We start from the raw sequence: 144,179 nt of genomic DNA, 5'->3' as shown, positions 1-144,179 counted from the left end.
CTCACAGATGTGCTGCTCGGTGTCTGGGCCTAGCCATGCACAGGCACTACTGGGCACAAGACCATTACTGGCCACCATCGCCCACTCCTGGGGACCTAGCCTTCCGCTCCCAGCACCGACTCCTGAGAGCTTGGTAGTCTAGTTTTCAGCCTCCTGGATAAATCCCTGCTCATTCCCTTAGACACCACTGGATAGGGAATCCATGAGACGGAATATTGTTGGTAATTTAATTTTGTCTTCCACCAGTCTGGCATTGCATCCGTGAACACTGTTTGCTTATTGGGCTGTTATTCCCACTGAGTGTGGGACATGGTTTCACAAGTGCTGCCTATCGACCTGGATGAGGCCCAGGCCGTACTCTTACTATTGCTGATGGAAGAGATGCGGCATAGTTCTCAATAGGATGAGGATTGGATGGGGCCAACTTGCTGGGCAGAGCCATCGCTTCAACTGTGGTGCTTTAACACCACTCCTGGGCTGAGCAGCACTTTTCAGGGGATCCCTAGGCCTTCCTTATAGACATGCCCTTTGATGGTGTCTCGCCTCTTCGGTGACATGGCGGAATCGGCTCTGGGAAAATTGAAAGGGGCCACCGCAAGGTCGTTCGGACACACTATGTGTGGTAGCCGCATTCTGCCTTCCACACCTTCCGGTAGCCATGGAAAGGGCTATCAGCCACGTCCATTTCCCCAGCTACCATGCCCAGCAGGCATCACAATCCTTTTGTGGCCACAGACGTGGCTTCCGCAGACCTCGTGGGAACCAGAGCCAGAGCCAGAGGTTGACCCAATCAATCATCTCTCCCAGCAACCACAACTCAGAAGCCTCTGTAGTTTGCTCCTGCCACCAACCAGGTGCCCATGTTGGAACAAGATTTGGTACTGCCTTCACCAGTGGCGGGAAATAACTTCAGAAAAGTGAGTGCTTCAAATTGTTCAGTGGTGCTATGCCCTTCCATTTCAGCAGACCCTGCCACTTTTGCTGTCACTGTCCAATCGCCTGACGGTGGACCACCTGTGACTCTTGCAACTGGATGTATTGGCTCTTCTGGCCAAAGAACCCAAAATGAGGGTACCAGCATCAGAAGTAGGTCATGGTTGCTATTCTCGCTACTTTCCCGTGCCTAAGGATGCCTCCATCCCATATTTGACCTATATCCTTTCAGCTACTTCCTGAAGTGGGAAAAATTCATGATGCTCACCTTGATTCAGGTCTTATCTGCCCTCGACCCTGGACGGTAGCATTGGTCTATTGGGACGCTTACTTCCACATCCCTGTCCTGCCTGCCCACAGGCTTTACCTGCAGGGCACAATAGGCCAAAAGCATTATTAGTTGGCTGTGCTCCCCCTTGGTCTTACTAGCACCCCTCAAGTGTTCAACAAGGTGATGGCAGTGGTTCCATCGCATTTGTGGATTTCAGGGGTTCCAGTCTTCCCCTACCTCTGGCTGTTGAAAGCGGGATTGCCCAGGGAGTAGTCTCCCATCTCCAGACTACGGTAAACCTCCTGTGCTTATTGGGGTTCACTATAAAAGTGCTGAAGTCACACCTGACTCTCTTTCAGATTATCGCTTTCAGCAGTTTGGGGATTATCTTTCCAGAGCAGCAAATCCAGGATTTTCAAGCTATAATTCCAATGTTTTAGCCTGTATCCCGAATTTCAGTGAGACTGACTCTGAAGCAGCTGGGTTTCACCACCTCCTGCAGTCTGTTGGTGAAACATGCCCGTTGACATATACAGGCTTTGCACTGGAATTTGAGGACCGAGTGGGCACAGCATCAGGGGAATCGCTCCAATCAATCAATCAATCAATCAGGGATTTATAAAGTGCACTACTCACCCGGTACTGTCTCAAGGCGCTGGTGGGGGGGGGGTGAGACCTACTGGTCGAAAAGTCAAGTTCTGAGGTGTTTCCTGAAAGATAGAAGGTCTTGGGTCAGGCGGAGGTGGATTGGTATGGAGTTCCAGGTCTTTGCGGCAAGGTGGGAGAATGATCTTCCTCTGGCGGTCGTGCGGCAGATGCGAGGAACGTAGGCGAGGGCGTGGTTGGCGGAGCGAAGGTTGCGGGTGGGGGTGTGAAAGGTGAGTCTGTCGTTGAGGTAGGTGGGACCTATGTTGTGGAGGGCCTTGTGTGCATAGATGAGGATTTTGAAGGTGATCCTCTTTGATACTGGTAGCCAGTGTAGGTCTCTGAGGTGGGGTGAGATGTGGTCGCAGTGTGGGATGTCCAGAATAAGGCCGGCGGATGCGTTCTGGATTCTTTGCAGTTTTGTTTGGAGTTTTTGTTATTCCTGCATATAAGGCGTTTCTGTAATCCAATCGGCTACTGACCAAGGCGTGGGTGACGGATTTCCTGGTTTCGATGGGAATCCATTTTAAGATTCTGTGGAGAAGGCGGAGGGTGTTGTAGCAGGAAGAGGAGATGGCATTGACCTGCTGGGTCATGCTGAGTGTGGAATCCAAGATGAAGCCCAAGTTGCGTGCGTGAGTGGTGAGTGAGGGTGCAGATCCTAGGGAGGTGGGCCACTAGGAGTCGTTCCAAGCTGAGGGGTTGGTGCCAAAGATTAGTAATTCTGTGTTTAGCCTGAGGTGGCTTGATTCCATCCAGCTGGCTATGGCGTGGTGTCCGTTGTGGAGGTTGTCCTTTGCAGTCGTGGGATCTTTTGTGAGGGAGATGATGAGCTGAGTGTCGTCAGCGTAGGAGACTATGTTGATGTGGTGTGTTCATGCGATGTTGCTGAGGGGGGCCCTGTACACTTTGAAAAGTGTGGGGCTGAGTGAAGGTCCTTGAGGGACGCCACAGGTGATATTGGAGGCTTCTGATAGGAACGCGGGAGACGGACTCTTTGGGTCCTGTCCGTGAGAAATGACGAGATCCAGTCCAGGGCTTTGTCGCGGATTCCAGCGTTGTGGAGGCGTGTGCAGAGAGTGTGATGGCATACCGTGTCGAAAGCTGCGGAGAGGTCCAAGTGGATGAGTGCTGCTGTTTCTCCTTTGTCGAGCATGGTCCTGATGTCGTCTGTTGCAGCAATGAGTGCGATCTCGGTGCTGTGGTTTTTGCGGAATCCGGATTGGGAGGTGTCCAGTGCCTTGTTGTCTTCCAGGAACTGGGATAGTTGATTGTTCACGATTTTTTTGATGACCTTGGCTGGGAAGGGGAGGAGAGAGATCGGTCAGTAGTTCTTGGGGTCGTCAGGGTCTGCCTTAGGTTTCTTTAGCAAGGCGTTGATTTCTGCGTGCTTCCATCTCTCTGGGAAGTTGGCTGATTCGAAGGAACTGTTGATGGTGTGGCAGAGATGGGGGGTAATGATGGTGTTGGCTTTGTTGAAGATGTGGTGTGGGCAGGGGTCCGAAGGTGATCCGGAGTGGATGGTGGCCATGGTGTTCGCGGTGTCTTCTGTGTTGACCGGGGTCCAGGTGTGGAGGAGGTGGGTGTTGGTTGGAGTGTAGGGTTCGAGGGTCTTTGTAGTTAGCTGGTGGGACTGGAAGTTGAAGCTGTTGTGGATTTCTTCTATCTTTCGACGGAAGTGGGATGCGAGTGAGTTGCAGAGCTCCTGTGATGGCGGGGGTTCGTTGGAGCATGCCCTCGGGTGGATAGCTCTTGGATGATGCCCATGCCCTTTGATGTTGTGAGCGTTGGTGTCGATGCGGTTTTTGAAGTGGGTCTTTTTGGCGGTGCGTATCAATTGGTGATGTCTGCGTAGGGCCTCCTTGAAAGCAATGCGAGTGGAGAAGTGTGGCTCAATGGTTAGAGCGGCAGACCCTGATGCAGAAATCTGGCCCAGGACCAGGGTTCTGTTCCCGCCTTGGCGGGTCTTGGGCTCAATTTCCTCTGACCTGATAATTCTCGCATCGGTGCCTAATCTAATTCATGGGTCACACTCTGTAACTCTGGGCAATAGCTTGCTTAATCTCCACAACGGCCTCAACAGCGCTGGGATGCCTGGCTTCACCTTGGAGGTTGCCCAGGAGTGGGCACCTCACAGGGAAAAGCCAGGAGGGGTTCCACAGCGGTATGCGTACAGCGCCTTGAGACCCTAACGGGTGAGTAGTGCGCTATACAAGTACAACGTTTACACTTTACAGGTGGTAGAGTCACGGCGCCAGCTTTTTTCCATTCTGCGGCATCGTCGTTTGGATTCCTGTAAATCTGGGGTGAACCAGCTGGCCTTGATTCTGTGCGGGGTGTTTGGGTGTTTTTTGAGCGGTGCGAGGGTTTTGGCGCAGTCTTCTATCCAGTGGTGCAGGTTGGGTCAGTGGCAGACACCTCTCCCTTCCCCAGGCCAGAGCAGATGAACTCAGCCATTGGTGCCTCTTGGATCACGAATGGTGTCTTTGCTCGGAGGTTATGTAAGGTCTCTTCAAAGACTTGGGAGAACCTTGGTTAGATTGATTCGCTACCGCACAGAACATGCAATATCAGCACTTCAGCACGCTGGAGTTTCCACAGCAGCTCTCGCTCAGAGACTCATTTCTTCCCGAGTGGAGATCAGGACTCTTGTACGCCTTTCCGCTGATACAACTCCTGTCCAGAGTTCTGAAGATCAAGAATGGTTCAGCCCAGGTTATCTTGTTGGCCTGGAAGCGGGAGCAGGGCAGCAGCAGGGCATGGTTCTGTACCCAAACCTGCACATTTTCCACCTATATGCGTGGAGATCGAATGGCAACAGCCGAGAGTGTTTGACCTCCCTCCTGAAGTGTGTAATGTCATCTTGGCAATCAGGCATGCTTCCACAAAAATCATTTATACCTGCCAATGGGACAAGTAGGTGGTTTGATGTATATTTAAATCCGTTGATCGTTTGCACCCTTGTCTGAAGTTCTGCTGTTTGATCTTCCGTATTCTGGCAAGGCTTTGCTTTGAACATCGTTAAGTGATACATTTCTACCATTTCTGCCTTTCGGCAGATGGGGGACTCTTGCACACTGTGCCACTGGATTCAAGCTAGCCTGGCTGAGGAGGGGTGATACCCCAAAACCATTGCCAGGATGCTTGTTTCCAGTCCAGGGAGGACCTTGCCTGGCAGTTGGAGTGTTCCCTTGGGGAGCAGGGTCAAGACTAATTTTCATATAGCTGGGTCCAAACTGGGGTGGCATGGTGAGCAAAAGAACGATGGATTTAACCCAGATGTGTGAGTGGGGGTGAGTGTCTGAAAAGATTCAGCACTCCGTCCATCATCCTGTTGTGTTGCTTCGCACTTAGTGGCAAGGGTATGCCCAGATGTGGGTCCCTTGCTGACAGTGCCACTGGATTTAAGCTAACCTGACTGATGAGGGGGTGATACCCGGAAACTGGTCCCAGTATGCTTGTTTCCAGTCAAGGGAGGACTTGACCTGTCAATTCAGGCTGGGCTGTTCCTATAGCGAATAGGGTCAAGACTGATTTGCATATGGCTAGGTCCAAAAAGGGGTGGCACGGTGAGCAAAAGAACAATGGATTAAACCTAGATCTGTGACAGGGTTGAGTGTTGCGATATTTGCCTTTAGAAGCCAAGATATGCCCAGACATGGGTCATTGCGCACTGTGCCATTGGATTCAAGCTAGCCTAACTGATGTAATAATCACACCAGAACTATATTTTAAGAGCTTTATTCAGGTACTGTGACTCCACCAAACAAACCTCACAGAAAGCCTTCTCAACATTCCATCCAAACTCCCAGATGTTTCATTGTTGTGTAATATAAGAACCATGGACTGGAACATACCATCTTTAACAAAGCTCAAAGTGCAATATAGATTAATAATTGGACAAAAATAAAGTTTGTATATTAACACAATGGTTCTCTATGGCTGAGATAATATTTATATCAGTTCAATATGGTTTAAAATATTACAACACATCTCCTTTCTGATCTCATTGAAAAATGTAGTCTACCACCTTGGGACAGATCTACTCCTTGGGTACCAATGACATTCCTCATGGTTTGGCATAGTAACAGCGACACCCCACCCCCCCAAGTGCCACTAACTCACCAGCATTCATGAAATCACTATTGGTAAGCCTATCCATGCTCCAAACTTTGCCGTCTTCCAATGTAATTACATATTTCCTGACTCTGGTTATCTTCAAAGGCTTTGAGCAGTTGCTACCTCCCTTTTGGCATGACCCTAGCAGTTTTACTCTTTCCATTGCCTATTTTTTGTTCCATGTTTTCTATCATACCAGTTTTTATATTTCTCTTGATGATGTTTGACATTTTCCCGTTCTTTCCTACAGAGCACCCATTCTCCACCGTTCAGCCAATTAGGGTTTAATTTGGTTCCAGGTAGCCTTCCTTTTTTTGATGGGAAAGGTGTAATACCGGAAACCGCATTGGGAGTTGTATGGTATGACCATCACATGTCCTTGAGGGCCTTATCTTGAGATTCATTTGGAAAAGTGACCATTTGCAAACATTCTTTGATCTTGCTATTTACTCTCTCCCCCAATCCATTGGCTCTCTGGCTGTATAAAGCAATTTCATGGTGTTGAATAGCCAATCTACCCCAAAACTCTTTCATGGTATCTAACGTGAACTGCACCCCATTATCTCTTACTAAACAACTCGGAATATCTTCCTTCATGAGGGCATCAGACAAAAATTCAATCAGATCTAGTGTGGTCACATGGTTCACCTATTTGTCATCTCCCAGTGCGAATGGTAATCAAGTAATGCCAGTATGTACTTTCCAGCCTCCTTTGTGTGGTTAAGGGGACCCATAATATGTAATCCCAATTTGTCCCAAATTTTGAGAGGCACTTCTAAAGGTGACAAAGGAGATCTATGTGTGTATTTTGTTTTATCACTCATTGCACAATTGACACACTCGCTCACTTTGTTTTCAACCATACGGTCCATTGTCAGAAACCAGTACGTGGCTCTGAGTTTGTTCTTAGTGTTCTCTTCCCAGATGGCCTTCGTGAGTCTAATCTACCAGTTTATCCCATAGTTTTTTTCGGGTGTGCTATTCTTTCACCTCTCATTACCATATTATCAGTTATGTGAAGTTTAATTCTTATGCCCCTGTATTTTTAAGTTATTCTTGCAAGTTTTTGGGTTTTGATGACATTGTTTCTAACTTCCCTGTCCCATTCTTCCTTCACTAACCCCAACAGTGACACACAGTACCGGGACTTGGGGATTATTCCCATCTATATCTTCTTCTTTTTAGGGTAATCTGGAAAGACAATCTGCTACAATATTTTTCTTTCTTGGTACATACACTACTTGAAAGTTAAAGACTTCCAGTCCTAAAATCTACTAAGCTATATGTGGTGTAGTTTGGTACCTACCTTTGGATGAAAAGAGAAAAGTAAGGGGCTTATGATCCGTTTGTACTGTGAATGGTAATCCCCACTGGAAAAACTTGAAATGGGTCATAGCCCATTAGCAGGCTACAGCTTCCCTTTCTATTGTGGAATAGTTGAGTTCAGCTTCTGTAAGAGATTGTGAAGCAAAACATACAATCTTTTCCTTTCCTTCCACTATTTGAGATAGAGTAGCTCCCAAGCCCTTCCCACTGGCTTCTGTAGAAAGCAAAGTTTTTCTTTTTTTTAGTTGAAATTTCCTAAACTAGGGGCATTAGCTATAGCATCTTTCACTTTATCACACAAATGTTGACCTTCTTGTTACCACTCAGAGGAGCATTTTTTTTTTTTTTTTGTAAGGCTCTCATAGGTGCGGTTACTTCTGAAATATTATGAACAAACTTAGCCATCTATTCAGCTAGGCCTAGGAAAGATTTAAAACCATCTTTATTGGCAGGTGCTGGTGCATTTTTCATTTCAATGACCAAGTCTCACTTGGGTTTGACCCAGTCTACGGATATGATGTGTCCCAAGTATTCTACTGATCTTACACCTATTTGAGATTTGTCCATTCTGAGAGTCATACCAGCTTCGTCTAAGGCTTTAAACATTTCTCTCAATGTTTGTGTGCTTACTGTATCTCCATACACCAAGATCTCACCCTGGAAGGGCATTACCTGTTGGATACCTTGTAATATATTTCGTCTGACTCTTTGGAAAAAGGCTGCAGCCGTAGCAAGGCCAAAAGGCATGCTACGAAACGTGAATGCTCCATGGGGAGTGATGAAGGATGTGAGTTGTCTAGAGCTATCATGTAATTCTATTTGGTGGTAAGCCAATGATAAGTCGATCACACAAAAGTAGCTTGTCTCTCCGATTGTACTTAACAATCTTACTTATCCTAGGAAGCAGGAAAAGATCCACCCATATGTTGGCATTTAACTCTTTTCAATCAACACATAATCTAATTTCCCTTCACTAGGCTTATTTGTGACTACAATGGGGGCTAACCTTAATGAATTTTCTTTAGGCTCTATGGGCCAGATGTATCATTGTATCCAATGGTGATTACCTAATTGCGTTTTTTTGCAAATCACAATTAAGTAATCGCTATTGGAATGTATGAAACTCTAGAAGTTTCCTACTGCAATTCGCAAGGGGACACAAATGGACCTACCTCATCAATATTCATGAGGTAGGTTGCAATTTGCGAGCCCTTGCGAATGGCTACAATCAGAGGGATGGTGGCCTGCTGGGCTCAGCAAACCACCATGTCTGTGATTGCTTTTCAATAAAGCAATCTTTTTTTTTTTTTTTTTTTTTTAAATGCAGCTGGTTTTCCTTACTGATCTTATGATGGAAATTCTTTAGGTGTCACCGTCTGTACTCAAATAATTTTGGGAATTCCTTTCATACATCCATACCTGTTACTGCTCTTTCCATTGTTAATACCTGTTCATGGTTCCTAGGGTCCAGCTTTCTTCCTAATTCTTTTTGATGTCCCCAACCCAGCAAGCTGGATCCCTTCTTTGCTACATATACTTTTCCCACTGTGTGTCTGTCCTTAAATGCTATATGCATGGTTAACATGCCCACCAGTAGTATAAGATCTTTATTATAACCTCCATTTTTGATATCTGAAGGTTGTAGTGTATATCCCTTGTTCCGGAAATTATCTTTGAATACCATATGATCAATGAACGTGAATGACGAACAATAGTCTGCAAATACTTTTACGTTGACACCATCTAATTCTATGTCACAAGTAGGATATATGTTATCCTGATCCTGTATGCTTCATTTCTCTCTTACTTGAGATCCAAATTTGTTTTTGCACTCATTAAAATTTTCCACCACATGTACCGGCTCATTGTCACTTTTCTCATTTTTACATACTTGTGCATAATGTCCCTTTTTGTTACATTTTCTGCATACACTATTGCATGCGCGACTGTTGGCTAACAGATTGGTATTGGCACCTATAACACTTGTAATTTAAAAGCTCCTTATCCATCTCTGTACTCTTTTTGTTGTGCACTTCATGCATTTTCAACCCTTCTTCACAGTTTACTTGTGACTCCTCTTGTTTTACATGTTCTTTCATCTCTTTTATGGTGTCTAAATCATCTGTTTGTCTCATCTCCTTCATGCACTCAGCTGTGTGCTCGATACTTTTAGCTATATCTATAGCTTCTTTTAGGTCGGGATTATCAACCAGAAACTTTTCTTGGATTTGGAGATTGTTGGTACATTTTACCAATTGATCTAGTCAGGGAATCACCTAAATAACCAAATTCACGTGTATTCGCCAAACTTGTTAGGCTTGCTATGTAGCTGGAAACCTTCTCACTCTTACCTTGCGTTCTACAGAAAAATGTATGCCTTTCCAGTACTACGTTAACTTTGTGACCAAAATGACTTTCAAGTCTCTGAAAAGATTTAGTTTATTTGTCTGTTAACATCCTCTTCTTCATTTATATAGGGTTCTGTTAAGTTTTCATACATTTTTTTTCCTTGAATACCCAAATTATGCAATAAAATATGTTGTTTCATCAAAGGTGTAAATTTCCCCGCCAATGGTTATCAAAATTGTTCAAATAATTTAGTCCATTTCTTCCATGGTAATATTGGTTTTCCTCCTTCATTAAGGAAACGGGGTGGTTGGGACATACTTGTTGCTGCCATGCTGAGTATATGCCAAAATTGCAATTGGAATAAAGTTATACAATTTACTGGAATATTGTAATTATTATTGAATGAGACAATTTGTTACTAAATAACATTCACCTTACTTATTGATGGCTTAAATAATGACAAATTCACCCATGTAGTAACACAATACCAAAACCATTACTTTGCACTTCAAACATGCATGTGTAGTATTAACACTACTTAGAATCTGTAATAGCTGTATAGTTGTTTAAGTTAAGCCTGATACCTCAATTTTATGAGTTATCAAGTATTTGTTTATGATGACCTTGCTCCTTAAAACACTGAACTGTGAATTTGATCTTAATTTTCTTCACTACTCTCCTTACTGCCTATGGTTCTCGTGTATATATTTTCTAAAATTACTGTTGTCCTTACACTCTTCACACCGCTATATGAAAATACAGTTCTCTGCTCAAAAACTCTCAATTGGTCTGTGGAATAATGTGGAGGCAGCGCTCTAGTTTCTGCTGAGCGAACGGAAGGCAACTCCCTCCTGGCTCTCGTCTGACGGACCAGCTACTCCTCCGCCTATGTCCCACCTCTTCTTGGTAGGAGGAAATAGGCACAGCCTCTTTATATCTTCCATCACGGCTGCATCAAAGTCGGATTCCCACTGATTGAGAGACAGGCAGTTGTTCTTCCCACGCCTGGTCTCGCTCCCATGAAGAGAAAATAGACAACGATTATCTCCTCTTCTCCATCACAAATGTGCTAGTGCAGGTGTTGTTAAGTTCCTTTGCTGCCGCGACACCTCAAACTTTCACCACCAGCACTTAAAGGACACACGTATGCTAACCCGGCACAGACAATAAGGAGTAGTTCACACACCGGCCCAGACAGCTGCCAATTTTTTTTGCACAGGGATTCCTGCAGATGATCACACCGCTCAGAGTTCTTTTCACATCAGCAGTCTCATTTGCCTGAACACAATGTACTGCAACCCATTGGTGGGTCCAAACTGGGGTGGGATTCTTTGTGTTCTTGGTGAAAGATAGCTGGTTTCCAAACACAATACCTGTACCTCAGCTGATTTGTCAACTATGGCTGCCAGAGATGTAAATCATGGATTGCCCCAGATGTTTCATTCTTGTCTGGACCCTGCTGGTCTGCACCCTGATGCTCAGCAGAAAACATCGCAGCTTCTGCATTTTGGTTACACATTGTTTAGTTTTCAAATCACTGATGAAATCAATAGAATTAAGTTGAAGGCATTCAATTCACTTGAATTGGAGAGCAAGTGCTGAAGGCGTACACATCACTTCAAAAATCATGTCACAGGGTCTTAACAGCAGTACAGAGATACGAAAGATGTAGTTATTGTTTGGATTGAGGAACAGGACAATTACCAATTACTTTTTTAGATTATCTGCCAATATTCAACTCTCTGGTAGGTGAGAGGATTCAGACTTGTTTTCCAAACTTCAAAGTCAATCGCTAGTAGATATTTAGATGCTGAATGGTTACACTCTGCATTTCTACTTCTAGCAGCTCCATGGCAGCATACTTACAGTCAAGTTGTGTTTATTTCTACTACAACAAACAGTATCCGTCTTGTGTGAAATGAAGGTAGAAGAAGTGATTTCTCTTGGCCATCTGAGCAGTGGATTCTTTCCAAGATATTTGCTGATATGTGAGTGGTATGTTCAGAATGCTGTCTCATCAACAAAATATTCCTGTTCATACAAAAAAAGAGAGTAGCTTTCCGTGATGGGCCTGCAGAACACCACGTTCCATGTCTTGAAATGAAAGCCTCACATGAAATATCTCAGATTCCAGTTAGGCAGTCTTTTTTATCGTTTTCAGGTCTGGATATTCAGGTGCTCAGCTAGGAGAATGGCCAATGGTGGGATCATAGCTGCACGTCTCTGAAGAGAAGGAATTTTGGTTTATCTGTATCCTGGCCATTGGTTCAATAAATCCAGCTCATGGAATGGTGTTGGGACGGGAATGTCCCCTACATGATGTACAGCAAGACCACCTGCCTGTGTGCCCGAAATGTATTTTCCTGTGATCCTGTTTCTTTGATTTTTGCACTTTGTATTGTATTGTTTTAGTATTTATATAGCGCTTACTACCCCTGACGAGGCGTTGAAGTGCTTTTCGGTGAGTAGCACGCTACTCCGGAACCCAAAAGGAATTAGTGGTAGGTTAGTATAGGGAAATATGAGTACAGTTTTAGTAATATGAGTTAATTTGAGCCACGGATACGTGAGTTTGTTAGTTGGATTGACATTGGAGGGGTAGTGGAGGGAAGAATCCAGAAGTGTTAATTGGGAGTTTATAGTAATAGGATGAGGCTTGGGATGAGTAATGGGGGATGGAGGAGAGATGGAGAAGGGAAGAGTCAGTGGAAAGGGTTAGAGAGATCATAGTAGCAGGGGGGTTGTGGATGAGTCAAATGTGAGATAAATGAGGGAGAATTTAGTAGGGTTGTTTGGGAGATCATGGTAGTAAACTGAGATTTGGGTGAGTCAGATGTGGAAGAGGAGGGAAGAGCTTAGGCAGGGTTATGTAGGAGATGAAAGTAGTACAATGGGTTTGGGATGAGTCAGATGGGACTGGAGGATAGATTGATAGAGACATGACAAATGGTGATGGGTAGACAAAGTAAAGCTAACAAGAGTAAAAATATTATATTTTTTTATTTATAAATTTATTTATATTTATAAATAAAATTTTTGATCATTTTTATTTATTCATTATTATTATGAATAAATGTTTTTATTTACTTATTTACAATTTGAATTTTATTTATAGATATATTTTATTTGTATTTAATGTTTCTCTAGTACAGTAGGACTAGAGTAATAAATAGATATGTAAATACATAGTAAGGGAATATATGTTCAAAGAATATAATAATGGATATATTATGAGAAGAAAAGTAGGACTGTATAAACACAGACTTTTAAGATTTGTTATATTTGAAGTTAATTATCAAGTGTACTTTTGTAGCATTTATTTATCTTTACTCAATTTTTGAATAGCCAAATGCTTATTATAATAAAACATTTGATCAGTGTGATATAAAAAGGGAGCAGTGATTCATAAGTATCTAATATAACAACTTATTTAGAAGCTACGTAATGACCTATGAACATGTTAAGCATAGAATAACACGCACACACACAAATATATATATACACATATATACATATGTATATATATATACACACACACACACACACATGAATACAGACACATATACGCATCATACATATATATATAGATACATACATATACATATTTAAACCGTGAGTAAATATACATTAGTTAAATAGGTTTAAAGAGTATGTGTGTCATTTATTGTTATGACATAGTAGCGATACATATTTCCTAAAGAACTATACGTATCTAGAATTTACACATAATCAGATTAAAAATATTTATCAACGCAGGCATATGCAGTCCAAGGCTGTTTGAATATGGGGGTTATGAAGGAAACAGCCAACTCTTAAGTAGTCTTCTGAAGACAAGATAGTTATCTGTGGATCTTATATTTAGGGTTAATGAATTCCATAGTTTGGCTGCTTGAACGAAGAAGGGTGTGCCACCTATAGTGTTTTTCTTGTATGGTGGTGTTCTAAGGCGGGTGCCACTCTTGAACGGAGGTTTCTTTGTTAAATGTATTTGGTTTCTGATAAAGAGCGGTCCTGTTCCATTCACAGTTTATTGGGTGATACAAAGCAGCTTGAAGGTGCATCTTCTGGCAACGGGTAACCAGTGTAGTGCTCCCAAGGCAGGTGAGATGCAGGGTTGTGGCTTTAGATGTAATAGTAGCCTGGCAACGGAGTTCTGAATACGTTGTAGTTTTTTCATGTTAGATAGAGATGATCCATGGTAGAGGCCTTTGGCATTATCCAGTTTGAATAGTACAAACGAGATAGTATCCTGCACCTTGTGTGGAAATCCGAGGTGGGGGAAGATACTTTGTAGAGACTTCAAGGTGATGAAGCTGGTTCGTGCTAATTTGTCTACTTGGGCATTTATTGTTAACTTTGAGTCCATGGCAATTCCAAGGTTTTTAACTTCCTCGGATAATTAACGAGGAGGTCCGAGATCGTCAAGCCAGGTGCACAGTGGGTCATAATTTTTCCAGTCACCAAATATGAGTATTTCTGTTTCGGAGGCATTTAGTTTGAGATGGCTCCAAGTCATCTACTGATCAATGGCTCTGAGGCAACTGAAGATTTGTGAGTTTTTAATGTTTTTAAATTTAAATTGTCTGTTTGAAAATGTCACTTTCAGAAAGTGGGCATTTTCTTGCTTCACCATTCTGTGCCTCTGCCTGTCTGTGGGATACACGTCTAGGTCAGAATAACAGTTGTGCAGTTTGTGAATTTACTCTAAACAGTCACACAAAGGGAGCTGAGGTATGCCCTCCATATCTTGATGGGTCTTCCTGAGCTATAGTGGTGGCAGAAGTTGACACTTTCATCTCAACTGGGCTGTGCCTTTATTTACACAAAGCAGTCTCCAGCTTCCTGGCGTGTGTCTGGGGCCAGGGCAGGAAAAGCAGGGTCATGTGCACTACAAAATCTTCTCTTTGAAGTTTGCCTACTTTAAATACTGAAATAGGTATAATTATTGGACTTCTAACTCCACAAAGTTAAAATTCTTCTGGACTGGGGAAACTTTGCCAGGCAGATGAGCTTATGCTGTATGAGGGACTGCCACACCACCTCTGAAGTCTCGCCACAGCATGAGTCCAGGGGGCCATGTCACTGACATCTGTGGCACCTGGCTCTGACTCTATGCAGCACCTGTGTCCCCATGGTGTGATCACAACACCATGAAGTCGACACCTCATGTCTTCACGGGCTGGATTCATCGACCCAGCATTGTCATGAGGAACCAACGACTCGCCGATAACTCCGCATCACCTCCCCTACAACCTTAAGGAACCGACTCCTCACCTCCCCAGCCTAACAGTAACTAACAGACGCCTCACCTCCCTGGTGGCAGTAAGGAACCAATGCCACACTGGCTCCAGCAACACCTCACCGCCCCAACTCCGTGCAATGTCTTTGCTTCCGCACGGTCTTCCAAGGTACTGTGCCTGGAGTCTGTGCGTCCGGCCCACACTCCCTCGTGAGTGGCGTCGGACTGTTGGAAACGACTCCGTCAAAACGTTGTGATAGCCCAGGGTGGCGCTATTGTGTTTCTAAGTACTGTACTACATTTAATCTTTAGAAATGAGTATATGTTGTATTTTTGTCATTTTGGTCCTGTTTTACTCAGATAAATATTAGTTATTTTTCTAAACTGGTTTGGAGTACTTTTGTGGTGTTTTCACTGTGTTACTGTTTGTGTGTACAAAACTTTACACTTTGCTTCTAGGATAAGCATAAGTACATGAGCCAAGCTACCAAGGGGGCGAGCAGGGGTTATCTTAGCTGTGTGACTCCGTTGCCCTGAATAGAGTGAGGGTCCCCACATGGACACGGTGCATACCACTGCCAACTAGAGACCCCATTTCTAACACCCAGAACTAGCCATCACTCAAGTCGGCACGTCACAGATCCAGGGGCTCATCTACCAGGTGCTCCGATGTCCCATTACTCAGGTCAGTCTCGTTCAAGGTCTCACCATCATTACACCGATCCATTCTTCACTAGTACTGGACGATGCTCTCCAACACTTTCAGATTCACCAGCAGCCACCTTGCATTTCACTGGTGGGTGATATTACCACATTTCAGGAGGTCCTGGTGAGGGGAGCTGCAAAACGCAACATCAGCGATCTTTGAAACTCTCCAACACAGCTCAGTGTTAAGACCATTACTTCCACTTATACCAGGTCTCCTTGAGCCAGCTATGGACCATTTTCTGACCCCAGCCTCAGTTAAACCGGCTCCATCAAGTCTTCAGAAAAAATATCATCCTATTGGGCAAGATCCCACCTTCCCCCGAGTTGATACACCTCCAGCCTCGGTGGTCGTAGTAGCAGCAAAAAAGGATCATGCCACTACTCCTTCTTCTACTGTGCCTCCGATAAACAGAATGGAAAACTAGACTCTGCGGAATGTAAAGTTGGCAGCACTGCAGGAACCACCATGAAGGCGGCCAGTGCTACTGCCCTTCTCTGCAGGTATGATAGAGCACTGTGGGAATCCATTCAGCAGTTTGCAGACATTCTCCCCGGAAATAAACAAGAAGACTTTATGGAGATTCCTAATGAAGGCCTAATGGTCTCCAATCAACTAATAAGTGCTGTTAGGAGTGCATGAGTACTGCCACAGTGTCACTCTGCAGATGCATTCTTGGCTCCGCCTCACACCACTCAAACTGGAGTCACAGAGAATACTTAATCTACCATTCTCTGGTTCCACCCTCTTCGGGAGCCACACGGATGTCGAGATGGTACACATGAAGGCTGAAATGGAGAGTCTTAGGGCAATGGGTTTAGAGAAACCCAAGGCACAATGAAGATCTTTCATGCCTTAACACAGTTTCTACACTCCACAACACCAGCGACCCTATCAACAACATTAGTGAAAGCAAATATGGGAAAGATCCGCCCAACAGCCTGCCCAAGGGGGCAAACAACCAGCTGGATCAAAACTCTGAATCCTCTCTTCTGTTACCCATGCTGGTAGGGGAAGTGTTTCTCATTTCCTGTCAGATTGGCAAAAAATCACGCATGATGCCTGGGTTCTGAATATTGTTCAACATGGATATTGTCTCAGATTGACCAGCCCTCCACCATCCATACCTCAGAAACCGTGCAATTTCCATCTTTCATTGCTACAGTCGGAAGCCAACACCTTACAGAAGAATGCAGTGGAAGCCGTTTCTCACAGACAACGAAGAAAGGGCATTTATTCCGGGTACGTTCTGATGAAAAAGAGACCAGAATGAATTCAGAAACATACTCAACCTCAAAGTAGCCAACAAATGGATTTGGCAAGAAAAGTTCTGGATGCTGGCATTACATCATATCTACTCCCCAACTACACCAGGGAAATTGGCTCTGCTTCATCGACCTTCAAGATGTATATTTTCATATTCCAATTGCATGAAAGCATAGGAAATGTCTAAGGTTCGTTGTGGAGCAGGACCAATACAAGTACACCGTACTTCCATTAGGCCTAAAGTCAGCACCCAGAACATTCTCAAAGTGCATGGCAGTAGTGGTAGCCCATCTTAGGAAGCACTGCATCTTCATATAGCCATACCTAGACGATTGGCTCATAATGATGTCCACTTCTCAAGAAGCACAACACCATTTCAATTGGACCTACGATCCCCCTCAACGATTGGGGCTTCATGTTAACCACAACAAGTCCACACTCATTCTGGTTCAGACTTTCCATTACTTGGAAGCCTCCATCGACACCATCCAGGCAAAAGTGTGCCCTTTGGAGGAGAGACACGTATCGATCCTTCAGAAGTGTCACTCTCTCATGAAGTTATCTCATCAAACAGTAAGGATAGTGTCCTCTCTTCTTGGCTCGATGGCCTCCTGCATCTTCTTCACTCCAAATGCCCATCTCCACATGCAGCCCCTTCAAGAATGTCTTGATGACCAGTGGGACCAATTAAAGGGCAGCTGGGTGGACAGGATCAAGTTGTCTCTTCATGCCAAACAGTCCCTGAAATGGTGGTGCTCTTCAGCCAATCTCCTACAAACGATGCCTCTTCACCAAAAGGTCCCCTCTCAAACCATAGTGATGGATCCATCACTACTAGGAGAGGAAGTTCAAATGGATCACCTCCAAATTCAGGGCAGATGATCTCAGAGAGAGATGACCTATCACATCAATCTCCACGAGCTTCGCCTAGTTTATCTAGCACTCAAAGCCTTTCGCCCATCATTCACGACCCAGACCCTGCGTGTTCAGACAGACAATACAACAACCGTGTACTACATCAACAAGCAGGGGGAAAGAAGTCCAGGCCCTTGTCACACGAGGCCCATGTGGTTTTAAAGTGGCTCACAGCCAGGGACCCGAGGGTCACAGCAACTCCCCTCTGTGCTATCCAAAATGCTCAGGCAGATGCTGTCAGCAGAGTTCTGTAAGAAAATCATGAATGGGTTTTGCATGACGATATCGTAAAACACATCTTCCAAATGTGGGGAACTCCAACCATTGACTTGTTCACCACCGCAGAAAACAAAAAATGCTGCTGCTTCGCCTCAAGGTACTGTCAACCAGTGACACTGGAGAATGCCGTATGGATCGACAGATGTGTCAAATTTCTTTATGCATTTCCACCACTTCCCTTGATCCTGGCAATCCTTATCAAGCTGTCCCACTCGAAAGGCAAAATGATCCTCATAGCTCCAGAGGAGCCATACTAATGGGGATTCAAGGAACTGCTTCACCAGTCACAGCGTCCACATCTCAACCTGCCATGCAGACCAGACCTTCTAACGAAATTCGGGGGTCGGATTGTTCACCCCAATCTCTCCTGCTTGAATTTAGCTGCAGGGCTTCTGAGCTAGTGCAGTATGGACAATTAAAGCTGCCACAAGACTGCATGGACATCCTTAACTGTGCTAAGTGGCCCTCAACATGTTCCGCATATGCCTTCAGATGGAAGAGATTTTGCATTTGGTGTTCCTCCATGAACATGGACCCAAAACTTGCAAGAAAGATGTATTTTTTCCATACTTACTACATTTGGAAAAATCTGGCTTGCAATTCTCTTCTATTAAGGTTCACTTGGCAGCCCTTACTGCCTAAAGAAAACGTCCTTCACAAAACTCTTTTTTCAAAATCCCCGTAATCAAGGATTTTTTTTTTTAGAAGGGTTAAAGAAGGTTTTTCCTCCCGTTAGGCGTCCTTCACCTCCTTGGGAGATTAACATTGTCCTTTTAAGGCTTATGCAGGACCCTTTTGAATAAATTCACAAGACTTCTCTGCAGCATCTTTCTTGGAAAACAACTTTCCTTTCATCTATAACATCAGTCCGCTGGGTTAGCGAAATCCAAGTACTATACTCTCACAAACCATGCACAGTCTTCTACTCTAACAAAGTGGTCATGGAGACTCGCCCGAAATTCCCCCCTGAAGGTTATTTCAGATTTCCATGTCAACCAGACCATCTCATTACCAATATTCTTTCAAAAGCCCTCTAGTCCAGCTGACAGAACTCTTCAGTCCCTAGATGTGAGGAGAGTTTAAAAAGGTTATCTCGATAAGCATGTGATATCCGCAGATCAAACCAATTGTTTATCAGCTATGGTCTAATCCATACGGGGTTAGCTACATCTCAACAGTCCATTTCCTGACGGATAGTTTCCTGCATCCTGTTGTGCTATCAAAAAGCTAACAAGACACTAACAGGTAGACCAAAAGCTCACTCCACTAGAGGTAAAGTGGTTACTGTGGATTTATATAGGAATATCCTAATAGCGTGTATTTGCAAGCAGACACATGGAGATCTGTTCACATATTCACCAACCACTACTGCTTGGATTTGGACGCTAGAGCAGATGATCAGTTAGGACAGGGCTCACTCAAATCTGTTGCTTAACTGACTATCTTGCTGATTCCTCTTTCTTGTCCACTGCTCTTAGTAGGGATGGGCTTGTTGCTCTGTTCAGTGCTTATGACTGTCAATAGAGATTAATTCGAGAGAAGGAACAGTTTTTTACCTGTACCTCCAGTTCCCTCATAGGGGAATCTCCATTGAAGTCATAAGCAACCCTCCCTCCTCCCCGGTGGAGTGGACAGAGGTAAATATGACCAGTAAATACATTCAAGCATCACCTCAAAGAACTGAAGCAACTGCCACCTGCTGAGAATTATGGGATACTGGTTGTAGTAAAGTAGAATCTTTCTGACATAGTTACCCCCCACTTTCTGCCTGTTGTCAGTGTGTTTAGACTATAGTGCACTGGGATCCTGCTAATCAGGACCCCAGTGTTGTGCTCTCTCCTCTAAATGTGGTTGCTGGTAAACATTTACACCCACAATTGGCATACAGGAGCACCCACGTAAGTCCCTAGTATATGGCGCTTAGGTACCCATGGCATTGGTACCCCAGGGGTCTCCCATGGGCTGTAGCATGTATTATGCCACCCACGGAAGCCCATGGAAACTGTGTCTGCAGGCCTGCCATTGCAGCCTGCTTCAAATAGTGCATGCACCTTTCACTTCAGATATATGGCTTGCCTTATAACATGGTCACTGCACTTGCACACTGAAAGTCACCCACCTGGTAGGCCCTTCAGCCCAAGGTCAGAGTGCATGTCCCTAAGTGTGAGGGTACACCCGCATGAGCAGGGTACGCCTTCAAACCCCAGACTCCATTCCCTGGGCTTTGTATGTGAGGGGAAGCCTGTTCTGCCCTCCTGCTGATGAGCCTAACTCAAGCAGAGGAAGGCAGAACAAAGGATTTCCTGCAAGAGAGAGGTGGGCAATGACAATGTGGGCGCACATTGACCTGCATCAGGCCATTGACAATAATGAGTTTTGGACCTTGTTCTGAACCAGAAGCACCCTCATAATGAGGGAGGACTACTGCCCCTGTCGCTGGTTTAATGCGTGAAGCATTTTGGTGGCCGCATACCATGATTAGTGAATTACAGTAACGGGCTTTGAATCTGTGATATATGAATGGTCGTTTACAAGCACATTCATCTAAATAATTCACTGTTCACAATGAACTCAGAACCCTGAATGTTGACATCCCATGCATTGTACATATATGCATGTGTGCTAGGATTGATAATGTGGTGTGCACAAGTGATACAGGCCTGCAGGTTCCATAATGGAAGCCCACAAACAGGACAATAGTAAGGCGCTACTTTCCGTAGACAGTATATATGTTTTCCTGCATCTCCTAAAAAGGAGCGGGAACACCAGACACTATTAGGAAGAAAAAGCAGACATGCTTTCTGTAGAATAGTCATGGACCTTCCTGATACATTGGGCTATACATTACTCTGACTGCAGCTACTGTTAGGAAATGTCAGGAGGTGCAGGCTGAGGCCTGCAGTATCCATTGTTAGGGAAAGGGGCACAAATTCTTGTCTTTCTTCTTGATCTTTTTAAGCACTGCCCGGGACCTGGTGGCCTCTACCCAGGAGGGGGAGACGGGAAGGGTCTCTCAGCAACTCAAAGAGCCCTCAGAAGACCAGGAAGCGTACACATGAGTCCCACAGCACTGGGATAATGAAGGTGCAATTAGAGGCCCATGCAGTACAACACAAAGGGATCCCACGCCACCGTAGAACCACTCAGGAAGCTGTGCGTCACAGGAAGGAGTGCTGAGGGCCAGAGGTGTGCTGTGCATAAATAACTTTGTGGAAGATCGCACACAAGCCTTGGCAATTGCAAATCATGCTGTGCACGGGGGTACTGTCTTGCATTGGGAGGCAAGCTCTTACTTCCACCAAAGTTGGACAGCTGGACCTTAGGACCGCCGGGACGACTTCAGTCCACCACCCGTGTTGCTGGATTCACGCACCTTTTCAGGAGAGTGGGCCCGCGCTACCGGTCGTCGCTGCAGAGGGGTGTCTGCTGAAGCAGGGAAGTGACTCCTTCACTTCAAGGGAGATTCCTTTGGTTCTTCTGGTGCAGGCTGAAGACAGGCAGTCCTCGGAGGAGGCACAACTTGGAAACAGTTGCAGTTGCTGGCAGGAGCTGAAGATACAATGTTGCAGAAGTCGTCTTTGCTTCTTTGTTGCTTCTTTGTTGCAGTTTGTAGAGTTCCTGGAGGCTCCAGCTGCGGTTCCGTCGGTAGAAGATCTAGTAAAGGATGCAGAGGATTCCTGCTGGAGTCTTGCAATCCGAATCTGAGGAAACACCGAGAGGAGAGGCCCTAAATAGCCCTGATAGGGGGATTGGCTAGCTACACAGGTAAGCACCTATCAGGGGAGGGCTGTGACGTCACTTGCTGGCACTGGCCACTCAGGTGTTCCCAGAGTGACCCACCACCTTGGAATCCAAGATGGCAAAAGCCAGGGACGCTTTGGAGGAGCTCTGGGCACCACCCCTGGGGTTGTGATGGACAGGGGAGTGGCCACTCCCCTTTCCTTTGTCCAGTTTCACCCCAGAGCAGGGACTGGGGGTCCCTGAACAGGTGTGGACTGGATTATGCACAGAGTGCACCATCTGTGCCCTTCAAAGCATTTCCAGAGGCTCCCCATGCCAGTAACACCTATTTCCAAAGGGAGAGTGAAACACCCCAATCCCAAAGGAAATGCTTTCTTCTGCCTTCCTGGGCTTGAGCTGCTCAAGCAACAGGAGGGCAGAACCCTGTCTGTGAGGTGGCAGCAGCTGGGGCTGCCTGGAAAACCTCAGAAGGCTGGTATGGCAGTGCTGGGGGGGTCCACTGTGGAACCTGCATAGAATTGTAAAACCAATACTAGAATTAGTATTGGGGTACTATTCCCAGTTGTTAGACACCTTACATGGCCACATTCGGAGTTACCATTGTGAAGCTGGACATAGGTATTGACCTATGTCCAGAGCACACGTAAAATGGCATCCCCGCACTCACGAAATCTGGGAAAATGGTCCTGGATGATGAGGGGTGCCCTCACACACAGGTACTTTGCATCCAGCCTTCAAGGTTGGAAGGCCTGACATATAGGTGACTTATAAGTGACCTAGTGCAGTGTAAATGGCTGTGAAATGGTGCATGCACCATTTCACACAGGCTGCAATGGCAGTCCCGTAGAAGCCTTTGCATGGGCTCTCTATGGGTGGCAAAAGCAATGCAGCCCATAGAGATCCCCTGGAACCCCAATGCCCTGGGTACCTAGGTACCATATACTAGGGACTTATAAGGGGGCACCACTATGCCAATTTGGGACGAAATACTGGGTTGCCAGTATGTAGTGACAAATTTGAGAGAAAAAAGCACACTGACAAACAGTAAAATCTACAGACAAATGGGCCAAAAAACATAAGTACTGGGGTCCTGGCTAGCAGGATCCCAGTGACACAGTCAAACACACTGACAAACAGGGCAAAAATGGGGGTAACCATGCTAGAAAGAGTCTAGTTTCTCACAGATGGGTGTCCAAGACCCATTGTTGTTGTGGTCTCTTTTACTGAGGAGTGGGTACTCTACAGAGTCCTCAGGGACTTCTAAGCAGCCAAGGATTGGTGTTATATTGACATCCAAATCCCCAGATGGGAGGGATCATCTCCCGAACATTCTGTAGGAGGAATTACTGGACTGTCCTAGGGCCTAAGACATCCACCCTGTGCGCAAGAGATGAAAGCGTCTTCTCTGCAAGAGGAGCTGATTGTGGATGGGACTGCCATAACTGCGCTAGACACAGACTCCATTTGACAGGGACAAACTAATCAAGGGTGCCAAAAGATTTGCAGTACTGCCAGACCTGGCAGTGCAATGTTTATCACTAAAACCCTGTCAAGTTACCAAGGCACCTGGGGCTGTGTGCCAGTGTGATAGGCCCAACCAAAGCTGGGATAAGCACCTACCAGTGGCCAGTGTGCCCCATACATGGACTGTGTTACCACAGCACAGCTCAGGTCTTCCAGTGTGTCAGGACCAGTCCTGAAGACCAAGTAACTAGACGTGTCTTGGGGTGGCTCATGAAAAATCAAGGCTGCCACCTCAAGGCAGTTTGTGCTGAAGACAGCGCCTGGTGTCCACTGCACTGAAAAGTCATCACTTGTGGGTGCGAGGCTGTTGCTTTCACGAAGACGTACCAAGTACTCACCGGAGTGTTGGAGTGCGCCTCGCTGTGACTCAAGTATCCAGCAGTGTGTCACAGTGAGCCGAGCCATGTGTCAAGTAACCACCGGAAAGAGTAGCAATCTACAGACAGCTGCCCAGAATAGGGCCTCCGCCAGAAGCTCTTGCCATGACCCCCTGAGCAACACGCTGCACAGTTGACTACACAGCTCTCTGGAAGACTGCTGTGCGAGGCCAGGAAGCTTCTGCATACTGTTGAGATCCAGTTGCTGCAGGAGGCCTCAACACAGCCCAACGCTGCTATTGCCAACTGGGTGGGAGACTAAGAAGGCCAAGGCTAGAAAACTGAGTACAAGACCAAATAGGAAGAGCATGTGCTGCACTTTTAGACCTTACTTCCACCTCTGAACCTGAGAGCGTGAATCTATGGAAGTGGGACACACCGAAAGGATAGGTGGAGGCATAATTGGATTAGCAAGCAGAGGCCCCTGAAAACACAAAGATTCACACTAGTGAATCGGGTAGTAGTGCATTATACAATGTGTAATGGAATTCTATGTTTTCTGTGTTATAAAGTACTTGTATTTAATTTAAAGAGAAGCATTGGGCTAGAGATTGATTTTATTGCATTGCTGGGGAGGTGATATTGATGCCTGAGTACCCCCACACTAACCTCCCTGAGAAGCCTGTAACTGCTCGACTTTAATACCACTAAGAGCCAAATGAGAAAAGAGTTGTACTTGGCCCAGTCAGCAGAGCCGTGGATATGGTGTCCCCTGGACAGATGTGGCAAACTGTCTCAAGCCCCACAGTTTTGGTCTAGTAGCCCCAGCCTGCCTTCTGGCCTCCCAAATGGGGTCTGATGTGGAGTATGATGCCTTTTTAAACCGTGACACCTTATATGTGTTAGTTTGCCACTGTGAGCTTCACCAGGAAGAATATAATTTCTCTGAGCTGTTCTCAAAGCAGAATTAGAAAATGGGTTTCCTTCAATGGAGCGATTTTCATCTCTTATCCACAAGCCACACCGTTCCCGCGAGGGCCCTCTCTGGCAGTAAAGACATTGCATTGACAAATGAGAATTATATTTTTTCTGCATGTTTTAATTCCAAATATGAGATTGAAGATGAGATTTCTAGATTATTTCAAGGATCACTGACACAAAGCATCAGGTACACACAAAGTGTAAGATTACCAGAATGTCATGATAGGCCATGTCTTCTCAGGAGGGGAAATCAGAAGTGCTAGGTGTGTTCACATTTGAGGAGCGCATAGGGAAGAACTAACTTTACAAAACTCATTGTCATTACTGGTGAACATTTTGCTCATAAATATTAACCCCTTCTCTGCCAGGCCTTTTCCCCCTCCTGTGCCGAGCCTTTTTTTGGCTATTTGGGGCAGTTCGCGCTTAGGCCCTCATAACTTTGTCCACATAAGCTAGCCAAGCCAAATTTGTGTCCTTTTTTTCCAACATCCTAGGGATTCTAGAGGTACCCAGACTTTATGGCTTTCCCTGAAGGAGGCCAAGAAATTAGCCAAAATACAATGAAAATTTCGTTTTTTTTTTTTTAAAGGGGAAAAAGTGGCTGCAGAAGAAGGCTTGTGTTTTTTTCCCTGAAAATGGCATCAACAAAGGGTTTGCGGTGCTGAAATCACCAGCTTCCCAGCTTTCAGGAACAGGCAGACTTGAATCAGAAAACCCATTTTTTCAACACAAATTTGGCAAATTACTGGGACATACCCCATTTTTAAAAATTTTTGCGCTTTCAGCCTCCTTCCAGTCAGTGACAGAAATGGGCATGAAACCAATGCTGGATCCCAGTAAACTAAACATTTCTGAAAAGTAGACAAAATTCTGAGTTCAGCAAGGGGTCATTTGTGTAGATCGTAGGTAGATTGTGTAGGTGAAAAAAACATCAATTTTTCTCTACGTTTTACTCAAACTTGTAGGTTTATCAAGAACCCTAGGTACCCAGAGCCAATAAATGAGCTGCACCCTGCAGTGCGTTTTCATTCTATACCGGGTATACAGCAATTAATTTGCTGAAATATAAAGAGTGAAAAATAGCTATCAAGAAAACCTTTGTATTTCCAAAATGGACACAAGATAAGGTGTTGAGGAGCAGTGGTTATTTGCACATCTCTGAATTCCGGGGTGACCATACTAGCATGTGAATTACAGGGCATTTCTCAAATAGATGTCTTTTTTACACACTCTCTTATATTTGGAAGGAAAAAATGTAGAGAAAGACAAGGGGCACTTGTTTTGCTAATATATGTTCCCCCTAGTCTCCCGATAAAAATGATACCTCACTTGTGTGGGTAGGCCTAGCGCCCGTGACAGGAAATGCCCCAAAACACAACGTGGACACATCACATTTTTTTAAAGAAAACAGAGGTGTTTTTTGCAAAGTGACTACCCGTAGATTTTGGCCTCTAGCTCAGCCGGCACCTAGGGAAACCTACCAAACCTGTGCATTTTTGAAAACTAGAGACCTAGGGGAATCCAAGATGGGGTGACTTGTGGTGCTCTGACCAGGTTCTGTTACCCAGAATCCTTTGCAAACCTCACAATTTGGCTAAAAAAACACATTTTCCTCACATTGCGGTGACAGAAAGTTCTGGAATCTGAGAGGAGCCCCAAATATCCTTCCACCCAGCATTTCCCCAAGTCTCCCGATAAAAATGATACCTCACTTGTGTGGGTAGGCCTAGCGCCCGCGACAGGAAACGCCCCAAAACACAACGTGGACACATCACATTTTTTCATAGAAAACAGTGCCTAACTGTGGATTTTGGCCTCTAGCTCAGCCGGCCCCAGGGGGTCAGAAATGGCCAAATTTGTCCCCCAACACCCCCCCCACCCAGGAGCGACCCTTGCCTACAGGGTCGCTCCCCCTGCGTGACATTGGTGCCAAAAAAAAAATCCCCGGTTCCTAGTGGTTTCTGCCCCCTTGGGGCAGATTGACCTAAAATCGGCCCAAAAGGGGGGCAGAAATGGTCTAAATACAATTTTCCCCCCAGGGGAGCGACCCTTGCCTAATGGGTCGCTCCCCATCTCTAAAAACACAAACAAACAAAAAAAACAATTTGCCCTGGCGCCTAGAGGTTTCTGCCCCCCTGGGGGCAGATCAGCCTAATAACAATAGGCCTATCTGCCCCAGGGGGGGCAGAAATGGCCTAAAATAAATTTGGCCCCCAACCCCCTCCGGGAGCGACCCTTGCCTACGGGGTCGCTCCCCCTGTGTGACATTGGCGCCAAAAAAAAATCCCCGGTGCCTAGTGGTTTCTGCCCCCTTGGGGGCAGATTGACCTAAAATCGGCCAATCTGCCCCCAAGGGTGGCAGAAATGGTCTAAATACAATTTGCCCCCCAGGGGAGCGACCCTTGCCTAATGGGTTGCTCCTCATCTCTAAAAAAACAAGCAAACAAAAAGAAAACACAAACATTTTTTTTGCCCTGGCACCTAGAGGTTTCTGCCCCCCCTGGGGGCAGATCGGCCTAATAACAATAGGCCGATCTGCCCCCAGGGGGGCAGAAATGGCCTAAAATAAATTTGCCCCCCCACCCCCCAAACCCCCTTCGGGAGCGACCCTTGCCTGCGGGGTCGCTCCCCCTGTGTGACATTGGCGCCAAAAAAAAAATCATCGGTGCCTAGTGGTTTCTGCCCCCTTGGGGGCAGATTGACCTATAATCGGCCAATCTGCCCCAAGGGTGGCAGAAATGGTCTAAATACAATTTGCCCCCCAGGGGAGCGACCCTTGCCTAATGGGTTGCTCCCCTTCTCTAAAAAAACAAGCAAACAAAAAGAAAACACAAAATCTTTTTTTGCCCTGGCGCCTAGAGGTTTCTGCCCCCCCTGTGGGCAGATTGGCCTAATAACAATAGGCCGATCTGCCACCAGGGGGGCAGAAATGGCCTAAAATAAATTTGCCCCCCCCACCCCCGAAGCCCCCCCGGGAGCGACCCTTGCCTACGGGGTCGCTCCCCCTGTGTGACATTGGTGCCCCAAAAAAAATCCCCGGTGCCTAGTGGTTTCTGCCCCCTTGGGGGCAGATTGACCTAAAATCGGCCAATCTGCCCCAAGGGTGGCAGAAATGGTCTAAATACAATTTGCCCCCCAGGGGAGCGACCCTTGCCTAATGGGTTGCTCCCCATCTCTAAAAAAACAAACAAACAAAAAAAAAAACACACAAAAAAAAATTGCCCTGGCACCTAGAGGTTTCTGCCCCCCGGGGGCAGATTGGCCTAATAACAATAGGCCGATCTTCCCCCACGGGGGCAGAAATGGCCTAAAATAAATTTGGCCCCCACCCCCCCAACCCCCTCCGGGAGCGATCCTTGCCTACGGGGTCGCTCCCCCTGCGTGATATTGGCGCCAAAAAAAAATCCCCGGTGCCTAGTGGTTTCTGCCCCCTTGGGGGCAGATTGACCTAAAATCAGCCAATCTGCCCCCAAGGGGGGCAGAAATGGTCTAAATCAGTGGTTCCCAACCTGTGGTCCGGGGACCCCTGGGGGTCCGCGAAGCCATCTCAGGGGGTCCGCGAGAGCCTAGAAAATTCAAAAGTATTAACAAATTAGGTCCCCAGCTTCCAGTAATGACTCAGGCGGGGGTCCCCGGATTCCCATGATGATTCAGTGGGGGTCCCTGGGTTCCATTAATGTTAAAGTGGGGGTCCACAGAAATCAAAAGGTTGGGAACCACTGGTCTAAATACAATTCGCCCCCCAGGGGAGCAACCCTTGCCTAATGGGTCGCTCCCCATCTCTAAAAAATAAAAAAAATAAAAAAAATTGCCCTGGTGCCTAGTGGTTTCTGCCCCCCTTGGCATAGCAAAAATCGGCCGATCTGCCCCCAAAGGGGCAGAAATGGCCTAAATACAATTTTCCCCTCCAGGGGAGCGACCCTTGTCCAAGGGGTCGCTCCCCATCTATAAAACAAACAAAAAAAACTCCCTGGTGTCTAGTGGTTTCTGTCCCCCTTGGGGGCAGATTGGCCTCATCAAAATAGGCCAATCTGCCCCCAAGGGGGGCAGAAATGGCCTAAATATAATTTGCCCCCTAGGGGAGTGACCCTTGCCTAAGGGGTCGCTCCCCACACCTAAAACAAAAAAATAAACAGAAACAAAAGAAAAAAATATATATCCCTGGTGCCCCTCTGGGGGCCCCCCTTTCTGCCCCCCCCCGGGGGCAGAAAAGGCCTTCCCAAAAAATGCCCCCCCTGGGAGCGACCCTTGCCCAAGGGGTCGCTCCCTTATGACAATTAAAAAAAAAAAAAAAAATCCCTGGTGTCTAGTGGGCGTTTCAAAAGCCGGATAGCAAGCAATCCGGCTTTTGAAACGCTTGGAGAGACTTCAAAGGGAAGGAAATACATTTCCTTCCCTTTGAAGCCTCTCCGGGCCTCCCCCACGTGATCAAAAGAGAAATGCAAAGCATTTTTCTTTCGATCGCGCTGGAAGCTGAGCTTCCAGCGCGATGGGGGAGGCTCTGTGATTGTCAGCGCTCGCTGACGTCACAGGGGGTGTGGGGGGGGTCGGGGGTGGAAGGGTGAAGGGCTTCCCCTTCCATCCCTGACTTGGGAGGGTGGGGGGGAACCCCACAGAGGGAGCGCTAGCGCTCCCTCTGGGCTCTGTGACCAGGACGTAATGGTGACGTCCTGGGCACAGCAGCACTGTGCCTCAGGACGTAACCATTACGTCCTGGGCACAGAACCAGTTAAAGGGTGATAAATCTAGCGGTGATAGGGTCCGTATTCAATTCTTGGGTGTAGCCAGAAATTGGTTTGTCACAGCAGGATACAAAAGTTGCCCAAGTTCTACATCCAGATTCCAAGAAAAAGCTTCTTCGGATGATTTTCTGTTAATTCTTTGGTCAGAGATGCCTTTCATTTGATAACTCAGATCCATGATGATGGTGTCTGGATCTTGCTGCCTCCAATATGGTTGACCATACCATACTAGCCAATTCTTCAAAGGAGGTAGGAAGGACTAGCAGGTACCATTCTCAATCTGCTTGTCTCATTTCCTGAACGATGAGTGCCATCTGTTTGGGTCTGCTAATGTGGAGGCCTCTCTGTGGCTCCAGTGGGTTTGCGTTTGTCTCCTATACCTTTCTATATTTCTGTGCCCTCTATCTAGCCTTTTGATTGCACTGTTCTTTGGTATGCAAATGACACAGTTTATTATAAGCCTAGAACATTGGACCAATGTATCAATGTCACATTTCTATGGCTGGCTGTATGCAGCTCGGTAATGAATGGCCTTTACTTTTCTCAAATAATTAAATGCTAATTGGTATAACAAAATACAGAGACAGGTCACTTTGCAATGGTAGTGTTGGAGCAGTGCCTCCCCCAGTCGCTAATAATAATGAAAATTCCTCAGGTCGACCTTTGGATTGCGATCTTTCAACACATTCCAAAATCAATGAGGTTTCCAGCGCATGTTTTGGTACAATGCTTATGCTGAAATTGGTTCTCCCTTTTCTTTCTGGGAGATTTACACACTTCTCATGTTATCTCACATCTGATGTCTCTATGAAATGTAACAGCTTATGTTTGGTGCCTATCGCTAACAGCAGATTCCTCACCTTTAGAATATCCTCCGGCGCCAGACTTGCTTCAGAAACCTTTAGAGACCAATGCAATCCAGAAGTGATGAATGGAGCCACATATAAGCACCACCCCTGTGCGCTGATTTCAGGTTCTTTCTCAGACATGGGGTCCCAAAACCAAGTATTGCTTCAGTGTGCCAGCCGGTGGCACCGAATGGCTCAGCTTTGACTTTGTGCCATCCAGAAGTAACAAACAGAGAAGCATATAAGCGCCACCCCTGTGTACTGACTCCAGTTCAATGCCTTTGGGCACGGATCCAGAGCTCCACACACCCCTTTTTCCTTGTCAGTTTGAGAGGCTTTTTTTTTTCCTCAAACCTTTTCAACCTGTGTGCAAGGAGAACTATGTCCTCTCCAAAACGACAGTATTTAAATCAGGCAAGGACAGTTGCAGACAAATGTCTGTGACAGATCTGCATGAGCTATCCCTTTGGTGTTTGGGCTCAGGACCTGACTCATGTGAGGGATGCATCCATATGAATCCAATGGTGATCTGGGAACGAAAAGCCAAGGTATACATCCATGAACACTGGAAGAAGCTGTGCAAGTCCCACTCTCTTTCAAAGATAAGAGCACAGACTCATGCACAAGATCGTCCTCAAGACAGGTCTTTGTTGTGTTCAAGGTCTTCGGGTAAAACCAAATTAAAGTTGAAGAGGAAACATAAGAAAGCCAAGCAGGAATTGTCCCCCATCTCACGACTATCTCCATAGATGTCATGGGTCCATAAATCTGCTGCTCGGTCTTGGCCCTGATCATTCAAAGAGCCAACTCCACAATGGATCCCAATGCACGCCGAGTTTCTCAGATTATCAATGATGCCTCAACTAATAGAGGCCTTTATGGAGGCTTTGTTGCACTTCTGTGGCACTGCTACGGCTTGTTCTGGCAAGCCTTCTGGCACTACTGATCCTCAAGTGCCTGCAGTTCAGTTACTACTGGTATTTATTTATTTTTTGGGCTCCATCTGTGCCTCATGAACCTGCTTCGAGTTCTGCTATAGCTTTGGTGCCAAATTCCTCTCCATTGCCAAAATCAGTGCTAGTCCCTTCCACTTTGAGGACGGCCTTGATGCTGCCGGAGCAGGGCCCCTTACCAATACTTGTGTCCAACTCCAATATAGTGTCCTGAATACACCTTAATGCACACAGACACAATACAGCCAGACTCAGATGGAACATTGTCTCTGCCATGGAGCCACCCTCAGGTGCTCCCTCATTGGGTCTGACTCTGGTGACAGTTACCCTACCGCTGGATATTACAATGGAATTGATGGGGATGACTTGCCCCTTCATTATGATAGTTACAACCCTTACATGGACTTACATGAGGCTGGATAATTCCCCTGAAACTGGGTTGATTCCCCCTTGCCCCTCCACTCCAGAAATGCCAACGGAGGATAGTCCTTCCTTTGCGGTGGTGATTAGATGTGCAGCTGAGGCTTTGGACCTACAACTCCCTTCTGTGGAGCTAAAGACTAATGTACTCACAATGTGTTACAGCCAGAGGAGGCACACCCTGAGCCTTTGCTACCATTCACTGAACCCTTACTGAACATTGATGGACACTTTAGCAAAGACTTGTTCTTGACCTTTAGTGAAAAGTTGCCAGGCACCAGGTGGCCACGATTTATTTTTTTTTTAAACCATATCAGACGCCAGAATCTGATAGTTCAAGCTTCTACCAGTACGGTGAACACCAACTGATTTTCCAAGTCCCCCAACAGTACAGGGAAACAAAGAGAACCAAGGCAATCAGAAACTAGATGTTCTCATTTGTCAGCCTAGCCTTGAAATCCGTCAATGCCTGCTGCTGCCTTGGCCAATATACTCATGTCCTGTGACACATGGTGGGCAAAATCTTGCTGGCAGTCTCTGAAGACTTGCAGATTTCCGTGACCCAGACCATTCAGAATGGTCAACACACAGCGAAAGACATCATCCGATCTGGCCTGGATACTACTGATTGCTTGGGTGAGGTAGTATGCCCCCACTGTGGTGCTCAGTAACCAGGGATAGCTAGGTGTCCCATATGGATATGCCTTTAGATGGGTCTCTCCCGTTTGGTGAGCAGGCATATTCAGCCCTTGAATGCTTGAAGGATACCTGAGCCACGGAACGTTTTTTGGGCCTTTTGGTGCCTCCAGACAGTTCCAGCAATTTCATCCCTTTTAAGGATATTTCAGAGGATCGGTGTACAGGCAGCACCAGGCCCCAACCCCTGTCACTACAGCAGGTATCCCAGTCCTTTGGGTTTGAGTATGGGATTTGGGCAGACAATATTCATGTCATCAGAGACAGTGATCATCCCTGCCCCCCACTCATGTGGCATCAGCCTCCATGTCACTTAGAATGACCACTCTGTAGGAGGCCAGATCCAAAACTTTCAAGGGTGGCAAAGGATCACATCCATCAGATGGGTCCACCATGTTGTTCAACAGGGCTATATCTTTCCATTTCTCTGCGACCCGTCTTATCTTCCACCCATCAGAGAAGCACCTTTATCCAATTCTAAATCAAAGTCTTTTGAACACACAGAAGGTCAGATTCATGATGCTCACACTGACAGTGTTTTCTCCGTTTAGAGGCAGGTATCATGTGTGGGCTTCGCCCATGCATTTTGGGACCACTAGTCCACAGACAATGAATGGAACACTATCTGGACTTGTGTAGTTGCTGTACATATTTGGAGAAGTGTGACACAATGGTTAGAGCGGCAGACCCTGATGCAGAGATCTGGCCCGGGACCAGAGTTCAATTCCCACCTCAGCGGGTCTTGGGCTCAATTCCCTTGGACCAGATAAATCTTGCCTCAGTGCCTAATCTAATTAATGGGTCCCACTCTGTAACTCTGGGCAATAGCTTGCTTAATCTCCCCAACGGCCCTGACAGCACTTGGATACCTTGCTTCACCCTGGGGGTGCCCAGGAGTGTGTGCCTCACAGGGATAAGCCAGGAGGGGTTCCACAGCGGTATGCGTACAGCGCCTTGAGACCCTAACGGGTGATTAGTGCGCTATACAAGTGTGAAGTTTACAGTTTATATACTGATCTGTTACAGACCTGTTTCCATACCTGAATTTTAGATGATTACACTTGTTACAATCATTTTGTTTTGTCCCTGCGTTCTTCCAGCGGGTTACGAGGTGTATATGTAATGTTGCTGCATGTATTTGTGTGTATGGTGTTGTGGGTGAGGGTGGGGGTGGGGGTGTTGCATGTGTGTGTCACTCTCTTCCCCCCCACCCTGTGTGCTAGGTGCAGTACTCACCGTGGTCGTCGTCGCCGCCGTCTTTGCTGCTCCTGGTAGAAGAGGAGGTAAACCAACATTGGTAGCACCTGTAACTCGGGCTCCATGGCGTCCTGGTTCCTGGTTGGGTGTCGAGAGGTGAGTGGTTTCCGTTCCAAGTACTGTTTCCGCTGTGCTTTTGATGGCGTTGGTACCGCCCCGGAAAAGCTGGCGGATTGGTGCATTGTAATACAGGGGGTAGTACATTGTCTTCCGCCTGTCTGTTGGCGGTTACTGCCGCAGTGTTTTTTTCTACCGCCGTGGCGGTCGGAGTGTTAAAGTGGCTGTCTGTGTTGGCGGTTTCCGCCATGGTTGTGATTCCATTTTTTTACCGCCGGCCTGTTGATGGTATTACCGCTGCTTTAACAACGATTGCCAGGGTTGTAATGAGGGCCATAGTGTCTAAGGCTGCTGAGAGGTTGAGGGGGATCAGAGCCACTGTTTCTCTTTGGTCAACGTGAGCTCTGATGCCCTTGGTGGCTGCGATCAAGGCAGCCTCAGTGTTGGGGTTGTTGCTGAATCCTCATTGACAGGTGCATAGGAGAAGGTTTTGCTCCAGATACTTTGTGAGTTGTCGGTTTATGGCTTTATCCAGGACTTTGTCAGGGAAAGGGAAAAGGGAGATGGGACTGTAGTTTATGGGTTAGCTCGGTTTCTTGAGGAGTGGTCTGACTTTTGCAAGTTTCCAGTCTTCGGTAAAGGTGTCCATGGTAAGTGAAGAGTTGAAGAGAATGGTGAGCTTACTAATGAATCTCTGGCTTCCAAGGTTAAAAATGTAGTGTGGGCAGGGGTCCATGGGGGCTCCTGATTGAACGGAGTTCATGATGGTGGTAGGGTCCTGGTGGGTGAGCTGGTCCCATGAGGGAAGCTGGTGTTCCATGTTGATTTTGGCGAGTGTGTGAAGGTGAAGGAAGGATGTGGGCTTGGGCTGGGGTTCGAAGTTCTTATAGATGATGGTGATCTTGTTGTAGAAGAAGTCTGCGAGTCTGTCACAGTTCTTGGGAGGGGTGATGCTGTTTTCTGTGGCTGTGGGGTTGGCATAGTTTCTGATTATATTGAAGAGCTCTTTGCTGTGGTTGGAACTGGGCTTATTGCGGTTGGCTAAAGCTTTCCTCTTTGTCTCTCTCAGTAGCTGGTGGTCGAGGTTGAGGGAGGTCTTGAAGGTGGTCCTGTCTAAGGTCTTATTGCTTGTGCGCCATCTTCTTTCCAGTTGTTGCAGTGGTGTTTTGTTGTTCTCAGTTCCTTGGTTGACCATCTTGCGTATATAGTGGATCTCCTGTGTCTGCTGGTCTTGATGGGGGCGATGATGTTGGCACAGTTGGTGACCCAGGAGTTTAAGTTTTTTTACAGCTTGGTCCAGGTTTGATGCAGTGTTAGGGCATGATGTGTTGAGGGCATTGGCGCTCTGATACTTTGATCCACCTCTGGTGGAGGAAGCTGGGTGGCTCAGCGTTGGAGGTGTGAAGCTGTAGATATTGAAGTGTATGATTAGGTGATCGGTACAGATGAGTTTGGTGACATGACTGTACTTGATCATGTTGCTGAAGGTGAAGATGGGGCCCAGTTTGTGTCCTATGTTATGGGGGAGGTAATTTGTAAGTTGAGTGAGTCTAATGTTATCCATGCTTTCAAGGAGGCTGGCGGTGTTTGTGTTGTTGAAGTTGCGAGGTGGAAATTTAAATCTCCAAGGAAAATTTAGACTTTGGAGTCAAAGAGGCAAGAGGGGTGCTGAAGTCTGAGATGATGGTGCAGAAGCTGGGGCGTGGTCTAGGTGGCCTGTAGGCTAGGGTGCCTCTGATGGTGGTTTTTCCATCTGTTTGGAGTTTGAAGTTGGGGTGTTCCATGGTCTGGAAGCTCCCAGTTCCAGCTCTCTCTCTTGCTGATTCCAACTGATCAGCCAGATTCTTACCCTCCTTGTGCTTCATTTTTTCCTTCTTCTGGTCTTTGCCTTTTCCGCCTTTTTCTTTTGCTTTAGTGCTTTTCGCTTTGGTGCCTGCCTGTGTTTCATTTTCCCCCTCCTTTTTCTCCCGCTAGTTTTGCAGCAGCCCGTGTCGCACCTCCTGCTAGTCCCACCCACTGCCACCGAGCACCACTTCCTCCTCCGAGGTCCTACTTAATAGAGGTCACAGAGCAACCCCACTGAGCAGGTTTCAGTCACACCTCTCTCTCCTACTGTTGGCCTCTGGTCAGCCAGATTGTTGCTCTCCTTACTTTTCCTTCTGGTCTTTGCCTTTTGTGCCTTTTTCCTTTGCCTTAGTGGCTTTCACTTTTGTGCCTGCCTATGCCTCATTTTCCCCCCTTCTTTTCCCTCTTTTTTATTTTGCTTGATTTGGGGCTCCTTATTCCCTGCCTCTCACTAGCCACTACCACCCAGCACCCCACTCTCCTCCCTGGACCAACTTAATGGAGTTTGCAGTGCAGCTGTGCAGCAGGCATGTGGCTGGTGTGCCAAAGGCACCAAAGTAAAGCCCGTCTGTGCCCGTCCGCTCTTAGACCACCCCCAGTGCCTGGAACCCTGGCTCTCCTAAACCCTGTAGCTACACTGCCACCAAACTCTGAGCCCTGAACCACAGACACCACGACAATTGCTGCTGCTGCACCTCCCCTCAATGGTAGGACCTTTCTCCTGCATCTACTGCTCCTTCTCCTGCATCATCATGTCATTCACAACCACATGAACCAACCAACACAAAGCACCTACCTCACAACAATATGCCTGCCTCTTCCTCAAGACAAGCTCAGTTTAAAAACATGCCACCCAGATCTTGGACCTCATCTCCACCCTTACCCCCGACGCCTTCTTCCTCACTGAGACCTGGCTCACACCTGCCTCTTCTCATGACATAGCCACAGCAAAACCTGATACAAGATCACACACCGAGACCAAACCAACAAACCTGGAGGTGGGATCGCCATCATCCACAAAGAAAACATCCTCTGCACCAACAAGACAGAAGACACTAGCCAGACCAATGAACACCTCACCACCAACTTTAACCAGTCCCTCTGTTTTCATGGGTTGTTTCTAAGCCAATGCTACGTTTCCTACTGCTTGGCCTTTTTGTCTTCAGCTCATCCCAAACCTGATCTTACTACTATGATCTCACAATTAACTCTTTCTAGATGTTTCCCTCTTCTATCCCTCTATTATTTTATTCAATCCAACTAACAGACTCAGGTGTCCACCTCTCAAATTAACTTCTATGTCACTATACTAATCCACTACTAATCATTTTCGGTTCCAGAGTAGCATGCTTCTCGACGATAAGTGCTTCAACGCCTCGTCAGGGGTAGTTAGCGCTTTATAAATACAATTACCAACATCTTTCCAATGGTTCTTGCCTAAGTCAGCTTTACATTCAATTTAACATATAATTCTTGTTGAAACCCGATGGTTCTAGTGTGAGGGCTATAATGGCCAGTGCAGAGAGAATAAACAAGGAAAGAAAAAAATGAACTGAAACAAGCCCAAGAGCTCTTGGGAGAGAGGGGGGAGGCAGCCTAGTTCCAACGCACTTGTGATAGAATCAAAGAAGCAGAAAAAGGGTGACTCATGAATGTGGCCAGTGGTTCTCGAAATGAGGGGGGTGGAGGGTCTGCCCAGGGGCCTCCTCGTCGTAGGGTCCGGTGGATATGCTCTGTGGGGTGGGGGCGGGGAGCGGTCGGTGGTCGTCCGCATGGCCACTGTTCCGTTCTCTAAAGGGACCCTATGGTCTCTAGATGGCGTGGCCATTTGATCTCTGTCTTGCTAAATCAGGGCCCACCGCTGCTCCTTAATGTATTTTTATGCATATATATTTTACTATATGTTATTTCCCCTGATGCTGAGGGTGAATCATTTATTTATCTGTCGGCGTTGCCAGTAACTCGTGAGAATGCCTGTTGTGTTGAAATATTGTTTCTTGTCAGCCTCGCGCGCTGTGGCCTTGCACTGCGCCCGCCTTGGGCTGCAGGAATTCTGTACTGACTGGACCGGCAAGCGTGGCTTCTTTCCACCTCCCTGGGCACCACCGCAGGCAGAAGTGAAACCTCCCGCTCTTCCTTCTTGTAAGATGTAATTTCCTAAGAAAGGATCACGTTGACGCGAGACGAGCGAAGTTCCGGTTATTTGTGGTGCTTGGGACCCAGTTGTGAACAGTGCCTGCGCGATATTAAAAACCCTTGGGGGCGACTCCGAACAAATAAATGCCTTTCTTAGGGCACCCTGCAAATCCTGTTCATCTCGGCGTGACGAACTCATTAGACAGAGGTTTAACGTGCTTAATGTATAGTGTGAACGTAGAATTAGATCCCGGTTGGTGCTTGAAAGAGGTGGGCTCATGTCTAATAAGATAACCCTAAATCAGGTGTGAAGCAGTAGATTTCGTTTAAGGCAGTCAAATGTTTACTGCACATCTATGGTAGCGATGTCTGTGCAAGAAGTTAACATAATTGAAGTTAGGTGTTCCGAGCAAGCCTAGTCTGATTGGTTTATTACAAGTTCTTTGTTTAGTGGTCTATTCATCTTTTACTTGGCCTCTTGGCGCCTCCTGCGACACACCTAGACCTGCTGTTTGGGAGTTTTCTCGATTGAGGCTTTGGTTGGGGACATCATGCGACTAGGTCTTCGGTACTAGAAAGCATTTTCCCAGGGGCCAAAGAGTTTGGTCTGTGATGTGACCGAGGGCGCATTGATGTCAGGAGCCCTGCTGTATTGTGGGTGTAATGTAGGCAAAGCGTATACATCTAGAGGCTGAATTGCACAATCTGAAACTAGAAAAACTGGGATTAATACTGCCTCCCCCACTTACCCAAATTGTTTGTTCTCCAAATTGTTTTATCCTAGGCAAATTGCTTTAGTTCACTTTCCCTCCGTTTTGTTCACTATCGCATATAAGAGGACTTCAGGATGTGCACTGTACAGAACCTTCTTATGGAATGTTGTCCATGTATAAGAACAACCCAGGCCACTACTGGCATTGTTGTCAGAGTGAGGGGGATAGTGAATGTTTATAAATTCATGTTTAATCACTTTAAAAAAAATACTTCTCAGTGCATAATCTGATGTAATAAATAAAGTGAAACGGTTCTGCATGTTAATGAAAAACACTTTTTGAATTCTGAAAAGACTTTCATATTTTTACAGGATGTAAGATGTCTTTTAAAATTAAGGTATTCCTAAAGATAAGCAGTGCAGGACACCCTAGTTACTTCATTCTTTAACTTCAATTAACTTTTAAATAAATACTTGGCCCGTTATTTAACATCTTTTTGAAGTTAGTGCTGAGTGGAGAAAATTGCGGCCCAGTGCTGCTGTTGACCAGGCGGCCTCATGTGAAGGTCAGGAGGGCTGGACTGTGATATTCAGGTATTGATATGACTTGCAGAAAGTTGCATTGCTGATAGGAGTGATTGGTGTGATGTTTTGTAGAAATGGCTGTGTGGGGAGGTGGTAGTGGTGTTGGAGGAGCGTTTTTGAAGAGTGGTGTGATGTGATCAGTTGCTATGATGTCATGGTGCAGTTGTTTGTTGCGTGGTAGGTTCAAGAGGTGTGTTGGGGATTGGTTTGTCATGGTGTTTCAAGAGAAGAGAGCAAGTAGAGGAGGAAATGAAGACGAGGATAGCAGATCAAGAAAGTTAGAAGAAGGTTGATTGGGAATCGGTTTGCCATAGTCTTTCATGGGTGTGATTTATGGTTTGGTGAGTACAAGTGTGAAAAGATGGCTTCAGGTTTAAAGCAGATATATCTAAATTAATTGTGTCAGGGTAATTTCACATGGAGTAAACATCCACTCCCTCTTTCCCAACCATTCCTTCCCCACTGGACTCTTTGTTCTCAATTGTACACACTTCCTCTCTCCTCCCAGAGGGTAGGTGAAGAAGAAGAAAAGAAGGAATGAGGTGAGAAGAGTGAGGTCAAAGGAAAAGTAGAGGAAGGGAATCAAAACAGAGGATGAGGAGGGAAAGGAGAGTGGTAGAAGTGAGCAAAGCGAGGCCTTCTCTGTGTGGGAGATGGCACAAGGGAAGAGAGTTTTGATGTGAGGTGAGAGATAGGGGGGAATAGACAGATGAGGTGAGAAGAAATTAAAGAGCGTGTCAAAATGGATGATGTAACTACAACGTTCCTCTAAGTAGACAGAGAAGACATATCATCATGAAGACACTAGAACCCTGCGATATGGACTCCTCCCACCTCCATAGCCAGGATACTGGGCACCACTTCCCTGACCAGGAAGTGTAAGGAGGTGCAGAAAAATTTAAGACTACAATTGTGCAGTGACAAGATGGCTGGATACAATATCCTCCAGTAGTAGAGGAATAACTGTGGTAGCTAGGGTATTCAATACAGCATAGTTTAACCCAAATACCTGCCTCTGAGTCTTCTGTTTATAACAGGTGACAGTTGGGGGGGGAATGAGGGGCTTACTCCAGTGACCAGGGTGAAGATTTGATGTGAAGTTATCGAGGTCATGATGCCCCACATAACCTAGTACAATAAAAAACAAAGAAACATGTTATAGTTCAGCCTAAAGTAACACTAGAAAGTGTAACATTCTACTTATCATAGAGAAGTACCACAACGTATATAACACAGCTTAATGTAATGTCAAAGAGAGTCACATATGGTCTGTGGCATTGGTGTCATTAACCCTTCATTTTAGGAGCTACAGTGGAACTTGTATCCAGGCCACTAAAAAAAGATTGGTTACTTATTTAATATGTATTTTCTGTCTGCAGACAAAAGCTTACAAATAACTCTGTAATGGAGAAAGGGGTGTGGGCAAAGGGTGTAAAATGAGCCAAGAATAGCGAAGGAGAGAAAGACAAATGATGAAAATGGGAAAAGGGGAACAGAGAGAAAGGTGCAAATATAAATAGTGAGCATGATAGAGAAAAGTAAGAAAGAAAAAGTAATGAGGGGACAAAGGGAAGAGGCAGGTATAGCAAGGGGGAACAAAAAAGAATCTCCTCACACGCACACAATAGCACGGAACTCTTCAGTATCATCAAGGAGTTCGCCCCACCCAACAGTGAAACAACGGACATCCCACCCTTACAGGACCTCTGTGACAAACTCAACACCTACTTCCATCACAAAATCAAGACCATGTACGACAGTTTCAGCAAGGACAACCTACGTGAAGAACCCCCAACAAACCAACAATCATCACCTGGACCCCCCTCACCACAGAAAATACGCTGAGAACAATGCGGCCCATACCCTCTGGGGTCCCCATGGACCCATGCCCCCACCACATTTTCAACAGAGCCGCATGACACCATCGCCCCAAAGCTCTGCCCCACCATCAACCGCTCACTAGCTGCCACCACCTTCCCCGACCACTGGAAACACGCCAAGTTCAACCCCCTCCTCAAGAAACCCTTGGCGGACCCCACCGACCTCAGAAACTTCAGGCCCATCTCTCTACTCCCATTTCCTGTGAAAGTCATCGAAAAAGCAGTCAACAGTCAACTCGCCACGTTTATAGAAGACCACAACATCCTCGACATCTCCCAATCCAGATCCAGGAAAAACCATAGCACCAAAACAGCCTCCTGGCCGCAACAGACGACACCCGCTCCCTGCTGGGCAAGGGACAGACGACAGCACTCATCCTGCTAGACCTCTCGGCGGCCTTCGACACAGTCTCCTATCACATCCTGATAAGAAGACTCCACGAAGCCGTCATCAGAGAATAGGCCCTAAACTGGATCCAATTCTTCCTCTCCAGCAGAACTCAACATGTGACACTCGCCCCCTTCCTCACAGACCCCACGCCCACCACCTGCAGAGTGCACCAGGGATCCTCCCTCAGCCTCACGTTGTTTAACGTCTACATGGCCCCACTAGCCACCCTCGTCAGAAGCTACGGAATCAACAACATCTCCTATGCCGACGACCTCAAACTCACCCTCTCCCTCTCCAACGAACCCAGCAAAGCCAGGCACAACTTCCATGAAGGCATGGAAGCAGTCGCCAACTGGATGAGAAACAGCTGCCTTCAACTCAACGCAAACAAGACAGAAGTACTCATCAGGGGCCCTCAACCCAATGCTTGGAACGACTCCTGGTGGCCACCCACCCTTGGAAACCCTCCCACCCCCACCAGCCAAGCCAGCAACCTCAGAATCATCCTGGACTCCAAGCTCAGCATGAACCATCAAATCAACTCAGTCACCTCCATCTGCTTCCGCACCCTCCACCTCCTATGCAAGTCCTCCAAGTGGATCCCCCTCGAGCATAGAAAGACCGTCACACATGCCCTCATCACCAGCAGACTGGACTATGGCAACACACTCTACGCTGGAATCAACAAGAAACTCACCCGCAAACTACAAAACATCGAGAGCGCCACCGACAGACTGGTCCTCTACCTACCTCGACATTGCCACATCTCACAACACCTGTGTACACTGCACTGGCTTCCCATAGAGAAAAGAATCACCTTCAAGATCCCCACCCACGCACACAAAGCCCTCCACTACACCGGACCAGCCTACCTGAACCAGTGACTCAACCTCCACCTACCCCACAGGACCCTCCGCTCAGCCCAGCTCTCTCTTGCAGAAGTACCTCGCATCAGGAAAACCAGAACAGGAAGACGCTCCTTTTCCTACCTCGCAGCCACCGCCTGGAACGCCTCTCCACATCAGACAGACCACCTCCCTTCTCAGCTTTACGAAAGAACGGAAGACATGTCTTTTTTAAGAACTACTTCACCAGTAAATGCTACACTCCCGACCCCCCAGCGCCTTGAGACCCTAACGTGAGTAGTTGCGCTATACAAGCACTGATTGATTGATTGATTGAAAAAAGTGGAAGAGGAAAAAACTGAAAGAAGAGTCTATGAAAAGAAGAAAGGGTCATATGAAGGAAGCTGAAAAGAAGGAAGAAAAGGTGAAATGAAGGCTGAAAAAAAGGAAGAGTAAAGGATGGATGGAAGAGTGAATGGATGATGGATGGAACCTTGAAAGAGGGGCAAAAAGGTTTGTGTTGGATAATAGGGTAGGTGGAAGAAAATAAATGGATGAAATGGGTGCAAGGATAAATCGATAGGTGAAATGATCTATGGTTAAAGAGATGAAAAGAAGAATGGAAGAATGAAAGGTATTCTTCTAGTGAGGGTCCAGCTTGCTCGCTTCATGTGCTCAGTGCCATTAGAAGTATGGTCCCAACATGGGGTATTTTACATGAATACTCCCTTACTGTATGCTAGCAGGGCAAAGTATTGTGCAATACAGAATAGTATTAATTTTGTAGCAAGCACCAGGAGGAGGCAGGGGACTTGAGAATAGCGAAGTTGCATCAGATTATTACCGAGACAGCAGCAACCTGTTGGGCAGGGGTGATGAAAATCTCTACCTGTCAGAGATAGCTGGCTCCAGTTTACTTCCATCCTGTCATCTGGGTTCAGTGTGGGTGAAGGTATGGTGAGAGAGGATATTGCTAAGGTGGTGAGGGCTGGTAGCGAGTCTGTAGTGAGCGTATTTGAATTTTAAGACCTTCTAGGACCTAGTTAAGTTTGCCAACGACTGTCACCTATTACTTGATTGGCCCTTCGCTCAGAGATCCTGGCAACAGTGTCATGTGACACGCCGGGCATGATTAATTCTTGTATATAGCTAGCAATGCACTATACAACAGAACAAGCCTGTTCTTGTGTATGAAACGTAACACTTACAAGTCAGTCATGTTAGGTGCAATTTTCCCAGAGACGTAAGCTAGCTGAATGCAAACAGAACAGGAACGTTTTGTTCAGTATTTCTGACACCAATTACACCAGTATGAAAATACCACCCGCTTATACCCCGTATAATCAGACCAGAATTCCCCAACACATAGTATATGGAGTACAAATACACAAAATTAAAATGAAATAATGGGCAATGGCTACTCAGGACTGCACCCCACTGCTCCTCTGATATGTTTGTCAGTGGTGTGGGCCCCCTGTTGTTGCAGTCTAATCTAAATAGACCATTTCAGGTACCACCACATCATTTCATAACCATGAGTTGCAACACAGAAATAATTTGTTGGAATAAACATACATTATGTCATGTTGGTAAGAAATTGCACAATAGTTTGCTTTAAACCCATCGTAATAGCCGACGCCATGTTGAATCAGCTGCCATTCTGTTTTTGTATTGTGCTCATGTTGTACCTAGCCATGCTGTGACTTCTCGCTTTTGACACATTCAGCCCTATTCTTATTTTTGACACTTCTAAGCAAGGATTCATACATGACTAGCTCGGCATCTGGTAGTTTACCTATGGTGTATGTTATTTTCTGGGTCCTTTTTTTTGTTCTTCTCATGAAAAATTTGTGTACTGGCTAATGTAAACTTCGGCTTCTGTCACGTTTTCTTTGGAAGCAATGTATGCAGAAATCCTATAAAAAAACATACAAATGGGGTGCTCTGCATTAGTTTCTCACTGGTGTAGGAGGAACATGGTTCCAGTTTGCTTAGCAGTTTTGGTGTTCTCTGATTTTCAGACTTTATGGAGGCATAAATGTGTTGTGTTACCTCTCTAACACTTATAAGATGTATACTGTTTTACACCACCTAAAGGTCATCTTAAATGAGTGAAGGGTGTGCAAGAAAGAGGAAAGGATGTTTCAAGAATGGAGACCAAGCCTTGTGAATGGTGCAGGAACTACATCAACTTCCTACCTGGCCCTCCTTCTCAAATTCCACAGTGGAAAACCACAGAGGATCCAACAGCACATCGAGAAGACCAAGAGTCTTCTCGTTCTAGGGCCACCCCTTTTCTTAACATCCCACAATGGCCACTCTTCAAAGCCCTTTCGTTCGCAGATCTTACCAACATTCTCAATTCTCGCAAAGCCACCTTCTACAAAAACGATGCCTTATTGTTGTCCTTCTTCAAAGCTCTTGTTAAAGAAGCACTTCCACCCCCACTCGGCACTGTCAATGTGTCCCTTACTGAAGGCATCTCTCCAAGGCTATCAAGACAGGCCTGATCCTCGCACCCCTAAGGGAACACACTCTAAACCCACATAATATCGAGATCTACTGACCAATCACTCACTTCCTTTTTTTCAGCAAAATCATGAAAAATGCAGTATATGTTGGACTCCAAAATCACACCAGTGACGACCATGTTCTGCCCTACTACAAATTTGGATTCAGATCATGCTCTAGTCTGGGCTGAGCAACCTTACACACTGTAGATTTTGCCTTCTTGAAGATGAGGAGCCCTGCCTCCTAATATTGCTATACCTCTCAGTGGCCTTTGACAACATTAAACATTTCACACTCATCCACACCCTGAAACCTGAAATCGGGTTCTCTGGTAACATACTTTGCTGGTTCTCTTATCTATCCAACCAAGGCCATTTCATTCACTTGAGTGACTCCAGGAGCAGAAGATCCTTATCACTTGCTGTTACGATCTTTGTACAAGTAAGTGCAGGATATCAAGGACAATTCCTCCTCCTCCTCCTCATGCCGATCTACCCACCTCCTATTAGAGAAAAAGAGGGTTGAAGGAGAGAGTGAGACCTTTACTCCAGGAAGTATTTGGTTGGAAGAACCCGACTGAAATTTCAGTGCCAATGGCAATGGTGCAGAATTGTGAACAGTAGTCAAGGGACTGCTACAAAAAGTAAAGCTCTCGCTAAGCAACCAATATCCAGTATACCCACATCTTTAAATAAATCAAGCAAACTGTAGTTTTGATTTACCTGGTGCGGAGTGCAGATGGACTGTGGTTAGCCCCCAGGCATACCCAGAAATTTGCCACAGAACCTAACTAGAATGAGAGGACTCTGCACCACTGGTACAGAGAAGTCTACAAGAAGTGAAATACACCCACAACAGAACAAACATATATCAGAGACCAAGGGCGGTAAGAACGTAGGGAACCAAGAAAGGAGAAAATAAGGATGACAGGATGGAACTCCGGGTGTGAACTGTAGCATAAGAGTGGAGTCGCAAAAACTGCTGTTACCAGGCACCTGCATATAAGCTTGGGAAGCCTTTATACAACTCTGCAGGGATTGACCTGCAAGGGTTCCGCACTATGCAGGTCGTGTAGCTACTGGTGTAAAATTACGAATGTGTCCTGGAAGTATTTACCATGCATGTTTAAAGTTTCTGCTGCTCTGTTCTCCAGCTTCTCCATGTATTGTTAGGTCCCATCCATGTCACTGAATCTGGTTACACAACACCTGCGAGTCCCCAGGGTTCCAGTCTGTCTGCTGTCATCTTCAACCTCAGACATGGAGCCCCTTGAAAGACTACTCACCAATAAAAGCATCAAAATTTACCAGTATGCTGATGATAAACAACTTTATTTGAAAGTCTTCTCTCCAGACATCCATTACCTCAAACACTGCCTGCTCCTCACCCACAGCTGGATAGCCAGCACTTATCTGCAGATCCTCCGACCTTTGTTACCTGTTACAAACGTCAAACAACAACCTGCCTAAAGCTGACACAATTACATTAACCTTGACTGCTTTGAAAACCAAATTTCACTCAATGCCAAGTCACTTCTTGGATTCACCCTAAACATCAACCGGCCCCCCAAATGAACACATTCCACAAAAATTGACAATGGTAGCCTGTCACTAGCTCTCTCTACTAAAGAAAGTGAAAGTGTTTATTCAAGAAAGTAACTTCAAAACTGCTTTTCACGCCCTCATATTCTTGCATCTGGATGTTGGCATTGCTTTCCTCTTTTGCCTCCCAAACTTCACTCAGGCTCCCTTGAAAGGCATCCTGCATGCCGCAGTACATCTCATCCGATGGCTGAAGAAATTTTACCCCAATCCTAATGGGACTTCACTGAGTCCTCCTGTTGGCCCCCATCATCTTCAAAACCAGCTGAATCTTTAAACAAAGCCATCACAACCAGCACCTTCTAATCTGGCTGACAAGCAAAGCAGCTCCAATGGCTCTCAAGCCAAGTAGTCAAGTGCTATCAGACTTTAGACATAGTGCAAACAAAAAAAAAAAATGTCAACATCCATTCCCCATCTATGCACCCAAGACCTGGAACTACATCCTGGTAGCTATCAGGACAGCCTCAACCCTTTCCCAATTTAGGAAAGAGTTGACAATGTACCTCTTCACTTCTGCTCACAGACTTCAGCTACCTCCCCAATCACTTATTGACTGTAGCTTTGTCTATACCGTTGACCCTGTGCAACACTCTGCTGCCTCTTGGCCATGTTCAGTCTATATAAAAACCACATACATACATACATACATACATACATACATAATGCTAGTTTCTCAACAGACACAACAATATTGTGTTGTGGGTTTTGGGAGAGGATGTGGCATTACGGCTAGAGCTGGTGACTTTGGAAGTGGTGAACCAGGTTCAAGTCTCTTGCGTCAGCTCAACATCCTGTGATTCTGGGCAACTCACTTAATCTCCTGTGCCTACTACAGTGAATTTGACCTTATATAATGTAACTGGTGCTTGTGTAAAGCCCTCCAATGCCTTCGGGACGAGTTTGTGCTATATAAAATGGCATACCATAAATTAATAAATAGAGTAAAGGCTGAATACTATGAGGACAAATAATAGGAGAGGGAAAGGTTTTTCAGTGGAAATTATTGACAGTAGGATGACTCGATGCTTGACAAAACTAGTAAACAACACTAAAGAGCTATTAAACATATTTTGAAACCAGAGTGCCAGACATGAGTCAAATTACATAATATTTGACAAACATATATCTGCATTGAACAGAATATGTCTAACTGCAATGGCAGTATTACAATCATCTGGTACTGTTTATAACAATGCTATCAGGTATGTTCTTAAGGGTGTCAATCTATTTAATTAATCGCCCTTGTGATATGAAGAACTTCCGTAAGTAGGCCAAGGACACAGGTTGCAAATTAGACACACACACTCCCTCACTCTCGATTTGTGGTAATGTTTAGTTTTTGTCTTCATCTCTTTCACAAGCGCTTTGCTGGTACCTTTCCTGCACAATTATATTCTCTTTTTTTTATGATATTGATGGTTTATACAAGTATCGTGTTTCCTGTAGTACAATCTCAATTTGGTTTTTACAAATTTGCACTTAAGAAGTGCTGCACCCTAGGTGCAGGCATATATTTGGAATACATTTACAGATACATTTATTAGGATTTTTTACTATAGATTTGCAATGCAATTTATTGTTAGGGAACCATTGTTTATGAAGACGACCTTATGTACTGTATTGTATTCTACTGTATAATAACATCCATAGTGCTTACTAAGCCTATGTAGAGTGCTGAAGTGCTCAAAAAGTGCACAAACAGTACATGCTAAGACGAATTGGACAGTGCCTAAATTCCTATGCTAAAATATCATGGGTAGTCCATTCTTTATTTTTCTGGAGGCTTATTCTCAGCCACAAAGCTTCTATAGAGTAGAAAAATGTATCTGTACTTGTTCCCTACTTGATATCTACTCCACTTCGGTATTTCAATGCAACCCACTCAAGAATGTATTTATTGTTTTTATAGGCGCGCTGTTTTACAAAAACTTGGTTAAATAAATATTGTAACTCCCGTAGGTCCTTTTACAAGGCAGTAATTAATGTCATTGAGTAGTGAGTTTGCCACTGCTCCCCTTCTTCAGGTTCAGACCCACCTCTGTCTCTACAAACATGGCAACTACAACTACGTTTTCCCACAAGTACAACGATTCAGTTGCAAACCTAGTCCCCAGCATGCTCCTGCAAACTTAGTGGCCTCCTTGTGATCCCTATTTGCTGTATAAATGCGTATAACATCACCCATATCACTTAACACTTTTGGGCACAGTACGAGCTTTTGTCCAATATGTTTCAAATTGTTTCAATGTTTTAGCACAATTGCCTTAGTTCTTTTGTCGTGGTGTCATATCAGCTATGCGAACATGTAGCTGACAGTTGTCTATCAGCTGATGATTTGTCAATCCTGTTAATAACATTTCATGTATTGAGATAATTACTTTCAACTTTTGAGATGGCTTGCTAGCGCATATAACTATTTGCAAGAACATTTTGAGATACATACCGTGTATGTTGAATTTCATGTAGCAGAAATCGGTGGTATTTTTTTAACATAGTTCTAGCTTTTATAATTTCATTACAACTTCTGCAATGCAAACAAAGAAACATTCATCCCTTTTCCACTTGTAGATGCCTGTTTCTAATCGGTGGCACTGAGTATTGTTAGGAATAAACGTTTTAGTTCTCATTATTCTGTGAAAGTACTTTGTTAGGGATCAAAAATAATTCCCCAAACATGTTTCAAATTGTTTCAATGTTTTAGCACAATTGCCTTAGTTCTTTTGTCGTGGTGCCATATCAGCTACGCGAACATGTAGCTGACAGTTGTCTATCAGCTGATGATTTGTCCATCCTGTTAATAACATTTCATGTATTGAGATAATTACTTTCAACTTTTGAGATGCCTCGCTAGCGCATATAACTATTTGCAAGAACATTTTGAGATACATACCATGTATGTTGAATTTCATGTAGCAGAAATCGGTGGTATTTTTTTAACATAGTTCTAGCTTTTATAATTTCATTACAACTTCTGCAATTCAAACAAAGAAACATTCATCCCTTTTCCACTTGTAGATGCCTGTTTCTAATCGGTGGCACTGAGTATTGTTAGGAATAAACGTTTTAGTTCTCATTATTCTGTGAAAGTACTTTGTTAGGGATCAAAAATAATTCCCCAAACATCTCTGGGACCTGTAGATGTGGATGTCATGGTGGACCTTGCAAAACTTGGTGAACGAGGGAAACATTTAAAGTCCTTTGTAGTCCAATACATCCCGTCCGTCGCTACAAAGATCCGTATTCAACTATTAAAGCTACATTCGTCAGCAGATCCTTCAAAAATCGCAACAATTTTCCAGTTTTTGACACTTACCAAAGAGGCTCTAGAACTGTTAGCAGAGTATTACAACTCTTCCGATACCTACGTAAGGTAAATTGCTCCAGTCTTTTCCAGCGGTACCAGGTGTACCAGGTGAGTACTATGCTTGATTATCAGTATGGTACACAAGGCACATAATTATCTTGGGATCTTTACGAGAAATGTATTTAGTAGGAAAGACTCCTACTCTAAATAATTTGCCTCAAAGGATTGCATTTACAACTGCTTCTTTCATTTTTTTTAAATTAAATAATCTGAGACACAAAAGCTTTTGCTGGGATGTCAATTTCCAAATTCCTTAGTATCATTTATCTCCACCACAGCTTTTACTGCCAGATAATATGTGCTGATCATGAACAAAAGCTATCCCACATCCCCACCAACAGCCAGTCTTCATTAGAACCAAAATCGTGACCAAACTCCTTTATGGTAACACCTGCTTCTTGATATATGCCAAGATTCATTCGCTCCTCTGGGCAAGGTCATAAATATTTCAGTGCAAACCCTCTTCAACCTGATCAAGCACCTCCATCACACCATATTGACACCTGGGGGCCATATTACAAATGGGGAGAACTGTGCCTATGCTGTGGCACATCCTTACTGTGTGCGCAATGAACATGCTAGGACAGTGCTCCCCATTACAGTTCATGACTGCACTGTTAAGAGTAATCAAATCAGAGTTTATAGAGCACAACTACTCATCTGTAAGGGTCTCAAAGCGCTGAGGGGGTTTGTCCTCTAAGCTTCAGTTGAACAGCTAGGTTTTAAAGGTCCTTCCTGAATTAAGGTAGCGATGGTGACTGCCTGAGGTGTTGGGGCAGCGTGCTCCAGTTCTTTACCACGAGGTATGCAAAGGATTTTCTACCAGCAGAGGTCTTCCGTATGTGGGGTACAGTGGCTAGTGCTTGTTGAGCGGAGAGGTCAGGTGGTATAGTAGAAGGTGATGCGGTTGTTGAGGTAGGAGGGTCCTAGGTCATGGAGGGCCCTGTATGCGTGGACGAGGAGTTTGAAGATCATTCTTTTCTCGATTGGAAGCCAGTGGAGGTCTCTTAGGTGACTGGAGATGTGTTCGCGGCGGGGGAGTGTCCAGGATGAGAGTATATTATTGAAAGGTGGACTGGCTGTTTGAAGCTGTCAGTCTCATTTTCACTGACACAACAGACTCAACCTCATCTTCAATGTTGGGTGGGGGGGTCCACTGCCAGCTGTTGCAGTGAGTGATTGCACCTGCTTACAGGGAATGCCTGAGGGACTCCCTCCTGGGACTCATGCCTCATGTTCAAGGAGTCCTCTCGAGGGATACACAGACTGCGTACACTCACATGCGGCATATAGTCCTGGTGCCCAATTACTACTTTGCTATTGCGGCAGGGTCTGTAATACTCCACAACTGCAAAGGGTTCTCTCATTTGTCTGGGACCGTGCAATATAATTGCAACATTGCAAGATGTGCACTGGCACAATTCCCATTACAGAAGGGGCCACACAAGCATCTACAGCCCCTTTTGTAATGCCATAGTTATCAGAGGATACAAATAGTGGATGCAAACACCGGTTGCTTTTCTGATGCCCTAGACACCTATTTAAATTATTAACACTAGCCTTAAATGCTGCCCACGCCATTGCTACAATGTACCTTAGATACATCCCTGCTCAGAGTCTATGTGCTGCCAACCGGAACAGCTTTTAAATCTGAACCACGATGACTAGTGTTTATATTACAGTCTTTCGGGCTATTTGACTTTTGGGCTATTTGCCTATTATGGAGTGAATTGCTTTTCTTGCTCTCAGTTTTCAAGACCACTTAAAAAAAAATCACCTTTTGGTTCTTGAGTACCAGTGTGACTGTCAACACCGCACTCCCACTGCCGATGCTTCCTTGCAACCCACTCGCATCACTAGCAATGGTCCTCATCCCAATACCATGTTAATTATTGGGGAATAGGTCATATCCCGTGTTTTAGCATCAGCTATCTAATTACAGAGCAGCTTTACTCGCATGGTGAAGGTGGAATACAACCGTTCTGTGAAGTAGTTACGACTTCTAAGAATTTTCTGTAGGCACTGCTCCAATCATTTGTGAGCCTGGCAGCTCCGAAGGCTACAGCGACAGAGAGTAAGGTACATACAATCATTGGCAAAACCAGTAAGTCTCAACTTTGAAAGCTATTGGCTTTCGGAACATGTTTCAGCAATGCTGTACAGCAACGCAGATGTTTTGCCGTATGGTTAAAACTAATTTAGAAAAGCGCTATGATGCAGCCAAGTCTAATGTATTATTATTTTTCTTCAGTGTATTGGCACTGGATGCAACATTGTCAATTTGTTATTATTATTAGCTAAGCTGCTATACAGAATGGCTACAAATCATTGCCAAAGTTGGCAATGCCCATGCTGTACAGCATGGACAAAAGGCAATGGCAGAGCCAATAGTCTCAAAGGTGAAATCTATTTGCTTTGCCAATGCTTGTTATGTCTCAGCATAACTCCCCTGTAATTCTGAGCAAATCAGTTAATCTCCTATGTGTGAAAAAGAGAAAAAAAGACAGTTAGCGAAAATCCTATCACATAAAGGAAGCAATTGTGCCCATATCTTAATGAAAATACATTTAGAAACAAACAGTCGTGGCTTCTCGATTGGAGCGTCACCCCACTTAAATGCCCCACAGATGAAAAATAAAAGAGTAAGTTTATTTTTTTACACTTTTATTTTTCATCATTCTGTCCTGAACTGAGTGTCAGGACGGGCGGGGCCTGCTGAGTGGCAGCAGGGACGAGTGGTGGGCAGAAGGCTGCCTGTGCACTGTTTGAAGTGCGCATGTCTCTGGCCGGCCGTCTTGCGACAGCCAGCCTAACTTGTGTACTTTAAAACTGGTGGGTTGAGAGCAAGTGCAGGCCTCCAGTGCGCTGGGGAGCCCTGAGAGACGCCGCTCCCTCCAATCAGGGTGCTGCTCACATGCTGGTTTACAGCATATGAGCAGAGCCAGAATTGGTCAAGGGAGTTTGCTTTGGCCCGCACACTGCTCTTCAGAGACATCCGATGAGAGGATGACTTGGGATTCAGTAAGTGTTTTTTATTTGTTTTTTTAAATTTTATTTGCACGTGTGCACGCGCAACCACCCATTTGACTGCATACCCTCTTAGTTGCCAGCCGCCACTGGAGGCAAATGCCATCTGTTGTGACAATAAAAGCACTTAACATCTGTTGTAAAAAAAAAAAAAAAAAATCCCTTTCAAAGGAGGATAAGGTTTCTTTAAGATGTGTGTGGCATAGTCAAACATACATAGAAATGGCAAGAGTTTTAACAAGGACAACAGGGAAGAAGAAAAAATAAAAGTAGTATCTCAATCACAGCCCAATTAGCGGAAGGACCCCAACCAAGCTGAAGCACCACAACCAAGCTGAAACAATTAGTACTTGGTGCATGTGCCAGCCAAAAGAAGAGGAAGTGAAGCCAGCGCACCCTGCCCACTTTGAAATCAGCAATTAAGAGTGACAATTAAGCCACCAAATGTTAAGCAATGGGCGGGCTGCATGCCCCTTGTTTTGTACCATATCTCTCGCAAACGGGAGCGCATATGCTGTTGCAGGTGAGACCTAATAAAGGAGTGAAGCAGTGGGGGGAGGTATGGAAACAGACAAAGGAGATATGAAGGAGTATAAAGAGAGCAGAGACAGGGAGGAGAAAGGGACAAAAACAGATGGGAACAACAGAATGGAAAAAGAAGAGATGGATGAAATGAGAAAATACAGGAAGAACAGACATAATGGAAATAAAGTTATAGTAGAGACAGCAAGGAGCCATGGAGGAAAAAGAGCAAGGGAGAGGGAAGATTTGAGTGAAAAGAGAGAAAACAAGGACAGAAATATAGAAAGGTTGAGAAAATTTGAGCTATAGAAAGTGATAGAAAGAATTAATAAGAGAAAGGGAGCAGAGAATAAGGGAGAAAGCAGAATAGAAAAGCACAGACTGAATGTTATCCAGGAGAAAAAAGTGAGAGAAGAGGGGCAAGAGATAAGGACAAAACAGATAATAGTCAAGAAGAGATAAAGATGAGAAAAAAGGTGATCGAATAAGGATATCCGAGAGAACATGACGAAGGAAATAGGAGAAAGGGAGAAGGCGAAGCAAAGACAAGCTATAGAAGTCAAAGAGAAAGTGGAGAAGAGTATGGGGGTAGTGCAATATTAACTGGGGGTTGAGGGAGAGAGGAGGGTAGAACATATATAACTGAGGGAAGAGAGGGTGAGCAGAAGTGGGGTGGAGAGACAAAGTTGGAGAAAAAGAGGAGTAGGTAAAGAGGTGAAGAAAAAGGATGAAAGGGAGGAAAAAGATAATTGAACAGAAAAAGAAAGAGCTAGTAATTGTCGCTGGGGAGGAGAGAGAAAGTGAGTGAAATGGTGGAAAGGATGAGTGAAGACAGAATGAGCAAATTAGAAATCCGTAAGCAGGAGTGCAGCTATCTTTAGTGCCACTGGTGCAGTAGAGCGCAGAGCCCGTTGCATCCCAATCATGGCTGACATTTAGTACCAATCTTGAGGACATGGGGCATATTTCACTTCCCTTGCTTACATTAGGGCTCATGACCTCCTTGCGGCACTGACGGAGGACTGCGTCATTGTCACATCTGGAGATCTCCATGAGAAACCTAGTGAAGGAGGCCCACTCCCCTCCAAATCATTGGTATCTACATTCTGAGAGCAGCACCTCTCTTAACCCCAGGTATCAGTGGCTCTGACCTGCACCACTCCCACCCACAGGAAGATGGAGGCCTACACCTATCTCAAACCCAGGTGTTTGGAAACTGAGAGCTGCACTTCTGCCATTCTCAGACAACTGGACAACTGAACCTGGACACAATCAATACCAGACTCTTGGAGACCACGGCCTACACCTCTCCCATGTCTAGAGACAGAGAGACTTGCAACACTCCAAATGCCCAACAACCAGCTATTTCGACTAGCAACGCCCCTGATCACAGGCACCTGTGACTTGCACCATTCCCACTTCCAGGAATATAGAGATCTGCATCGCTCAAAATATCAAGAATCTGTTTTTTTCGACTACATCAATCCTGATCCCAGCTACGTCTGACCTGCACGACTTTAAATTCCAGGAAGATGCTGACCAGCTCAACTCCCATCCAGGCACCTAGGTACGTAGCCCAGCACTGAAGTAAGCGCTGCCTCGTGCTGAGTCAGTATCTCTATAATAATTACCACTGATGCTGTTTTCTGAATTGCTGAGTAAGTGAAAGGCAGGGAAGTGTTTCTATGAGTTTTTGTGGGTGTGTGTCGCAATCACCGAAGACAGCTCCGAAATTCAACCTGATGTGCAAATAGCTATGGTTCCAGACGGACTGCCCCCGGCATGAGTTTCTGGCCTGAGTCATGAGCACACGTGCACACACGCTCTCTTCCAGAAATCATAAATAGACTGCAGACATTCCTGATCAGCTAACTGTGGTCAACTGGAAGCCTCAGCATATTATCACGTTCCTGTCCCCACTGACCCTGACATGTTCACACTGCTCTTGGCTTCTTTACACTCCACTAGATAGACTCCTTTCTCTGTGTCTCTGCAGCTTACTTCTCTGTTACCACCTATTGCTCTCTGTTGTTAGCCCTGATGTTAGCCAAGACATTTAAATTTGACTAAATTGATATACATAATATACTTAATTTTTGGAACTTTTGATTTTATTAAAATGTTACAGATAACGTACTTTTAGGAACTTTTGTTCTCCAAAAACTGTATTTATAACATGAGGACAGATTTATAACTTGGTGGTCAGGCCCTCCTCCACTAGGGTGATGGTGTATTTCACTCTGTTGCTCTGGCGGAGGTCCTGACTGCCAAATTTACAAATGTCTGTTGGGCCGGCAGACATTTAATGTATTGACAATACTACAAAGTTACAATTTCGTTTTATTTGAAAAAATAAAGCCCCTAAACAGGATTTTGTTATGGAAAATAAAAAACACAATGCCCCCTTTACCATGAGAGTTGTAGCCTTTGGTGAAGGAGGCATTTTGCAGTTTTTACTTCCCCTTACCGCTAGGTTTTCCCAGGTGGCGAAGGGCAGTGAAAACTGACCTGTATGTCCATCCATTGGGCGTTGGAGGGGTCTAACCCTGGTGGAGACAAAATAGTCCCTGCCCTCGTTACACCAAAGGTCTGTTCACTTTTAAATCTGGTGGGTATATCATTGCTGGAGGGGTATTCTGTTGCCAATGCGATCTAGTACCCTTTCCGCCAGTATTTAAACCAGGCCCTTAATTACTCATAGAAGCTTTTAGGCACCACTCTTCATCCACTGGTCCAACGTTGTCTCACTCACATTTTTTCTTTTGCACACTACAGCATACAGCATGGGGCAATGGGTCAGCTCACTTCCACCATTCACTGAGTCACAGCATTCTGCTGATATACAAGAACAACACTCACACACAAAGTAGTTCCCATCAGTGCTAGAGACTACTGTGACAATGTGTACTTTAAGAGACCAATACATATTTTTGCTTTTAGCCAGTTCTTTGTAGTTTGGTGAGGGCCCAGCAGCTCCCACAACAATAACATTTTACAAAAAAAAAGTCAAATCAAAACAAGAATTGTCAAAGCGAAAATGCTGGCTGCCAATACCAGACTTACTGGCTTTTGTTCTCTTCTTTCTGTTCCTGTTCGCATCTATTCCCCTTTTATTCTCTTTCTGATTCGTTCTGTGATTTCCCTGTTTTACACTACTCCTTTCTGTAAAGGCCCTCTTGAATATTTTTTGTCTCTTGAAGTACACCTTGCCATAGTATCATAATAGTCTCTAGCGATGACCGAAGCTACTTTGTGTGATGCCCCACTTCCCCCTGTCTTTGGCCTAGTTTTTTATTGAACGTTTAACCCTTCTTCCCTGTACCATCCTTGCCACAATCCTTCCACACTTGATATGTGGTTCAATAAGCATACATCTAGGCCTTCTACTTGAAATTCGGCAGACACCGGGTTGGGGTCCTGTAAAAGTGAGGCCCACTGAATTTTCCCAATAAATCATTTAATATGAATTAGCACGTTTATTCATGGTACTGCTGTCACTCACCGATGTCCCTTCACATCGCGCTGATACATTCTTTTATTGCAGTCCATGATCCTTTAAGCATTTGGGGCTGCAGTAACTGAATGCAAGAATGAAGTTCTGCTGTTCTTCGAAGGCTTCCAGAGGTAATCCTGCTTCAATAATATGCTAGCTGTAATTGTTGAATGTCATGCAGAAGATACAACATACAAGTACAAATGCCACTCACCACTCCGTGTTCGTCTTCAGGCGATGCTGCGTTATCCCCCATGTTCTTTACGGAAGACTTTAAGGGACCCATGAAGTGTGCTCAAATTTGCACTATCACTAAGGGTTCATCTTCAGGACACCAGGGTAAGGGTGCTCCTATGTCGGTACTGACCCCTGTTAGACTCAGTACCTATCTTTGCCTTCCTGAGAAAGGTTACCGTCCTTACTGCTCCCTAAGGAGCGAGTGGATATACACCAACTTGTTAGTGCCACACTTTCCTCACATCTCTCCCAGACCTTTATTTTTGCATTTGTGAATTCTTCAGTAGTATGCAGCACACTCAGCCAAAGAGGTTCCCTCATTTGTATGGGACAATGCTACTGTACATCAAAGAACTCACAATGGCACTCATGTTGCAGCTGCAGTCCCAACAAAAGATCTATTTGATGCCCCATCACCAACACCTAATGGGAGCACAAATGTAACAATCTTGTCAGCTGCAAATGGCAAAGCTTTAATGCATATGAAAGGAAATGCCTGAAAGATGCTGGTCCAAAGTACATTTTCTTCGTAGGTCTTCATATTGTACATGTTTGAGGAATTGATGACATGAAATCTTCCAGACAGTTTACACTGTCTATGACCAGACCTGAAAATGAAGGGGAAGCATTTTTGTACTAGAGCTCAAGTGAGTGAAGCTATCAACATAAACGAGTATGTAGTTAAAACCAAGGTAGACAGGAGGCTGAGCACCTGCTTGCAATCAGTCCCTTGGCCAAGGTGGGCAGGGATACATCATAGACATTTCTGCAGGCCGTCTTAAGATTTAGTGATTTGCAGTACAAAATTTTGTATTAAGCGTCTTGACCCAGGGATGTGTGCTTGGCACACATTTCTGCTAAAACCGACCCCAAAATCGAATGACATCCTTCCATAACCTGCTGATATCAAATATAAAAATCAATATGGAATACTATTTATTGATGTTTGATTACCATGCCTTTGTTGACACTATGGCTTTACCCTAGTCGGGTATTAACTGATGGACAGATCTACCATGAATATCAGTAATCTTTTTGTACTGTGTTATCTCCCAACCACCTGCTGGAGCTCAGTTTTTAAACTGCTTGTGGTCTACTTGTGCAACGACGCACGAAATGTTGTAAACATCTAATGTCATTGAAGCTGTAATGGGAGTGATGGACAATGTGCGCTGGTTAAAAATTATAATCAGTAGAAATATTTGTTTAAAATAAATGAGCACTGAGTATCTGGAAGAGCTGCAGCCCACTTCTGGAGGAGATAGGTGGTAGTGAGTCTTTGGTGAATGGCCATTGCATTGATCTTCCAGTGTATGAGGGTTCATCACACTTCCCCCTCTATGTTACAGCTGCCCAGGGCAGTGGTTCAGGAACCATGTTCTTTGATTGAGGACCCAGGGAGGTAATTTCCATTTCAAGGACTCTTGCCACTGATTGTGTTAAATAGATGGATTGTGGCCTGAGGTGCTCCTAACTTCAGGGTTGCAACCTCCCTACCAGGGAGCAAAGCACATCCAATGCTGTGAGAGATCCATCCACTGAGCGCTGTTATCAGCGTTGAGATGAGACCAAGCACTGAAATGTGGTCTCTAGACAGATTACAATATATGCTTTCTTAATATATTTCTAAATATACAGGAATATGTAGGCATAACTAGTTTCCATTCCTACTCCGTCTGCAGGTATCTTCCTACTGTGGCATGGGTCTTTGATGAGGACATATAAAATGGGTTTGTACTATCATGGGCAATCTCTATATTCTTACCGAAATTTTTTAGAATGTTGAATCTTTTAAAATCTAATCTTGACTTGTTGACCTTAAAGTCATTTGGTGACTCCATCAAGAGGTACATTACAAAAAAGATTTGATCCATAAGTGTGCTACTGTGGGCGTAGAGACGTGGTGATGAATGCTGGTGTTCATTGTCCATTGTTTTTTTTTAATTTATGCGGTGAAGGTTTCCTGAAAACACTGGGCAGGCAGCCCCTTGTCACCAAGAGGTTCGGAATCTAGCACGCTCTACAAGTCACTGTTAGGATTAATAGAATGTGTTCTGCCCTGCTATTCACATTAGCGAGAATATGACTGGAGGTACGTCATCAGACACCTGATGTCTTACATTCCTGCTCATAATCGTGGTTTTCAGTTTGATTCTTCTCTTAAACTTTCTACTCAGATGGGCCCAGTTTCTGTAGTGTGATATCTCATCTTTATGACATTCATAAAAACAGACCACTTTTTCCTTTCTTTTCTTTAAAACTACTGCTCCAAACAAAATCCTTTTTTGTATTTTAGGGTTTCTGTAATATATAATCTACTTTCTATTGAAATATGTAATTTACTTTCCATATAGTATTGTACTGTTTTAGTTATTGTTTGTGTTCCACGCACGTTGCCCCAATGGAATCCTTGTTCCATTGGTTGTGCCTCTGGGTTCTGGAGTGCCGGCGGCTCGGTCTAGAGTTGGCCGTTATTCCAGGACAGTGAAGCAGCTACGTGCCTGGGTCTTTTTTGTGTTAATAAACTCACCGGCACGTATCCTGAAACTCAACTATTTGTTTATTGGCAAACTCCCTTCTAGAAATCTATTGCTGCTCTACTTCAGACCACTCCAAATTCTTGTGTTCATTTGTCTGTTGTACTTCTATTCGTTCTCTTATTTCTGCACAACTTTCTCAATTTCACTGACTATATTAGTTTTGAAGTTTTGTTTTATTTGGTTTTCTTTAAATATTTTCACTCCTTAGTACCATCATTTATTTTCTTTGGTTTTGTTTAATATCCCTTCCTAGGCTCTGCATTCTTCTGTTCCACCTGTGTTACCTTTTCTGTATCCCTACAGTGCGTGTTCTACTGCTTTTTTTCTCTTGGCTGCTAAATTATCAAATTATCTTTCTGTAGATTTAGGGCATGTGCCATCCCTATCCTCATTTAAAGAACAATCACTGGTAATGCTTATAATAGGTATAGCGTATAACTGAAAATCACTCTTCAGTCAATGGAGAGTTTAGATAATCAATAATTGATCATACCTGCATTTTGGCACTCATTTTTGCACAGGCATCCATTCTGCCACCCACTGGCTAATAAAAGCCTATTCACTCACCCATAATAAAACATTCACACAACCTCAACAATTATTTGCAAGATAAATTAATAAAAGTAGGAAAAACAGAAAATGCCACCACATAAAATGGTGGGCATAGACTTGCAATATAAAGTAAGTAAAATATCACACATAGAGGTGGACTGCCTTCTGGGAATGGTATTGTGACTAATATGTCATTGTTTTAACGATCCAACATTTCTGTCATGTTGAAAAGTGACATGTATGCTGTCTTGGAACAGTAAGACAAGAATAAACTATGGACAGTACCATTCCAAGATGGCCACCCCGTTCAGCAGAAAAGGCTGTGTAGAATGTGGTGCAGTGCTGATGAAATGAGGAGCAAGTGAGTAGCCAGGTAGTACTATTTGGTTTACTGCAATATGTGCTAAACATGAAATTAAAAAACAATCAAAAAGTAAAGAAATGAAAGGCCACTTATAAACGTAGAGCATGGCAATCTAAAGGAATAGTCCATCAACTTTTCATTTATTTTCAAGCAGAAGTCAGATCTTAACGGGGGCTTCTCAGGAGTTCTCAGAAAGTTGCTGTATACTTCTCCATCTTCACCATGGAACATTAAGTGGAGGAAAGTGGATAATTAATTGTAGTGAACAAGTTTCAACCTCATAAGATAAGACTACCACCTGCTAAATGTCACACAAGTTAAATTAAATAAACTAGTGCTCACTCCCTGGTTCCGTGATACAAAGCAGTGAGGCTTAAATCATAGGCCTAAATCATAGTATACTTAAGTATTTAAGTAGTACATAAGCAGTAGAAAAGGTCACACAAACACAATAAAACTTGGCAACCACTTTTAAAATTAAAAGAGCATTTTTATAAGTGAAGTAACAACAAAATGAGTAAAATCCAATAAGGGGAACCAAAGATAGGATTTTTTTTTAAAGAAAGTGTAAAAGCACCAAGAAAAATAAAGCACCCAATATAAGTCAATTGTTGAGGTAGACAGGAACCAACGTGCAATTTCAGACTGACCGCAATAGAATTCTGGTTGTATACACCAGGTGTATTGGTCCTGCTGAAAGTCTGAAAGTCAAAATCTCTTCTAAGTGCAAAAGTAGAATGGGACTTTGTCACTTTTTGAGAAGAAAAATCCTTTCTGTGCAGGACGTCACTGAAACAGGTTGGTCTTGCTGGGCTCTGGGACTTTTGAGGTTTCTCTCTGAAAATGTTCTAAGCTCTGACTTCGAATGGGACTTAGGGGGTCATTCCTAGATTGGCGGGTGGCGGTCGCCGCCCGCCAACCGGGAACCGCCAGAAGACCGTACCGCGGTCAAAAGACAGCGGCGGTCATTCTGAGTTTCCCGCTGGGCTGGCGGGCGACCGCCAGAAGGCCGCCCGCCCAGCGGGAAACCCCCTTTCACGAGGATGCCGGCTCCGAATGGAGCCGGCGGAGTGGAAGGGGTGCGACGGGTGCAGTGGCACCCGTCGCGATTTTCAGTGTCTGCATAGCAGACACTGAAAATCTTAATGGGGCCCTGTTAGGGGGCCCCTGCACTGCCCATGCCAGTGGCATGGGCAGTGCAGGGGCCCCCAGGGGCCCCACAACACCCGTTCCCGCCATCCTGTTCCAGGATGGCGGTAAGGGGGTCGGAATCCCCATGGCGGCGCTGCAAGCAGCGCCGCCATGGAGGATTCCCTGGGGCAGTGGGAAACCGGCGGGACACCGCCGGTTTCCCGTTTCTGACCGCAGCTTTACCGCCGCGGTCAGAATGCCCCCGGAAGCACCGCCAGCCTGTTGGCGGTGCTTCCTCCGTCACCTACCCTGGCGGTCATAGACCGCCAGGGTAGGAATGACCCCCTTAGTCATTTTTTGGAGCTGCTGAGATCTCTCTGCAGGATGAAGCTGAAATCCAATCTAGTGTTGTGGAACTACTGGTCAGATACTTTCTCCAGTGGGTACCGGTGAAGCTTTAGAAAATAACTTTTCAACAGTTTCCATACTTTTTTCAATTGAGTTTATCTATAAATTTGTAACAACATGTACATTCCAGATATGATGACATATTTCAACATTGCCTAAAAAACATAACACCATTGAAACAGTGGGTAGTATAATAAGTTTGCCTGGCATTCGCAAAACCCCCTCCTTTCTTTGCCATGTACACATATACAATCGACCAAAAAGAATTTAGGCCATAACTGTTGACGGCTCTATGCATTTTGTGGATTCTAGCGATGGGTTTACAGGTTCAGAGTCTGATAATTGGTTGTCCATGGTGCAGTTCAGCAGATACATACAGAAAGGGACTCATATGTCCTTTGTTTGAGACCATCTGGGCTGGAGCAAAGAATGTGTTTCATTTCAAAACGTGAGGTCAGCTATCCAAGCAGCAAGAGTGGGGGATCTCCCCCTGCACCAGTTTTCCTCCACTTAATGCCTAGCTAGCAGGAGTGCCACCAATCTGTGAACGGTTTTAGGCGTTGCTTATACCTAGCCCAATATAGCCACCTTAGGCTCTGAAAATATGGGTCCTCCCACCATATCTGATATGGTATGAGTAACTTCAGGCCAAAAGTGTTGAATGTTTGGACGGCCCCAGGCCAGCTGGAGAAAGCCAATGTCTGAAACTCTATATCTCATGCAATTTGAAGCGGGCCTCAATCCCTGCTTCAAAAATGTGGAGTAGTGTATGATACAGTCTGTGCAAAAAGCAGAAAAAGTCTACTGTTAGGCCACAAGGTAGCAACCTGTGTGCAGCCTTGTGGCCTAGCAAATTCCAGTCCCAGCCCAGTTCCCTTTGGTCCACTGGATTCTTCACAGGGATGTCCTCTTCAGCTTTCCTATGTCCCTGGAGACACCCAGGGTATCAGCCTCATGATCCTTGGATAATTTTCTGTCCTTGGACTTCAAGTGGAAGGGACTCCAACTTCCTCAGGTCTTTCTCACAGATGCCAAGTGCAGCAGTGTTCTGAGGAAGGCTGGGCGACGGCCCAGATTTGTAGGGCCCACCTGTCTATGGTTGGGGGCACCCTAAGGCACTCCTAATATCTCTCTGACCTATTAGTAGAGGTTCCTGGTCACTGGTCTTCCTATGTTTTCAATAGTTCCCGTTTTCCTTACTGCAAACAGGTCCAAAATGCAATGCGTCAAGGCAAATCCAAGATGGCCAAAGTCTTCAGCCACACTAAACTTGGGCTCTGAGAGCTGGCAGTATGCAGGGGAGTGTACTATGAAAATGACTAGTGCCCTCCCACAACTAACACTAAGATCTGGTTTGAGCAGGCCCTGGACCCATAACATAAAGTGAGACAGAAGTCAAGTAAAACAAAGCAGGGTCCCTCAGTGGCCAGAGAGATGATACATGAGAATGGTGATCTGGGCCTGATTTCTTTAAAAGGTGCAGAAGCGTTACATGTGCCTCAGGCAGGCTTGTCATGCATGATTTGACACTGTTGTGCTAGAGAAGGGGGAGCATCCTCCACCCTGAATAGTCTGCTGAACTCAGATGAGTCTTCACTGCCTATTTAGGTCGACCTGTCAATCAAAGTGTTCTATTGTTTGGCTCCTGGAAGGAATTTCACACCTCAGTACAGGGGGGGCAGGGTTTCCCAGCAGTTGCAAACTAAGGCTAATTAGCAGACACTAGTTCTGGCAAGTAAACATGACTTTTCTGGAAGTTATGTTTCATATTTAGTTACCAATGAATCTGACTTTACCAGCTAAATGGATTTTTGAAAACAGTTAAGAAAAGTTATTGATCTTTTTCTGTAGCTGTTTCCTACTAAACAATGCACAAATAGTGATATTTTGGGATTTATATTTGGTGGACGGGATATCCCTCACCGTTGAGACAGAGTAGCCCCTCTGCCAAACTCTAAATCAGGTCTTTAATCTGTTTTACCAGTATTTTCTATGTGAACATATAAACCCAATATCCCAATAACCCAATAGTTTCTGGTGATTTTCTTCACTGTAGCTACATTCCTAACATTTAGAAATATACCACTTCTAGGCACCATGTGCCCTACCTTGTGGGCAATAACATCATTTCAAGAGTGACTTTTTTAGGGCTTAGAAGACAGTTTTCCTGCTTGTAAAATAGGTTACTTTTACAGGTTCCTATGAAACCATGGGAGCTTTCAGGCTGCAGGGAGCCAGGCCTCAGTTAAGCATGTGTCATATTTTCACGGTCACAAAGTGGATGGCTTGTAACAACGTACCTGTTTACAAGCTTTAACAGTTTAAATTAATCCATTCTTAAAGGCCTATTAGCTTTAGTATATACATTTCACAATAAGTAAATCAGCGCTACTGTCTTTACTGCAACTTTTCATAATAAACAAAACAGACCTCTGGCATGTGACATAACTTTTCTAATGAACCTATCACCCCTATAGCCTTGATTATTGACTTGTCACCATCACTAAGTAAGACCCACTGAAGGTTTGTACAATACATTCACTCTTTTCAGCAGAAGCTGGCAACTTTGGCATTAAAGCACTTTATTTGGGCACAATATTATATTACACAAGGTCAGATGTTTTCAGGCATGGGGAACTTTGTCAGAACCACAGGATTGTGAGTCGAGGCCAGGGTTTGAACCTGGTTTCCCAGCTCCAACTACGTCTGGCCACATGCCCTCTGTTGATGACATAAGGTTGACCAACAACCGCACTGTTAAGGCAGACCTAATTATTAAATGTCCAGTTTCCTGAATTTACAGGCCACCACTGACCTTGTATTTAACCATTTGATAATAGATTGTATTCTGCTTTGAATTTGTTTACTGTGCTGCTTTACATACAGTGCTTTGGTTAAAAGCTGTAAAAGTAACATAATAAGTAACTATATTTATGAAACTCAGATTTTTCATCTGTCTGGTGGATCTCCAGGACCTCTTTAGCTGCAGTAAAGTTGTGTTGGCGCTTTAGACGTAGTCCCTCAGTTTGGTGTAATTCCAATTTCCTATTGTAACTAATGTTTATAATATTATGTTACCCATCTAGCAGTAAATAAACAAAGTAAATAAACAATTGCCAGAGTAAAATCGATAAACATTGCATACCCTTAGTAGCTCAATAATTTGGTAAGTAGCCATCCTTTCATATTAACAACTGCCACAAATCCATTATGTGATGTTATTGGCATTTATATACCAGTGGTTAATTTGTAAATAACAACGTGCTGGTGCCCAAAACTCTGCTCCGAGACACCAGCTGCTGCATTTAAATGTGCGAGCAGAGAATACTGAGGCAGCGTAATCCTAAAGCAATCTCGGGCCTCTTTAATTCATTTACAGCCACTCCCTGCCCCTTCGGCCCACTCTTGCGGCTTTCTTATTTCTTTTTTTGTGTTTCCCATATGTGTCTTTTGCTCGCAGTAATTGCCTGATGCAGAAAAATAAATATCGGACCTCAAAAATAAGTGCCTGCCCGACACCGGAAACCACCGGTTCAATTTAAGCACTGCCATATACTTCTCGGCCTGCCATTGAAAAGGCACTACAGAGCTGTCTGTTGCGGGCGGTGAGTTTCCAAATGCTTCTGATGTTTCCTTAGCAGGCTGGAGCCTGGTTCGTCTTGTGAAGATGTGCTGTCGGTAGTGTGACTGTGCTTGTCCTATGTTATCTGTCAGCTAGAACAAGATGTGAGCAAGTGTTCTTGGTGTGTGAGGGGTGAGACTGCAGGGGTGTACCAAATTACTTACGAATCTTCTAGAATGGAACACATGTCCATTTCCCATCATAGATAGATGGTTGTAAGTCAATTAGTGACTGCAGTACCTTTGGGTGCTATAATAGTTAATTATGGCATCATTGGACTGCCTTGCTTATGGGGTATAAGGTGGGTATTTATTTATTGTATGATCGTGAATGGTGTGTACTAGGCCTGTTATAAATATTACATAACATGACAAAGTGTTTCTTGAGTTAGAGCTTCTCAGGGGTACTGAGTTGAACCCAAAGGGCAGGATTCAGGTTGAAATGGGCACAGTGTACATCACACCCTTCCTGCCCTGTCTTCTACCAACAGGAGGTTCCCAGGCTAGGGGGCCTGCTTTCTGTACGAGGTATGGGTAGTAGGCCCATATCCCTGTATGACTTGATATGGAGCACCACGTGTTTCTCTAGACCAGGGGTCTTCAAACTGGGGGGGGGGAGGCTCAGGTGATCCCAGGTGAGGCGCCAGGCTCTGGCCAAAAGAAGGACTATGCAGATAATAGTCTTTTGTTTTAAGCAGAAAAATGTTTATTGCATTTTTTAAAAGGTAACAGTACTTAAGTGCAATGTTTAAATAAGTCTAGACGTGTTTAAATATTGCCAACTTAATAGAATAGTTATGAAAAATTCTGAGGGGCCCAATGATTTAGTTTCCCCACTTGGGGGGTGGAGGGGCATGGCATTAACAAGTTGGAAAACCACTGCTCTAGACCAACTCAGATCACCAGACCACAGCCCCCTACCCCGACCATGTCCCCACCCTCAGGGAGGTGCCTTTCAGAGGACTAATCTTCAAGGAGCTATCATCTGTCATTTATTTCTAGCCACACTAATGTAGTACAAAAATATACTGCAACGTTCAAGTGTTGCTCTGTGCCCTCAAAAGGACCAAAAATACCCGACTGCTCTGTGCCTTCCCTTGCACCTTGTCAGACCAGGCAATAAACAATGCAGGGTTGGGGTTGTCCCATATGGATTATCATTCTTTTATAAACAGTGGGTGCACACACCTAAGTGCTAGCTTGTCCATAAATGGCGCCAACCAGAGCAGATGCACAAGGTCTGTGTCAGATGCACCTGCATGAGTTCAGTTTAAGCTGCGCACAAGCATGTGACCTTAGCGAAAAAGGCTTGCAAGAGCTGTGTTTTTTATGTCAAGAAAACGTTTTATGAATCAGTTTCAGATTTAAAAAAAATGGTTCCCTGAGCTTCAAGTCTGCCTTTTACAGGCTGTCTATTTAAGTAATCTTCCTCTTTTTATGCTACTTTCAGTTGTCTGTCATTTCTCTGTAGCTATTAAATCACCAATTTTAGATGATGCTGTCTATTGTGCAATTTTTCTTCAGTTAGGGAAACGTCTGACTGCATAATCTCTCCTCAAAGACTTTCTTGTAGGAGGAATTTATCTAGCACACATTCTGTCGTTCATATGATATGGCCTTGCAGGTGTCGGTGGTTGAGGTGTGAGAGTGCAGCGGAGCGTGATTTACAATCTCTCATCTGATGAATCCTCTTAAATTGACAGAGACAAAGAGGGAGCTAACAATAATAAACAATTCAATTTTCATGAACCCCGTTTGGCCACACAATAAGGACGAGTAATTGGTGATTGGAAACAAAGTTACTTAATTTCAATCAGTAATAGGTCCAATATGTATGAATAGCATACAAATGTTAAAAACATTCAGGATTACAGCCAGCAAGCTGAAATATCGCAATTAGTTCAATCTCAATAGATTAAGATACAGAGAAATAACAGCTACTGCATCACAGATACTGAGAATTATAAACAGATGTTCCATAAAGAAATTCCTGTTCTCTCTTCTAAACATGAAATGATTCTAAAACTGTCTAATCAGAGGCCTAAATTAAAGTATGAGGATGCTTTGAAGACAGGGTCTTAAGGAATTTCGGAAATGCAAGAAGGTGTAAGGATAGTAAATGCTTCAGTAGAAGTCCTCAAGAAGGAATAAATGTTTAGCATAAAGCTTCTCACTTGCAATAATGAAGGAAGGAGAGAGGCCTGTATACCTCAAAAGCTAAGTGAATCTATCTTAAGAGTGTGAACATTAACTAAAACAGACAGAACTTTTAGCCATAATCGTATCTCTTCCCAACCCCCCCAGGAACCATTAATCTCCTCCCATGCTGTGCACTACAACATCACCTGAATTTCTCATCCCACAGATCTTGGACAGTTACTGTAACCTTGAGCATCCCTAGTTCCCGATATGCAATGAACAGGAGACTTCAGCTGCTCATTAGGTCTTCTCATTTCTTGCCAAGATTTCTCTTCTGAGGCTTTAGTATCAGTAAACTAATACAGAAAACAACACTCCTTTTCTCTATCTAATGAAATCATGAGAATGCACATGCAAAACAAAGAACACACTAACCAAGCAAAATACATTTCAAAATTAAGGGCTTTAGTCAGGCTAATTTTAACTAAACATTAAATATGTATTTTTAATATATGATTATACATGCCAGTATATAACTTTCAGAAAAATGCAAAACATGAATAAAAGAATGAATCTTACTTCTGCAAATGCAACTTAAAGGATAAATATGAGATGTGAATAATGATCAAAGAGGTCAAAGAGTCAGTTCTTGAAGCTCTTGCAAAATTCATGATTCTGGGCTGCTGGTACATGTGGAGGCAGAGTTCCGGCTTCAGCTGTTGGCTAGGAGAAGACTCTGCTGCACTCCTTGCCCACCATATATAAGGAGAACCAGGAGGTTGGCAGAAGCTGATCTTAGAGCACTTAAAGGAATACAACTGTTGAAGTGCGCCTGTAGAAACATTAGTCCAACTTCTTGCATACGAACTAACGTGTAAAGTCGTTAAACAGAAGTCTAAAATTTAAGACCTTCTTACAGATGCCTCACCTGATTTTATTTTTTATTACTGAATCTTGGCTAAATAAATTGTTGGATACTGACCTCATACTTGCTATTCGTTCAGGATATGCCGTGACACGTTTCGACTAAGTATCCTTCTCTTAGGGCCTCCCTCTTGCAAATAAATGCCTGCTTAAAGTCACCACTCTCCCTCACCCAACTTTAAACATACATAGATTTTTATGCTTTGATTTACTATCAACAGAAAGTGATTTACCATCTTTTGCTTATTATATCGCCCTCCTGAGCCTGCCTCAGTATCTCATCAGAAGCTCCTGATAATAATGAGGTTGCTAATATTTCAGACATCTTTGCTACCTGGGGTTTTTCACAAAGAGTGACTATTCTTAAGCCTTTCTCATGGCACACCCTAGACCATGGCTTTACCTTATTTTGTAGCTACCTTTGACTCCTCAACATGCATGCTCCCCTTGATCACACCACACTATCATTTCATTTGATCTTCTATAGATATACTTTTATCGCTCTGGAGATAAATGCACTCCTTAATCCGGAAATTGGATAGAAGTTTCTGGTTAAAGCTGTTACCTTTCCACCTCTTTGTTCCTGATCCAGGACCTCTTCTGTTTTCTCTGACTGTTTATTTAGGGCCTAAGATCGTATCACCCCTCACAGTACAAGCATTTACAATGCAACAGGTCTCGCGTTTGCTCATGTTAGAGCTGATCGCGTTGTAAACTCCTAACCCGACTTTTCACTTATCGGGCAAAAGTGCATTTATGTACATAACCCGAAAAAGTGAAATTAACTATGTAAAGCGCTCGACTTCTGCCAAGCGAGATCGCGCTCGTAAATTAGAGAAAAAGAAGTCCACGAGCTCGATGGAAAACAGTGAGCCTCGCATGTTTTCTGTACTTGGTCGCTGCGCTCGCCACCGAAAAGGGCATGACGTATGTGTGCCTTCGACTAATGAAAGCAAGCAGATTTTATTAGGCAAGCCCACGAACCAATAAAAAACACTGACGTGAAGTTGACAGGGCTCCGAGTCCTTTTCTAAATACAAAAGCGCCTCGCTGCGATACGCATGTGCGAGCGCATGCAACGCAGGTTCGACCCTAATAAACTCGTGCTTGAGGCAAAGAAACGGACCGTAGTTTAGGAATGAAGCCAGGAATATTTTCAGCTTTGTAAAATAAGCTCAGCCCTTTTGGGTTCAAACTTATAATTCTTTCAGAAGATTATCACAATAAGACCAGGAATGCATCTAATATAGCAATTTGCAAAGCACACCAAACTCATTTTCGTGATAGAATTCTCAATGTTTGTAAAAGCAGTAAATACGCTTTCAAAATTGCACCTAGGTCAGCCGGCCCCACGTGCTGCAACAATTCCATTTCTCTTTTGCAAAACCTCTGCTGTGAATGATGGGATTTTTCATCCTCTGCTCGCCACTTGTTTGTACTCCTAATGATTCTTTTTGACCCATCCCCAAACCCATCTGCTGATAGAATTAGGATCTATAACATCCAAAGTGCACAGCGTGTTCACACAGGAGTGTATGCCCAAATTGTGCGCCCCTGATGCACTTTGGTGTTACCGAAGGGGCCACAGACCCTTGCACTGCTTCTTCTGTAATCTGAATTGCACTGATGCACATTTAGTACGGCGTGATCCCAAGGGATCACAATCTTATTTTCAGGGAGCTATAGTCCCATGCAGGTAAGGGGATCCTGTGCCCACTGCAATATTGCAGATACAGGTGCAAAGGCAAAGACAGAGAGGATGATTAGGTGCCACACAGTGTGGCACCAATGGTGACTTTAGGAAGAAAACATGGTGGTCCTACTTACCTCTAGGCATTCCACTTCTGCTGGGTGTTGTCACTCAGTGCACTCATCTGTGGGCGAATCGCTGGCCCTATTTAACTGTGAAGTTTGGTCCACAGCCCCAGTGGAAAGTAGATCAGCAGATGGTCCACCTATCACTAATGCCCTGTTCTCTGAGAATCATACATACTGGAGGGTTGGATCCTATAGAGCCTGAATGGGGGAGGGATCAGTTAACAAACACAAGAAAGGAGAGACCCCCATTGGCTATCAATTACTTAGATGTCAACACACAAAACAATTCACACATCTCTGTGTGCGTCTAATGATTTATATCTTATTTTATCCTTCTAAAGTTCGTTATTACGTATAGAAAAGAACCTCAAAATCCCAAATTCTTTACAAACCTATAGTAAACACAAAATACACTTAAAGACCCCATACAAAACATAGGAACAAACATAAATAAACATAAACATAAATAAAGATAATGTGCAAAGGTTTCAAAGTTTATTTTGTCCAGAGGCCTTGTGGGTTAGTGTAATATTCCAGTTTAATTGTATCCCTGCGTTGGCTATGAGGAGGGGAACCAATCATAGAGAGTCTGCTTTCCTATATGGCTTCTGATCCTTATTTCCCCTCAGGGCCTGGCACTGTGCTACTTGTTAGACAACTAGAAAAAGGCCTCTCCACCTCTCTCATGCAAGCAATCGCTGACACTTTTGGCGGAATACATTTTGTGGAAGTTTGTGAAACTACTGCTGTACATGCCCTAAACTTATCTGAGGAAGAAACATTGAACACAGCCAAAGTGTAGTAAAAACAATATAGCTGTCTTATCATTCTAAAAAAACAACCATTATCCAATTATATACTGGCTTGTCTTCGCTATGTACCATGGTATACTGAAAAGTTATCATGGTATATCATGGCCCAAAATATAACTATGTCCTATCTGTATTATTGGATTGTGGTACCCTTTGTCACTCATGGTGTGGCATGGGTAATGCAACACTTAAGTCAGAAGTCATAGTCTCCTCTTCTCTACATAACTATACTCTACAAAACTCTACTACACTCTATGCCACTCTACTAAACTCTACTCTACTCTGTCCTGTACACTCCACTATCCAAATTTGCTTTAAACTTTATGCCCATACACTCTATTTACAACACTCTACTCCACTCTACAACAGTTTCCAACTCTGTACAACACATCACTCCATTCTACTGTATGAGACGCCACTCCAAATTATAACAGTTTCCTCAACTCTGTCATTTCACTGTATACCACCGCACTCTATGCTAATCCACTGTACCCTACTCCTTAAGCTATTCCACTCTATGCCACTCCACTCTTCTACACTCCACTGTGCAGTATTCTACTGTCCACAATTCCCATGTGTGCTACTCCACTTTACGGTAATCCACTATAGTGTACGCCACTCTACTCTACGTCACCCCATTGTATGACACTCTCCTCCACTCTATGTAACTCCATTCTATAAACGTCTACCACACTTCATGGCACTTTACGACATTCTACTCCACTCTATCCCCACACACACCACTGTCAAACTCTATACTCCAAAACTCCAATGTACAACTCTCTATTCCACTAAACAACACTTTTCTATATGACACCGCTCTCCACTCTACTGTACCTGACCCCACTCCAAAATATAACAGTTTATTACCCATGCTACACCAGTGCACTGCACTCCGTGCCACTCTACTTTATGACACACCAATGCACTCTTTGGACTTTACTTCATACTATGTGACACCGCTGCGCTCAAATGTACTCCACTGTATGAGACTTTGCCTCATGCTATGCTACGATACAACTATTCACTCTATGCAGCTCCACTGTTTCACCTACTACTGTACTCTACTAGCTCCCCTCGACAACACTCTACTTCACTGTATGCCACTGTCTGACACTCCTGTATATACCCCTTCACTGTGCTGTACAACACTGTACTATACTGTATGCCTCTTTACAACACTCAGCTCCACTCCACTAGTCCACTATACAAAACTGTATGCAATTCTTTGTATGCCACTGCACCCCGCTTTATTGCACTCTTCTCTGACACAGTACTCCACTCTACTCCACTACACACCACTCCACACCACTCTTTGCCATTGTACTCTACAACGCTCTATGCCAATCCACTGTACCACACTCTACAGCGCTGTACTGTATACTACTTCACTCTAAAAAAAAATCAACTAAACTAAATGTCACTCTACTCTATTGTAGTCTAGATCACTTTTTAATGCTGTACAAAACCCCGCTACACTCTACTGTAGAACACAGTACCCCAATTTATGACACTTTACTTGACTGTATACTACACCACTCCACTCTACTGCACACCACGCCACACCACTTCAGTGTACTCCACTCTACTATTCTTTATCTAATTCTATGCCCCTGTACTGTACTCCACTCTACTCTGCTCCTCTGTCCGACGCGCCACTCCACTGTATGCAGCTCTACTCTACAACACTATACTACACTCTATGCCCATCCACTCTATACCACCGTGCTACATTGTATGATACTCAACAACACCCCACTTGACGATACTCCAATCTATGACACTCTACCTCACCCTACACCACTCTAAAACATTCTACTCTACTCCACTGACAGTTTAGACACCCTACTCTACTGTCTGGCACATCATTCCACTGTATAGCTTGTTGCTACATTATATATATATATATATATATATATATATATATATATATATATATATATATGCACACAAAAGCAAAGCAGAGAACTCTGGGTAGTTCTCAAGTTCAGGTGGAGAGCAGCTCCCTGCACTACCAGCAACACTAAATTTGCTCACCTCAAATGTTTGTTTTCCCAGCTATATTTAGCTAGCAGTTGTATGTTAGAATATTACATGCATCACATGCATAATCTGAAATAAATATTGTATCCTAAATTTGCTCCTAAAGCTATTGTTTTACTTTTATTAACTCTAACGGGGCAATATTTTTAAAGACCATATTTAGGACAAATTATGTCAGATGATATGCTGACATCAATGTTCTGGTACCACAGTGTAGGTGGCACCACTGTGCAGTAACAGTAGGTTGCACTGAGTGTACAGAGCAGTGCAGGTTGCGTGTCTTACATGGTATGGAAAGAGCTGCATTATGTCATGTCTAGTGTGCTGTGGCAAGCAGTGCCGTTCTAATTTGAAAATAAATCAGCTGCCACCCCACCCACCATGGCTGCCACATACTTACATTCCCCAGGTCCTCCACTCTCTTACTCTACCCTGCCTGTAGTTGTATGGGTGCTGAATGAATGTCCCATTAAATGAATGCCCATTGCCTACTCCCACCTGAAGCACCAGCAGCAACTAACTGGCTGGACCTGGATGGGGATGGCAATGGGCAAACAGGCTATGACCTTTAATATAGAAAGTTTATCCCTGTTGAGCTCTCTACCTCTTTCTGTGCTCATGGAATCTGACTTTCTGATATTCAGGAGCTGGCCAAAACCCCATTTACTTCTGTTACCCTTGACCTCCTGTATTTGCCTTCTTTCCTCGGATGCCTAAATCTAATTTCTGGTCCTTCATCCTGCAGATTCAAGTCTTTATTATCTTTCTGTCAGCTTATATGGCTGACTGATTCCTTCTTTTGTTAATTCCACTCCACAAGATGTTCAGTTATTATCCAGAACCTAGGTTGTGTATGTCTGAATCATGGCCCTCTGAGCCTACTCCATGCTTTTTGCAGTGCCTTACAAAAGCAGAATAAATAGGAAGAAAGTAAACTAAAAAAGTACTATAATGCTGATGCCAACCAAATGAGATACACTATATAAACTACAATGTCCCCATAGGAGACCACATTATTAACACAGGGTTATCTTGCAATAGGAACAGAATGGGTATAATTAATAGAAAAACTTATTTTATTGGTATATATACAGAATAAAATCACTTCCATACAAGTCAAAAGGAGTCCCCAACCCTCAACTCAAAAATAGAAGGACAGAAAATGTGCAAAGATCAAGTGCTCGTGTTAAGAAAAGAAAGAAGAAATAGAAGAAATCTCATCACCATCTAATATAACAAATACTAAAAACCTATATACAGCCTGTTGGTTGATCTTTTACTATATTCAACCAATCCTTAATTCTACAAGGTCATCAATTGCCAATGTAGTCCTCCATCCTCATAATAAACTCCAACAGGCTGGAGCATCACCGTTTCGACCCCCTCTATGCTCCTGGGCCAAACTCAGAAGCTCCTCCACGGGCCTTCTTCAGGACAAACTGCTATGGACCCCTACAATAAATATAAATCAAACCAATCAATCCAACTTATTCCTTATCCCATCCTGTTAAAACCCAACATAATCTATACTTACCACTTGGTATATATAAATCTATATCCTCATATTTTTCTTCCAGACAAAGCCCGCAAATCCAAAATCAATCTATAAATTCAAACAAAAACTAACTCAATTTGTCTGACCACACATGATCCATAGAAATCATCTATTACACAATATCAATCCCAAATGTATTCTACATTTAATGACATACCTTCTCACTTGTTGTAAAACAATTACCAAGGGTACATCTCCCATATCATTCCTCAAATAGTCCTTGTTACCTTCAATAAAAACAACAAAATATCTTGAATCATACTTAATACCTACATTAAACCTCTCCTCAATATCCAACTCTTCTGATTCCAATCCATACCATATCTATTTACATATCAAATTATTCCTATTATTTCATATCCTTCATATTATTTTATATGCCAGTCCTTCATTAAGCTTGGCAAACCTCATTTCATGTTTCCCTTCTCTCAAAAACAGGACCCACTCCTTCAGACCTTCTTACTTTAATAAAAAATAAAGCCATATCGCTTCTGAACCTCTTATATCCATAACATTCCTTCCCACCGTAGGTGTATAGATATTTCATAATTATACCCCAAATGGAAAGGTCCTACAATACTCCTACCTTATAGCCGTTCACATCTTTCTCCCGTCATATCCATACCACATTTCACTCGTCATAAAAACGCAGCGTTTCAAACATCGTGCTTTTATACCCAGTGGCTATAACCGATTAGCGGCTTCCTTCGTCAGTTTCACTTGCCCGAATCTCCCTGTTCGAAAATCGGATCAGGCATTGTTAATCAATTCCGATTAAACCAGAGTCCTCGATCCACATTTTAAGACTAAAGACATTGTAAAATCAAATACGTCTCCCATTTTCAATTATCTATTCAATCTATAAATAGCGGACCTCAGGTATTGTAAACACCGGTCACATTCTCTGTCAATTCAGCTGTATTCGCAATCACGCTTGGGAAACAAAATAAAACGACCCCATTCCCGACCAATTTACCTTATTTCACCAACCGGACGCGCACCTAAAAACTCACCAAATACATTTCCATTAAATTCATATTAGAAACCTCAGACCACACACACAGCCGGCCTTATCTTATTAGAATTAATAATTAATATTGGAAACAAGTCCATTATTTTTAATTTATTTGGACCAGTTACAAATAAATTATTAATCCATCCTCAGCTATTTCGAAGTTCAAAAACATTTATAATCATGTAGGTAATATCTTAACTTCTCTATACTCAAAAAAGGCCACATTGACCTTGGTCCTCCTATTATTCAAACATCTTAATAGATATCCACAGATGAAATAGTCATTGCCAGAGAGACACTCTATTATCCATCACACCAGAGCTATGTAACAGTCTGGATGTTCCTTATATTATACAGATATCAATCTCTCAGTGTCCCATACATATAAAGAATACTTGTCAATTCATCAATCAACCATTAGCCAGACCTGCTGTCTGGAAATGTCTTCATATTCATTAAGTCCCTCATTAACTGAGTCCAAAAGATGAATCCATTTACACTCTCTCCGATTCAACATATTTGTCAGATCACTCCCTCTTTGATTTTGAATGATACTATCAATCACCAACCATCTTAGTGAATCCACTGGATGGTTCAATGTAGTGAAATGATCAACCAAAAGTGCACCCTGTAGTTTACATCTAATGCGACTACAATGCTACAGAATCCGGGCCTTCACTTTTTGTCTTGTCTATCCAACATAAATTAAATCACATGGACCTTTGATGACATAAATCACATTAGTACTATTTTTTTGATAAATAAATGTTTATTTATTTGAATAAAATTAAAACATTGATATTTACATACAAGCAACTGGGTGCCAACAGGCACTTAACGGGTTTCCAGTCAGCTGCTATGTCTCTTTTGGCCACTAGGCAAGCCACCCCAAGGAAAATTCGATCTGGCCTCGTCAACACCGTATCTCCCATGACCCCCAGTAAGGAAGTCCCAGGCGCAATCTCTATGGTTTTCTGCAGGACCCCAGAGATTTCCCGCATGACCGCCCTCCAGTAGGCTGCTATAACTGGGCATGCCCAGACCATGTGAAAAAAATCGGCTTCTGAAATCGTGCATCGGGGGCAATTGGCTGAGGGCCGAAGACCCGCTCTGTGCAGTGTGGTAGGTGTGAGGTAGGCTGTATGGAGGTAATAGGTTTGTATCAAGCAGAAGTGGGAAGCCATTGTTAAGGTTCGTGGGGCCATTAGAGCCTCCCCCCAGTCCTCGTCTCCCATAGAGCCCATCCATCCCTCCCATTTCCCGCAAAGCCCCTCCAGGGAACAAGCAGTGTTGGCCACCAAGGTGCGGTATATCTGAGAGACTCCCCCTTTGTCCAAGTTCCCCATCAGTGCCTTAGCCTCCATAGGGCTGTACTCAGGTATATTGTCCCCTGTCTGGATATGTACTAGTAAGGCGTGGCGAAGTTGGAGATATCTGTGAAATTGTGTTTTGTTTAGAGAGAAGAGTTTCTGGAGGTCCTCCAAGGATCGAAGATGTGACCCGTCCCAAACGTCGCCCAGTGTGGAAATACCTATGTTGTCCCATTTCTGGAATCCCTCAAGCTTCGCCACCTCCGCCAAGTGTCTCCCGTGCCAAAGCGGGGTCCGCCGGGTGAGGCGTCCCCACCACCCCGACACTCTCTGGGCCGCTCGCCATCCTAGGAATATCACCCTGGTCACATCTGGGACCTCTCAAGAAATCGGGCCTCCGTACAGCGTATCAAAGATCCGAGGGTAGCTCAGCGTCTGGAGCTCTAGTCGAAACGCCGGGTCCAACCATCCACCCCCCCATCCAGTCATTAATCACGAGCAGGTGCATGGCAAGGTAATAATAATGGATGTTGGACAAGCCCAACCCCCCGTCGTAGACATCTCTCTCTCAGGTTTTAATGCCAGCCGGGGGCGGGTGCCGTTCCATATGAATTGGCGCGTTGACGAGTCTACCTCCCTGAACCACCTCATGGGGATAGGGTGTGGGAAGTTTTGTAATAGATAAAGGAGTCTGGGAAGGATCATCATCTTGTAGAGTGCTATCCTTCCAAGTAAGTTGAGGGGGAAGGTCTTCCACCACTGGAGGTCGTTCTTGATTTTCCTAGTTAGTGGCGTGATATTGAGTTCCCATGCTAAATCTGGGAGTAGTGAGATGTGTATACCCAAGTATTTGAAACTATTCCTCTGCACCGGAATGTTTTGTTGCCAGTCTACACAGTCTCTGGAGTGGTGGAGGGGGACCAATAAGGACTTGCTGGGGTTCAGGACCAGGCTTGAGGCCTCCGCGAAGAGGCTCAGGATCTGTAGAGTGCAGGGGCCACTCTTGGCTGGGTTGGAGATGTACAGGAGGACGTCAGCGTATAATGCCACGCGATCCTCTGGGCAGGCAGGCCAGGGCCAACCCTCAATCAGGGGGTCTCCCCGCAGGAGTACCGCCAGGGGTTCTATTATGAGTGCGAAGAGCAGGGGGGATAGCGGGCATCCCTGCCGGGTGCCACGGCCAATGGGGAAGGGGTCAGATACCACCCCGTTCACTTGAATCTGAGCCGTCGGATTAGAGTAGAGCAGCCTCACCAGACCTCGGAATTTAGGTCCGAGCCCATTGTTTTGTAGCACGAGTTCAAGGTAGGACCAATCTACCATGTCAAAAGCTTTTTCAAAATCAAGAAGGAGCAGAGCCAGGGGGGTACGGGACAGGGTCTTGTGGTATGCCAAAGCCAAATTTAGTCGCCTGGTGCTGCGGGTGGGCATGAACCCACATTGGTCAGGGTGTACCAGTGTGGGCATTACTTCTCTCAGTCGGGAGGCAAGGATTGAGGACAGGATTGTGATCTCGGTGTTTAGAAGTGAAATGGGTCGATATGCCGAACAGTGTTGCGAAGGGGATTGGGTCTTGGGGATTACTACAATTGTAGCCTGGTCAATCCCAGAGGGGAAGCGGCCTTGTCGCTCAGCTTCCTCGTACATAGTGAGCAGGTGGGGACCCAGAATATCACCGCATTTATTGTGTAATTCTGCTGGGAATCCGTCAGGCCCTGGAGTCTTGCCCGAGTCCAGGCTGATGATCGTGCTGGCGATTTCGGCAAGGCTGATAGGTTCGTCCAGCCTGTTTCTAGCCGCTTGGGATACTCTGGGAAGGGTTATTTCATTTAGAAGGGGGATTCCCTTTCAATGGTGGGTCGGGGGTGCTCCGCAAATAAGCGTGCGTAGTAGGAAGCAAAGCTTTGTGTGATTTCGATGGGAGTTTTGGACAGGGAACCTGAGTCTTCTATGATTTCAGGTATAATTCTATTAGTCAGAGGATGGGTAGCCAGCCAATGCAAAAGCTTCCCATTTTTATCCCCCCATCCATATATTCGGGCAGCTGAGGCCCTCCACATATGCTTCGCAGATTCCATCACTAGTTGCTTGATCTCTTCTCTAACAATGGCAAGTTTTCTCAAGCTAGAGGCCGACGATGAGGTCGACTGCTGGCGCTCCAGGTTAAGGGCCTTAGCCTCCAAGTCTGATACCCGTGAATTTCGTGCACGTTCACGAGAGCGAAGGAGATATTTGGCGTGTCCCCTGAGAGTGGTCTTGCAGGCAGCCCATATTGTACCTGGAGAGTGAACCGATCCCAGATTTAATTCAAAATACTGAGTAAGGTGGTCCCTAACCTCGCAAGTGTATTCGTCGTCCTGCAGGTACTTGGTGGGATCCGCCCCGCCCAGCCGGACTCGCACCGGTGCATGGTCTGAGACCCCCCGGGGTAGTATCTCCGCCCCGGAGACATTGATGATATCTAGGGCGGGCATAAAGACGAGGTCAATTCTGGAGTGTGACAGGTGGGCGGGGGATGTGTGTGTGTACTGGCGTTTCCCCAGATGCCAGGCCCTCCACACCTCGCATAGGCCAAGACCCTCGGCCCAATTACTAAGACTCGAGGCCCGGCTGGATCTACCCGCAGTAACATCGCCAGATACATCCAGTCTGGGGTCAAGAACAGCGTTGAAGTCCCCTCCAACCAGGGTGGTTCCCTGGGGGAGCCCCGCAACTACCTGACGGAGCGAGCGTAAAAAGATATCAAGCCCCGCGGGAGGGGCGTAAGCACATATAAGATTTAGGAGTGATCCATGGAGTAGCCCTGTGACCACCACAAATCTGCCCTGTGCGTCTGACTGTGTGGCTGTGATCACCATGGGTAGGGAGCGGTGAAGTAAAATGGCCACCCCCCTGGAGCCTCTGGAGAAGCCCGCGTGGTAAACCCTGTCGTATCCCCCTCGCGCGAGCATGGGGCACCTAGACCCAAGGAGGTGGGTTTCTTGAAGCAGGACCACTGACGGGGAGTATCTACGGAGAGTACTGAAAACTGCGGATCTTTTAATCTTATCCAACAGGCCATTTACATTCCATGAGATGATCTGTGTCAATGGGGGCCTGGCGTGGGTAGTGTGAGTGTTACAGATTGCCAAATGTTTGCCAGTGGACATAGGGACGACCGTTTCGAACATAACCGTGTAGTGTAAAAATAACACGAAACAATTGTCAACACATTACCATCTAACTCGGTATCAATCCTCTTTCCCCCCAACCACCCCCCTCCCCATACTCCCACCCAGGAAGCATCTGTCGCCCAAATACCCAACCAGAACAAGACAGCCAGAAGGACTGTCATTGGAGTGGAGTGGTGGACCCCTCCTTTGAGTCGGATCGTCTGCAATCAACGGTCAAAAGTCAAGCCATAAGTGGCAAGCGATAAGGAGGCGCCGAGACACCAGTGGGGCACCCACAAGGAACCACAGGTGCGGGTCAGGCGGTCGCAGACGCCTCTAAAGCACCCCCCCAACGGGGGCCATGTGTCTTATCTCAGACGAGCACCGGGGATTGACTCAAGCAGTTGTCGGCAACGGGCTGGGCCGGGTCCCGCTCCTCCGGGGATCCGTCGGGGGGCCTCTCCATCCGGGAACCAGTGTCTCCAGCCCCCCCTCCGTCCATAAATGTGTCTGGATCTTTCCTTTTCCCTTTCCGAGATCTAGTGTGCCTCTGGCTACTCCGGGGGCTCCCCAAGGGGGGGGAAGGACCGTCGTGGGGGGCCTCCGGGGGCCCCTCCGCGCTCCAACACCCTCCTCAGTCACCCAGTCCCACGCTTCCTCCGGGGAATCAAAGAAAAACGCCTTTCCGGCCATAAGGACTTTGAGCCATGCGGGAAAGAGGAGCATATATGAGAGTTGCATTGCTCTAAGCTTTTGTTTAACATGTTCACATGACCGGCGCCGGATTGGGACTTCGCAGGTGTAGTCCGGGAATATTAGGATCTTATGATTCTCCCATTGAAGGCCTTCAGAGCGCCTGGCTTCCTTAAGGATGTTGTCACGGTCTTTGAAGTTGAAGAAGCGTGCAATCATTGGGCAATTTGGACCACCCGGTGGGGGTTGCGGCGCGGCGCAAGGGCCCTGTGGGCACGTTCAACTGCGAACCAAGGTGAAAGAATATGGTCTGGCATCCAGGATTTGACCCAGTCCTCCAGGAATTCAGAGGGCCTGTTGTCTTCTGCGCCCTCCGGGAATCCATTAAAGCGCGGGTTATTACGTCTTGATCTGTTTTCTGCATCCTCCGCGCAGCGATGCAGCTCACCAGTTCGAGTCTGCAACTGGGCCACCTTGGTTCTGAGGTCTGCTAATTCGTCTTCAGTTTGGGAGACCCGGTTCTCCACCTCGGTGATTCGGTTCACAGCATTTCTGAGATCCTGCCTAATAAGGCCCACGTCCTCTCGGACCTCCACAATCTTGGTCTCCACGACGGATTGTGAAGACTGAAGTGCCTGGAGGATGGTGTTCACACCGTCCAGCGCTGGACCTCCGCTAGCCGTGTCCCCCTCTCCTCTGGGGCCTACCGGCGTCGTGAACTGGTAAAATTTTTTCTGGGAGGCCGGGGGTTGTTTGTGTGCTTTGTCCCTCCCCATCTCGTCCCATAGAGTGGGGGTAGAATTGTGCTGTCTTCAGCGGCGATCCCGCTCAAGTTCTGGTGAATTAAGTGCCCATGTGCCACCGGGGTCCCGAGGGGGGGTGTCTCAGCGGAGGGTCGTCAACGGTCCCAAGTCCCCCGCTTGTTACGCGTGGAGGGGAGGCCCCGAGGGGTCACCCAGGCCCGTGCAGGACCTAGTCCAGAGCCACTCGTCTAGGCCCACCAGGGGTCCCCGGATGTCAGAAGGAAAAGGATGGGGGACAGGGTACCCCTCTCGCCAGCACGCCACCGGCCCGGTCCGGCGCGGAGGAATTCAGTTCTCTACCTCTTTGGGATCAAGCGAGCCTCTCCTAGGCTCGCATCCATCTCCATCAGTGCACGGATGACAGTTGGTGCTTGGTCAACCCTCTTTCTAATGGGCCGGGTCAAGGGTGGCACCGTGTCCAGAGCCCAGTCGCGGCAATATTCAGGTGCAAGGATTCTTGTCGGTAGGGGAACCAGGGCCACAAGACCCACTTACCTCCTCCTTCTTCTGATGTCCAGAGGTACCAGATTGCCTCTGTTTGCTTCTTTCTTCCTCTTCACCTTCCTTGTCACTCAAGGGGGGGGGAATCCCTGCGCCCGCCCGGGGAGTTTCCCTGCTCCGCTCGACGCGGTGTGGTTCGAGGAATCGGTTCACTCCCTGCGCCGGGAGCACCCCCAATGTGTTGTCCGCGCCGGTCCCCGAACACAGGGGGCCGGTGGCGTAGGCGCGCGCTCTCCCCTCGCGGCCGCCCTGCCACCCAGTCGAAGCTGGGGAGTCTTCTTTCTTCGGCGGCCCGTGGACCGCTCCTCTCCCTCAGCTAGCGGAGCCCCCGCATCCGGCGCCTTGGGGTGGAAGGGTGGAGTAGGCCCGGCCGCCGGAGGTCCTGCCTCGCGGGTCGAGGCCGCCGCCCTCCCAAACCGCGGGGGCTCGCGCCTCAACGCGCGATGTCAGCTCCCTCTGCCATCCCCGGCGCCCCGGATCTCGGGTGACCGCCTCAGAGGGCCAGGGGGGGGTTGCCTCAGCCCTGATGGACCGATCCGGCCGCGGCCGCCATGCTGGCTCCCGGGCCAGTCGCGCTGCGGCAGGCGCCTTGAGCACACCCCCTCGCCGCCAAACCCCTCGGCAGTGTCCGCGGGGGGCAGGGAGTCTGCGGGGACAACCGGTGCCGCGCCACCATGATGATGGACCGCGATTTCTTCAGGCGGATGATGGAGGGGTCCAGAGCACTCTCAGAGTGCGACGCCATTGTGACGCCCGAAGCCACGCCCCCCACATTAGTACTATTACAATTCGTATGTTCTTTTAAAGTTATAGATACATTCCTATTATGAAAAGTTTTCATTTCCAAACACTGTAAACATACTTTACATGTACCACATTTTAAATGACCTACAATTTTCGGTAAACTTAACATTGATAACAAGGATGGCTTTTTCCGTTTCGTTAACATGGAGCTCACCACCCAATCTTTTATACTCTTGCCCCTCTTAAAAGCATACATAGGGGGATCATTTATTTCAAGGTCATCTGAAATCATGTTCCAATGTTGGTTAATCACTTTTCTTATTTCCGTACTCCTAGTGCAATATGTAGTAACACAGATCAATCTTTTATTACCAGTCTCTGTCCTTACTTTCGGTTCTAATAAATTCTCTTGATGGCAATACCAGGCTCTTTTACGAGCCTTTCTCACTAAACTTTTTGGATAACCCCGTGTTAATAACCGATTCATCAGTTCCTGAGATTCTCTAAAGAAATCTTCTTTAAATGAACATTTTCTCTGAAGGCGAAGGAACTGTCCAAAGGGTAAATTATCCCTCAAATTCCGAGGATGATGACTAGAGTACTGTAGCAATGATTTTTTTCTCACTCTCCTTCCTATATAGAGTCGTATATAGACGATGTTGTTGTACTTTGATGGTTGAATCCAAAAAGTTAATCTCCGAAGAACTATTTTGAATGGTAAATTGAATATCTTCTGATCTCCCTTTTAACCATCTATAAAAATCTAGCAGTTTATCCTGTGAGCCTGTCCAGATCATAATTACATCATCAATATAACGTTTCTACATAGACATATGAGCAAAATATGGTAATGTCTCATCAAAAATATATTTTTGTTCAAAAATATTCATATATAAAATCGCCACATCTGGCGCAAAGGTAGCCCCCATCGTAACTCCTTTCGTTTGAATATAGAAGTCACCTTGAAAGTAGAATTCTTTTTTTGTCATCGCTATTTCTAACAGATCAACTATAAAACTTGTGGGAACTTGCATAGGTTATATTCTCCTCTCCAATGCTTGCCCCACTACCTGTAAGGCCTGTTCTTGGGGAATATTCTTATACAGAGAGACAATATCCAAGGTTACCAAAATTTGGTTCTCACAGTTAACATCTAAATTATCAATCAATTTGATAGCCTCCATCGTATCTCTTATATATACTTCCGTTATAGGTATCAGAGGTTTCAGAAAGAAATCAACATATTTACAAATTGGTTCCAGAATCGAGCCACATCCTGATATTATGAGATAGGCACTTGAGGAGCAGTTTACAATGGATGGTGTTGAAATGTGGCAAATGTCTTTGTCCCAGGTATTGAGTAGTTCTTCACTGATGTTTAGCAATGTTAATGTTAACCCAGTGGGGGATTTAAGTCTAACTGAAGGTCACCGAACCGACTGTTTGATAACAGGTGTGATGAAAGTTGATGAGCGACTACAGATTCAAGAACCTTTGCCACGTGGGATAAGTCTCATTTAGGCAGGTAGTTTGAAATATTTGCTTGGAGCCCCAAAGGTTTCTTTACAACAGAAGTGATTATGGAATGTTTGGGGAAGTGATCCTGTAGAGAGGGGGTATTAATCAGTCTGGTAGGGAAAGGTAACAGCACAGTGAGATACAGGCTAACTCATTTAGTTTTACAAACAACAGTGACAGGAGGATTTTTTAAAGAACATCAAGGTTTTTCCGATCTCATTAATGACTTGTGAGAAATCATTAAGAATGGTAGAGCAGACATATACTATTGGTTGAAGGTCATTATGTGAAGGGCTGATGCAAGATATGCTCTCTTAGAGCGCTCATTTTGTTGGTGCAGAAATCCCTCCCTCTTCTCTGACTCATTTAATGTCTCTTGAATTTATTCCATCTCTCTTCTTACTTCTTCACTTCCTTTAGGAAAGTACCCTGTCATTACTTCACACCCTCTTGACCTAAATTCTTCCCTTACACCCTTACTCTCTCTTTCCTACCTCGCCTATCAAATCTTCCCTATCTCCTAAGCCCTCCCTCTTTTTACTTTGTTTCCTTGATCTCATCCTGTCACTCTTTCATTTCTGACATCCCTCTCTTCTCTGGCTCCCTCATTTTTTCTCATGTCTATCTTCCCTCACTTCTCTTGACCTCCCTTGATTTTGTTACACAGTTTCCACTAAAAAGGTAGAACCGCGTATTATAACAACAGAACTTCAGAATGTAGGGACTGAGTCCATCTACTCCATCAGGAGATGCTGCCCCAACGCCTGGCTAGCTCCCAGTGCCTCACCTAAACCCCTAAACTCCCCAGGATAACAGATGATTTTGGCAACCTAGAACATGACACTGATTCCCAAGGAATTAGTGGAAACAGACCTTACCCTTTTGTTGTCTTCTTATGCATGCCCAGGGTAAACACAAGAAAGATACGAATACAGCTTTTGCAAACTTTTATTGAAACAATCGTATTCTTGCACATACAGAATGAGCTGCGATTATGAGGCATATGCAACAAAGCATTGTAACCAGCATTACTAACATGGTGAAAAGAATAAAACGTCCAACCATATTAATCTTAGATCTATAGCTTCCTACCTATTACTACCTACACTCTGAGATCATAGGAGGGCAGTAACCTCTGCCCAATCTAGAACTATCCAAACTGGAATAGTGTGGTGAGCAAAAAAAACAATGGATTTAAACCCAGACCTCTGACTGGGGATGAATGTTTGACATTGTTCAGCATTCCGTCCATCATCTGTTCTTTTTGCATTTGTGACCCTAAGTGAGATGGGAATGCCCAGACGTGGGTCCTGTGTTCGCCATGGCACCGGATTAAAGCTAGCCTGGCTGATGAGGAGTGATACCCCAAAACCAGTCCCACAATGTTTGTCTCCGGTCCAGGGAGGACCTGGCCTGGCAGTTGAGGCTGGTCTGTTCCAAGGGGGAGCAGGGTCAAGACTGATTTGCATATAGCTGTGTCTAAACTGGAATGGCGTGATGAGCAAAAGACAAATGGATTTAGGCCCAGATCTCTGACTGGGGGTGAATGTTTGACATTGTTCAGCATTCTGTTCATCATCAGTTCTTTTTGCGATCTACAAGGATAGCCTGAGACCCCACATACCTGGATAGCCGAACCAGGGAGCAAGTCTGGAGTGAAGTTGGCAATCCTTCTCTGTCAGTTGAAAAATCAGCAGACTGCATATCGAACATAGGATCCATTCCAGGACAATCACAGCCGGAGTGCTCCTTTGACCCCTGTAGGGCAGTGCACCATTTTTATAATCAAAACCACACTGTGTTAGAGGCTCAGCTCTGATTTGATGATATGTCTAGATTTCAGGTGCTGTCTCTAACGGACAATGCAAGCATCAGGATAACTTCTTCTATAATCCTACCCTTGAACAGAATGTACAGATTATATGATGAAAAACAAGCTGCATGTACAGCGTATTTTCAGAATATTATTGTGCAAGCTTAACATGTGTAAAATGTCATCGCTAAAAGCGATGTCAGCCTAAAATGTAAAATGTAAAACTAAGCTATGATGGAGAAGTAAAGTGTGCCCAAAAAGGCCTCTCAACACCCTCCGTTTGGCTGTGGTAGGCGAAGCTCCATGATAAAATATGCTAAGAAAGGACTAAAGTGTTCATCTTGACAACCAAAGCAAACAAGGCTGTTTAAAAATATGACAATTAAAATATAAAGCCAATTAAAACAATTTGATAAAAAAGGACCAGATTTAAAATCAAAGGAGGCTTCCAAGATGTCTTCCATGTTTTCAGTGTCAATGGGATGCAGGAGGGAATCTCCATCTGCAGACTACATAACCACCATGACCTGGGCAAGCAAATCAAAGGAGCAGACATGGTCAGTGCCCTCAGCTGATGATGAAGGTGTTACATCCTGTACTGTTTCCACAGTAAAAGAGCCAGTATTGAGGGATCTGGGAGCCGTAGCATCCATCTCCCAGGAAAAGAATGGCTCATAAAAAGCATCCTGAAGCGGTGGCAGTCTCATGAGGCAACACCGGAAATGGGAGCCCTCAACTGGCATACCTGCAGATCTATGTCCATAGATCATACCAATTGCATTAGAAGACAGATGTCGAGAATCACAATTGAAAGGGCACCAAAGACAGCAGAACACAGGCTTCACACAATATACCACACTGGTTGAAAATACAGAAAACAGTTTTCATTTAGTTCCTCAAGCAAGGACACTCTAAAGTACTGTATCATGCGTTCACGAGACAGCCGGACGTGAGGTAGTTCCATCACCATTTGGCCTCAAAGTGGAACATCCATTTGTAGCAACAAAAATAGGACCAAAATACCACTGACCAGGAATAACACAAGTGGTATGCCTCTAAATACACTTGAAAATAAATGCCCTCATTATGACATTGGCTGTCAGTTGACTGCCACACCGGCAATATCGGTAGTACCGTCGCCAGCCTGGTGGTGAAGACCGCTAAATTATGACCATGGCGGTGATCCCTCTCATAGACAGCCAATGTACCACCCAAACCGCCAGTGCTGTCCGTCCACTGACCATGCCGGTAGCCATCTTCAGGCTGGAGGAAGACAATGACCCACCCACCATATTATGACAAAGCAGACCACCAGGATTTCCGGGGACGGGACCACCGCTACCAAAAGCCTGGTTGAAACAAATCATAGAAAGGGAGACACTCATTTCCAGGGACACAGGGGAATCCGCGGCCGCCATGGAACCCAAACTAGAAGTCCTGCCAATGCTGTACAACGCCATGGCAATCCAGGAGCAGCAACGCTGGCAAAGACGACAAAGGTGAGTACAGCTGCCTAGCACACAAGGGAGGGAGGGGAGACTGACACACGCACAACACACACCATACACACATACCACACATCGAGAACTATCTGCAGAGCAATTCAACAACAACATAAGCCAGGAGCAAAGAAAGCCAGGACAACATACCTTTGGTCTAACCACTGTAATACGTTGGGTATAGCGACCTCAATAAAATAAAATATATATATTTACAGAAAGGGCCATTGGCCAGTCCAATGTAAGTATAAAGCCTCAGGGCATCGTCCAGGGCCCAACTTAACTCCTGAGAGCCCAAGTCACTCCACTGGGCAGGGGCATCATGCTGATAGTAGGCAGGCACCTCAGGGGGCAGGAGGGGTGAGACGGGGGGTTCTTGGGAGCGGTGGTCCTTGGACTTGGGTTTGGGAGGGTGGTCCTTGCTCTGTTGTTTAGGTGGCAGAGGTGGTTGCTTGGGGCAGGAGCCAGAGTGGCACTCTTGTGCCCCTTAGTGGCAGGTGAAGCTTTAGGTGGTGGAACAGGAGTGTACTGGGAGCTGGAGGTACTTGGCTGGGGAAGAGGGATCTTCTTCCTACAGGCAGGACGGGGCGGGAGGAGGGAAGAGGTCAAGGCGGGAAAGGAAACGTTTCTTAGGTCCAATGGGCTGGGTTGTAGGAGGAGGTTTGGGAGTGGAGGTAGAAGGAATGGTTGTTGGAAGACTAGGTGTGCTGGACTTGGGTGCAGGTGCATGGACAGTGTGCATGTGTAAGGTGGATGGCTGTTGAGTGTCTGAGTGGGAGCGTTAATGTGTTTTGGTAGGGGGCAGACAGGGTGGGAGAGGACAGACAGGATGTGTCTATGTATGTTGTGGTGTCTGCAAGTGAGGTGGGTGTACTGCATGAGTTTGTGATGGTGGTGGTGACTGCGCATGTGGTGAATGGGGTGCTAGTCTGCGTATCTGCTGTTGTGGTGACTGTAGGCAAGGCTGTACAGGTTGCAGGATCTGGGACTGATGATGCAGTGCATGCAGGTGTGTGTGTTGATGTGACTGTGAGGGAGGAGGGGGAGACCGTGGAGGCAGTGGCTGTTGTTGTATGTGCTTCTGTGTGTTGGCTGTGTGTGTGCTTGTAGATTGAAGTGTGGTGCCTGTGCTTTTCTGTGCGAGTCCTGTCTCTTGTTTTAGGTGCATGCTTGTCTGATTGTGAGCATGGGATGGATGGGTTGGGGGAGAGAGCTTTGGGACTGGAAACAAATAGTTGTGGGGGGGACGGAAGAACCCGGTACATTGGTTGCCATCAAAGAGGAGGCCAGAGCCTGAAATTATCTCTGTAGGGCAGCCAAACCACCGTGTATGACCTCCAGGTAGACATTGCATTGCTGCATCTGGGATGCCAGCCCCTAGATGGCTTTCACTATGGTTGACTGCCCTACAGAGATGGATCTCAGAAGGTCAATAGCCTCCTCAGTGGGGTCAACAGGGCTGACTTGGGCAGGGCCTGGGGTGCCTGGGGCGAAGGAGACGCTCACCCTCCTGGGGGAGCGGGCACGGGCATCTGGGTGGGGGACTACTGGGAGGGTGGTGCTGGTACGGGAGGTGGCAGAAGATGTTGTAGCTGGGTTGGTCCCAGAGGGGTCCGCCACCACCAGAGAGCTTCCATCGGAGGAGGAGTCTGAGTCAGATGTCATTGCTCTAGTCTCCATCGTGGTGCCCCCCCTCACCCTCCAACCCATTGGTCCCCTTGACGTCAGTGTACTCTGCCTCCTTGGTCCCGTAGACTGCAGCTCCCCCACTCACCGGTGCCCCTGCTCCTTCTCCAGATGATGCTAATGCACACAAGGACAGGATAAGAAAAGGAGAGAGGGTAGGGGAGAAAAACAGGGAGCACAGGGTCAATCACAGCAACAACAGCACATATGGCATACACATCACAATCACTCACTGGGACTAACACTGTGCAGTATGGACCACAATGACACACCATTACCTGGGCACAACAGCAGTAAAGAACCCAAACATTGCCATCTGCACACTTACTGGGACTCACTAAGCCATGTCTACCATGGTATGCTAACTACTTACCAATACCAAATATACATACAACCCTACATTGCTAAGCAGGACCCCACACAAATAGCTAAACCGGCATATTGGGGCATCCACTGACTAGAACCTTGCACCCAAACCCCATGGCAGGCAACAAAAATAAATACCACACAGTCTGTACTCAACCTTTTGTGGCTGCTGTGCTGCCCTCCAGAGCCCATCCAACTCAGGATTACCACCGCCAGTATGTGGGCCATTAGGGGGGTCAGGTCCAACGGGCACCCCTTCCTCATTGGGAGGCCATCCCCAGCTGGGCCTCTGCAGACTTCGGGACCTGTGTCTCAGGTCCTCCCACTGTTTCGTGCAATGGGTGCTCTGCCTGCTATGGATCACCAGGGTCCGCACGTCCTTGGCGATGGCATGCCACAACCCTTTCTTGTGATGGGTGCTGACCTGCATAGGGAACACAGACAGAAGGAAACCATGAACTCAACACTCCATTCTGTTACAGAAATGGCTAACATACTGCATAGATCCCACATTAAGCACATACATGACCCGTACCTCTGCATACACATTGCATGCAGTCAAAACACCCCCCAAATAACACACTGCCAGCACACACATACATCTTCATGCAGCCATGTTGCATCCAACGTACCCATGATGTACTCACCTGTTGGTCTGAAGGCCCATACAGCTGCCCGTAAAGGGGTAGGACGCCAACCAAAAGCTTCGCCAAACTCCTCCAATGTGAAGGCTGGGGCCCTTTCCCCTGTAGCACGGGTCATCGTGGGTTCCAAACACAAAACACATCACTACACTCAGTGGAGGTGTTGAACCGTAGAGAGTCAGGAATCAAGTGGTACAGAGAAAATGTTGGTCACGTCCGCGGCAGTGAACACTGTCACTGCTGGCGTTGATCATCATTGGTTCCTGTGCTCCATAGAGCTCCATGTTAGCCAATGAGTAGTTGCACTGCAGTGCAGACCGCCATCCGCCATGACGCAAAACGCCAGCGGAGTGAGGTCACTTCCACCTGTCCCTACATACAGGTCAGGCGGTTGTCATTTCCTAATGCTGGTTCTTATTTTGGAGAATTTAATGTGCACCATAGGTATCGATTGTACACACCAAGACAATTCCAGTCTGCTGCATACATACCTGCTCTGTGTACTGTGATATTGTGTGTCCATACTTCCTGAAGTCGCACACATCTCACGTTTAGTTTACTTAGATACCTACCTCTGTGGAGGAGGAGGCAAACAGCCCTGTACGGACCCCCAGTGGACTTGGCTACACTGGAGGACCAGCACATCATACTCACCTATCGTCTGGACAGGGCCACAGTTACTGATCTGTGTCAACAATTGGAGCCAGATCTGATTCCTGCTTTCCATAGCACGTCAGCAATACCCTCTGCAGTACAGGTACTGTCAGTGCTCCACTTCCTGGCAAGTGGTTCATTCCAGGTGACAGTCGGCTTAGCTGCAGGAATGTCACAGCCAATGTTTTCGATTGTGCTTGGAAGGGTTTTGGCTGCCTTGCTCAAACACATGAGCAGCTACATCTCATTCCCCCAAGAGTGAAGATTTGCCCACTGTAAAGGCTGGATGCTATGCCATGGGACACATACCACATGTGATTGGGGCCATTGACGGGACCCATATTGCCTTGGTCCCTCCCAGGGCAAATAAGCAGGTCCACAGAAATAGGAATAGGAAGAGTTACCACTCTCTAAATGTCCAGATGGTGTGCCTCGCTGATCAATACATCTCCCACATCACTGCCAAGTTTCCTTGATCTGTGCATGATGCCTATGTATTGAGGAATAGCAGCATCCCACAGGTGATGGCACGACTATAGAGGCACAGAGTGTGGCTCATAGGTGAGCTTGAGTCTTCTCTGAGTTGTACTCCATGCCATTGTACATGAGTAATGTGTGTCCCTCACTACTTCTAGGTGACTCCGGCTACCCAAACCTTTTCCTGCCTCTTGACCTCAGTGAGGAATCCGAGGACAGGGTCAGAAAGCCAGGTTTCGGTGCCTCCATTTAACAGGTGAATCCCTATGCTATGCCCCTAAGAAGGCCTGCCAGATAGTGGTGGCTTGCTGCATGCTGCACAATTTGGCCCTCAGATGCCATATGCCCTACCTGCAGGAGGAGGGGGGAAACAATGTGCCTGTGGCAGCAGAGGACACTTAAGACAGTGATGAGGATGAGGAGGAGGAGGAGGAGGAGGATGTGGACAACAGGACACATATCATACAGCAGTACTTCCAATGACACTCAGATGAGACTGTTCTTCTGTTCATTTCTCCATTTTAGTTAAATGTTGTGTGCCTGCTGTGTTGTGCCAAGCAATACCTCTACTTTCCAATCGACTGTCGCTTATGCTTTCCCTTTTTGCAGATGTTGGTGTGGTTACAACTGTGTACTGATGTGATGACTACCGACTTCTTAAAAACATTTGTTGGATGGATTCACACATTACAGCACATTTGCACAGGATAATGCAGTTCTGTACATTGCAAATTGTTGTATGATAAAGCACAAATACTCCAGTTGTGCTCAAGGGTGTTTATTTAAGTGACAAAAAGAAAGGGATAGTGCAATAGAGTGGCATGATGGTGGACAAAAACTTCAGTGTAGTAGCCCAGTTGGTTTGCAGCACAGGTCCAGTGTCCATGGGGCCATAGGAAAAGGAGCAATGCCAATCTAAAGTGAACTAGGTGACTCAGTGGCACCCAAAGGGGACATTCTGGAGGGGGTCATTTCCTGGCAGTAGTCTTGGCAACAGTCTCTGGTGTCTGTCTGGGTCGCAGTGAACGTTTGCAGGGTCGTTCACCTTCTGCAGGGGGTGGGGTGCTTGTGGCCTGTGGGTGGTGTTGCAGGTCCTCCTGTCCACTAGCTGCAGCAGACGCTGATAGCTGCTGAGTGGAGTGGCTAGTGGAAGTGGGCCGCTGATGTGCTCTGTTCTCCCGCATGATGTTGGCCATGTCACCCAGCACCCCTAAAATGGAGGCCATGTTGGCATTTAGGCCCTGCAATTGCTGCATGACCTCCTGGTGGTGTACCCCTGCAGTCGCTGGGTCTCCTGCATGATAGTAATCACCTGGCCCATCCTAGGATTGTTGGTATGCACCCAGGACATGTGTAAGTGCCTCCTGGGCAGTTGGTTCCCTGGGCCTGGCCTTCCCCTGACGCACAGCTGACCTCCCACTGTCCCTGGCACTCTGTGCCTGTGTCCCCTGAATGGTGTGCCCACTCCCACTTCTACCAGGACCTTCATCGTCTTGTCTGTGTGGTGTCGACTAGGGTCCCTGTACAGGTGAGCACACTATTGATCGACGTGTCCTGGGGACAGAGGTTTGGGGACGTTGGCTGGCTGCTGTGGTGTTGGAGTCGGAAGGGGGGGTGCTGTGGTGGACTGGCTGTGGGATGTGGAACCTGACTGACCAGTGGTCCCAAATGGGCCAGGGAGTTCATCCAGCTCAGGACATCCAGAGATGCTGTCATCACTTATGGCATCTTCTGGTGGAGGACTGGGCTGCGTGGCACATTCTTGCCACTGACATTTGCTGGGGCACCTGTGAAGATGTGGGTGATTTGTTAGAGTCATTGTCTGTCACATATTCCGCATTTCTGGCTTTCCTTATGGGTTTGGTGTTGTCCTCCCACCTTTGGTTAGTGTATGGTGATGGATTGTGGGATTGGGTGTGTATTAATGGTGAGTTACCAGTGTCCAGCCCTCCAGTTACTCCAGTTAGGCCATCAGAATGCAGGATTGCCAAGACTTACTCGCTCCTCCCATGCTGTCAACTGTGGGGAAGGAGGTGGGGGTCCACCACCAGCCTACATGATGGCGACCTGGTGCCTTGATGCAATGGAACGCATCTTCCCCTGTAGGTCGTACAACCTCTTTTGAATATCGTCCCTTGTGCATGGATATTGTCCCACAGAGTTCACCCTGTCCACGATCCTCCACCATGGCTCCATCTTCCTGGCAATGGAGACCTGCTGTACCTGTGCACCAAACAACAGTGGCTCTACCCTGGCGATTTCTTTCACCATCACCCACAACTCCTCATCAGTGAAGCGGGGGTTCTTTTGTGGGGACATGCCTATTGTGTAGTGTGTGTGTTGTGCAGAGGGTGCTAGGTGTTGAGGTAGGGTGTGTGGTGTGTGATGGGTGTATAGGTGGATGTTGTGTGTGTGTGTGTGCAGTTCTCTAAAGGTTTGGCCTGGCAACGTGTAGCAGTCTTTTCGTGTTTGCAAAAGATTGTGGGTTGTGTGGGGGGTGTTTTATAGTTCTGTTGGTGGGTGTGTACGCTGTGTGTATATGTATCAGGTGTAGGTTTTTTGATCTGACCAATGTTGGCTTCTAGTGGTGTTGAGTGCCTAATTCTGCCATGGCTGTGTGCACTGCCAATGGCTGACCGCCCTTGAGTGTCCGCTGTGGTGATTTGTGGTCCATAATTTAGAGGGCAGTGTGTTGCTGGCGTACCTAGGAGTTTGGTGTGTCCGACAGTTTTTCGCCTCGTTGGGTGTGGCGGAATTGTGGTTGTGGTTGGTTTCTGTTGATTTTGTATTTGTGTGTCATTATCTGGCGGGGGGATTACTGCCTCCGCATCGGTCTGTTGGCAGCCATCACCACTGCGGCCTTTTGAAAAGACCGCTAATGTCATAATGAGGGCCAAAGAGTGTATAAAAGATAGTATCAGCCCGAAAACAGTCTTGAACGTGCTGACAAAACTAGATCCAACCAATTTAAAAAAGTTTACCACACCCAAGGTAAGGTGTTGAAAGCATTACATTTTCAATACACAAGTTCATCAAAATGCCAGGAAATAGGGATTGTATTTCAGAGGACAGCCTTGCAACTTGAAGTTCAAATGTTTCATGGGCAGAGGTAAGTGCCATTTTTTTCTGAAACACTAAGGCCTTTAATCTGCTCAGCTTGTCAAAATTAACATTAAAATTCGGAATGGAAGGCCACAAACTAGCTACTCTAACCTTATGCTTGGCAGGAGAGAGCAATTATTGCAATGTGTCATTATTTGAGAGACTAAAACCGCATAGGGAACATCTGCTCTCATGCCACAAGAGCCTTGTTCGTTCAACATCAAATAGCTTCCGTTTGAAAGTAATTGAAAGACTGGATGAATCAAGGAACTTTGTATTCCCTTCAAGTAACACGCCCGAATGGCCACGGAAGCATTACATGCCCCAAGAAATGTTGCCTGTTTAAAAAGACATTGAGAGCGCTAGTGAGGTTTCACATTTGTTTCTGCTAAGAAAGACCTCCTTTTCCCACCCACACACTTGTAATTGAAGGACAAATCCCACAACTTGTGGATAAAACTTTGTCTACTGGAAAATGTTTCGAACATGATGTGATTTGAAACGTTGAAATTGGCAGTGAGATCAACCCATGACTCAACCTCACTGCTGATGGAGTCTCGGCTGCATTGAAAGGCTTTTTGTCCATTTTTTTTTATGTTCCGCATTGTATAACTATTATCTTTCTTTGCCTATATTTGTTGTCTGCATGGTAAATTAAATGGCAAACACAATTCTGCTGTTAGTGTGCTTCCTGGGCACTTGGTTTGAAGTTAAAACCTGTTGTGTCCAACTCAACTGCATAACTGATCTAAGCTGACTTTGCCCATGATGTGAAAAAGACATCATTCTGTAGAATATATTGCAAATGACACAATGTTTTTCAAGGTGTAAATATTTGTTGACTATGGGCCTCATTACGACTTTGGCAGTCCTTTTCCAGGACCGCTGAAGCCGCTGCAGGCAAAAGAGCGCCAGTGCTGGTAGTCTTTTGCCCGCCGTATTAAGAGTCCTTGGAGGACTCTGAAGTGGCGGGTGCATCGCCAGCACCGCCACGGCATCAGGACTCCGCTGGCATGGTGGTGCTGGCGGTGCAAGACCGCCAGGATCCATCCCTTCCTAGACGTCCTCCTCGACAGAAAAGGTAAATGGGTTTCCGAAAGGGGGGAGGGGTTTCTTTGTGTTTTAGTGAGTGTGTGCATGTCTGCGGAAGGGTTGGTGAATGCGTGCGTGTGAGCATGTGAATGTGTGTGTGCACGTTTGCACATGTGTATAGGGTGTCTGTGTGGATGAATGAGAGTGAGTAGAGGTGTCTGTGTGAATGTATGCTGAATGGGTGTGTCTGTGAATGCATGCATGCATGCATGAAGTGGTAGGGGTGTTTGTAAGTGTGTGGACGGGTGGGGGGATGTGTGCGGACATGTGTGCATGTGTGTGCAGGCGACAGAAATGGTTATTTCTGTCGCCGGGTTTGTGACCGCCAGGGTATTTGTGGCGGGGTGACTATCACAGAAAGCCTGGCGGTTTGCAGTGTTGTAATCTGGCTGGCAGGCTGAGGCCTGCTGCTGGGCTGGAGGTGCACACCGGCGTTCCAGGCAGCGTTGTGGAGTCTGGGCGTCTGCCAAGCCCCACAACTCGTAATGTGGTGGTCCTTACCGCCGGCTCTGCTGTGGAAGGACCGCCATGGCGAGGCTGGCGGTCTCATGACCAGCCTCGTAATGAGGGCCTATGTTTTCATGCCATTATCGACAACAGCCAATGCTTTTTCCAAATTAGCCTGATTGATTTGCCTTAAATGAGCAGCAGCTTCTAGCTGGGAAAGCTTCCAAATTTCATGATAGATAGCATAAAGAAATGTTTTGGAATGTGGTGACCTAGGGCCTAACAAGAAATCTTGCAAATCCATATCATCAGAGAGAAGAGAGAGTGGAATGTTGTAACTATTGCTGGCTGCTAGCTTGAAACCCTGTGAAGAGTTAAAAAAACATGCATGACAACCATTTCTGTCCACTGGCCACAATAACCACCCATTTGGACTTGGAAGTATAGAACTGAATGTACCATTTTGTTCCATGCCATTGAGCTGTTCTTCAGTGTAATTTACGACATGTTGCCAATTATCAAATGTGCAACAGAGGGAATAGTCGTCAAATTAATTTCTTTAATCTTTGCTAGACCCAGGCAAGTAGTTTGCTGCACTTTTTCATTCAAAACAATATTCAGAAATAGAATTAGATAGGCTTTAAATAAGGCAGCTATGCCCTATACTTGCCAATACTTTTAACCCCAAACTGATTTTAAATCAATTGTTTCTTTCCAATATTCATAGCTGTTAATTACCAGTTTGGAATTGAATTAATTTGAATAAAGTAATTTTGTATGTGTCAGCATATTTTTCCTCGCTTTTGTTGGAATTAAGTTTGTTTTAGTAAGACACTGGATCTAAGTTATTGTGTCCAGAAAAATATCCAAACTTGTCCAAATATGTTTTGGGGCTACCCACTGATAGAGTCTGGTAATATCCCAATTGTGTGTAATTTGCAAACTGTACATGAAGTACTAGCCTTCTGTAAATAGTGATGTGCATAGTGAGGGTAACAGAGCATTTAACCAAAATTAGCAGAATTCATGTACACTGTTAAATACGGTATAATATTCACGCTCAGATAGCATTGATGTAACTGTTTTTACATCCCATTCATCAGAAATTACACCTGGTGTTATCAGTCATCCACAGCAACATTAAATACATAAGGAATGTGCAGAGTTTCTGTAGGAACTAAAATATCATATGAGACCTTATACCAAGCAATTCCGTCAGGAACTGGAAAAGCAGAAATGGTCACAAGAGACAGGCCTCTTTGCAGTTTATGTGAAGATGTTTGAGGTTTTAACGCACCTCAGCTACCAGTTCTAACGCAGAGCATTCTGGGAGACAATGTCCATTTATGAGCCAGATGACAACAGTCACAAATGCAATCCACAAAAGCATGAAAAGCAATGTAATGGCAATCCACATGTAAGACCATGGAGGGGTCAGATAAGTGTGTTTCAACCAGCAAAAAAATCAAATCAAGTACACAATGTAGTGAAATGTATGACGAATCAGCAGAGAAGTCATCAATACTCACAAAATAACCAGAAACAGTCTCTGTGAAAATATGGGACTCAACTGGTGAAAGAGAAGTGGTAGACACCTCCAAAGATGATTCATCATAAACAACTCTGTTGCTTTACGTATTAGTAGAAAGCTGTAGACTTGCATCTAATGTATGCCTTGCATTTGCAGCAGTATCAGGAATCAACAAAAGTTCATCCTTCACTCTCCCCTGCCAGGAGGAAACAATATTGGTGCTATTTAATCCTTGTAGAGGTATTTCCTGTAGGCTAGTGAGAGGAGTTAGGAAACTACTCAAAAGTCCTTGTGGCCTACTGTGTATTATGGGCCACATGATGCAAGTTTACTTGATTGATTGAGACAAATCTTTAGTCTTTACAACCAGCATGGGGTGGCAAAATCACTGTTATGGTAACTGGCATGCACCGGTGCCGAGGGCTGGCACCAATGCACGATATTATGGGTCAAATTCCTTTTTTGCTGCAATCTTCTCTCTAACTAGATTACCAGTGTTTAGAATTCAGCCAGACGATGCTGGTTGCCCCTCATTCCTTCAATTGCAGAATATTTAAACGGTTGATTTGAGCGCTCATTTCAAAGTCTTATAGTTCCTGTAAGACAGTGAAATGTTCGTTCATGTCAATACGCGAATCTGCCACCACTGCGCCAGTATTGTCGAGATCTGGAATGTACATCTGGATGCCAAAAAGGACCTCATAGGGGGTCTGGCCACCATGCAAGCATCTAGGCAGATTATTTGATATTCTCTGGACTGCATACAAATGATGGATTTGACTATGACCTGAACCTAATACTCTGGCTGGTAAGGATTGCTTTAAGTCCCGGTCTTTCCTTTTCACAATAGAATTTCCCTCAGGATGATATGGAGAGGAATAATGCTCAGCCGCACCAAGGGTTCCCATGGTATCCCTGTAAGGCTTACAGGCAAAAAAGGGGCCCTGGTCAGAGTCTAAAGCAGCTACTGCATATCTCCTGATAAAGACTTGCAAACCTTTACTAACAGTACAAGTGGATCGCTTTGGCCACACACATAGGAATCTTTAGCAAGAATCTACAGCAAGTAGGATACATTTAAACACAACATTAAAATTTTAGGGACCGCAATGGTCCAGGTACGCGCATTGAAGTGGTTTATTTGAAACTAAGAGGGGTATGTGTGTTGGGCGTGCAATAGTGGTACTTTTAACTTGCTGGCAAATGCCACAACTAAGGACATGTTATTGTGTCTCCTTTTATAGACCCTGCCATCAATAGCACTTCTGTAGTAGAGAAACTGTGACCGCCATACCTGCATTGGCAGATGCTACACCCCCATGAGCAGCTATTATTAGCTCTAGCCTGTGGTCTTGGTTGGGGATTACATGGTCACCCACTCCCTGGAAGTTATCAAAAGGAATATTTTGAGCACTAAAGAGATAGGAATATTTTGCTAGATATTGTTTAGGTAAGGGGGTGCCGTTGAGCGAAGCATTGACGACAGCCATAATATCTTCAGCCATCTTTGTATGTGAATAGTAATCGAGTAATTGCAGCTACTGTTCCAGTCTTGACTGCAGACTTGGCTGCTTTGTCAGCCAACAAATTCCCAACAATGTGTATTCCAACACGCTGGTGACTCAATATATGCATGACATGAGCCCGTGGCAAACTGTCTTTGAGCTGTGCCACTATTGCCAAAAACAGTTTATGCTTGATAGTATTCCCTTTTGAGTCTCTGAATCCATTCAGGTGCCAATAATGTACATTTTCATTAAAAGACTGAGCACAATAATATGAATTGCACACTATGAGTGTGGGCCATTCTGGATCCATGTTTCCTAGTACCGGACTTAAGGCTTTCAGTTCAGCCAGTTGTGCAGTGTAGTCCCCAAGGATTGTGTGAATGTTTTCTGTGGATGGATCTGTCCACACTTCATCACACCATGTAATGCAGCGCAGGCCCCAGAGTATTGGTGTTTAGTGCCTGTAGCAGGCTGGGCTGAACCATCAGTATATATAGTGTATTTATACTGTTCAAGAGGCAATATATTACTGCTCACAGGGTATTTTTGTTTGTATTGGAGAAATTCTTGAGTTTGTAAAGTAGGGTCAAAGACATAGCCTACATCACTAGCTGTCATAGAGGTGGCCCATTGTATCCATCAAGGATGTATGGCTTTCACATTAGGAACGCTGGCCTTGGTGACCGTCTCTAAGGCTGGGTCAGGAGCCATAACAGTTATGCATTTCCCATGAGCCAAAGGTCTTTTCTTTATGACAGCCATCTAAACTGCAGTCAGTATTTTTTCAGTGGATGCAAAACGCATTTCAGCATTAGCATAGAAAAGCGATTTACATGCATGGGCACTGTGTCACCCTCATTGAATGTGATATATGTGAAACTAATGGCACCCACGATTATTCGGATTACCAAGTTTGTTTTATTTACACATGTTTGCAAGTGTCCAGATGCAAGCATACCATTTTGTAGTGATCTGAGCATTTGTGTGTGTTCTGATGTCCAATGTGTACTGAAAAAATCGGGGTGAATTGAATTGTACAAAGGTTTTATGCATTGTGCATAGTGTGGTATGTGTGTTTTACTAAAATTGACAAAGCCTAACAGTGATTGTAATTTTTTAGTGGTGTTTGGAAGTTGTAAAAGAGCAAATTTCTCTAAGAAATGTGGTGCTAGGCTCTTGCCCTCATTTGATAACTAGTATCCTAAAAATAGGGCACCGAGAAAAGCAATTTTTGTTTTTATGAAATGGAATCTATAATCATGTTTATCAAATCCCAAAACAATGTGATCTACTGTGGCTAGGTGTGTACTTAAGTCATCATCCATGAGATATATATCATCAACATAGGACAGTGCTTCTTTTTAATATCATGTACAATTGAAGTTACTCGGGCAGCAAACAGTCCAGGACTGTTATTCGTTGTCAGAAGCCACAGGGTAAGCCTAAATCTGAGAAGGCTGTTAGATCTCTGCTTTCAGTGGTATATTTTGGCAGAAAAAAACATTGGAAATATTCAAGGTTGTTTTATATTTTTATGAGCGATTATTGTTGATTAGAGCCGTACTGTGTGAGTTCTGAATTTCAAATGTACATGTGTGACTGTTTAAATGTCTATAATCTAATACTATGCGGTAAGAATGATCCGGTTTAGCTACTGGGAATAAAGGGATATTCATAGGAGATACAGGGTTCAATTACTTCTGGTACTCAAGTTGTGAGAGGATTTCCCTCACAGCAGCTTTTGCTTCATATTTCATTGGATATTGTGGTTGCACTTGCGGGCTGGACCTTATGGGCATAACGTGATTAGGTGCATCCTTATCCCAGCCAACATGGCTGCGAGATAATGCCGGGGCTTGTGCAAGAGCCTCTTCAGGGACAAGAATGGAGAAAGTCAGTAGTATTACATCTTCCCCTTGAAGGACTGTTCAAACAAAATCTGGAGGACAATTGACCTCTGCCAAGAGAATGTTATAGCTGAGTGTTCAATTTTAACAGAATGTTACTTTATTGGTACGCCTGATGTCACCCTCAATTTGTAAATTCAATTTGTAAAGTCTATCCAGAGGGGCGACCCGCTGATCTGGGATTTCTACTTCAATGAACTCATTAGTTGCTTTCGCATCCAGAAGCTCTTGAAGATTCTGGTGAACTATTGTGACCTCTGCTGTGCTGTCTAGCAGAGTCAATGCCCACATCTTTTTCTGAAGGAGCGTTCTCAATATGTTTGGCATATTTAACCGAAATACCCACAACCTTCTTTTTAAACTGGTGTTTTTGTTGTGGAAGTTTCTCTTCCTTTTTTATGATGATATCAATCAATCAGGATTTATAAACCATGGCTAATTACTCAATAGGGTATTCAGGCATATTGTAACAGCCAGGTTTTGAGGGCCATTTGGAATTTTGGTAATGAGGTGATGGTCCAGAGGTGCGTGGGGAGGCTGTTTCAGGTTTTTGCTTTGATGTGAGAGAAGGAGCATCCCCCATTTCTGATTTGGTAGATGCCAGGAGTATGGGCAAGTGAAAGGGAGGCAGAGCGTAGAATTCTTGACGGTTGGTGGAAGTTCAGGCAGTGGTTAATATACGTGGGTCTTTGGTTGCGTAGAGCCATGTTTGCGTGGGTCAGCAGCTTTAATTGGTATCTCTCCTGTATGGGGAGACAGTGCAGTTGCCTGAGGTGGGGTGTGATGTGGGTTTGTTGGGGAGGGCTGATGATGAGTCTGGCTGCAGCATTCTGTATAGTCTGAAGTTTCTGTAGGAGGTATGCATCGATTCCTACGTAGAGGGCGTTGCAATAATCCAGTCGGCTGGTGATGAGGGCCTGTGTCATGGTGCATCTTGTGCATAGGGGTAACTATTTGGTGATCTTCCGTAGAATGCACAAAGTAAATAAGCCGGCAGAGGAGACAGAGTTGATCAGTGATTTCATGATGAGCTTGTTGTCAATGATGATTCTGAGGTTTCTGGCATGGTCAGAGTGGGTGTGTGCAGGTCCTATGTCTGATGGCCACCAGGAGTCATTCCATGTGTTGCTGTTGTTTCCAAAGATTAGTATTTCTGTCTTGTCTGTTCAGCTGCCGGCAGTTGTTCTTCATCCAGTCAGCGACGCTTGTCATGCATCTTTGGAAGTTCGTTCTGGTGGTGGAGGGGTCGTCCATGAGTGAGACGATGAGTTGGGTGTTGTCTGCACAGGAAATTATGTTGAGACTGGGATCTAACGATGTTGGCCAGCAGGGTCATATATGTGGGAAAGAGCGTGGGGCAGAGGCATGAGCCCTGAAGTACACTGTAAGTGATCTCCTTGGGTTAGGAGGTGAAAGGTGGGAGGTGGATCTTTTAGGTTTTTCTGGTGAGGAAGGAGGTGATCCATCAGGAGCCCATACCCTTGGATGTCGATGTGATGGAGTCTTTCGATCAGTATGTGGTGGGATACGGTGTAGAAGGCTGCCGAGAGGTTGAAGAGGATCAAAGCTGCTGTTTCTCCTGGGTCAAGGAGGGTTCGGATGTTGTCGGTGGCTGCGATCAGGGCAGTTTTGGTGATGTGATTACTGCGGAAGCCGGATTGAGAGGCGTTGAGTAGCTGGTTCTGCTCCAGGTATGTCATAAGGTTGCTTCTTAATGAGATTGGTTGGTAGTTTTTGGGTTCGCTGGGGTTGGCGGAGGGTTTTTAGAGTAGTCGTCTGACTTCAGGGTGTTTCCAGGCATCGGAAAATGTTGCGGTAGTGATAGAGGTGTTGAGCAGGGTGGTTTGGTTTTTTAAGGTTGACAATTTGGTGTTGGCATGGGTCTGTGGGAACTCCTGAGTAAATGGATTTCATGGTGGAGGTGATGTCCTGGGTGGAAAGGATGTTCCAGGTGATCAGTGTGTGGTTTGTGTTGGTTATGCTTGTGGGGAAGTCCATAGGTGTGGGTTGGTGTTTGAAGTTTCCGTATATGGTTGCAGTCTTGTCATGGAAGAAGTGGGTGAGGTTGTCGCACAGCTCATGTAAGGGTGTGATGTTGTTTTCACTGGCAGCTGGGTTTGATAATTCCTTTGGAGGTGTCCTTGCTAGCGCTGCATCTCCTCTCCAGCTGTTTGCTGTCTCGTTTTGCTGTTCTGAGTTCTTGGGTGTACCAGCTGGCCTTTTTGGAGGACTTTATCGGGATGTTGCTCTTGATAGGGATGATGCTGCTGGTGCAATTGGTGATCCAGGTGTTGAAGTTTTTCACTCCCTTTTCGGGGTTGGTGGCGATAACAGGGTTGGAGGGGTTGACGTGTTCTTCCAGCTGGTCACTGACATTATGTTCCATCTCTGGTGGGGGGGCACTGGTCAACTTAGGGGTGGAGGTGCAAGAGCTGGAGATGCGGAAGTGGAAAATGGAGTCATCTGTCCATGTGAGTTCTGTGACATGGCTGTATTTGAAGCTGTTGCTGGGGGTGAAAATGGGGTCCAGCATGTGTTCTGCGGTGTGTGTAGGGTCGTGGATGATCTGAGGCTGCTCATACTGTCGAGAAGGTGTGCAGTGTTGTTGTCATTGGGGTCGTTGATGTGGAAATTTAGGTCACAGAGGAAGATACCCCTTGGAGTATAAGGCTTTGGGTGCAATGAAGTCTGCAACGATGTTGCAGAAGCTGGAGCACAGGCCAGGGGGTCGGTATGCGAGGGTGCCTCTGATGGTTGTTTTGTCGTCCGTGTGGAGCTTGAAGCTGAGATGTTCCATGAGGATGGTGATGTTGTTGGTGGTGATGGTGCACTGTATGGTATTTTCGTGGATGATGGCTGTTCCTCCTCCTGGCTTGTTGCGGTCCTGGTGAGTGATTTTATATCTGTCGGGATCGCTGGGGCAGATGTGGGGTTGAGCCAGGTCTTGGTGAGGAAGACAATGTCAGGTGCGAGGGTAATGATGAGGTCCTATAATTCAGTGGAATGCTTGCTTAGAGAGTGTGTGTTGAGAAGCGCATGCAAGTTGGTGTTTTTGTTCAAGGGGCGTCTGTGGCGTGGTTGGGGTGGGGCTGGTCGGTGGGCTGGTGTGTGGTCTGTGGCAAATGAAGTGGCAGACGGTGGAAGTGAAAGGTCCTAACGTGCACTGCGGGTCCGAGCAGTGGCAGTGTTTTTTGTGGTGTCTGCGGTCAAGGGTGTAGAGCTTGGTGATGGTGTATGTTTGGGGCTAGGGAACGCCAGCGGTCATGGCACTGAGGATGGTCCAGGCGTGGATGGGCACAGACAGGCTTGCCTTTGGTGTGCCTTTGCACACCAGTGGTGCACCCGATGCAGGACTCCGCTGCACAGTTGTGCTGTGGCCTGCAATAAGTAGGCCCTGGGCTGGGCAGGGCGTCTGTTGGCAGGAATTACAGTGAGTGGGAAAACCCAGTGGGGAAAACCCTGGGGGGAAACCCAGACACCTGGGTGTCATTTGATCAATCTGGAACAAGCAGGAACTGGAAGCAACAGGCAAGTGGCTGGCTAGGTGTCCAGGTGCCTACTGATGTGGTTCTGCTGCAGCCTGCATTAATTAGGTCCTGGGGTGGGCGGAGCTTCTGTTGGCAGGAAGAACGGTGAGGGATAAAACCCGGTCAGAAAAACCCTGGCGGGAAATCCCAGGAAGCTGCAGTGTCACTGAGTAAGTCTGGAACAAGCAGGCTCAGACGAGCATTGTGTTTTTTTTCTCTTCCACATAGTCTTCTTGACTTCTTGTCTATGCTCTGAAAGGCCCCCTCTCTCTGATCATTTGTCCGATGAGTCCTGAAAAGGAACAAGAAAGATGTGCTTTATTATAATGATACCTATTAGGCTGTTCTAATGTATCATGGTTACGTAGGTTATAACGTTTATCTGAGGTCTCCGGTTGCCGAGAGCCATCTGTCATTTTGCTGTTTTTTTGTGGTTTTTGTTTGCCCCAGAGTTTTTTTTTTTAAACGCGGGTACTTTTTGATGTTTTCCTTTTCAGATCTAACTTTAAGCTGTGGCTTACTTGGTCTGGCTCCCAAATTATCTCGACCTATAGATGTATAAGTGTCAGCAATAATTTTTGGTAGTTTGTGCTCCTGGTCTGCAACTGCGACCTGCATGAGGCGTTGGCAGATTGCCAACGCTGCGCCCCAAGTGGCGCAGTCCTCAATAGGAAACTTTGCCAAGCAGTAAGCACATAGGGAGAATTCTATGTTTATCCTGTATGGGAAACACTACTTGAAGTGGATTTTTTTTATGCAATCCAGAATGGAATTTCCTCCCTTCTGGTGGGAATCTTGCCCATAATAAGGCTAATAATTACAGGGCTAATCGCAGGTACAGCTAACTGTGGCTGCACAGCTTGAACAACCTTTGCTGAGGCAGTTGTCACTGTGTGCATAGCAAACTGTGTTAAATGTCTATAAAGTCTAACTAGACCACTCTATGGTGTACGTAATTCACACGGGTATACCATAAGGTAGGTATATACTACCCTGAGAAGGAGGCAGAACAATAAGGAAAGATCATTTGTATGCTAAATAACAAATACTTATGCAGAACAAAGCAGTAACCTTAGATCCTGCAAATTAATACTATTAGAAGTATAATGTGAAACAGAAATATGTATTATTGTAGCTACTATATAGATATCAGAGTTAGGCACATTCGTCCTATAAACCAATGTTGAGTTTGTTTTACTAATCAGTTCATGCAAGACGGTCCCAATCAGCCCCGTGTACAGCATGTACTCTAAGATGTACAAAGCACTGAGGCCCCTCGGTATGCTCCATGTTGAGGTGTGATCACACAATACTCATAGTTCATCTCTGAAAACGGGATGATGAAGACAATATTCCACACAACGAACATGTATTAGAGATGGTGGTTTTGTGGCACAATGGAGTAGGATGGATGTCACCAGGTAGACACAAGTCAGTCATCTGTGATTAATAGAAAGGCTGCATTGGCAGAAGGACAGCTTTGACATTCATCCCACCCTTCTCAGGGTGATACAGTGCTGGAGTCAGCTGAGTGGTGTGGTTGATGGTCGCATCAGATGGTCCTAGTCTACAGGCTAATAGAGTTTCCTGATGTTATGATCTTGGGACCAAACACCACATCTAAGTCCATTACACCTGGCAGAGCCCTGCTGGGGAAATTAGTATCAGTGTAAATAGCTAATGGGTAGCGAACAACGACGATCCCCGGTGGCAGACGTATCAAAACGGTTTATATAAACAGTTCAAGCTGGATCGTGAACTTTCTTCTTGACCAGGAGGGATATATAACGACCCCCGTAGAAAAATCCTCTGCCCCTGGCTCTCTTTAGTCCATGACGCTTCACAAAAGGTTGATCTTCCAGACTGTGGACATCTGCTGTTGGTTAGATGGAAAAGGCACCGCTCCGGCAGATTCTGGTCATACAGGTTCAAGTAGGTGGCAGAGCAGTAGTTGGCCTCTTACCTAGTGGACGGTGCAGTGTCAGGTACCACTTTGCATGCTGAGTCAACCCTGCCCTTTTACCTTCCGGAAATGTCACAGCACCCTGCGAGGGACCCACGCCAGTGGCAAAAACTCAAAGAGGGGGTGTTATGAGCCACCCACCCACCCACTTTAATAGCTTGAGAGATGACTTGGTGCTTCTGGGGAGTTCTGTCTCATATAATAAGCATTCAATTGTTGTTTATAGATCCTTTCACTTTGATCGAAGATACTGATTCCAAATAGAAGCTCACAAATGCTATGGAAATACTATTGAGATCGAAATACCCATGGAAGAGGTTAGCATGTTTGAACTGTAGGATTTAGGAACAAGCAGGCGCAAAAGCACGAGCAACACGGAGTGATGGAGGTAGAGATGAAGAAATTAGTTAATGGAAGGATGGATAGAGGGATGAATGGATGGATAAACAGATGATGTTACAAAGGAGAATAGATGGATGGAAGGAAATAGACAGGGAAAATAAGAGGATGAAGGAAATAAAGATGGAACAAGAGACCGTAGGTGAGGAGAGAGTAAGAAAAAGAGGAATGCAGAAATGGAAGAAGGGGAGGTGCTGAAAGAAGAATGACAGAAGGAAAGGAAGGTGAAAAACAAAGAAGAAACGAGAAGGAAAGAAAGGTCAAAGAAAATATAATTATTAAAAAGGGCAAGTAATGGGTTGAAATGTACAAAGAAGAGCAGAAAGGGGATAAACAAAAAGAAGGAAGGGATCATAGAAGGAAAGACATAAGAAATGCTGTAAATAAAGAAAAGCTGAAAACATACAAAAATAATTGAAGGAATGGGATACAAAAGAGATAAAGGAAGAAGAAAAGATGGAAAAAAGAAAAGAAAGATGGAAGAGAAGTAAGGAAGAAAAAAAGCCACACATTAAAAGTTAGTAGAAAATGAAAAGATAGTAGAAAATAAGGAAACAACGTGGAAAAAAGGGAAAACATGGAAGAAAGGTGATAGAAAGATGAAAAGAATGAACTATAGGTTCGAGGACCCCCCAATATCCCTGGGGTATATGTAAGCCGTGTCGTGCATGAAGGCCCCTCTGCAACAACCTGTAAACCCTACAGCTTTTTAACAAATATTTTATTAAATTGATGCGTATAAGGCATTCTGAGGTCCCATTTGTTCAGAATTTCCTATAGAAGAAGTGGCCTCTTCAACACATCTGAGGAAGGTCTGCCACAATAGGCAACCATTGATGAGTTTAATCTTTTCATAAGTGCTTATAGAGAACTATCTGGAAAGCCGCTACCTTCATGGTCACATTGTTTTACTACTGAGATGTACAATGCACGATTTGGTGAGGGCGTCTTCAGAATTCTCTCAGGGTGAGCAACCATCCAAAAGAATGCCAGAATCGCTTGCATCGCTACTTCGCTCAGTTCTACTTGGGATATAGCTCCAAGTGAGTGGGAGGTCTTTTTTCTGACTATTTCCTTCACCCACACCACTAACTAGTAGTTTCCTGACATCTTTTCTTTCTTCATAACTACTACGTTTACTGTGTACACAAGAAGCAATAACATAGACAACTTAAAGGTTTAGAGATATGATGTATAAAGCCAGCACAACAACCAGCTCAAGGCTTAGCTGCACCCCAAGTGCCCATCTGACAGACCAACCATACATTGTTGTGTCGTCATCACAGTAGGTCCTGCATCAATACATTCAACACAAGAAGCCATACAAGCTGTGACATTGTTCTGATCCATAATTACAACCTGAGGCTTACCCCTGACTCAGACTAGCCATGAAGCATCTAAAAAGTGATGTGTGGGATGCTTTAATCAATCTCAGTCACTGGTAATTACGCAGGCTGCATTCCAGACCATCACTTTTTAGCCCACCATGCTATCTCAGATGAGACCCAGCCATATGCAAATCAGCCTTGGTCCTGCTCCAACGGAAACAGTCCAGCTCGAAGTGCCTAGGCAGGTCCTCTCTGAAGCAGAACACTAGCAAACCAAGACTGGTTACAGATTAATTGGGACTACTGAGTCAGGTGCAGCTTGGTTGCCGTGGGACAGAGAGCACGGGAACCAATTCTGGGAATACCTGTAAGCAGACTGGCACTTGAACCAGATCCTTAAGTAGTGAACCTAGTCTGGTGGGGTGCATGGTTCCCTCTCCTCAAAGGGACAATACAAACTCACCTTGTCTCCCTCTCACACCCAGGCTACCTAAAAGTACATGCAGAAAATCACTGGGTTTTCGGTACTGGTCTTGTGTGAATAGAATGAACGACCGCCTCAGAAAAAAAGCCGCCCTCCCCTCATGCCTCTTTCTTTGTTTGCTTTCCTGACCTTGGGGGCAGCGATGGGCTAGTGGGTTTTGACTGGTGGGCCCAATCTTAGCTGTTAATTGGGGCCTTTGTGGTGCCTCAGCTGGGCACCTGCTCTTACGCGCCCTATTGCTTGAGGGCAAGTTGGAGACCTGGAGGAATGTGAAGGGTCCTGGGGCATCTTCGCTAATGCCAGGTATGTATGAGGGCTAAGGACCAAGAGGGAGGCTGGTAGAGGCAGGCACTACTAGATCCAGCTCTCCTGGTTTGACTGAGGCTCGGTAGGATAGGACAGGTAGGCACCTGCCTGACAGTAACAGGAGTGGGTGCTTCAGCCATCTCACTGAAAAAATGTCAAATTAAGTACATTCTGATCTAATTCACTCCTATCTCTACATACTCAACGTTCCTAGACTTACTACCCTCTCAGCAACTCCATCTGCATCTCCTTCAGTTCTGTATAACACCATCGCCCCCTCCCCAAACCCCCGACCGTCCATTGGCTCGTTGCTGGCGCACCGTGCCCGTGTTTTGTTGTTTACAAGCTCCTTGTTGTCTTGTCGTCTTCCACGGCCCTCTGCTTCCAAGTATTTCTCTGGCTCTCGCTGCCTTTCTTTCCATACTCTCACGTACTCCTGGTTTATTTTACAGTATCCAGTCTTCGCCCTTCATTTTCCAGAACACATAAGCCCACGACTTTTCCAAACACGGGTCTGCTCGTGACTGCCCTCTTCCATATCACACACCTGCACGCAGCTTGAATTCTCACATGTGTCTGTTGACTCAGCAACACCGACATCCTGCTCCTTCATGAGTCCAGGCAGGCTGCCTCCCCTCTTTGATGCTGCCAAGGCGAACAGAGAGTCCTTGTGCTCTCTGCCTCTCGACATCAACAAACCTGCTTCGCACCGGAAGTCTGGGGCTGCTGACTGGCACATGTGCTTGCTGCGCTGAGCTGCCCACAGACCAACTGCACTCATCAAGTATTGGGGTGAGCACGCACAATTTTCAGGGGCGTAGCTTCAGATGGTGTATAAGGCGGAACATCGTTAGATTATTACTTTATTCGCACACTGACCAGGCAGTGCCCGAGGGGTCCTGCTGCCTGTCATCACGCATGGTAGATGAAGATGGAGTGTGCCTGCAGGCAGGGCCCAAGGCTGAGGACGCAGGGCACTGATCAGATTTTAAATTGCCACCTGTCCCTAGGGGCCCTTCCTGTCACTCACGCCCCTCCTGTGTTCTGCCTGCGATGATGATGGACCCACGAGCAGCGTCGGTGTGTCGTGCCCCTGTCAGCATTAGGTGCCGTGCTCGGGCCCTGAGACACAGCAGCTAAAGTTTCGCCTACAGTTCGGTGCACTATCCTGCCCAATACTGGGAATCGCGGTGCAAATATGCACCGGTGCTCACAGGTTCTTCGCGTGCAGACGAACAGTTCTTGCAGCGCATTGTGCTGTGTCATTCCTAAGCACTGTAATTATAGAGGGCCTTATCACAAATGTAAACTTACACTTGGATGTAAGTTTACTATGCTTTGCTAGTCACAAACTGAATGTAGTTTTACCTGTAGTATATTTACAACTGCAGAGAACTCCGCACACAGAAAGATAGGACAGCCTCTGCAAACGTAAAAATACTACACATAAACCTACACACGTAGTTTTTGAATAGCAAAAAATATTAAACTCACTCTAAAAGTGTAAGTTTATCTCTGTGAATAAGGGCCAGAGTGTTGTGATAGCTGGCCACTTGGTTAACACACATGTTGGAATCACAGTTGTGTGTATGTGATCTAAAACTGGAATGGGCATGGCAATCCACTTATATCAGTGCTACCACATTTCCTCATTCCAAAACTGCCACACCCACATCACACAGCACCTCAGGAAGCTTCACTGGCTCCTGATTCACAAGCAATGCCAATTCAAACGTCTCTCACACTCATACAAAGCCATACACAACACTTTCACCAACCCACCAGACACCTAAACTCTGCCTCACTCTCAAAAAATCAAAACTAGAGGTCGCTTATTCTCTTACATCGCACAAAAGGCATGGAATGACCTCCCTCTACACATCAGAGCCTCCTCCTCACTTCTTGAGTTCTGCTCGAAGTTGAAGACTTGGCTGTTTGTAAAAGCACTTTGGGGACCACAAAACTACACACATGCCCAAGCGCCTGGATACCCTCTTGGATGATTAGTGCACTATACAAATAAATATAACATAACATAACAAAATAGCTCACTAGTTGGAATGTACATGTCAACCTCTTATTTTCACGTGCAATTACATGTTATACCTCACCCTGAGGTGGCTCATTTCTTGGAATGTGAATGCAACCTCCATATTTTAGTGCCACTGCATGTTAAACCTCATTCCAAGATGGCCTACTTTTTAGAATGTGAGTGCTACCAGTGCCCCCATATCTTATACCTCATTCCAAGAGGGCTCACTCCTTGGAATTTGCATGTCAAGATCTTTTTTCAGTGCAACCACATGTTATACCTCATTCTGAGATGGCTCACTTCTTAGACTGTGCATGTCAATCCCTTATTTCAGTGCAACCACATGTTATACATCATTCCAAGATGGCTAATTTCTTGGAATGTGCATGTCACCCCTTTATTTGAAGTGCCACTGCATCTTATACCTCATTCTGAGGCTGCTCACTTTGTGGAATGTGTATGTCACCCCCTTCGTTACCAGTGCTGCGTCATGTTATATCTCATTCTGAGATAGCACACTTCTTGGAATGTGCAAGTCACCTCCTTTGTACCTATGCTACAGAATGTTATGCCTAATTCTGAGACAGCTCACTTCTTGGAATATGCATGTCACCCCTTTATTTCAGTGCTACTGCATGTTATACCTTGTTACGAGATGGCTCACTTCTTGAAACATGCATGTTACCCCCTTTGTTACCAGTCCTACCAAACGATACGCGTCATTGTGAGATGGTTCACTTCTTGGAATGTGCATGTTATCACGTCATACCTCATTCTGAGATAGCTCACTTCTCGGAAAGCTCATGTTACCCCTTTATTTTCAGTGCCACTGGATGGTATACCTCCTTCTGGTCTGGGTCACTCTTTGGACTGTGCTTGTCATCTCTTTTATTACCATTGACTTCTTGAAGTGTCCATGTAACCCCCTTTGTTAACAGTGCTACTGGATGTAGTACCTCATTCTGAGGTGGCTCATTTCTTGGATTGTGCATACCCACCCTTTATTGTCAGTGTTACTGCATGTTATATCTGATTCTGAGTTGGCTTATTACTTGGAATGTGCATGACCGCCCTTTATTATCAGTGCTACCCAATGTCATACCCCATTCTGAGATGGCTCACTTCTTGGAATGTGATTGCCACCCCTTTATTTACCGTGCCGCTAGGTGTTACACCTCATTCTGAGTTGGCTCTCTTCTTGGAATTTGCTTGTCACCTATTTAGTACCAATGCTACCACATGCTATACCTCATCCTGACATAGCTCACTTCTTGGAATATTTATGTCATCTCTTTAAGGTGCTGTCCCATCACAGTGATTCACAGTGCAGATGTAAGTGCCCAGCGAGGTCACAAACCCTTTTTTCACAGCTCACCATGTGCCAAGGAGAGCAACTCCAAGGGCAGCAGCATCAAGGAACTTGGATCCACCTCTATCGTTGCTCGGACACACGATCTGTCCACATACAACTTTACCCACACACCATAGACATACACATATACTTCATGCACAACATGATTGTTAATCCACACATAAACAAACAAACTGACCATTCTCAACTTTGCACAAATACCCATCAGTCCACAGACACCATCTCTTCACATACATTCATCAATCACAGACATCTATTCATTAATCTATCCATCCATACCACTTCAACATTCATCCAAAGGTAAATCATGAGCCTTCATGCCTCTGACTCCCCACAACTGTCCACCAACTAACTACAACATCCTACCACCCACTCCTCTCTCCACTCACAGTGATACAGCTGTTCACCCCCACTTATCCATCCATATGTAACGGGTTACCCACTCAGCCATCCATACACTTACCAATCCACACAACTGTACTGAAGCATACACATCAAATAGGTCAGGGTGTTTTCATTGTTAAAGCAGACTGTGCTGTACCTGTTATTTATAGGAATATGTTTTGCTGATGCAGTGCTACAACTTTTCTGTTAGGGAGGAAACCCTGTATTGCTGTTAAGATTCTGTTCCTGTTTGTGAGAGAATGAAGATTGCACTGCACTGCTGATGCCTAGGTGTACATTTTCTGTGAGGGCTGCTTGCACTGATGGTGGTGTACTGTGCTTTTCCTGTGAGGGAGAAGCTTGTGCTTCCGCTTCTCTGCTGTACCTATTTTCTGAGGATTGGACACTAAAACTGCAGGTGGAGTGCTTTACCTTTTCTGTAATTTTGTGAAGGAGGGAATCTTGCACTGTTAATGCCCATGTGTACTGTTATATGAGGGACGCTTACACCACTGATGGTGTGTTATACCCATTATGTGAAGCAGAGAACATTGACAACTGCCTTTCCATTGTTTTAGAACAATTAGGCACACATTCTCTGGTGTACCTGCCGGTTGGTGCCCAAGATGTGTATCTTGGTATGGGTTCAAAGTAGGTGACCTTAACTGTGAACATACAGGGTCAGAACATCCATTAAAGCAAACTTTCACGCAATGCAGCAAGACAACTTGCTGAGCTGCACTGCATGAAAGGGAGAGGGCAGGAATGTACCATATTTACCAATATATGGTGCATTGCTGCTTTCTGCGTGCACTGGTGCACAATCTGCTGCTTAGTTCAACACAGGCAGGATTGATTTTCTGCAGGAAGGGACACCTTCCTGCACAATAATCATCCTCAGAGGCGTTGTCCCCTTTCTGAGTGTGCTTCAGAATGCAGCACACCTAGAAAGAGGAAATAACTAGGGGAAAGGTATGACTCCTCATTGAGCCTCCACTAGGAAAGCGTAGGCTTTTGACACATTCCCAGGTTTACCAGTCATGGTAAATCTGGGACTGCACCAAAGTTGACAGGTGGATGCATGGGAACAGTGACGCTGCACCCAGGGAACGCCTTCCCAGAGCAGAGTAACGCAAATCAGTGACTTGTGCTGCCTTGTGTTACTTCAGATTTACCAAGCAACACAGGACACGCAAGGTGGCCTTGCGTTGCTTGGTAAAACTGACTTAGGGATTGCGTTGCCCTTCCGACACCCTGTGTGACGCAAGAACAACTCAATACTTTGATAAATCTGCCCCCCAGTGCATGTCCCCATCAACTTTATAAATCTGCAGACTGGACTCATGGGCTGCTGCTTGGCCAGCTCTCACTGTCCTCCCCAAGCTATGTCTGTTCATGTTAGGTCTCTTCTTGTGCAAAGCCTGCTCCCCTTGGCCTCCCTCCCCTACACTGCTGGGCGGAGGACCTGGGCTGGAGCAGGGAAAGAAGTTCAGACTATCTTACTGTGGCCCTGTGCGGTAAGAAGTTCAGACTATTTTACTGTGGCCCTGTGCTAACGCTACATTTCTAAATTACTCAAAGCTAATGCTCTTAACCCTATCCATTAACCCACCCAGTGGCCCCAGCCCATTTTAGTTGGGTACACCACGTTGCTTGTTGGAAAATCTCATACTGACACCCCCTTAACACTATTAACTAAGCTACGCCCCTGACAGATTGCAAGTTCCTTTCTATTGTTTCATTTGGAAATTTGTCAGGCACATAATTGAACTGGTAGTTGGCTTCTCCAGCAATTTCATACACTCATATGTACACTTTCGAGCAACAAAAATAAAAAGTGAATACTATTATGGCTATTATATTGGAGATTTAAATACATAACAGTACTAAGGATACTGAGAGGGCTCTTGTTTGCTTCACCAGCTTTATGTTTTAAAAAATGTGCATGTAAATATATATACATATACATATATGTATATATATATATATATATATATATATATATATATATATTCTGAAATAAGCAACCTTCACTGAAACTTCACCCAACTATAACATTACTTTAATATTTGTGTTTTTTTCTCTGAATTTCGGAGGTATTTTTAATGGAAAGTGAAATATTATTATTAATCCTAACTATAGCATCACTTTAACCTTTTTTCTTGTTTTCAGTGACAAATATATATATAAACATGTATATGTATATATACAAATATGTGAAACACATGGTTGTAATGAAATAAGCTCCTGTTTTTTTAAATTTTCATCATTGATATTTATTACTAATTTAGTACTGTACCAACATTTGAACATGTTACCATGTGATGGCCCAGTTGAAGGCTTTCTGCTGAAACGCGTAGGCCAGTTAGTATTGTAGCACTTTGCACTATGCACTTTTTTGATGCAATAAAGGAGTGAATCTTTTAAAAGCACTGCAGGAAGTACCGGATTGTGCTGTCTCCTGTTTTTGCTTGAGTAGAATGTGGAAAACTTGCACCCTCTCCATGCACTGCTAATTACCCCAGATATTATAGCACTTTTGACAACTTTTATAACAGCATTAAAATATTAATGAAAAATAAGCAGTAAAATTATTAAAGAAATAACTGTGCATGGCAGGGGCACAAGTTATAGTTACATTAGGGCGTGAGTTGAAATATCTCTAACATTTTCTGTGAGGGCTGCTTGCACTGATGGTGGTGTACTGTGCTTTTCCTGTGAGGGAGAAGCTTGTGCTTCCGCTTCTCTGCTGTACCTATTTTCTGAGGATTGGACACTAAAACTGCAGGTGGAGTGCTTTACCTTTTCTGTAATTTTGTGAAGGAGGGAATCTTGCACTGTTAATGCCCATGTGTACTGTTATATGAGGGACGCTTACACCACTGATGGTGTGTTATACCCATTATGTGAAGCAGAGAACATTGACAACTGCCTTTCCATTGTTTTAGAACAATTAGGCACACATTCTCTGGTGTACCTGCCGGTTGGTGCCCAAGATGTGTATCTTGGTATGGGTTCAAAGTAGGTGACCTTAGCTGTGAACATACAGGGTCAGAACATCCATTAAAGCAAACTTTCACGCAATGCAGCAAGACAACTTGCTGAGCTGCACTGCATGAAAGGGAGAGGGCAGGAATGTACCATATTTACCAATATATGGTGCATTGCTGCTTTCTGCGTGCACTGGTGCACAATCTGCTGCTTAGTTCAACACAGGCAGGATTGATTTTCTGCAGGAAGGGACACCTTCCTGCACAATAATCATTTAGACAAGTTATAGTTACATTAGGGCGTGAGTTGAAATATCTCTAACATTTTCTGTGAGGGCTGCTTGCACTGATGGTGGTGTACTGTGCTTTTCCTGTGAGGGAGAAGCTTGTGCTTCCGCTTCTCTGCTGTACCTATTTTCTGAGGATTGGACACTAAAACTGCAGGTGGAGTGCTTTACTTTTTCTGTAATTTTGTGAAGGAGGGAATCTTGCACTGTTAATGCCCATGTGTACTGTTATATGAGGGACGCTTACACCACTGATGGTGTGTTATACCCATCACTCTATGACTATTACTGCTGAACCTAACTATACCGCCCCTGTAACCTTTGTTTTTTTTCAATATATATATATATATATATATGTATATCATGCACCGATTCCTCTAAAATACAAAGGACATGCTCGGACAGCAAAAATTTGGTCACACATATTATTTCATAAAAGATGCCTCCTTACAACGCGTTTCAGCCGTAGCCTTGTTCACGTGTGTGCAGACATACATATATATATACTGAAAAAAACGAAATATATACCCTACTGGAGGTATATACACTACTGTAGGTAAGTACAATCAAACATTGACAACTATATCACACTAGTTCAAACAGTAACAGGAAATACCTGAACTGTTTGAAAATTGAAAAACCTCCCATATCCTTTCTTTCTTCCGTTTTCACCTTTTTTTTTAATGGTCTTCTTTAGACTGCTTACTGTCTGCATGTTTCAGTTTTCAGAAATTGTAATACTTGTAGGCTTTCTATAAATTCTATTTTTTTTCAGCAATGGAACATAGACAGGTGAGGAGCATGTATTCGTCTCAAAATGATTGTATTCTTTTACACATGACATGTCAGCATTTACTTGGCTGTCATCAAACTGAAAAAGGTATAACCCTGATAGTGACCTATGTTATGACAGAAGAAGTAACTTGATTATTGAATTACAATGAAATAGACTATTAGACATTTTAGACCTCACAGTCTCATTATACCTTAAGTGTCTCACCTTTAAATATTAGGAGTGCTTAGATAGGTTCTTTAAGGTAGCAAGTGCTCTAAAAATCATTCGCAAGGCACCCACCCTATGTTGTGCAATTCAGTGAGGTAGCAGACTCAAGCATCCACTCTACACCTCTATACATGGTACATTGGGAAAGGTTTAGTCATGGCACTAGGTGACTTGTTGTTTAACCCTTTCTTTACTAATTTGCCAAAATATGCTGATTGTTAACTTTTTTTTACGTCTGTGCAGGGGTCACGGCACAGTGACATTTCTGTAGTGAAAGAAGTCCCTGAGTCTCGCCATTAGAACCACTCACACTCCAGTTGTCATGTACTGAGGAAGATGACTACAATGGAACCAAAGGGCATCGTGGTTATTAAACCAGGTCTCCCCTTGTGACAAATTGTGTGCTCTTGGGCAATTTATGAACATATTTATATCCTTTTTTAATTACAAAAAACAGTGATAGGACAGACGTAATTCAGACTAAACACTGGTAGTAAGTATATAGTAGGACAACAGGACTGTAATCATTTGATTTTACCTGTGTTGAAGTGAACACGCAGATTCATAGTCCACTCACTTGCATGGTATAATTACAATTATACGATAGAGGTGAGCATGCCACTGATGCCTGGCTCTGCTTGAGGTTCTCTTGAATCCCTCAAGCCCAAAATGAGTGTCACGGAGGTGTGAATGTTTCTTTATTCATGTTTGTAAAAACTCACTTTTATTAAGTGCCTTTCAATGAGGTGATACAATCTGATGTACTGATGTACTGAGGTGAAACTCGTGTGTGTTTAAGAAAAAAAACCTTTTGGCTCCCAATAGATGTACAAATGTGAATGCCCTGCCCTCACACATTGCCGATACTAGGGATTTTTTTAGGAGAATTGAAGATATACATTGGGAACCAGAGTTTTTGTTGATAACTCTGGACATAAAATCACTGTATACTAGCATACCTCATAGTGATGGAATCAACTCTTGTGAATATTTTTTGCGAGCAAGACTGTTCAGTCTTTACTCACACACACAAATGCTGCTCGAGATGATGTTATTCTGCCTCAGTAAAAAAAATTGTTTGACAAGACCCTGTACAGACAGGAACAAGGGACGGCGATAGGCACCAGCTACACAGATTTATTCATGGGCTGGTGGGAGGAGCTGATGTCCAGAGCACCAGAATTCAAGCAGGACATCGATAGAGTCAATGTGTGGTTACGCTTTATAGATGACTTGTCCTTAATCTGGCAGGGTAAAGAAACAGAGGCGAGGGAGTTTGTAGCAAAACTCAATGATAATAATCTCAACCTGGAATTTACAGCTTATTACAGTAAGGACAGTGTAGTGTTCTTGGATGTTGAACTGAAAGTTGTGGATGACAGAATAATTCCTAAGTTACTTCGTAAATCCAGAGCTGGTAAGAGCCTTCTCCATCCACACAGTAGTCACCTCAGTCAACTTAAGTGGAGTATTCCAAATGGGGAACTAATCAGGGCCAAGAGGACCTGTAGTGACAGTAGTCTCTTCGAAGCAGAAAAAAGAGTAATGATACGGTTTCTGCACAGGGGTTACCCCAAATGGATCTTAAATAAGGCTATTCAAAGAGTTGACACCCGCCCCAGAACTGAAATCCTTTTTGGTTCCAACAGACAGAATAGGGACAATGCCCAGGGCAAGAAAGTGAACGAACTGAGAATAATTATCACAACTAATGTGAGATTGGGGAGCATACGTGAAATCTTAAACAAAAATTAGGACCTCTTACGGTGTGACCCAATATTAGGTGATACCATGGGTAACAGACCTAAAATCAAGTATCGTAAGACCAAGTCCCTAAGAGACCTGCTTGTGAAATCCTATATTGGCACGGGGCAGGCAATATGAGTGCCAGGAAAGAACTTCTCTGGGGTTTCTTTGTTTGTGGTAAATGCAAAGCATGCATCCAATTGCAAGGATATTTTGTTGCCAGACAACAGTACCAAAATAATATCCAGATTCATCAATTGCAACACTCCTTTTCTTGTGTATGTCCTGGAGTGCCCATGTGGTTTGAAGTACATAGAGAGCACTATTCACCCGGTAAGGAAGAGAATATTGGAACATGCAAGGGCAATAATGAATCACGTTGAACATTACCCTATTGCCAGACTCTATGAAATACATAATTTTAGGAACAGGAATTTATTAAGGTGAACAGACAATGATTACATTTCATCAAATGCCCGGGTTGGGTGGGGGTGGAAGGGAGACCGGGTGAGCATGCTACGCAGGGCTGAATCAAGATGGATCATTAGGCTTAATACCAAAGCCCCGCATGGTTTGAAATCAGATGAGGAGCTACTCGTACATCTGGAGTAAAGAGGGCTGGGTGAGCTTGGACATGGTATTGGACCGCAGTAATGTTGTTCTCTTAGTCTTGGATGTGTTGTGATAAGAAACTGTGGTAAAAGATTGTAAAAAATTGCAAAACACTGTGTGGAATTTTAAAGCTCCCTTGACAGAGGAGAGGAAGGAAGGGACTCTCATCTGGGAAGCTTAGCTCGAGGGATGGCCCCGGCTGGGGCACCCTGCCCTTTTATTCTGACACTCGGAGCACTTGGTTGATATTTTCTCTTTTTTGTATTTCATGATTTTTGGTATTGGACTAGACTGTTGCATTCAAGTGAGGGCTGAACGTGCCCTCCCCAGACATTACATCTTGAAGGGGAGAACCAGGCTTCCTCTGTTGTATAGGACACAGTGGGATGCCCACTCAGGATGGAACTTCTAGTATTTAATTATGGATGATGTGATTCACATATAACCTTGGTTTTGTCCTAAAACTTTATTTAGTTCCATGCACTGACAGCACTAAGCTGCATATCATGAGTTAGGGTAGGGCCCGTAGCGTATCATTTCTTACTGGACAGTCAGGGAAACACTGTGTCTTTATATATACCTATTCTCATTAGTATACTCTTTGTATCTCTGTCCCTTCAAAAGGAAAGTATGAGCTATATATTTTGTTTCCCACCTGGAAACATGGGTCTTTTATCATGAGGGTTGGGGGGACTCACTTGGAGCTTTGTTCGATATGTCTTCTTATATCACCTCCACCTCCACCTGAACTCTTGTAGTCATGACAGACATTCATCAGGGAGATTCCTTGATATAGGACTTTCACTGTTTGCTAGAGCCATACACCACTTGATGATTTAGATACATTTTATGACTTGTCAACAACTGTAGAGGTACTTTGTATTTCAGTTTAGTTGTAAGGATCCTTGTCCATAACATATATTTGCAATAATTTTTTGTTATATTTTGTTTCACACAATCATAAGGTTCATTGTTACTATTGTAGTCTTATGGAGTTGGCTTATTTCTAAAATGGTGGGTCTGTTCAAAATAATGACAGCAGTAGTCTCTAGTCCTTTCACAGTATTCATGTTCTTTGTTTTTATCTGTTGGTTTATGTGCACAGCCACCCCGAGCATGAACAAGGCTGTTTAGCTGAAACGCGTTGTTGGGGCTGGTGACAAAATCTGCATTAAAACTTCACTGAATCATTCTTGAGTGTGCATATACTCTTTTTTGAGTCCCATTTGGATTTATGATGCCGGTGGCCACACCAGACACTAAGCACCACTCCAGAAGCAGGCAGCTTGGCGGAAGCGGCAAGGGAGTGAAGTAATATATATATATACATATAAAACAAAGGTTACAGGGATGTTATAGTTAGGCTCGCGTTTTAAACGTACGAAATCATAGAAATTCACCAGTGTTGGTTACCTCAAGTAACTATAACTTGTCGCCCCGCCATGCACAGTTTTTTCATCAAAAAATGTATTGCAAATATTACATCGATATTATCAATGATGTTATGAAAAATGATGAGTGCCATAACTTGTGGAGTAATTAGCAGTGCATGGCGAGGGCGTGAGTTATAGTTATCTTAGGCCCTGGGGGTGGAGGTCCTCAGGGCAGCAGGTGGGCCACAGGCACCCCTGTATATTATTATGTGAACGCCCCAGGGAGATGGTGGTCCCCGGGCAGTTGGAGGCCCCCACATACAAATAATAACCCCCAGGGTGGTGGTCCCCAGGGCAGCGGCCCCCTGCATATTATTACATGAATGCCCCGAGGAGTTGGTGGTCCCTGGGGCAGCAGGAGGAGGCCGGGACCCCTCCCCCTCATATTAACACACAGCCCCGGGGAGGTGGCGGTCTCCAGGGCAGCAGGGGCAGGCCCCCCGCATACAAATATTAAGCCCCAGGGAGGTGGTGATCCTTGTGGCAGCGGGAGGCCCCCCCACCTTTTTTACGCAGAAGCCCCTAGGACTTGGCCCACCCAGGGGCATTATAGTAATGGGGATCGGGAATGGGGAAACATGTTTTGGGAGACCCCTTTTTTCTCATCCCCCCATGGACTGATCACCCCCAAACTTTTCAGGCAGCAGGTGACGGGACTGACACATTTATTTGGAAAGTTTCATGAGGCTTCGTCAAGTGGCGCCAAAGATATAGGCAAGTAAAAAAGCAACTTTTTATGTAGAAACTAGGTCCTATATATATCACTTATGGTTACAATATATCCACCTCTTATATTTATGCTTTAAATGTATGTATGTCATTACTTAAAATACATCTAAGTATTTGACTACGTGATAATGGATCTCTGTTTATTATGATTACTCATATCACAGCATATAAGTATGATTATACAGAAAGTATGTGTAAATGTTAGTAAATGTTAACTATTTAATATATTTATTACTTTAAAAAGCATTAGTACATAAATCAAAATAATTAAATGATAAAAAAGAAATAATACTAATCAATTAATGGAGAAAAAAAACAAAAATAATGTATCTCTCTCTCTCTCTCTCTCTATATATATATATATATATATATACATATATGTATATATGTATATATATATATATATATATATGTCTACTAACTAGAGAAGTATAAATAAATAAATGAACAAATAAATTAATAAACACATTTAAAAAATGAATAATAAACATAATATACATACATACATATATGTATAACTTTATCATTAGATCCTTATATAAGTAGATCAACACATCAATAACATATAAGTTAATGAGTATGTGCTTATGGATTTATTTTCCTCTAATGGCACATATCTGTCAGAATATCTAAATATGAAAGTGCTTCACTATTGAAATACTGAGGGACAAATATACATTAAACAAGTAATAATAATAAATAAAATAAAATAATCTTGATTTACAGCACAAACAGAAACCTGAGTTTGTAAATATGTATCAATGCATGTATGCATGTACATATGAGACTTTATCTAGTAAACATTTATATCTCCTGTTTTTTTTCCATATGCATATCATGTTAAAATCTCTCTTTTGTGTGGTCATCTATCTACAGATTTATATATTTTTCTCCCATGGCAGAGAAAAAAAGTTGACTAATCTACCCACACAGAATATATCAACATCGGCTACTACACACCTATATACCTCAATAATAACATCACTCAATAACCACTTTTGAACACATAAGCATTCCACGTAATACCTATTAATAGGAGGAAAAGGCTACATGCCTGGTATGTATGTCTGCATGTCCATTCCTAGAAGGTGAATCTTTGACATCAAATGCTATAGTAAAGAACGAACCCCTCTGCAATGTCTTTTAATCTGGTTTATAAGGCTGCATGGCACTCTTACTACAATGACCCTTCTATAAGCGCTCCACAGGCTGCGTGAAAATAGAGTTTCTAAAAAGCTACATCGTGCTCAAACGCCTTTAAACAACACATAAACAACACACACACTTACCTTCTGTTTGAAAGCCTCCTAACACGCCAAAATGTAAATCTACACCACATATTTCAGTAACAGAGGACGCTATCATTCACAGAATACTGTAGACTGAATTTCAAAAGAACACACACCATGGACAACCTTTAAAACACAGCGAACCCTTCATAAGCTTTGTTCCTAATACAGCACAAACACCTTTCAAATTAATGCACATTCACATCAGCTACTACACATGTACACCACACTAATGAAATTACTGAGTAAGAACATATGAGCGCTGCAAATCACTTCTGTACTGAACATTAACTATAATTACTATTCAACTTTGTAAACCAGTTAAATATCATATTAATTCATGTTCCAACAACAGCTCCAATGAAATTACTCAACATTTCACTTCAACGGTTTAATTTCCTCGCGTTGATCAAGAAGTAAGTCTTAGTCTAAACATTGTTTTATTTTTTGTATAGTCTTGCATTTGAAGACATCGTTTATTGTTTGTAGTAAATAAACAGCAATACAGAAAAACAAACAAACTATAGCCATCCTCAAACATTTGACGTCCAGTCACAGGGTATTGTGATTCAGATCCTACAAAGAAACATACGTTTCATGTCCCGGTACTCTCCTCACGTCCCTGTAGGTGCTGCAACAGTGGAGGTAGATGGAGTTTTCACCTCCTCCTGTGGCCTGCAATCCTCCCTTCCCCACACACTTATTCAGGACCGTCCCACAAACCCGCAGGTCTTCCTCCAATTTCTCATCACCAACATTTCCTGTGGAGTACTTCTTTCACAGCTACCCACTCATGTACATCTCTCATCCACCCGTCCATACTGGGACCAGCCTGCCCCATCCAGATTACTGCAACTCAGCTTTTCGCTAGCAACAGCAACAGATGCAGAAACTTAAATTCCATTTTTTTTTCACCCTTACGCCGTTTAACTTCTCCCAACAACTGGGTCCATAACTATTGCAGGCCCATAAACTGTGGTCATTCACAGCACAATAGACGCCAAAAAAGAATTTACATGGGGACAGTACCATGAAAGTGCAGAGAAGATGCCTCTGGGGCCTGGCACCGGTGGCAGCCATGAGGCCTACTGGGATCCATCGTGTGAAGCAGTACTGGTGTGATATATGTACAATGTAGGAAATTGAAATGAACCAATTTAAGCTGTGCATTACTAGAGGCAGTCTGGACCAAGGCACAGGCCGTGCACCCCTGAGCATTCTCCAAGGGTACCCCTTGTTCCTCCTTCCAAGCAGCCCTGGCAGGAAATGGGATTCGGTGTGTATCAGCCATCATGGTTCTATATAGGTGTGAAACTAAGTGGCGAGACCCCCCAGCTCAAATAACCCTTGGAACAGGAGTGACGTGGACAGGGCAGCTGGGAACGTGGGCCATAATTGTGGAAGGGTAAAAGCATGTGTCTCATCTGCCCAGAGCAATTTCTCCTAAGTTCTCACCATCCGACAACTAATGAGCGGCGTGCTGTGGTTAGGAGGCCAAGTGATACATCTCCATGTTTGGGACCACCAGCCCACCGACCAGTGTGGGCAAGAACAAGGATTCGTGTACCACCCTGCTTCTGCTGCCCACCCAAATCAGTGTCATAAGAAGAGAGCATAACCTCTGAAGTGCTGCTTGAGGGATGATATCAAACACGTTTTGCAGAGGGTACAAGCCTGTGGCAAGAACAGCATCTTAGCCACAGCCACTAAGCCCATTATTGATAGTGGGAGAGTATTCCAAAACTGAACCAACGCACTCAGACTCTCATTGACTTTATCTATATTATAATACCTTCGGTATTGGGAGGTAGGTGCCACCATGATCCCCAAGTAGCAGAATTGATGTTTCCCATTACAAGGACAGGGTGGGCGGGGAAGCCAATTTCCTGTCAACCAACGCACCAAGGGGGAACAGAAGTGACTTGCCCTGATTAATCTTAAGACCCGTGAGCTCCCCGCTGCAGGAAAAGAGGTAGCGAGTCCTGCGGGCCATGAGATAAAATAGGGTATCATCAGCATAAAGAGAAACTAAATAGTTAACATCTAATCAGATTCCTTGGTCCTGCGATTTATCAGCTGAATTTGAATTGAAAGTGGTTAAAGCGCTATGGCAAAAAGAAGAGATGACAGGGGGCAACCCTACCATGTACCTCTACCCACCTCCCATAGGTCAGAGCACGAGGGACCAACTTTCACCCTAGCTATTGGTGCAGTATAGAGCAGATGCATCCACCCCCGAAACTGTTCACCAAACCGCATCACCTCCAATACCGTCATAAGATAGTGCTAATCCACAGATTGAATGCCTTAGCAATATCGATAGATATCACTGCCAAGTCTTTGCCTCTGTTCTCTACCTCAGACATAACATGCATTAACCATCTCAAGTTCATGATAGTGTTACGCCCTGGTATAAAACCACACTGATCCTCATGGATCAGCTGAGAAATCACTGGGTGCAGCCTAAGAGCAAGAAGCTTACAAAGAACCTTTGTGTCCGTATTTATCATTGTAAGCAGATGATAGGCAGATGGTTCCAAAACAGTGGCCCAAGGCTTCAAAACCATAGAGGTACAACCCTCACGCATGAACAGGGGGAGCATGCTAGTGTCACGGGCCTCATGGTATTCCTCAGGAAGGTCCTGGGTAAGAAAAAGGGTAAAAGCCTTATAAAACTCAGCGAAGAAGCCATTAATCAAGCGTACTAAAGGTACCATAGTGCGGGTAGTAGCAGGAGAATTCCTTCTTCACTGCATGTGCCTCCTTCCAACATCACAGATTCCCTATCACATGACAACCACTCGCAGCGTGGATGTCATCTTTGGCTTAGTGTGTAGCCTGAGTGGGGTGGCCATCAAGTGTGCCATCCAGGATGCATTTAAAATCCCTTGCCCACATCAATCTGGAGTCAACCACTGGGGATGTAACATCCCATAGTGTTCAATAAAAGGTCTCATCATCCATGTTGGGCCCATAGGAGTTAAAAGGGTGACTTTAACCCATCCAACCTGCCCTGCAGCAGCAGATACCTCCCCTCCACATCTGCCTCCATGTAAGTCAACTCAAACAGCAACCCAGGGGCAAACCAGACCAGCAACGCCCATGAAAATGATGAGCAATTGGCATAATAGACTTGACTCCTCCACGTCTCTGCCAGTTTCTGAGCTTCAGTGTCTGTAAGGTGGGTCTCCTGTAAGAATGCCACATCAACACTATGCCTCTTGGGGAAAGATAGCACCCTTTATCGCTTTTTGTAGGATCCTAGTCCCTGCACTTTCCATGTGAGGAGCTTATACTTACCCAGGATAGGCATCTTCTCTGCACACCAATTGGCTAGTCTGCACACCCCCACCATGTCCATATGGCTAAACCCTTAGAACTATACAACCAACAAACCCCGAAATGCCCACCACCCACCCTGGACATGTAGCATCAAATTAAAACCTCATATTTGTCCAAGGTAAACGATGTGCCAGGACGTTTGCATATCACACAAACAAAAAACCCTCTCCACACATTCAAAAAGGCCCCACTCCATCATTCACATGTAACAATGGAAAAATGTAATTAAAGAAAAAGGATGTAACCAACATAACACTCACAAAGGCACAATAATGTATCAACAGTCCCTAGTTTCACATTTCACCCCTCCTTTCTGCTTCCCTAGAGGGAGGATGCCCCCACAAACAATCACATCATTCCTGCCATGGGGCAAGTGATCAACTTCCTCCATCAAGCATCCTGCATTATCCATACCGTATGTCCAGTTCCTCGCAATATGTGAACCAGGGGGCACCAGCCACTACACTTGCATCCTCCCCCAGTCATACTCTTCACATGTAAAGAGACCTTCATGGAAGCAACCAGAGTCAGGAACAGTATAATCAGTATGCAATGGAGTGTCAGAGTCCACCTCATCCTGGGATGGTGCTTCCCCTTGGGTCTCCCCCTCCCTCTGTGGCTTCAACTCCTTTGCATCCATGGTACCATCATCCTGGAGCATGACACAGCTTCTTCCAGGCCTCCACAGGCTGTGGCTCCCCCCATCTCAGGGCCGACAGTGTCCCCGCTGCCTACCACTGGCTTGGAACGGTTCAACCTTGCACCAGAGGGCATCCCCAGAGTGTATTTGGCATGTCAAGCCATGACCAGACATCCTCTGGGCATTCAAAAAAATGCAGCTTTCCTGCTGCAAGGACTCAGCTTAGCTGGATAAAGAAGCATATATTTAAGACCCATAGTATGAAGCCATTACTTAACTTCCAGTAATGTTTTACGGTGTTCATGTACTTTCTGTGTGTAGTCAGGATAAATTGCAGTGTTTCTGATTTCAAACTGGGGCCTCTCTAGCTGCTCGGAGAATCACATCTCTGTCACTGTAGTTCAACAAGTGGGCAATAAGTGCCCTTAGAGAGGCACCCAGGGAGGGACTGGAGCCAAGGCCCTATGGGTATGTTCAACAATAAAGGTAGTAGATATTACCGTGGGCCTCAGTTTGTTTCTCATCGACTGTTCCAGAAAAAGCTCTGCAGACCGACCCTCTGCTCTCGCTGGGAAATTCAGCAGGCATATATCATTCTTCCTGGAACGTCCCTCAGCCTTTTCAACCTGGACTTCGAGGGTGTCAGTGACCGTGGTCAGATGCACCCCCTGCTGCTTGAGTTGTCGCATCTCCATCTGGAGGGATATAATGTTAGATTCAGCATTGTCCACTATATCTGCGACTTTGTGCAAATCCACAGGGAGCAAATTCACTTCAATGGACACTCATGTGATTTGCCCTTCCAGGGCCACCCTTGACCCTTAATTGTCCTCTAGTAGGACAGCATGTGATGGTCCTACAGGTGCTCAGGCAATCGCTTCGATGTACCCTGAGAACCTTGACTGGTAATTCTCTGAGTGGACTGGCGTGGGGTAGTGTAAAGCGTGATGGGGTTACCTTTCTAGTGTCTCTGTGGCCTGTCCTTCCCCATGGAGAACATGTGATAGTAAAGAGTGCCCGCTTCGGCCTTGTCTTGAAGTACAAGTGAATAAGCGGATCTCAGCATGCTCCACGACCAACAGTAAGTAGCTCCTGGAGGAAGGGGGTAATACGCCACCAGGACTTCCCAATATAGAGAAGAAACAGTCCTCCTGTGGCAGCTACCCTTGATAGGGACACCAGAATCCCACAAGGAAATGCAACACTGATACCAGTGGGGGTAGTCAGCCAGGAGTAGTGCTCGCTCCCCCACGCTCGCAGCACCACCTAGCTGTGCTCGTGTCCCTGACCCCCACCCACGCTGCTGTTCGTGTGTTCGAGGCCCTCCTCCACCCACAAGCACCCGCCTGCGCCTCATCCCTGGTGTCTAGTGGGCTTCTGGTAAGCGTTCTAGACTTGTGCATTTGTGCCTTGCATTCATTGTACCGTGTTTCACTGTGCCTTGCTATTTTGTGCTGTTATTTTGTGCTCTTATTGCCTTCGTTTGCATTTTGTGCCTTTTTTTGCCCCTTGTGCGCTCCCCTTGCCGGCTCTCCCTGAGCTGCTCTCAGCCTTCCCGCTGCTGCGCCCCCTGCGGCCCCACCCCCCTCGCGCCCCATTCGCTTTCCCCTCCCGCCTCCCAGCTGCTCCTCCCTCCCTCCCTCCTCCCTTCTTAATGGCGGTCACTGTGTTGCGAGGGTGAGCGACCTCTGACCTGCCTTTGGTCAGGAGCTCGCTCCCCCACGCTCACAGCACCACCTAGCTGTGCCCGTGTCCCTGACCCCCGCCCACGCTGCTGTTCGCGTGTTCGAGGCCCTCCTCCACCCGCAGGCACCCGCCTGCGCCTCATCCCTGGTGTCTAGTGGGCTTCTGGTAAGCGTTCTAGACTTGTGCATTTGTGCCTTGCGTTCATTGTGCTGTGTTTCACTGTGCCTTGCTATTTTGTGCTGTTATTGCTTTTGTTTGCATTTTGTGCCTTTTTGTGCCTTTTTTGCCCCTTGTGCGCTCCCCTTGCCGGCTCTCCCTGAGCCGCTCTCAGCCTTCCCGCCGCTGCGCCCCCTGCAGCCGCCCCCCTCACGCCCCATTCGCTTTCCCCTCCTGCCTCCCAGCTGCTCCTCCCTCTCTCCTCCCTTCTTAATGGCGGTCGCTGCGTGGCCACGCAGCGGGCGCACCGCTGGCGCGCCAGAGGCAAGCTCGTCTGAGCCCGTCCGTGCCTGGACGGAGCCCAGCGCCAGTCCCCCTGGCCCGTGGCCCTCCCACGCCGCTACACCACTGAGGAGCTCCTCGCCCTCAACCCAGGATGCTCCCCAACATGCTTCCAGTCCACCCCCAAGACCACCAAAGGACCCTTCACCTGCCAAGCCTGCCACTTGACCTGCACCTCAAAACGCCTCGACAGACCTTCCAACAACCACTTGAACTGCATTCTACTCAACACCCGCTCCATCCACAAACACGCCATCGAACTTTGGGACCTGCTGACCTCCACATCACCGGACATCGCCTTCCTCACCGAAACCTGGACCTACTCGGACTTGGAACCCGACATTGCCATTGCCATCCCTGAAGGCTACAAGATCACCAGGAGAGACCGCTCCAATAAACCAGGAGGAGGAATCGCCATAGTCCTCAAAAGCATCATCAAAGTCTCAACCAGCACCCACGACACCCTCAACTCCGCTGAACACCTCCACTTCAACATCTATGTCAACGTCAACACCACCCTCAAAGGAACACTGATCTACAGACCCCCAGACTCCCGAGCACAATTCTGCGACACCATCGCCGTCGTCGTCAGCGCTCAGGCCCTCATCTCAGCAGATTACATCCTCCTCGGAGACCTGAACTTCCACCTAGAAAACAACATCGACGTTAACACCAACCACCTGCTGGACAACCTCACTAACCTCGGCCTCAAACAACTCGTCACGTCACCCACTCACATCGCAGGCCATACACTCGACCCCCCATCTTCGCTACCAACAGCCACATTTCCTTCAGCCACACCTCCGAGCTCGACTGGACAGACCACCGCTGCATCCACTTCTCCTACCAGAAACCAACTACTCACCACCACCGCACACAACCCCCCCGACGCAACTGGGGCAAAGTCTCAACAGAGCAACTGATCTCCACCCTTGCCCAGACCCCACCACCAGGAACCTCAGACCCCGACACAGCCGCCACCGACCTGCATCGCTGGTTAGCAAACTGCGCCAACACCCTCGTGCCGCTCAATAAATCCTCAAACACCCTGCACTGCACCAAGGCCAGATGGTTCACCCCTGATCTTCAGAGCTCCAAACGAGAACGCCGCAAAAGAGAGAAGGCCTGGCGCATGGATCCTACCGAACCCAACCATATCGCACTCAAGGAGTCCATCCGCAAGCACAACCAACTAATCTGCACTGCCAAAAGAACCCACTTCAAAAACCGCATAGACAACAACGCCCACAACAATAAAGAACTCTTCGGCATCGTCAGAGGACTCTCAAAACCTGCTCCAGCGAACCCCCTCCATCACAAGAGCTCTGCAACTCCCTCGCCACCCACTTCCGCCGCAAGATAGAAGAAATCCACAACAGCTTCACCCCCAAACAGACCACAAACATCCACAAGCCTGACGCCCCGAGCAACACCAACCTCCTCCACAACTGGACCCTCGTCAAGAAAGAAATCGTCACTCACACCATGGCCTCCATCCACTCCGGATCCCCATCAGACCCCTGCGCTCACCACATCTTCAATAAAGCTAGCAACATCATCGCCCCCCACCTCTTTGACACCATCAACAGCTCCTTCGAGTCAGCCACCTTCCCGGAAATCTGGAAGCACACAGAAGTCAAGGCACTACTGAAGAAGCCCAAGGCAGACCCAGATGACCCGAAGCACTACCGGCCGATCTCCCTCCTCCCCTTCCCGGCCAAGGTCATCGAAAAAGTCATCAACACTCAGCTCTCCCGCTTCCTAGAAGACAGCAAGGCGCTCGACACCTCCCAATCCGGATTCTGGAAAAATCACAGCACTGAGACCACACTCATCGCCGCCACAGACGACTTAAGGACCATGCTCGACAAAGGAGAAACCGCAGCACTCATTTTGCTGGACCTCTCTGCCGCATTCGACACGGTATGTCATCACACCCTCCGCACACGACTCCACAATGCCGGAATCCACGACAAGGCTCTCAACTGGATCTCTTCATTTCTCACTGGCACAACCCAGAGTCCGCCTTCCGCCATTCCTGTCAGAGGCCTCCAAGATCATCTGTGGCGTCCCTCAAGGATCCTCCATCAGCCCAACACTCTTCAATGTCTATATGGCCCCCCTCTCCAACATCGCAACGACACACCACATCAACATAGTTTCTTACGCAGACGACACCCAGCTCATCCTCCCCTTACGAAAGACCCCACTACTGCCAAAATCAACCTACACAATGGACTCCACGCCATCTCCAACTGGATATAATCTAGCCGCCTCAAACTAAACACCGATAAAACAGAGATCGTCATCTTTGGCTCCAACCGCTCTTCATGAAACGACTCCTGGTGGCCCAACTCCCTAGGCACTGCACCGTCACCTACCACCCACGCTCGCAACCTGGGCTTCATCCTGGACTCTCAGCATGACTTAACAGGTCAACGCAATCTCCTCCTCCTGCTACAACACTCTCCCCATGCTCTGCAAGATCTTCAAGTGGATCACCGTTGAGACCAGGAAAACCGTCACCCACGCCCTGGTCAGCAGCAGATTGGACTACGGCAACGCCCTATATGCAGGAACAATGGCCAAGCTACAATCCAAGCTACAACGAATCCAGAACACATCCGCCTGCCTCATCCTTGACGTCCCGCGCCACAACCACATCACCCCCCTCCTCAGAGACCTACACTGGCTACCCGTACCAAAAAGGATCACTTTCAGACTCCTGACCCACACACACAAAGCTCTCTACAACACTGGTCCAGCCTACCTCAACGACAGACTTGCCTTCCACGCTCCCACACGCCAAGCTTGCTCTTGCCGCCATCCCCCGCATCCGCCGCTCCACCGCCGGAGGAAGATCCTTCTCACACCTCGCCGCCAAGACCTGGAACTCATTACCTCTCCAGCTACGCCAGACCCAGGACTTCCTAACATTCAGGAAGCTGGCTTTTTGACCAGTAGCACCTCTTCCCGTCAGCGCCTTGAGACCCTAACGGGTGAGTAGTGCGCTTTATAAATATACTGATTGATTGATTGATTGATTGATTGATTGTGGGATGCGACGAGCTGGAGTGCAACACACTAGTGACACTGGCCCCTGAGTCAAGCAGCATCTAAGTCTGGTAGAGGTCCAGTAAAAGAATGGCACTCCACCTAGGGTACGGTGTCAATCCTCTGCCACGGGGGCTAGTGAACAACAGGTGCCCCAATAGATCACAAGCCTATCCGGTCCCAGGAGCCCCACCTCTCTGGCACTGTCCCATAGTTGTTTCCCTGAAGCCTCTGAGCCCAGGTGGGGCCCCCAGCTAACATCTGGCGTCAGCGCCAGGGGTCGCCCCAAGGTGGCAGGTCTCTAAGGCTGATCCAGTCTGCCTCAGAGGGGCCATGAGACGATCAGAGTTCACCTTGACATGTGAGGCTCCCTCTGGCGTATCAGGAAATGGTGCAGGAGTCGGGATGGACACGCTGGCTGTCACTAGTCTCACCACCCTGCTGATAAGCCCGGCCGGGGCCGCATTATAATATTTAATGCCCGTAAAAGTCCCCTGGGCCTCTCATCCCCCGGGGCATCTAATGTCAAAATATAGGAGTTTGCACCATTTTTTGGATGCGTGCACCTACCTTGCGTCAATGAGATACAAGGTAAGCATTCCCATCTAAAAAATTGTGCTATCCTCATAGCCCCATATTTATCCCCCGTGCTAAAATGACCCACGGGTGGGAGGAGTGGCTAAATAATGGTGCTAAATAATGGGTCAGACCAAGCATTAGGGGACCTGTGGACCCATCTCCATGGTTAAACACCATGGAATGGGTCCACAGGTGCCCTCCCCAACCCCCAGGAACACCCCCACCCACACCAGAGGGACACCAGAGGATGAGGGACCCCATCCCAGGTAAGGAGGGTAAGTATTGTTAAGTTTTTTTTTACTTTTTTTAAAGTGCCATTGGGAGCCCTAACTTGGAGCCCCCTGCATGGCACAGGGTGCAATGGCCATGCCCAGGGGACACGTCCCCTGTGCTGGGCATTGGGGTGGTGGGCATGACTCCTGTCTTTCCTAAGACAGGAGTCATGTTTTTGGTGGTTGTGCGCCAAGAAATGGTGCTAGTCTGGTTAGAGGCATTTTTATGGCCTCTAACCAGGCTGGCGTCATTTTTTGACACACAGCCCCCTCCTTCTCTACCGCCACCCCTACCCAGCTAGTGCAGTTTTGCTGCAAAAAGTATAAATCAGCCCAGTATCTTTATGTCTATATGACATTAGTTTAATGTAGATTTTCCTAGTAATTTATGAAGGAAAGTCTTAATTTTATTAAAGACACGGAGGCGAGTATTATGCATTTCTTTTCTTATTTTATTAAACAGCAGCTGCAGTCAAGAGCAACAACTCCCATAAGGCAACGGAAAAGGTGGCCAAAGGGAAACAAGTTGTAGTCCAAGTAACACACCAATCACCGATAGTATGACCCTATAATACATATCTTGACTGAGAACAGCCCTCTTTTCTTATGCGAGCTTAAGATGTAAACAGTGGTATAATTGAACAACAAATACATAGTGCCATCAACACCAACAAAAGTTCTTGAACTACAATCAAAAGTCCAGATATGGAACGAGGAAGATGTTGGATCCTTGGATCTTGAAACTTGGAAATGAACGCCGTCGGAGAGGCGGAACCAGGAGCGTGGTGAAACTTGAAGTCCTTAAGAGGAAGATTGTGGAGTCGTTGAAGATGTTGCTGGGAGGGAACAAAAATAATAAGCATTAGAATTTGTAGAGGCAGGATAATACTCGCCTCCGTGTCTTTAATAAAATTAAGACTTTCCTTCATAAATTACTAGGAAAATCTACATTTTATGACAAGATCGGAGGCTCCTATTATGCTATTTTAAAGCAAATCAATAACATCTAGAGAAGCATGGTGAATAGGCTTGCAGTAAACATCCTAAACACATTATAATTAGACCAGTCAGCCGATCTGAGAATGGCCTCTAGTCGAGAACCAGCCCAAAAAGCTTTAGAAGCCATAGCTTCCCTAGCGGAATGAGCTCCGAAAGCAGACGTATCAATACCTGCTAGGTTCATAATCCATCTGACCCAACGAGCTAGAGTAGGAGAGGAAACAGGTTTGTAAGGTTTCCTGAAAGAAATCAGAAGTAGTGACGAGGAAGAAATCCTCAAATCAGCTGTCTGATGTTCATAAATCTGTAAACACTGGCCAACACATAATTTGGGGTGTTCTGGAAAATAAGGATAAAACACTGAGGAAAGACCAGTTTTTGTCCGTCTGTGAACATTGAAAAGAACACCTGTTGGAGTAAAAGATTGTGCTGTGATGTCTAGAGCTCTAACATCGGAAAGACGTTTAAAGGAAACGAGACACAATAACATGGCTAACTTGGTCCATAACTTTTTTAGAGGTAGGGACTCATTGTCCGGCCAAGGCAAAAACAAATTAAAGACATTTACATCCCATAAAGAACTGTATTTAGGTTTAGGAGGATTAGCAAATTTTACTCCCTTTAAAAGGCGACACACCAAAGGAGAGCACTCCGATTGGTTTTCCATTGCTAAAGACGTGTGAAGCAGATATAGCAGACCTATATGAGTTAATAGTACGATAAGTCTTACCTTTGCTACCCTCTGCTGCAAGAAAATTGACTACAGAAGTTACATCTGCTGTAACGGGATCAATATGTCTTCCCAGACACCAGCTATGCCAGAGAGACCAAGCTGATTTGTACACCTTTTTTGTTCCAGGAGCAAAGGAAAGTCCGATGAGGTTTGAAGCCTCTGCCGAAATAGAAGGGAAAGAGTGGGATTCCCTGAGATTTTCCATACTGAAAGAGTTAGGAGATTGTCTAGGATAAGGGGATGAGGAAGACCGAGGGGACTGGAAAGAAGATATGGGAAAGAAGGGATAAGAAAGACGGCCCTTCAGCAGCCGTCAGAAGGACTATGAGCCGGAAAAAAAAACCACGGAACTGGCAAACCAAACTGAAGCCGGGGAAGCACTCGGACCAGGTGAGACAAAGTAAACAACAGCTGACAGTTCAGCTCGATCGCCGAGCAAAATGGCGGTCGAGCTGAAGCAACAACGGTCTAAACGAATGATAAACAGCGCGCGCTGGGGGAAAAAATACCATGCGGCTACAAGCCGACTGGTCACGAGATATGGAGCGCTATAAAACAACGCGCATATTTCTAACGGCCGCTAAGCGAGGAAACCACAAATAGAGCCTAACGTATACCAAATACTGTATAGATAATAAAGAAACAAATACTTACCTTGACTGCGAGCAGCAAGAAAAGAGGGCTGTTCTCAGTCAAGATATGTATTATAGGGTCATACTATCGGTGATTGGTGTGTTACTTGGACTACAACTTGTTTCCCATTGGCCACCTTTTCCATTGCCTCATGGGAGTTGTTGTTATTGACTGCAGCTGCTGTTTAATAAAATAAGAAAAGAAATGCATAATAGGAGCCTCTGGTCTTGTCATAAAATTATGTATGCACTCTCACACACTATATATCAATAATACAGTAATCCCTTTTAATTGTTAATGTAGCAGTTTGTTGATGTTCACAAATTGAAGCAGTGTATTGATGCTCACAGATTACTACAACTAGATCTTTTAGAAAAGGAAGACACTTCTGAAGAGGAAAAGCAGAACAGATTACACCTGTTGCACCTCCACCAGACCCCCGGCAATGTCAGCTATCAATGAGTATGCAAGAGATATTATTATTGGACCTTCAACCCTTCCAACCAAACAATATTCTATGAATGTGGACCTTTGGTGGACCTTACTCATACTGTAACCTTCCTCCTGTATTCTTCAGACATCAAATATATCTCAACCAGACTACATTGAATATACTAACCATAACACCCTGTAATTATTATTTTTAGTACTGAATGAAAAGTTTTTTAATAGCATGAGGTTATAGTACTTTACGTTTATTTTTTGCTTTACAATGGTCTTGATATCACTAATTTCATCCTTTACAACAAATTGATTTTAAAGTCCAATTTATCCCGCAAGAATCTCATGGGATCGTATGATCCTGCAAGAATCTTGCAGCATAGTTTCTCAATTATGTAACCACCCATCTAATTATTCTAATATGATTAATCATTTTGTGTATTGTATTATCTTCTTGTAATGTTGTATTTTTAATATTTTCCTTTTTTCTAAAAGATCTACTTAGTGCACATATCAGTGGGTCCAACACACATTGCACCCTCCCGCTGCTGCAGTTTCCTAGGCAACCCACTTCTCATAGCAAACTAAGAAAGAACCAGGTCAAAAGTTCAGAAACGACAAGCTGCACTTCACAATCAAAACAGTCCTCTGCCAATCCCCAAGTTCATACAAAACCTGCAAAGAATAGCAAACTCTTCAACAAAATACACTCTATAACCAATATGTTTATGCAATGTAAGAATTATTTACTCTCAGTCTAACCTACTATTTTTAGTCACTGTAATGTACCAATGGTAACTCTACTTCCCCCCCTTCACTTTTTCTCTCAACTAATTCTTTGTTCTCTCACATGATATCTCATTTTACTGCTGACACCTCTTCTGAGTAACACCACAAGGTGCATCATGGATTGTAGGTCACAGCTTTGTCTACTGGGCAAGGGAATATAATACATATTGTGGTATTGACAAAAATATTGGGTTTCCCCAGTTAGACATCACTTTGGTTGACTGCAGAGGTATGCATTGGCATCAGCCGTTAACCATGGCTGAAAGCATTTTAGATTGTGAGCACTCACACCCCATAATAGTGCACTTTAGTGGTAATGACCTGTGCACAATCACAGGGGCTGGACTTGAAATCCAAATGAAGGAGACCTTTTGTCAGTTGATGTCTCCATTTCCTCACACAGCCTTTCATATATCTCATATATCTCAACATATGTGAAAGGCAAAAATGGCTGTGGTCAAAACTATTTTAATCCTAAAATAGCGAAATCCCGAAGAAATAATAACAATTTCTGCAATTCTCTGTGACCATGGGATGGATTTTATTTATCATAATAACATCTGTTTTGTCAACCAGCTTTCTAGATGCAAATGGAGTTCACTGTAACAGGATCTTCTTTAATAACATCAAGGAATGCACACAGTTGTACATCTAAGTGTGCTCTACACAGTATAAACAGAGCGGCTCTTTTTAGAGCCACACTACATCCTCGTTATGCGTTTGCTTTATGTTACCAGTCTTTTATTTAAAAAGGAAATTATCTTCCTTAATAACATCAAGGAATGCACCCAGTTGTACATCTAAATGTGCTCCACACAGCTAAATACAGCAGCTCTTTTTAGAGCCACACTGCATCCTCATTGTGTGTTTGTTTTATGTTACCAGTCTTTAATTTAATGAAACAATTAGCACATGTGGGACCCCCGCGGAAGCACCCCAACAGCACCATCTTACTCATATCTCAGATATATTTGGCCAACTCCTGCAAAAGTCTTGCAAGCTCATACATCTAATTTACAGTAACCAACTGAGAACCGCAAAGTACAAGATCGGAAGGGACTGGTCTCTCTGCAGAGACCACTCTCCAGTGTGACAGGCATGCATAGCAGGGAGTTGGGAGGGACTTTACTCCTCACTCAGACCTCTCCTCAGGGCAGCAGTTGAGCGTAGTAGGGTGGGTGGAGGGACTAGCCTCTCTGAAGAGACCTCTCCCCAGACAACAAGTATGCGTAGTAGAGTGTGTGGAGGGACTGGTCTCTCCCCTAAGACCTCTCCCCCAGGACAACAGGTAAGCGTTGTAGGAAGCTGGCTCTGTATATATTATGCCAAAGTAAGGTATAGTGTGCACAGAGTCCAGTGGATCCCCGGAGGCTTAAAGTAGATAATACTAATGCTCTCTTTTGTGGTAGTGTGATCGAGCAATTAGGCTTATCAGAGGGTAGTGCTAAGCATTTGTTGTACACACACAGTCAAGAAATGAGGCACACATTCAATGACTAACTACAGTCCAATGTTTTCTGTATAAAAAAAATGTACTTTGTTACTTTATTCCTAGAACCAAAAGAACCTTTGTTGCAGGTAAGTACAGTTTCAAGAATGTATCACTTTCAAGTATCAAATGCACTTTGTAATTCATAGTTAAAACAGTTTTCAGGTAAGTAATACTTTTCAATATCAAAAGCAGACAGTGCAATTTTCATTAAAGGCAATGCAGTCTTGAGGGGGAAAAGTACCTAAACAGTTTACAGGTAAGTACTAGACTTACGGTCCTAGTCTTTGGGGGTTAAGGTGTCCACAGGTCAAAGTTTAAGAAGACACCAAGGGTGCACCATCAGCAATACAGGGACGGCCGGGAGCAGGGGTCAAAGTTGGTGTTGGGTGCCCAATGGAATCCTATGGAGACTGGAGACACTCCAAAGTGAATGGTTTACAGGTAAGTACCCGCGGTCTCAGGGCACGGGCCCTGGGGGGTTTAGATCAGCAGCAGAGGGGCCACATGTCAGCACCAAACACACACCCTCAGTGGTACAGGGGCAGTCTGATGCAGGGTGCAAACACAGCATTGGGCGCCCAATGCTTTTCAATGAGGAACGCAGAATTTACAAAGAGGCTGCAGGCTTGGTCAGGGGGTCAGCTGAAGAAGACAAACAGCTGGATAGGTAAGTTGAGGCTCCTCTGGATCTCGATGTACCATCAGCTGGGTTCCCCAAGGCCAGGGGGCTGCGTTGTGCAGGGGAACCTTTAGGCGTTGGGTATCGTACTGGATCCGGTCAAGCAGGGGGTGGACTCGAGGTCAGAATTGCCTGGAGAGTCTCTGGCCAGGTGGGCACCCTGGACTCGGGCTGTAGGCATCAGGTGCAGAGTAGGCATGACTTACAGATCTGGAGGGATCTGGTGACCTTGTTGGAGGTTTTTTTGTCAACAGGGCCACTGTCCTCAGGAGATCAAGTCTTTAGGGAAGGCAGGTTGTTCCCTGAGGGTTAATAGAAGTCACTGGTGCTGAAGGATGAGTTGTCTTCTTGTAGCAGGAGTCTTAAAGTTACAGACAGGCCAGTAGGGCTGGGGCCAAGTCAGTTGTCCTCTGGAGCCTTCACTGCTGGTGTGGCTCTTCAGTCCTTCTTCTTTAGGTCTCCAGGAATCTGAAGAGCAAGGTTCAGGGGTGCCCCTAAGTACTAGATTTAGGGGTGTTACGTGGGTCACAGGGCAGTAGCCAATGGCTACTGACTATAAGGGTGGCTACACCCTTCCTGTGCCCAATCCCTTTGATGTAGGATTCTGCCAGGGAGGGTTCATGTCGGCTATGGGCACACTAGTGGTTGTCCCAGCTGGGGTGGACACTCCCCCTGGTGTTTACTAATTTTCCCACTGGACCTGCTACAAAAAAGTGGGGTTGGTCCGGGGAACGGGCATCTCCACTGGCTGGAGTGTCCTGAGGCAGCATAACAAAAGGCAGGATCCTTTGAGGCTCCCCGCCAAGTGTTGCTGTTCCTACAGGGGGGGGTGTGTGAAGCACCTACACCCAGTGCAGGCTTTGTCCCTGACTCCTGAGAGCACAAAGGCTCTCACCCCATGGGGTCAGAAACTTGTCTGGTGGTGGCAGGCTGGCATTGGCCAGTCAGCCACATGCTACAGAGTTGGGTGATTGTCAGCGGGCATCTCTAAGATGCCCTCTGGGTGCATTTTACAATACATCCAACACTGGCATCAATGTGGGTTTATTGAGCTGATATGTTTGATACCAAATTTCCCTGGTTTCAGTGAAGCCATCATGGAGCTGTGGAGTTCGTAATGACAAACTCCCAGCCTATGCACTCAATATGGCTACACTGCACTTACAATGTCTAAGAATGGCCTTAGACACTGTAGGGGCACATTGTTTGTGCCGCTATGCCCTCACCTATAGTGTAGTGCACCCTTCCTTAGGGCTGTAAGGCCTGCTAGAGGGGTGATTTACCGACACCACAAGCAGTAGTTTGTGGGAATGGCATCCAGGGAGAGATGCCATGTTGACTTTACCTTTTTCTCCCCACCAACACACACAATATGCAATGTCAGTGTGCATATGTTTGGTGAGCGGTTCCTCAGGGTGACATAATACGTGCTGCAGCCCTTAGAGACCCTCACTGGTTACAGGGCCCTTGGTATCACTGGTACCTTTCACAGGGGACTTAACTGTGGAAGCAATGGTACCATTTAGGGAAAGAACACAGGTGCTGGGACCTGGTTAGCAGGATCCCAGCACACACTCAGTCAAGTTAGCATCAGATATCAGGCAAAAAGTGGAGGGGTAACCATGTCAAAAGGGGCACTTTCCTACAAGCTTTCTAGGGTGTGGGGAGAGACTGGCCTCTCCACTAAGACCTCTTCCCAGGGCAACAGGCGTGCGTAGTATGGCATGGGGAGGGACTGGCCTCTTTACCAAGACCTCTCCCCAGGTGATGGGTGTGCATAGTAGGGTGTGGGGAGGGGCTGACCTCTTCACTAACAACTCTAGATGGTGGGTGTGCATAGTAGGGTGTGAGTAGGGAATGGCCTTTCTGCTCAGGCCCTCTCCAGGGTGACAGGTGTGTGTAGTTGGGTGTTTGGAGGGACTGGCCTATCCGCTGAGGCCTCTCTCTTGGACAATGGGTGTGCATACTAGAGTGTGGGGAGGAACTGGCTTCTCCTCTGAGACCTCTCACCTAGGCAATGTGCCTGCATAGTAGGGTGTGGGGAGGGACTTGTCTCTCTGTTGAGACCCTTCCCCAGGGTGATGGGCATACATAGTAGGGTGTGGGGAGGGACTGCCCTCTCCACTGACAACTCTCTCCTAAGCGATGAGTGTGTATAGTAGAGTCTGAGGAGGGACTGGTCTCTCCAAGACCACTCCCCAGGGTGGTGGGCATGTGTAGAAGGGTGTGGGGAGGGGCTATCCTCCTCACTGAGACCTCTCCCCAGGGTGATGGGCGTGCATAGTAAGGTGTGAGGACAGACTGGACTCTCTGCTGAGACCTCTCCCTAGGGTGACGGCGGGTGTAGTAGGGTATGGGGGGGGATTGTTTTCTCCCCTAAGTGATGGGTGGGGATAGGGACTGACCTTTCGAATGAGACTTGTCCCCAGGATGACCAGCATGTATTGTAGGGTGTGGTGAGGGACTGGCCTCTCCACTGACATATCTCCCATAAGCAATGGGCATGGGTAGTAGGTTGTGGGGAGGAATTGGCCTTTCCACTGAGACCTATCCCCAGAGTGATTGGTGTAAGTAGTGGGTTGTGGTGTGAGGCTGACCTTTCCACTAACATCTCTCCCCTAGGTAACAAGTGTGCTTAGTAGAGTGTGAGGAGGTTCTGGCCTCTCTGCTGAGACCTCTCCCCAGGATGATGGGCATGTGTAGTAGGGTGGGGAAGGGACTGACCCCTCCACTGACTCCTCTTTTGTAGGCAACAAGTGTGCATAGTAGGGTGTGGGGAGGGGCTGGGCTTTCCATTGACATCTCTCCCATAGGTGATGGGTGCATGTATTAGGGTGAAGGGAGGACTGGCCTCCTCACTGAGAATGACCCCATGATGATGAGCGTGGGTAGCAAGGTGTGGGGAGGCACTGACCTCGCCACTGACCCCTCTCTTGTAGGCAATGGGTATGTGTAGTAGGGTGTGAGGAGGGACTGACTTCTTCACTGATACCTCTCCCATAGGTGATGGATGCATGTAGTAGGATATGGGAAGGAACTGACCTCTCCACAGACACCTCTCCCCAAGATGATGGGTATTGTAGTAGGGTGTGTGGAGGGACTGGTTACTCCACTGAAACCTCTCCCCTAGGGAACAGGTGTGAGCAGTAGGGTGTGAGAAGGGACTCCCCTTCCCTTTTCTTGTTTTCACGCAGGATTGCAACATTTTTTTTAAATAATTTACAGTTTGCTTCATCACACTACTAATGACTTATAGACCTTCTCTCAGTTAGAATGGGAACAGGATGCCTTTACCCTGCCCCCTTACGTAGCTTTTTATGATCATTTTTACAACACAAGGAATTTTATCTCAAATTCAGTAATGGCAGCTGGTTCATTTCTGTTCCTTCAACAGCCAGCCAACTCGCAGGAGCCTCTGTCTCCGAGGGGAGCGAGCAGCTGACGGGAACACAGCCCCCTCAAAACCCCTATGGAAATTGAATGGGGATTTCGCTTTTTGGAACCCTCACCTTTTCCTTGCCCCCGCTTGATGGATCACCCTTTCCAGGAAGGACCCTGAGTAAAAGAGAGCACTTTTTTGGAAAGCATTGTGAAGATCTATCAGATGGCGCTAAAGTTATTAGCAAACCAAAAGAGCCATTTCCTATGGACGACCTTTCCAAAGGAAATTGCTTTTTTTGGTCCCTCCCAGAGGCCAAAATGTAAAACAAATGTTTTGGGGGTTTTGCAGCTATGCCATGGTTCTCTCGCAATGTCATTGTAAAAAAACAAATGGCAGGTGCTACATATTTTTTTCATTTAAATGATCCAGGGGTTAGGCCAGGTCCTGGATGGTCAATACTTATTTAATTTTTACTTGCCAGAGCCAATTTTGGCCCTGGGACTAGGCACACTTTTGCAAGAAGAGCAGGGGTACAGGACCCCTCCTTGAGCCGATTTCGTACCGGGGATTCCATCTCCTGGGGCCCGGAGCATGTTTCAGAAGCCAATGATGGTCCTGGAGACCCTAACCCATTCCACAGGGCCCGTCAAACCCCTCCCCAATCCAGTTATGGCCCAGGGGAGCCCATCCCATGGCGCCGTTTGTACATTAGGGGAGGGGGCATGCATTTTCTGCAGTGTAAAACGAAAAATACAATGTCATATGCTGCTCCCGCCTGGGCGGGAGCAACAAAATGGTGCTGGCTCCGGCTACCACTCAGTATGGTGCTGGCAGGGAAGCTGGATTGGGCTATGGGGGGTTGAAATCATTATTAAGGTGATTTGTGTACTTAACACAAGCTCTTCGTTAAAATGGCAGTCAACAGAGTAGCTTGTAGGCCCAATGGCTCTGTGCCTTCTAACCCTCATGGGCCTTCGTCATTGGAAGTCTTGTGTCTATAGCATTGCAACAGTGGGGAATCGGTACAAATTTTTACACTAGTTGATGTAAAGAGATGACCTAAAGAAGCAGACATGGATGATGGACTACAGTGGTTTGGTTCAATTGAGGTGTAATGGAAATGTTACTGACAAAATCGATCCCCCCAGATGCATATCTGCTGTGTGGGCTTTGGATGGGGACCTAATGTGTCACCTTCAGTCAAAATGGAGAAGTGTTGAATTGATGGAGTCCTTGAGCACGATTTCTGCTTTCAGAGCCTGTTGTGGTGTGACGCAAACAGACTGCTACTTCTGTTCATTCCCATTTTGCGCTACAATACCATGGGAACCATTGATCAAATGCAACTAGAAATACTAATCTCACATACCAACAGAACATGCCAACATGGACCAATCAGAAGGCACAACCATAGTCCCATGACCCACTGATTAGAATGACTATCGTTCCCCCTTTACCTCCGCCCTCCCCAAGACCACCTCCTATCCCATGCTGGGACTAGACACAACAAACAGACTCTCACCACACAGACATGGGCTAGATTGCAGGCCACCAATGGAACCTGGGTATGCCGTTGTCACACCTTCTATGAACAAAGGTTTGGAGGAAATGTCCAAGACCAGCTTCCCCTTTGGTAGCACTCTCCACTGTAAATGCCCACAATTGTCAGACTGAACTTTCTTTTGTGAGCAAAACCTACTTCATAAGACGCATAGAGCCTGCTCGTTCGTCTCCAGTGGCCATAAGTACCACTTGCAGATGACAGCTCGAGCCAAAAGCCCCTACAGTGCCATGAGAGTCGTTTCCATGCTATGAATTAGTTCGAAATGAGCATGTACTGGCTATCACTGACTTTCTGATGGCTTTGTGTAGGGGCATTAGGGCTCCCTCTAGAAGGACCAACAGTCCTTATGCTGTTTGTTACTTAAACTCGAGGAGGGGTAATGGACAGATGGTTCGGCCTGATCTTGA

The sequence above is a fragment of the Pleurodeles waltl genome, chromosome 3_1 (assembly GCF_031143425.1).
Source record: "Pleurodeles waltl isolate 20211129_DDA chromosome 3_1, aPleWal1.hap1.20221129, whole genome shotgun sequence".
NCBI classification, from domain to species: Eukaryota; Metazoa; Chordata; class Amphibia; order Caudata; family Salamandridae; genus Pleurodeles; species Pleurodeles waltl.
The sequence above is the reverse complement of the archived record's forward strand: the minus strand, read 5'-3'. Positions refer to the sequence as shown.